This window comes from Silurus aristotelis (assembly GCF_946808225.1).
Source record: "Silurus aristotelis genome assembly, chromosome: 18".
NCBI classification, from domain to species: domain Eukaryota; kingdom Metazoa; phylum Chordata; class Actinopteri; order Siluriformes; family Siluridae; genus Silurus; species Silurus aristotelis.
This window is the reverse complement of record NC_139591.1, coordinates 19,737,546-19,881,724: the sequence shown is the minus strand read 5'-3', so window position 1 is coordinate 19,881,724 and position 144,179 is coordinate 19,737,546. Positions and strand designations below refer to the sequence as shown.

The 144,179-nt window shown below is 37.5% G+C and overlaps 5 protein-coding genes and 1 long non-coding RNA gene across 9 annotated transcripts in view; 2 read left to right on the top strand and 4 right to left on the bottom strand.

The window, feature by feature from the left end:
- Positions 1-26,686: 26,686 nt before the first annotated feature.
- Positions 26,687-50,588, bottom strand: dok2l (docking protein 2-like). The gene is made up of 5 exons (XM_083568783.1): positions 50,240-50,588; positions 47,555-47,845; positions 47,315-47,405; positions 30,212-30,384; positions 26,687-30,125 (listed from the first exon to the last, which is right to left on the bottom strand). The coding sequence occupies exons 1-5, from the start codon at positions 50,300-50,302 to the stop codon at positions 29,166-29,168; spliced, it is 1,578 nt and encodes a 525-aa protein (XP_083424909.1). The 5' UTR covers positions 50,303-50,588; the 3' UTR covers positions 26,687-29,165.
- Positions 50,589-59,288: 8,700 nt separating this feature from the next.
- Positions 59,289-96,324, top strand: xpo7 (exportin 7). The gene is made up of 28 exons (XM_083567529.1): positions 59,289-59,421; positions 69,488-69,634; positions 70,889-70,982; positions 71,875-72,041; positions 72,178-72,243; positions 73,071-73,175; positions 74,649-74,814; positions 77,263-77,336; positions 78,621-78,740; positions 79,878-80,024; positions 81,548-81,720; positions 83,221-83,411; positions 83,519-83,624; positions 83,754-83,889; positions 84,638-84,711; positions 84,825-84,908; positions 86,726-86,786; positions 86,918-87,026; positions 87,142-87,248; positions 87,626-87,714; positions 88,095-88,202; positions 88,321-88,403; positions 89,199-89,413; positions 89,550-89,688; positions 90,563-90,723; positions 91,481-91,579; positions 92,578-92,705; positions 94,297-96,324. The coding sequence occupies exons 1-28, from the start codon at positions 59,404-59,406 to the stop codon at positions 94,388-94,390; spliced, it is 3,261 nt and encodes a 1,086-aa protein (XP_083423655.1). The 5' UTR covers positions 59,289-59,403; the 3' UTR covers positions 94,391-96,324.
- Positions 96,325-97,587: 1,263 nt separating this feature from the next.
- LOC310741141 (adhesion G protein-coupled receptor F5-like) lies at positions 97,588-111,113 on the bottom strand. The gene is made up of 14 exons (XM_083568675.1): positions 109,404-111,113; positions 107,329-107,438; positions 106,689-106,753; positions 105,643-105,779; positions 105,225-105,410; positions 104,674-104,877; positions 104,363-104,503; positions 102,534-102,712; positions 102,272-102,442; positions 100,788-102,143; positions 100,625-100,666; positions 100,483-100,542; positions 100,337-100,400; positions 97,588-98,308 (listed from the first exon to the last, which is right to left on the bottom strand). The coding sequence occupies exons 1-14, from the start codon at positions 110,722-110,724 to the stop codon at positions 98,241-98,243; spliced, it is 4,104 nt and encodes a 1,367-aa protein (XP_083424801.1). The 5' UTR covers positions 110,725-111,113; the 3' UTR covers positions 97,588-98,240.
- LOC310741548 (uncharacterized protein) lies at positions 110,855-121,219 on the bottom strand (the record flags this gene model as incomplete). Its single annotated transcript, XM_083569470.1, has 10 exons — positions 121,102-121,219; positions 119,686-119,752; positions 118,078-118,181; positions 117,932-117,980; positions 117,360-117,512; positions 116,240-116,404; positions 115,992-116,141; positions 115,544-115,717; positions 111,716-115,268; positions 110,855-110,984 (listed from the first exon to the last, which is right to left on the bottom strand). The coding sequence occupies exons 2-10, from the start codon at positions 119,696-119,698 to the stop codon at positions 110,855-110,857; spliced, it is 4,491 nt and encodes a 1,496-aa protein (XP_083425596.1). The 5' UTR covers positions 119,699-119,752; positions 121,102-121,219.
- A 7,689-nt stretch (positions 121,220-128,908) lies between these two features.
- The window catches only part of LOC310741136 (uncharacterized protein), a gene marked incomplete at its 3' end in the record, with an annotated part of 24,289 nt that continues 9,018 nt past the window's right edge, over positions 128,909-144,179 (bottom strand). The window contains exons 7-33 of one of the 4 annotated variants that reach the window (XM_083568654.1): positions 143,931-144,065; positions 143,477-143,650; positions 143,050-143,184; positions 142,747-142,920; positions 142,561-142,593; positions 142,313-142,447; positions 141,202-141,375; positions 141,020-141,052; positions 140,759-140,893; positions 138,294-138,467; positions 138,104-138,136; positions 137,855-137,989; positions 137,552-137,725; positions 137,369-137,401; positions 135,227-136,123; positions 134,895-135,004; positions 134,613-134,677; positions 133,524-133,660; positions 133,126-133,311; positions 132,224-132,427; positions 131,857-132,021; positions 131,500-131,678; positions 131,240-131,410; positions 129,757-131,112; positions 129,593-129,634; positions 129,148-129,207; positions 128,909-129,045 (exon numbers count right to left, since the gene is read on the bottom strand). In XM_083568654.1, coding sequence (XP_083424780.1) covers positions 128,989-129,045; positions 129,148-129,207; positions 129,593-129,634; positions 129,757-131,112; positions 131,240-131,410; positions 131,500-131,678; positions 131,857-132,021; positions 132,224-132,427; positions 133,126-133,311; positions 133,524-133,660; positions 134,613-134,677; positions 134,895-135,004; positions 135,227-136,123; positions 137,369-137,401; positions 137,552-137,725; positions 137,855-137,989; positions 138,104-138,136; positions 138,294-138,467; positions 140,759-140,893; positions 141,020-141,052; positions 141,202-141,375; positions 142,313-142,447; positions 142,561-142,593; positions 142,747-142,920; positions 143,050-143,184; positions 143,477-143,650; positions 143,931-144,065 — 5,306 coding nt within the window. Of the gene's footprint in view, positions 129,208-129,592; positions 129,635-129,756; positions 131,113-131,239; positions 131,411-131,499; positions 131,679-131,856; positions 132,022-132,223; positions 132,428-133,125; positions 133,312-133,523; positions 133,661-134,612; positions 134,678-134,894; positions 135,005-135,226; positions 136,124-137,368; positions 137,402-137,551; positions 137,726-137,854; positions 137,990-138,103; positions 138,137-138,293; positions 138,468-138,681; positions 138,817-138,942; positions 138,976-139,438; positions 139,472-139,620; positions 139,795-139,922; positions 140,440-140,758; positions 140,894-141,019; positions 141,053-141,201; positions 141,376-141,565; positions 141,701-142,312; positions 142,448-142,560; positions 142,594-142,746; positions 142,921-143,049; positions 143,185-143,476; positions 143,651-143,930; positions 144,066-144,179 lie in introns of those variants that run through there. The other 3 variants (XM_083568656.1, XM_083568655.1, XM_083568657.1) reach the window with 3 other exon arrangements.
- LOC310741237 lies at positions 129,758-134,432 on the top strand. The gene is made up of 3 exons (XR_014537891.1): positions 129,758-131,671; positions 133,075-133,154; positions 133,947-134,432. It is a non-coding gene; the product is annotated as an uncharacterized lncRNA (long non-coding RNA).

Sequence of the window (144,179 nt, the reverse complement as noted above, 5' to 3'; positions counted from 1 at the left end):
GTACCTTATGACAATTGACACTTGCCTCTTCTCACCATTAATATGGATCAACCCCGGAATAAAAGGAATAAAATATTCCATTTTAGGGTCAATCAGGTGCCCATGAGTCAGTTTAAAAAAGACCCCGACCGTTCCTTTAATAGGTCTGCAGGTTGAGGTCGGCCATCTGGTGCTCTCCTCGCTGCATATCTAACTCTGGAAAGCTGGCAGTGAGCGAGAGTGAATCAATAAACCCTTCCCATACGACCTCATTACTTTTCAGTGCGTTGTAACTCAAGGCGATAACCCAATGAAAGTTTAAACAGCTTTACGAGACAGATGCCGTCGAATCACCGCACAAACCCGGCGTTCACCTTTTTTTGGAGGATAAACATTTGGAAAGATAGAAAGAAGGATAGTGGAAGAGAGCAGAGGAAGTATCGAGGCCACTAGAGATGTGCACTCAACTCCGTGCTGAGCAGCGAAGCATGGCCCCGAGCAATGGTTTTGATTTCCACTCTCTCATCATAAGGAAATGATGTGAGGGCTGGAGAAAAGACACGCAGAGAGGCGAAAAGAGAGGGGGTTTGAGGCAAAAAAAAAAGCTGAGTGGAGTCTAATTGACTCATTTTCTATTCCAAGAATGAAACCTTTCTGCACCCATTTCCAACACAACACTGAGAACATGACCCTTTCCCCTCCTTGTGAGGTCTGCAGGCAAAAAAAAGTCATTTGATATGATTGGCCGATTTTTTTTCTAGGACCAGTGTTTATGGATATTATTGTTACCCAGATCCTTTATTGAATCATCAAAAATCAACCAAGAAGCATTTTACTGTGTAGAGTTTATATTTTCAAGATTTTTGTGAACAGAAAAAAAGCAGTAAGCAATATCTGACTAAAATAAAATACCACATGACTATGCAAGACTATCCCCGAACCTGTCATTCCCAGTTAAAGATGTATGAACCTTGAAACTGTCGATCCCACTAAAGGGGCTGTGGCCTATTGATTGCTGTGAAGGAGGTGAGGCATTTGAAGATATTACTCCCACTGAAGAACCTTATCGGTAGAATCTCACTGAAGAACCTGTGGCCTTTGAACCTGTTACTCCCACTGAAGGATATGAGGCCTCTGACCCTGTTACTCCCACTGATGGAGGTGTGGTCTCCAAACCTGTTACTCCCACTGAAGGAGGTGTGGCCTCTGAACCTTAAAACCCCACAGAATGAGATGTGGTCACTGAACATGTCACTACCACAGAAGCTGTGGCCTTGGGACCTGTTGATCCCACAGAAGGAGGTGTGTGTGGTGTGTGTGTGGGTGTGTAGTCTTTCTTTCATAAATGTCCTTTTCCATGTGATCATGCCTAAATTAACAGCGCGAAAAGGTTTCGAATAAAACACAGCCATATTAAAAGCAGTCAGTTTTGTAATACATCGGAATGTTGATCACATCTCAAGTTGTGTATCACATCACCTTGAGAGCTCACGTACACCTCCATCTGGCACACCAACTGCTGCGGAATGACACTGATCAACTCATCTTAAGTCTGTCTGCCACAACTCCACTTTAATAACACCAAGTCTTTAAATGATATGGACCAGAACTTACAGTCTGTCAAACTTCACAAAATTCCATAAATGAAAAAGAAGTGCAGTCATGTGATATTCCAAATTCTGTGAAACCATAAATATGTCTGCCTACATTCGATACAATATACCAGCCTTTTCCATAATGAGTAACTTCACCTTAAATTATGCAATTTGCTCTATATAATGGATGTAGAATAGTTATTTTGATAAGTTCGGCACTCAGGACACCAGTGAAATGTTCTTTGAACCTTAATTGCACCTTTATCTTTATTAAAGATAAATAAAGATCCAGTTTCAATGCACCTTGTTGTTCTCACGAGTTTCCAACGACATGCTAGCAAACATACATTTGTATGGTTTTAGTATTTGAGTTTTGACTGACATTTCAGAGGCATAACCCATTAAAACAAAATATTAGCCTAGCACATTAGCTAAGCTAAACTTGCAAGCGAGTTCTATGGCTCCTAAAATTTTTTGGGCAATTTTTCCAAAGCAGTAGAGCTTTCATTTGTTCCTTTTGCGACACATCACAATGCTTACTTGTGAAGTTTTATACAAAATACTGAAACTGTTTTTCACAAGTTATTAGCACACAATTGTATAGAATGTCTTTGTATGGCTTCCTCTGGGTACTTTGGTTTCTTTCCCTAGTCCAAAGTCATATGTTATAGGCTGATTGTTGTTTAAAGATTCGTTAATTTTTAACGAGTAATGTGATTTAGAAGAACGAGTAGTCTCAAAGAGTGATTTGTTCATTTTTTGTTGGACGCGAATGAGCAAAGCATCGCAAAATCTCCATAGTTTATGTATAGGAAGCAGAATTGAGTAGTTTACCTCTTGACTCTTCTAGTCCGAGTCATTCATTCTTTTATCACGTGACTCCCATAAATGCTGTGCAGTGCGTTATACAGAAAACAGAAGTGAGTTGTTCATCTTATAAGTCCTCTGGTCTAAATCATTCATCCTTTTGTTACGTGACTTTGATATACACTATGAAGGTTAGTAAAGGATTAAAGGAACAAAATGAACTAAATGATTCAAAAATGAGTCATTCAATGACTAAATGACTCCTTCATTTTAATGATAGATATTTAAAGAATCAAGTTCCTAGAACAATCCGATCTTCTTGTCACTAATTAAGATTTCCAAATTGTCCACAATGTTTGGAAAGTTGTGTGTAATATGGTAGCACCCAGTCCACATTGTCCTGTACCCCAAACCTCCTTGGATACACTCCAGACCCCCCTTGACCATGTGTAGGACAAGCAAGAGAGAGAATGTATGAAATGAGAAGACCCAAGCTTGTCCAGCATGCTCCTGTACACCAAGCGAGGTCTATGAAGTACTGGTTAACCATCTGTGCAATGGACGAATACAAAGACCTGATTTTAAACTGATGAAATGAAAACTGGAAAATATCTAGCCGAAAGCCTTTCTAAAAAAGTAGCGCTTATTAGATCAGCTAAAATAGACTAAATCAGGAATACGATGTTCATTAAGCACTGATATTTAGACATCTACAAGCTTTTGACTATATATTGTACCTTGTGTATTTTGTCAGTGCACACTGTTTCCTGGGCAAACTGACCTCAAGGCAATGGAAGCCATGGCAAATAGTGTTAAATGGAGCAGTTCACACGGCCTGTTGATTAAGTCTTTGGACCATTTGTACATATTTGAGTAGGCATACCACACACTGCAGCTTGCTGTGTCCACACAATGTGTTCATAGCGTGCACGAAATTAGCCTTCAATCTGAAATGAGCTTGCAATGTATCACACAAACTGCGCTTGTGACCGCTGATTAAATGCTCTCTGCGTGAAGCCAAAATTGCATTTAAACTGCTGGATGCACCGAGCTCCCCAAAAGTTCAGGACTAAAGAGAAAATGAAAATGTCTCTTTATTAAATGAGGACAGGATAAGTAAACTGTGTAGAGAGCATTAATATGGTTGTTACGCTGTTTGATGACTAAGCAGTTTTAATGAAAAAAACGTGCGGCTTTGTGCAGAAAAATCTTCAAAATGGCTCACAAATGGAAAATCAGAAAAGTCATCCATGGCCATTAGTCAGGGTGGGACAATATATGGGCAATTTTTGGCCACGATGCTCTTTTATTGCTTAGCAGTCAATCACAATTGAACTAGCCAATTATGTGGCCTTACAGTATCCAGAAGAGGGCAGATAGCCTACGAGTTTTCATGTCATTTATTTTCACGTGCAGATCATGGGTTTAAATGTCATTATTACCTGAGTTTTGTCTGTAGGCTGCCTTGAGATGTGACACACTATTTGGTTGGTTTGTGTAGGTGAAAACATTATTTTCACCTATTAGGTATTTTAAGAAGAAGGAGGATCATAGGGTGACATATAAGAGTGGAGGAAGGTGCACACAGGTGGATTATGTTCTGTGTAGGAGATGCAACCTGAAGGAGATTGGAGACTGTAAGGTGTTGGCGGGGGACAGTGTAGCTAGACAGCATCGGATGGTGGTCTGTAGGATGGTTTTGGAGGCGAAGAAGAAGAGGAGGAAAGTAAGGATTGAAAGAAGAATAAGATGGTGGAAACTGAAGGAGGAAGAGTGTAGTGTGAGGTTCAGGGAAGAGGTCAGACAGGGGCTTGGTGGTGGTGAAGGGGTGCCGGATGATTGGGCAACTACTGCAGGAGCGATGAGGGAGGCAGCTAGAAAAGTACTTGGTGTGACATCTGGACATAGAAAGCAAGACAAGGAGACGTGGTGGTGGAATGAGGAAGTGCAGGAGAGCATTAGGGGAAAGAGGTTGGCAAAACAGAAGTGGGATCGACAGAGTGATGAGAAAAGTAGGCAGGAGTACAAGGAGATGCGGCAGCAGGTAAAAAGGGATGTGGCGAAAGCTAAGGAAAAGGCATATGAGGAGCTGTATAAGAGGTTGGACACTAAGGAAGGAGAAAAGGATTTGTACCGATTGGCCAGGCAGAGGGACCGAGCTGGGAAGGATGTACTGCAAGTTAGAGCAATAAAGGATGGAGAGGGAAATGTGTTGACTAATGAGGAGAGTGTGTTGAGAAGATGGAGGGAGTATTTTGAGCAGCTGATGAATGAGGAAAATCAGAGAGAGAGAAGGTTGGAGGATGTGGAGTTGGTGAAGCAGGATGTAGATAGGATTAGTAAGGAGGAAGTGAGAGCAGCGATTAAGAGGATGAAGAATGGAAAGTCGGTTGGACCAGATGACATACCGGTAGAAGCGTGGAGATGTTTAGGAGAGATGGCAGTGGAGTTTTTAACCAGATTGTTTAACAGGATTCTGGAAGGGGAGAGGATGCCTGAGGAATGGAGAAGGAGTGTGCTGGTACCGATCTTTAAACATAAGGGAGATGTGCAGACCTGCAGTAACTACAGGGGAATTAAGTTGATCAGTCACACCATGAAGTTATGGGAAAGAGTAGTGGAAGCCAGGCTGAGAGAAGAGGTGACCATCTGTGAGCAACAGTATGGTTTCATGCCGAGGAAGAGCACCACAGATGCCTTATTTGCTTTGAGGATGTTGATGGAGAAGTATAGAGAAGGACAGAAGGAGCTGCATTGTGTATTTGTGGATTTAGAGAAGGCATACGACAGGGTGCCGAGAGAGGAGTTTTGGTATTGTATGAGGAAGTCAGGTGTGTCAGAGAAGTATGTGAGGGTGGTGCAGGACATGTATGAGGACAGTGTGACGGCAGTGAAGTGTGCAGTAGGTACGACAGACTGGTTCAGGGTGAAGGTTGGACTGCATCAAGGATCGGCCCTGAGCCCTTTCCTGTTTGCAGTGGTGATGGACAGGTTGACGGACGAGATCAGACAGGAGTCTCCCTGGACTATGATGTTTGCAGATGATATGCGCTTGAGAGAAGGGGAATGAAAGTCAGTAGGAGTAAGACAGAGTACATGTGTGTGAATGAGAGGGAGGGCAGTGGAGTGATGCGGTTGCAGGGAGAAGAGGTGGAGAAGGTGGAGGAGTTCAGGTACCTGGGGTCAACAGTGCAAAGTAATGGAGAGTGTGTTAGAGAAGTAAAGAAAAGAGTGCAGGCAGGGTGGAGTGGGTGGAGAAGAGTGACAGGAGTGATTTGTGATAGTAGGGTATCTGCAAGAATGAAAGGGAAAGTTTATAGGACTGTGGTGGGACCTGCGATGTTGTATGGATTAGAGACAGTGGCATTGAGTAAAAGACAGGAGATGGAGCTGGAGGTAGCAGAGCTGAAGATGTTAAGGTTTTCGTTGGGAGTGACGAGGATGGACAAGATTAGAAATGAGTTTATTAGAGGGACAGCACATGTAGGATGTTTTGGTGACAAGGTGAGGGAGGCGAGATTGAGATGGTTTGGACATGTGCAGAGAAGGGACACGAATTATATTGGTAGAAAAATGCTGAAGATGGAGCCACCAGGTAGGAGGAAAAGAGGAAGGCCAAGAAGGAGGTTCATGGATGTGGTGAGGGAAGACATGCAGGTAGTTGGTGTGAAAGAGGCAGATGTAGAGGACAGGGTGGTATGGAGACGGATGATCCGCTGTGGCGACCCCTAATGGGAGCAGCCGAAAGAAGAAGAAGAAGTGTAGGTGAAAACACAACATTTGTAGATTGTCGCTCAAAGCGATACCATCTTGAGTTGGCTCATGAAGTGAACTCAATTGCTGTGTTAATTTTTTTGCTGATCCATTGTAGAGCTGCTAAACTCAACCGTGAGCTGCCAGATGACAGAGAGGAAGATTTGGGGAAGAGTTTAGTGGCCCTGTGTTACTGTTTAGAAGGTTCAGGGTTTTAAGCCCTGGTATCGCCAAGCTGCCACTCTTTGGGCCCTTGAGAAAGGCCCTTAACCCTCAGTGCTCTAGGGGTGCTGTAACATGGCTGACCCTGCACTCTGATTCCAGCTTCCTTACAAAAATGGGATGCAAAGAAAGAATTTTAACTGTGCTTTAATGCACATGTGACAAGTATAAAGCAGCCTATTATAATAGAATGTATTATGATGTAAGTTTGGGTCTGGTGAACGAAAATGGACACGGTCAGGTGATTCTTTTCCCAGGTGATTTCTGTACATACTTGTATCTTATTTGTCTGCTGTTTATTTATTTATTTTTTGTCTAATTATTTATGATTTATTTGTCTATTATTTCTGACTAATGAATACACGTATATTATGGATGTCCTTTTAGCTTTACACATGCTTCAGCCCAGATTTATTATTCAGTTTGTGCCGTGAAAAATATAAAACAAACCACATTTGCGAATGACCCAAACGTACGAATTTGAGTCTCGATTCAGAAACTGGATTGACAGGTGTGAAAGCACCTCGAGGTTACAGCCACACTAATCCGGATCCATTTAAAAAACAGAGCTTTCTGAAAAAGATCTTCCAAGTGAATAGATTTTAAAACACAGCTGCTGTTCTTGTTTCTGTTGTAGAGTGAACTGAAAAAAATGTGATAATCGAAAACAATTTTTAGTCATGCAGCCCAGTCATGTGACCCATTCAACTCAAAGTAATCAAGATGGTAAATGAGTAACTGCAGTTGTCAGTGTGCAGTTCTGCAGATTAATGTCACTTTGTACAACCTTAAGATTAAACACATTGAAAGGGTCAGAAAGTAAATTAGGCTTTTTATTTTATGATTTTTTTTCCATGCACAGTTCAGGGAAGTGACTGTTTCAGTGAGACAAGCAATTTTTGAAAAAGGTTTCCAAATGATCTTTTGTCTAAATTGTTCCCATTTCACATGAATGTAAAAATGCATTTTCGGGTGTACTGAAGGCATTACCATTTGATGTTTAAATTCTGTACATTATATATATATATACACACAATGTATGAATCAATTGAGAACCTGTCACAGACTGTATGATGGGGTGATTCACCAAGTAACAGGAAGAAAAAAGTTGTCAATAGTGTTTGTTGTATTGATTTTTATTCTATTGATTTAATTTCATCGCTTTTATATGGGCTCTTAACCGTGAATTTTAGTGCTAATTACATTTAAATGTGATAGGTCTATTCATTATCTAGACCTGCAGCTTAGACAGCAACTACAGCTACAAATAATAGGTTATTGCGTTTATAACAACCAACCATTGACAATGTCTCTCTCCCTCCCTCTTTCCCACCCTCTCTCTTTCTCTTTCTCTCTCTCTCTCTCTCTCTCTCTCTCTCTCTCTCTCTCTCTCTCTCTCTCTCTCTCTCTATATATATATATATATATATATATATATATATATATATATATATATATATATATATATATATACATACACCAATATACATTTACTTATTAGCTAACTAAAAGAAAATCCCCTCATTAGCCTCATAATGGCAACAAAGTGCTCCCTTTGTCCTGCAATGAAACATGAAGTGAGCATTGCTCCCCCTGAAGCCCTGTTTGATTTACTGCTGCATGCTACACAGCTCGGATTAATTTTCCTGAAATATCTCTCGACAAGCTCGTTCCGCTTAAACGCCCAGCTTATCGCGTTATTCGTTTTTTACAGCCGACGTCCCCCCTCACATGTAGGTCGTTTAATATATATTTTTTAATGATATGAGTGTCCGCTTTGTCATTGCTGAGTGTGTTTTAAGGTCTCAGAATAGCTCTTACTGTATTACCGCCTCTGTTTGTTGTCGAGGCAGGTCAAGGCCACATGGAACAAGTGATAGGTAGAATATCAGGGATGGGGCAAGAGGTTATTTTTAAAGGTTTATTTAACAATATCATACACTCAATGAGGTAAACAGGTTGCAAAGCAGATCATGTCGAAGGGGCAAGAGAGCAAAACAATGTCCGGTTTTGTACATTAAGATTTCGACCGGAATGTTAGTACTATGAGTGGAGGTCACATATCCCCTGATAAGTTATTTTTTTCATGAAACTAAGGTTTGAAATGTCTGTGACCTCTAATAAGGCAGGTAGAGGATTAAATTGAACTTGTGTATCACTGACACATGGGACAGCTTTTCTTATAATTCCTTTCGTTCAGACAGAATTGTGACTCACTAGATATTCCTGTAACTGCCCGAGAGCACAATCAGTGATCGATGAAGCCATCAGCAGCTATTTTACAGGCTTTTTTATACTGCTCACACACAGCATTGTAGAAACAGCATCTGTACACTCACTTACATGGATCAATTGAGAACCCAGCTGTCACAGTGTGTATGGTGGGGTCATTGTTGTATTTATCACCAAGTAAAAAAAATAACACTGAAGTGTTCAATAGTATTTGGTTTTGTATTGATTTTTTTTTCTATTGATTTCATATTAATATATATATATATATATATATATATATATATATATATATATATATATATATATATATATATATATATATATAAAAATATGTGGAGAAAAGAAAACCCATAACCACAATTTTAGTGCTTTAGTGCTAATTACACTCATTTTATTGCATTTACAGTAACAAACCATTCACACTGGCTCTTATGGCAAATGTTCTAATATATAATATTGAACAATATTTAAAAATGGTTGTTATTTAAAAGAGAAAAATGTTCAAAATGAGACTTTTTTTTTTTTCATTTACAGAAGAAGTCAACGGTGTTGGTAAGTTTTCCGGACGAGAACTTTGTAGCTACGCATTTCTGTCTTATTTATAACTAAGAGACACAAGACATGAGGCTGCTGAGGGATCTGTAACTTGTCTTGTTTTCTTGATTCATCTCTTTTAATCACCTTAAAAAAAACAGCTGTTTTCAATGGCACTTTTGCTACAGTACATTCGACTAAACGCTCAGACTCTGAAAAAACTCACAGAACTGTCAACACAGAAATGTCTCTTCAACCCTAACTTTAGCATCTGAATGCAATTCATTCATTCATTTTCTCCCGCTTATCCGTAATTCGGGTCGCGGGGGCAGCAGTCTAAGCAGGCCCCTGCCTTCAACTGCTGCCCAATCCTCACAGCACCGTCCCTTACGGTCCCTCCTGCAGGTGGTGAGCCCACGGGATGGCGGCCCCATTTCACGGACCTTGATATTTCCCTCGTAAGGGACCCCCGGAGCATAGAGGGTTAAGGGCCTTGCTCAAGGGCCCAAGAGTGGCAGCCTGGCGATACCGGGGCTCCAACCCCAGACCTTCCGATCGGCAACCCAGCGCCTTAACCGCTGGAGCCACCACTCCCCCTGAATGCAATTAAATTCAATTCAATTGTATTAATCTGTCACTATAGTATATTGTGTAGGATTTTATTATATTTATGATATTTTCTTTAGATATTTGATTACATTTGTTGAGCAAGTCAGAGGAGACAGTGATGAGAAAAACTCCCTGAGACGACATGGAGAAGAAGCTGAGAGGAATCGACCCCAAGGGAACCTAATCTCAACTGGGTGACATTTTCTAGTGCCTTTTTATATTTCCACTATATAATTGTGTACTATAAGGAGAAAAGGTTTAATTCATCAATACAAAATCTAAGGTATCAAATGTCCACTCACAGAGTGCAAAACTGGTCATAAGAATTGTAGTTATCTTCATAGTGACTTAGTGCTACCATCCTGAGTAAGCTAGTTTATCTTTATGCTGTCCATGTGGGGCCATCTTTACTAGGAAATGATTTCCAAGTGAGGAGAACTTCAAAGAGAAATAGAAGGTATGACATCCAGTCAGGTCTCACATCAACCAACTCACTTGTCCTCCGAGACATGCGAAGACAGCCGACCACATCGTCCTGTTACTGCTGCTAATGCATAACATGCTCGAAGGACAGAGCTATCCGCCCACTTTCACATTCATGAGCTTATAGACACTCGTTATTGTGATAAATAGTGGGAGAGAGAATGCAACCCACCCCTCCTTCACTGCGTACATGGCCAGTTTTGAACTGCTGGGTATGGATGGCTTTGGCATTGCTACGATTCAAAGTCAGGATGACCAGATGATAAGGCAAATGCTGTTGTTACATTTGGGAGAATTAAATACATCATCAATGATGCTAACTGATTGTTTAGTTAGATTGAATGTAGCATCTGTCTGATGTTGCAGCATCCAAAGATGTCTTATACAATTATGTGTCACCAACTTTATTTTAACATTTTCAAGAATGACTGAAAAATTCAGGTTTCCCAATACATTGGTTCATAAAGTGTAGATAAGTAAATCATTAAACTGTGATTGTAGTTGGTCAGGACTGCTTTAAATATATTGAACTTTGAAATCCTGTGGGTTTTTTTTTAAAGCTGAGACACTTTGGAATCGATACCTAACTGGAAAAATAATTCATCTGTACCAGGCTGGAGCAGTAAAGCGGCTGTGTGAAGGAAGATTATTGCACCTGAATGTTAATTTGTTTGCTTTAATAAGACACACAGTCAAGCAGCGTTATCTAAATTACAATAATAATAAGCAGCCGTATATCTGTTTGATTTACCTTGTCATGAAAAATCATGGCGCATTGCCGTTCGCTCCTTGTGTGTTTCAATGATGGATGATGATTTTTTTTAAGCTTGTTGAACTGCTTCTTTTGTGGAAAGTTAGTGCAAAGCAAACAAACTTTCAGATACACACTCCAGTATATAACACACAGTCGGTATATTAAAAGATTAACTAGAAGCAATCATATGTTAAGTAAGTAAAACACTTGGTGGTGGGCTGTTACAGGTGAATAATCAGTGACAGGGTTGTGTTACATTCCACAAAGCACACAGTAGTGCTTTGGATGCAAAGAGCAAAAGCAAACCCCAGGCTTTTATTAATACTTGTTTGAATACGTTGTTTTTATAGCAACAACCAAACTGCTGACATAAAGCCGTTTAAGTATAGCAGGGAAAGGCTTTTTTTCTTTTTATAATGTACTGTACAACCGATGTCATGATGATAGCTTAATGTACTGTGAGAATGTTCATAAGAAGTTGTGTGAGGTTTTTGCCATGGGAAAGTTTTAATGGCGGGGAACTTTGCAATTTGACGTGTGTTAGTGACCTGACAAGTCGCAATTTTTTTGTCTTATCAAATTGAAGAAAAAAGCGCGAGAGAGAGAAAAAAAGAGTGTACAAGAACAAAACGGCTGAAAGAAAAAAAAATTTGGCCCCCTTACTTTTCCAGCTACATGTGGTTCTTCCCAAAATGTTACCACAAAATTAGAGGCAAACAATTGTATAGGACATCGTTGGATACTGTAGCATAACATTTTCCCTTGAGCTAGGAGACCAAAACTGTTACAGCATGATAATGCCCCTGTGCACAAAGCCAGCTCTATAAAGATATGCTTCACATGGGTTGGAGTGGAAGATCTCCTGCTATAGGACTATAAACCCAATTTAACACCTATTGGGTGAATGTGAATGCTGACTGCACCCCAGACCCTCTCACCTTCATCAGTACCTGACTTTACTAACACCCTTGTGTCTGAATGAATCTCCACAAATCTCCACAAGAACATTTCAAATTCTAGTAGAACATCTTACTAGAATAGTGAAGAATATTATAACAACAAAAATGGGGACTTTTAATGGAATGGGATGTTTAAAGACAAGCACCAACCTATCTTGTGGTCAGGTGTCCCCAAGTGTAACTACATTAATTTGGAACTACCTAATAATTTTTATCAAATAAATAAAAAAAACATCCAATTTGTTAATTTTATGCTTTAGTGCTTTAGTGTCAATTCTACTTTAAAAATAAAGTTAAACCTGTGTACATTTATATAATTATATATGGTCAAATGAAAATTGTCGACTGTTTAAATATATAGAATATATATAAATAGATATAGTTTTATAAATTGAAAAACATATTTGTGGCTCTCTAAAATCATAAAAGACTAGGTGTTTCCAACGTTTTGCCCTGAAGACTTTCTCCTGGAGGAAAAGTGCTGTACAGCATAATTTGTTTTCCAGGAACAATTTCCTATTTAAACAATTAACCTGCTGTGAGAAAACGAATCAACATTATGTGACCTATCACTACATATATATATATATATATATATATATATATATATATATATATATATATATATATATATATATATATATATATATATATATATATATGAACCATGTACCGGGGCCATGCACTGTCAAATCTCGGATGAGAACCTCCTGGCCTTTGGAAAACTGAGGATCGGTGTTGGATGGGTCTTCCAGCATGTCACTGGTAAAAAACATATGGCAAGGGCAACAATTTGATGGTCTTGTAGCCCAATTCAGACTGTGCAGGTCTCCAATGTTGTCCCTGAAATCCTTTTCGCACAAGTCCAGCTCTTTGGTCTTGTCCATGGTGCTGAAGCGGTTTGAATATAAGATGTTAATTCTGTGACCGGTGCCTTTTATACACATAATGAGTTGATATTAGGAGAACTTTCCTAAAGGGACAGGATTAATTTGGGTCTGTGGGCGTCAGAATTCTTGCTGTTTGGTAGGGGATAAAATACTTATTTCATTCGATCAAATACAAATTAATTTATATTTAATTTGAATTGTTAATATATTAAATATTATTTCTCTCCTTCTGTTAAAAATAAACCTACCATAAATTTCCAGACTGTTAATTTCTTTGTAAGGGGTAAATTTACAAAATCAGCAGGGACTCAAATAATTATTCCCCCCCTAAGCCCCCCTCCCCAAAAAATAACTATTAAAATAATAGCTATTATTATAATTTTCTTTTTACTTTTATGGACTTTGGTCAACTATTTCCAACAAAGTCTCTCCAATAATATTTTTTTTCTCACCAGTCCCTTCCTAGAGATGCAGCCATGATCTTTCCTCCTCAGCTGAAGAGTGTTTCTGCTTTTCTTGGCTGCCCAGTAAAAGTCTCTTGGCCTGGTCACCGAATTATTTTAATCCACCAGCTCACTGTTCCATATCATTTATATTTATGATCCAGTCCCACACTCAGAAAACGACGGGTTTTGCTTTTGATTTTGCTTTGTGTGTCATCTCAGAGAGCTTTTCCTCGCCACTGTCTCCTCTTTCTTGTTCATTAGGGATCCAGAAGTGTCACAAGAATCAAATTGAATTGAAATGTAAAGGAAAATGAAAAAGCCAGTGTGTTCATACTTTCGCTCCCTCCTGCTTGTTTGATATTCTAATATAATCAAGGTTCACAGCTTAAGTGCAGCACCAATTTGTAGCTCTGATTAAAATGAAATTTCGACGTCTAGCTGCTCACGGGTTGTACGGGATACGAAGACCGAATGACGGTGATGATTTCATTTATCACCGACTGGGACGAGCGCTACCACGTCTCTGTTCTTCGGATGGAGAAATGCCGTATGTAGTAGCTTAATGAAGATGTTAGATGTGTGTTTTATGCGTTTGTCATTTGTCATTACACATGCTTTGTTAATCAGTAATTGGGAAGCGCGCAAGTGTCACTTAAGATTTAAATCTGAGGATGTTTTGCATCGAGAGAGCGCCCATGAAGATGGAGCACTGATGAGATGAGATGGTAACGCATCGTAATTTAATATCGTAATGTTGATTTGGAAATGACTGAGCGTTTTCGGTTACAAATGTGTCACAAATTTTACTGGCTCATGATGGAGCTGGTCCATGGTAGTCCACTTGGGCCAAACTTGCTTGGTACCCTGGTTCCAGGTACATTTCTATGCTGTAAACAGGACCTCAAGCCCCAGAACAGTAACAATTCTTAACATGACAAGTTTAATTTTTGTTTGTTTTTCAGAAGAGGTGAGAAAATCAATCTTTGCAGCTGTAGTATAAGTAATAGCAGGAATTATCTAGTTTCCCGAGTTAAGACATTCCACAACTAAATGTACTTATAAAAACGCTAAAAAGTTTGTGGACACCTCACCATAAAATTAGTATGTATTTTTTTAAATATCCCATTCCACCTTTCCTCCCAATCGGCTCTTCTAATAGCATCAACTCTTCTGGGAAGATGTTCCACTAGATTGTTTAGTGTGCTTGCGGAGATTTGTGGAGATTCATTCAGCCACAAGGGTGTTAGTAAAGTCAGGTACAGATGTAGTTGAGGTGAGGAGGACTGGGGTGCAGTCAGTGTTCACATTCCTCTTAAAGCTTTTCAATGGGGTTTGAGCTCTCTAGCAGACCAGTCAAGATGTTTCACTCCTAACCATGAAGCTGTCTTTGTGCACAGGGGGTTTGTCATACTGGAACTAGTTTGGGTTTCCTGGTTCAAATGAGGGGAAAATAATTCAGACGCATTGAAAGACATTGGATAAAATTGTTTGCCTCCAACTTGGTGGTAACAGTTTTGTAGAAGAATCACATATGGCTGGAAAAGTCAGGTATACCAACACATTTTATGTGTATAGCGTATACTATATTAACATTAAAACTCGAATCTATTAATATACTGCCTATTTATGTTAAAGTACAGAAATGATAAATGGTAATAAAACATCCTGTAGCCATTGTGGAATTTCATATGTCCTATAATTGTCGTGTTTTCTTTTTTTATCATTCTAAAACTGTAGGAAATGAAAAACACTGTTTATAGTGGTTCCCCATTTGGGAACTTCGAGCTGCATCGAAACGCTTTGGGGCATTCCCAAAGTGTTTTGACGCAGCGTCTCGTTCCCTCTGGGAACTAGGGCTACATACGTAATCTAGAGATGAACACTGCTGTCTCACAGGTCCGGGATATTCTCTCTGTATCTTTGTAGGCTTCTTCTGGGTTCTCAGGTTTCCTCCTACCTCCTGAAAAACATGCCTGTAGGTACACAGGTTAAGTATGACCATCTTGTGTGTGTGTGTGTGTGCATAAGTGTGTATGAGTGTGTATGAGTGTGGTACCCATCCAGGGTGTATTCCTGCCTCTTTGGATCCACTGTGGTGTACTGGAGATAAACGAGTAACTAATAATGTGGTGGGAATGATCAGAAAAACTAAACTATTTTTAATGTTTAAATGCACCAGAGACAGAAGCCTGGGGGGGTCCGAGGCTGGATCTTAAGCAATCAACTTGTAAAATTTAGAGGATTTTTTTATGTATTTATCTTTACTTTAGCTCAGTGAAGAAATGGGGCATCGAAAGCTAAAGCCTGCTTTCGGCAACCGTTCGTGTCTGTGTGTGTGTGTGTGTGTGTGTATATGTGTGTGTGTGTGTGTGTGTGTGTGTGTGTGTGTGTGTGTGTGTGTGTGTGTGTGCGTCTGTGTGCATGCAACTATAAATAGCAAAACGGTAGAACAAGCTAGAAAGTTTGGTGTCTTGTTAAAGACCGAACAAAAATACTTGTTCTGTATCTGCTGTGTTTTTCATTACATGATGTTTCCTCCTTATACAAAAAAACAACATCAACCACAGTAAATAAAATTTCATGTTGTTAAAAAAAAAAAAAAAAAACACTTTCAGTATTGTTCCACTTTTTCGAATTGCCAGGGTTATTCTGTTCCTTTTTTTGTGCGTTTACAGGAAGGTGCGCTCTTCCGTTTATCTTTCACTTTCACACCTCTGCATAAATTTCACACCTCAATTTATAAACCAATTCGGAGAAAATTGAAGTCACGCTTAGCCCGACACTGGAGCAGTGAGCATCGCTGGAATATTTGCATACACACCTTCATTTTAATTAACGGCCGCTGGGTGATATAACATGAACAATCCTCTTTTAGTGCAGAGCTATCAGACGAATGCACTTGTTTAACATCGGAATTGAGGAAGGGAAGAAAACGGATACCTGGCTGAACAATGATACAGCGTTTACTTCGAATCAGATTCTGTTTTTTACTATTTCAGTCACGTGACACAACACATTTGTATTTTTTCAGTTCATTGGTTGCATTTGATAATACCCTTTTATGCGGATGTTTTGAAATTTGTGCAGACGTTATGGCAGGATTATGTCAAGTGACTACACTTAACACCATCCACTGCACCATGCCTTTGTGTTAGTAACCCGATTCACATTAACAGCTAACCGGATCCAGTGTTTAAGTTTCTTGATTATCTATTCACGTTGCTCACGGTCATGTAAATGTAGAATTTGCTGATTGGATTATTTAACAATGATACATTTCTTGAGAGTCATTCCAGAGGTCAGACTTGTGCTTATCTTAGGCGCCTGTGTTGATGGATGTTGATCTGCCAAATGCATTAATGTAAATGCAGGGGAATGAAATGATTCGGGCTCTTCTTTGAATAGAATCGACCAAAGCTAATAAGATACAGACGGTCCCCGAGTTACGATGGTCCAACAAGCGATTGTTCGATCTCACGATGACGAGGGCAGTACGAAAGAATTGTACAATTATTTAAAATTTCACGCAACAAGCAGCAGCGTACGATGTAGGATACGTCGGACGCACAGCTGGGATGAGCGAATCTCTCGCCCTGTGAGATGCCCCGCCCTCGCTCGCGGTCGACAGAGTAAAGGCTCAGTGTGTATTTTTTTCTGCTTTAAACAGCAATTTTAGTGATTAAAACGTAAAAAAACAATTCTAATCACTTTGATCATGTCACTACGTGCATCATGTTTTACAGATTACGTTTTTGGTTTTTTTTACACAGCTTTGCCATCTCAACGTACATTTTCCTTTGCTAATATGCTAACTCTTAAACAAACATGTTTTCTCATTAAAACAAATCTGTTAGCAAATACGCTTGAATCTGAAACACATGATGACTGTATATGAAAGTTATTTACATTTAAATATATATATATATTTCTTTTTTTCGTGACCGTCGTATCTCCGGAAATTCGTAAATCGATATGTCGTACATCGGAGCCTGACTGTTTCTGTATTAGGCAAAATATATGTTACATATATAAAAATGTCAATTTTTGTAATATTTTGAAATATATTTGCCATATATGTACAAGAATCTAACATGTTTCTATATCTGTAAAATCCAAACATGAACATGTATGCAATATATGTACTATGCTTATACAGAAATCCCCTGTTTATTGCGGTGGTTACGTTAAAAAAACCTTGATAAACAAACGCCACACCAAAAATGATATTTTTTATCGTTTAAGTTATAAATCATCCTCCCACACACTTTAAACACACACAGAAAACATTTGCAAGAATACAGTGATGATATTTTTATTAATAAATTTAATTATTTCAACATAAAACTCCAAAAAACATTAGTTTTTTGGTCTATCATGCTATCGGTGAGAGACCGGGAAAATCAGCCAAACAAATTAGTTACGTGGCAAATGCAATTCCGAAACAAACCGGAAGGGGGCCCAGACTCGAACCGCGGTAAAGCGGGGGATTACTGTATTACTATATATATATATATATATATATATATATATATATATATATATATATATATATATATATATATCAAATTTCCGTATTTGATGGGGTGTTTAAAAAGCACATACGAATCTTATGGTAAGGTTTCAAAAAACTGTTGTCATTATAATGTAGTTTACCTCATATTTGTATCTGAATTGTATCTGTTTAGAACAGTATGTAGACGAAGGCAATGTTTTTATATATTGTATAGCAGTTGGTAAGGGTTGTTTTTTTTGTCATTTGTTTAAACTCATATAAATCATGCAGCTGGAGACCTGCCAGGAAGCGAACTGCCATTGTCCAGATTTGGAAGGAGACTGAACTGAACAAGCACCTGAGTGGAGCGAATTGTTTTCTTTTTTTTCATCCATAGTAGGTAGACATATAATTCATACCCAATAACTAATGAATGACCTCCAAAAACAACAAACAAACCACAACATTTCAGAGTAAAGCAGGATCACAAGGCTGGCAGGAAGAGCAAGAGGTCAAGGTCTGGTGCAACACCGAACCAACGAAGGCCAACAAAAGGATTAGGTTCTTGAGATAGTGTCAATTTTAAATATCCTTCAAATATAAATAGCATTTTTTTTATGAAGGAGTTTTACGCTTTAAAGCTTTAAATCTTGTTTATTCAGTGTTTCAAACTCTTGGTCTTTGCTGAGAAGGGAAATAGGGAATGGAGAGCATATGGCTGGATTAGGAGAGGTCAGCCATCTTCTTCCTCAGCCAAGTGAGCTGGAAATGGAGGGCGTGATGACTAATCCTGTTTTGGCTTCATGCATTTGGGCCTCCTTTTGGAGATAATAATGGGACAGTACTTCTGTGCTGAATTTTAAATCAAAATATAAGAATATATACACCTCTTTATTTGCAAAGTTATTTATTTACATAGTTATGTTTTGCCAATATGTTGCATTCGACTGCAATGCTGGGCTAGGGCTGCACAATTCGGGAAAAAATTTGAAATGCGATATGCATTGATTGATACAATTTACTATGTAAACCTGAAAATCATAAAAATGGATTTACACTCTATGGTCAAAAGCATTGACTTTTCCAGTCATATGTGGTTCTTGTTTTTGGATGTGATGGCCTTTGTAGTGCAAAAAAAAAAAAAAAAAGACAAAGGATTAAATAAAACCAGATGTTCTTTTCCTGTTCTGTCTCCAGGAAGATGCAGCTCTACCTCTGCCATGTAAATTTACATTTGCGGCATTTGGCAGACGCCCTTAACCAGAGCAACTTACAACTGAGCAGATGAGGGTTTCAGGGCTTTTGCTCAAGGGCCCAGCAGTGGCAGCTTGGTGGTGGTGGGATTTGAACCTGTGACCTTCCGATCCAAAGTCCAATGCCTTAACCACTGAGCTCCCACCTCCACCTGGAAATCTGTATTCTATGTGGCTCTCAGAACACGCTTCGGTCTCTGTAGTGTTGTGCTACGTCATATTCGTGTAGCAGAAGTGGTGCTTGAGAAACAGTTCACAGGAGAAAGGAGAAATAAATCTACAAATATTGATCACTTTCTAAATTATAAAATAAAGCGCATCTGCTAATAATAATTATATTGAAATAAATCGTTTTTTTTTCTGTGTAAATATGTTAAAGACGACGCATCGCGATACATATTTAACTTCTCTGCTGATGCACCGCGGCAAATCTGTGAATCTTTCCATCACTGATGTAAACTATATCTCCTATTCAATTAAAATTTAACATCCTATTCACTCGTATGCGTTAAACTTTGTGCCAACTGTTTGGGGGAAGAACTACATAGTATATGGCAAAAAAAAAAAAAAAAAAGGCGTCGCATTAGTTTTGTCCATATAGTGTATGTAAAGAAAGGAGGAGAGATATAGGCAGATGTCAGTTCTGCTTGAATATATCAAAATGATAATGTCATCCTTATAATGTCATTTAAAAAAGAAGAAAAAAAACAGTTACAATGAAAGAAAAGCAAAAAAAACTGACTAAAGTGTAAGGGAAAGAGAGACTGGGCAAGAGAGTTGTTTGTGTGTGTGTGTGTGTGTGTGTGTGTGTGTGTGTGTGTGTGTGTGTGTGTGTGTGTGTGTGTGTGTGTGTGTGTGTGTGTGTAAGAGAGAGCTCATTAAAGCTCTCTTAGGATCTGGTAGCGATGAAAGCCTTTGTGTTCAGTCATAGGAGAAGCCGCTGCAGATTACATCTGTTAATTAGGGTCTCTCTCTCTCTCTCTCTCTCTCTCTCTCTCTCTCTCTCACTCTCACACACACACACACATAGCCCCCCCACTCACACACACACTCACTCAGACATACGCAAGTAGCAAGATATGGAGGAAAGCATGGAAGGCAAGCCTAAGATTAAACGGAGAGTGAAAAGGGTCAGACGTGTGTGTTTGCCAGCTTTGAAGGTCATGCGCACCAAGCCACACAGGAGCACGGACAGCTGCACAATGCGAAGCAACTAAAACACACACTCTAACCTTTCTAGTCATTTTAAAATATGCCAGTTTATCTAGATTGTTTGACTTTTCCAAGCATTTTGTTAGGAACACCAAAGCAATACTGGCCTCCATTTGCTCTGAATACAGCATCCATTGTTTGTGCTATGGATTCCACAAGATGGGTTCCTTACCCTTTTGGAGAGGGTAGTCCATGTTTAGACAATGCATTTTTTCCTGCTAGGAATCTGCCGTCCAATAAGTGTTATACTGAACTCAGATCTGGCCACCAGCAAAACCAATGAAGAACCCTGAACTCATTGGGATGTCCCTGAAACCAGACTAAGACTACTTTTGCTTTGTAATGTTCAGAGTTGTAAAGAGTTCCTGAAAATCATTCTTGAGTAAAAGTATAGGCAAAAGTGAGTAAAAGTCTTAGAGTATCTGATTAAAACACTACTTGAGTATTTGACTCTTTGTGAATGTTGCACTCAAAGATGCACTAGTCCAAGACACGTTAGTAAAAAAAACTAAATACAGTTGCATTGTGAGATTTTATTTCCTAAAATCCTAAAATCAGCCTATTCAATACACTAGAATGAAAAGCACTCTTAAAAAGGAATCTTTAATTAACAACTGAAATGACATCATGTGCTTTTAGCATTCAATAAATTTAGCATTTAGCATTTATTGGACAACTAAAATAAAAAGTAAATCATTTTGACTTTGAGTTGACTTTGATTTGATGCACCTCTCAGTCTCAGAAAAGCCAATATTTTCATTCAACTTTTACAAAATCCAGTGGAGTAATAAGTCCATCTATTGAATCACGATGTAGTTGAGTAAAGAGTAAAAGTCGCTTGTATATGTATGATGTATATGTATAATAGTAACATAATGGAAACATATGATTGAAACTGAAAAGTAGTCGAAACAATGACTTAAGCACAGTATCAAAGTACATTTACTCAAATACTTTACACCACTGCAGAGACACAATATACATGTGTCATAGATTCTCCCACTCTGTGACTCCTGATACAAAAAACATTCTCATTTTTGTTTATTTTTCACTTATTCATGTCTAAAGTGACAGTTAAACATATTTTGAAAAGTGTGTGTTTGTTAACATGGTAAGCGTGGAGGAATTTTGTAGGTATTTTGATAGCCTCCATTGTCAGAACTTGCAATCCTCAGAGGTAAAGCTGTAATTTTATGTTTTACACTGGAAGGACTTTAGGAAGTTGTGCTTATAGGTTTCTCAAGAAACATTATTTATTAGCTAAAAAAAAGATAAAAGACAAGGCAGTTTATAGCTGCTATAAGCAAAGTAGGTTAATGAACAAACGTGTTTTAATTGAGATGGTAGCTCAGTGGTTATGTTTTTAGACTCTGGATTTGGAGGTGACAAGTTTACATTCCAGCACCACCAAGCTGCCACGGCTGGGCCCTTGAGCAAGGCCCTTAACCCTCAACTGCTCAGTTGTAAGTCACTCTGGTTCTGTAAATGCAATGAGTTTTAAGAGCCACATCACTTCACTTCTGTTGTGCTTTATTCCTTCACAAATCTATACACTCCGGTTGCACGATGATACTTGCTAAATTGAATTTCAACAATGTTTTAATTTCAAATCTTGACATGGCTAAAAGTTGACATTCTCAGCATTTCATTTCCATTTTCTCGTCTCATACCTGTCTTCAGAAGATTTTTCAAATGTAAGAAGCAGAATTTGGCCAGTTTGTGCTGCGATATTAAACAGACCTTGAATTTTTCAACACTAAACACTGACATGCAACAAGTGGCTCCTGCCTCTTTGAAGGTCAAACAAAAGCAATTAACATCTCAAATATTTCTCATCAAGCAGCAAGTGCGAAAGGCATAATCGAAGAGACGGAGGCTCACATGATAACTGAACTGAACGAGCAGGTACCAGAGGACGACCAGCCGACCCCAAACACTCAACGGATGGAGATGGAGATAGAGGTGGAGCAGAGGAACCAAAAAAACTGCTGATAAAGATCACCAAGCTCCAAGATCCCCTATAGGGTGTAAGAGCTGGATGAGGGAACATGATGAATCTGAAAGCCAGGAAGATAAATGTCAGCGCTTTAGAGGCATAGTTACAGAAGGCATGGTTACAGAGCCTGATGAGGCAGAAAGAGAGACGGATGGCAGGAGGAATGAAAAGATGCCGAGATGGAGAAAATCAGAGAATCGGTTATGAATGCAGAAGAGGAGTGCTGGTTATGCTTTTTTTTGTTTCGGGCCTGGCTCTTCTATATTTTCTAAGTATGAAATGATGAATTAAAAAAGAAAAAGAAAATGAATGCAAATAAACATCAGGAAATATTGGAAGAAAAAAGCCAAAGTTCAGTTGGACAAAAAAATGGAAATCATTATTTATTGTATTTTGATTGTATGTTGTATTTCTGTTTTTTTTTTTTTATTATTATTATTATAATTATTTCCTTAAAGAAAAAGCTTTCAGTTAAAAGGAATGAGTGATCCTTGCTTTCAGGGTTAATAACAGCATTACTATACATTCAAATGCTGAATATCAAACAGGGAAATGCAAACAAAATTAAAATATTACAATATCACTCAAATCCACAAACTGCTTAATGCAGAAAAATGATTTGTATATATACAGATGCAGAACTGTCTGAATAATTTTGGATAAAAAAAAAAAAATGAATATACAGTACTATAAATCTCAATGTGGTCAAGACTAAAATGATTGCAACTGCAACCTACTACCTGACACACAATTACGATTAGGAAATATTGTAACTATTACCACATCTATAATAGTAAAATCTATTTATCAACAATTATAATTTATGATTATTAGGGTCCCCTGGTGGTCTAGTGGTTAAGATGCAGCGCTCCCACCGCTGCGACCCGGATTCGATTCCCGGTCAGGGAACCATCCCCAGCCACTCTCAGTGCCGGTCCCAAGCCCGGATAAATTGGGGAGGGTTGCGTTAGTTTTTTTTTATAATTTATGATTATTAAAGAACAGTGTTACAATTTTGGTCAATTCACTTTCAGGATTAAGGAGGATCTAAGTTCAATGTACTTCTTGTTTCATACAGCAGCTAAAACCAATCCCTCACCATTCTTTTTTTTTTTTCTATATTTTTTTTTTACAGATAATCAAGCATATCCATTGATCACAATGTGTTTTGAAGTGAAATTGCACAAAAAAAAAAATTGTGCTGAGAAACCTGGAAACAGGGATTCCGCTAAAATGAAGACTTTCCTGTGGTGGAAAATCTACTTACTGTTACAGATCTTATATTACATACAGTGTCCACAACACAAGTCACAACAGTCATGTTTAAATAGATGAATAAATATTATATACATATAATTAGATAATTGTAAATTGTAATTGTAAGGTGACGCCCAAATGTTATACATAAATATTATGTGACTTCCTGGAATTGCTGTTCAAATGGTGTTAAAAAAATGGTTAGATTCGTAGTTTTTTTTTGGTGCAAGAAATTTCAAAAGCACAGTGATTAGTAAAGTTATAACATAACAACTGGTTTTTGGTCACGTCAACCATTCTGCCATTTAACACATGACTAGAGGGCGCCCTGTTACCATATTTAGATCCTGGCTTCTACCTCCATTATTGTCATTTAGTTGTATTGTGAGTAACTTGCTTTTATAGTATGGTTTGGTTTCCCAGTCTTCACCTAGACATGTTTTGTCTTGTCTTGTTTTGTATCCTCTTGGCATTGTTTCTCTTGTCTTGTCTGGTTTTTTCTTGTCTTTTCTTATTGTTTCTTTTGTTTTATATTGTTGTGTCTTGTTTTGTCTTCTTGTTTTCCCTTTCTTGTCTATTGTCTTGTCTTGTTGTGTCTTGTCTTGTCTTCTTGTTTTCCCCTTGTTGTCTATTGTCTTGTCTTGTTGTGTCTTGTCTTGTTGTGTCTTTTGTTTACTTTTGTTGTGTCTTGGCTTGTTTTGTCTTTTTGTTTTTCCTTGTTGTCTATCGTCTTGTCTTGTTGTGTCTTGTCTTGTTTTGTCTTCTTGTTTTCCCTTGTTGTCTATCGTCTTGTCTTGTTGTGTCTTGACTTGTTTTGTCTTTTTGTTTTCCCTTGTTGTCTATCGTCTTGTCTTGTTGTGTCTTGTCTTCTTTTGTCTTCTTGTTTTCCCTCGTTGTCTATCGTCTTCTCTTGTTGTGTCTTGTCTTGTTTTGTCTTCTTGTTTTCCCTTGTTGTTTATCGTCTTGTTTTGTTCTGTCTTGTCTTGTTTTGTCTTCTTGTTTTCCCTTGTTGTCTATCGTCTTGTCTTGTTGTGTCTTGTCTTGTTTTGTCTTCTTGTTTTTCCTTGTTGTCTATCGTCTTGTCTTGTTGTCTTGTCTTGTTTTGTCTTTTTGTTTTCCCTTGTTGTCTATCATCTTGTCTTGTTGTGTCTTGTCTTGTTTTGTCTTCTTGATTTCCCTTGTTGTCTATCGTCTTGTCTTGTTGTGTCTTGTCTTGTTTTGTCTTCTTGTTTTCCCTTGTTGTCTATCGTCTTGTCTTGTTGTGTCTTGTCTTGTTTTGTCTTCTTGTTTTCCCTTGTTGTCTATCGTCTTGTCTTGTTGTGTCTTGTTTTGTTTTGTCTTCTTGTTTTCCCTTGTTGTCTATCATCTTGTCTTGTTGTCTTGTCTTGTTTTGTCTTTTTGTTTTCCCTTGTTGTCTATCATCTTGTCTTGTTGTGTCTTGTCTTGTTTTGTCTTCTTGTTTTCCCTTGTTGTCTATCGTCTTGTCTTGTTGTGTCTTGTCTTGTTTTGTCTTTTTGTTTTCCCTTGTTGTCTATCATCTTGTCTTGTTGTCTTGTCTTGTTTTGTCTTTTTGTTTTTCCTTGTTGTCTATTGTCTTGTCTTGTTGTGTCTTGTCTTGTTTTGTCTTCTTGTTTTCCCCTTGTTGTCTATCGTCTTGTCTTGTTGTGTCTTGACTTGTTTTGTCTTCTTGTTTTCCCTTGTTGTCTATCATCTTGTCTTGTTGTGTCTTGTCTTCTTTTGTCTTCTTGTTTTCCCTCATTGTCTATCGTCTTCTCTTGTTGTGTCTTGTCTTGTTTTGTCTTCTTGTTTTCCCTTGTTGTTTATCGTCTTGTTTTGTTCAGTCTTGTCTTGTTTTGTCTTCTTGTTTTCCCTTGTTGTCTATCGTCTTGTCTTGTTGTGTCTTGTCTTGTTTTGTCTTCTTGTTTTTCCTTGTTGTCTATCGTCTTGTCTTGTTGTCTTGTCTTGTTTTGTCTTTTTGTTTTCCCTTGTTGTCTATCATCTTGTCTTGTTGTGTCTTGTCTTGTTTTGTCTTCTTAATTTCCCTTGTTGTCTATCGTCTTGTCTTGTTGTGTCTTGTCTTGTTTTGTCTTCTTGTTTTCCCTTGTTGTCTATCGTCTTGTCTTGTTGTGTCTTGTCTTGTTTTGTCTTCTTGTTTTCCCTTGTTGTCTATCGTCTTGTCTTGTTGTGTCTTGTTTTGTTTTGTCTTCTTGTTTTCCCTTGTTGTCTATCATCTTGTCTTGTTGTCTTGTCTTGTTTTGTCTTTTTGTTTTCCCTTGTTGTCTATCATTTTGTCTTGTTGTGTCTTGTCTTGTTGTGTCTTGTCTTGTTTTGTCTTCTTGTTTTCCCTTGTTGTCTATCGTCTTGTCTTGTTGTGTCTTGTCTTGTTTTGTCTTTTTGTTTTCCCTTGTTGTCTATCGTCTTGTCTTGTTGTGTCTTGTCTTGTTTTGTCTTCTTGTTTTCCCTTGTTGTCTATCGTCTTGTCTTGTTGTGTCTTGTCTTGTTTTGTCTTGTCTTTTTGTTTTCCCTTGTTGTCTATCGTCTTGTCTTGTTGTCTTATCTTGTTTTGTCTTTTTGTTTTCCCTTGTTGTCTATCATCTTGTCTTGTTGTGTCTTGTCTTGTTTTGTCTTCTTAATTTCCCTTGTTGTCTATCGTCTTGTCTTGTTGTGTCTTGTCTTGTTTTGTCTTCTTGTTTCCCCTTGTTGTCTATCATCTTGTCTTGTTGTCTTGTCTTGTTTTGTCTTTTTGTTTTCCCTTGTTGTCTATCATCTTGTCTTGTTGTGTCTTGTCTTGTTTTGTCTTCTTAATTTCCCTTGTTGTCTATCGTCTTGTCTTGTTGTGTCTTGTCTTGTTTTGTCTTCTTGTTTTCCCTTGTTGTCTATCGTCTTGTCTTGTTGTGTCTTGTCTTGTCTTCTTGTTTTCCCCTTGTTGTCTGTCTTCATGTTTTCCCTTGTTGTCTTGTCTTGTCTCTTCTTGTTTTCCCTTGTTGTCTATCATCTTGTCTTGTCTTGTTGTTTCTTGTCTTTTCTGTTTTCTCTTGTTATTTTTTGTCTTGTCTTCCCTTGCTGTGTCTTGTCTTGACTTGGTCTCCGTTTGTCTTGATCATCGTTGTTTTGTCCTTGTTTTACTTTGCTTTCCTTTTCCTTTGTCTTGTCTTTTTTTTTCGTCTTGTTCTTTTGTATAATTTTCTCATTTTTTTTGCTGCTTTCCTTGTCTTTTATTTGTTTGCTAGTATCTAGTATGCTAGATTTGTTGCATATACTTTTCTTTTCGGTGCAGTTTTTATTACAACGCTTTTTTTTAATGCATGAACTTGACCTACATTTAGAAGTGAACTTGCCATCAGAAGCAAAAACAGAACTAACAGTGATGAAGGCAAAATGCCCATTAGGAAGGTCCCTCAATGAAATATGTTAGAGTGATGTTTACCAGGGGGCGTCTTCTTTTCAAAGCCCCCAGTGGAGGATTCAAGGACAACACCAACATTCCTCTACCATTCTGATTGCTCACTGATAAAGAGCTAGAGCAAAATAACACAGCATTCCCTGTCTCCAGTTTTTTGCAGGTGCAAATGTCCTGGTACCTTCAGCTTATTTACCATTCTAGGCCATGGACAGATGTCGCAGTATATGCTAGAAGAGTTTTGATAAGTCAGTATCATCCCAATAAGAGAACTTCAGTTATTCTGGGTCATGGGCCAATTTTAAAACTAGCAAGAGGAAAAGGTCAGATTTAATCAAGTGTATGACGGCGACTTGACTAATTTTACTTGCGATACATATGCTGGTATTGTACATCACATTTCACAGTTAATATTTGAACTGAAAATGCTTTAATCTCACTTCTCATTTCCCAAAAGCATTTTAATATTCAAACCAGTCACTGGACCAGTCCAGTATAAATATATACCTGCTGTTTTTTTATTTACAGCATATTTACTTACTGTCTTTATACTATGACTTTTCTTGATTATATCTTGCACAATTCATTGAATAAAACATGCTAGGTGTTACCATTAAAGCTATTAAGGTTTTAAGATTTTAATCTACCCTAGCTAATATACTGACATAAGAACTTCAACAATGTCTCCAACAGTATTTCTGTTATATAGTCAGGTTATACATACACAAGTAACCAAATCATAGCTTTTATATACTTTTATTGCTATAGGAAAGTGCCATTTATGAGCGATTTGCAAAAATAACAGCCACTTTGCGTGGTCTGTGTCTCTGCTGAATCGTGTCTAATGCATCATTCTGTGGCAATTTAGCTCCTAAATGTACCATTCAGTATTCAGAATTGCTTCAGAACGTGAGGCTTTGTGATGCATCAGGAGAGAGATAGTGCCCTCTAAAGGCTGAATGACAAAGTGCAAAGAATATTTGAAAAAAACAAAAAACAAATATGAATTCGTAGATCATTTGAAAGTAGCAATTAGCCTGGTATATATAAACAAGCTGTGTTTGAATGATGTTGAAGTCCAAATTTGACATTTATGTCTGTAACTGAACAACTTATATAAGAAGAACTGGAGATGTTTGCAGACTGTCTCATACCCACAGTTAACATGGCGGTGGAAGCTTAATGGTTTGAAGTTGTTTTGGAGAAGAGAAGGTTGGAAGGTTGCTACCATTCTATACTTTAATTGTCTTATACATTCTATACCATGCAATTCCGTCTGGACTGCGGCTCATTGGAACCCACTTCACCAACCAAGACGATGAGCCAGGACAATCAAGCTCTGTAAGTGCCATTTAGAAAGCAAACAGTGGCCTGGAATTTAATCTATTATAGAATGGCCTGCCCAGTCACCGCACCAAAATCCCATTGAACTGCTCTGGGATGAACTGAATCACAAGGTCAGAAAAATATCTCCAATTAGTTAAGAAGACCTTTGGCAAGTTTACAGGAGGCAAGGTAAAGTATTTTAACTAAATGTTTGGAGAAACTAACTGTCCGGATGCTGAGACTGTGCAAAGCTGTTATTTATGCTATGCAATCAAAATAAAAAAATGTCTGTACATTTAAATATCTTTCAGGTCAAAGTATCTTTATACCGTTATATTACCTAGTTATCTAGTTATATACCTTGTTGCATAGAAACAAAATGATCATACATGTTTCTCTCAAAAACCATATAAGACTAGGGGTTCATGCACCTTGGAGCCCATCATTAGGGCTTGCAATACGATTATCAAAACTGTATCTGGTGTATCTGGTTATAGAGTCAAACATTAGTCCCCTATTGCCAAATTGTTCATGGACCAGATGATTATCAGATCTCATTAGTAATCTTTCCATGACACATTGACACCTGAGGACTCTGTAATATATATCATCATAGGCCTAATGATGATCATCAGGACTCTGGAATCCATTTTTTTTTTAAATCAAGAATCAATCACTTGGATCAATAGTCAACTCAAACTCAAAAGTGGATCACTAGTGCTCTGAGACCATTACTGGACCATTGCTCTGATGGTAATCACTATGGCTTCAGAGATGTTAATGGCCTCATGAAGGCTACTCAGAACTCTGATGATTGAATCGAAAATCAGGCCACTTTAATGACCTGTTGATGTCTTCAGTGCAAGTTCAGTGGATCTCATGCTACAGGGTTTTTTTTTTTTTTTTTTTTATAATTTATCTGTATACTTGATGTGCATAAAAATGGATAGAAATTTTATAATAAAATTAAGACCTTTTGGGTAAATTGTCATAGGTAGAAAATCCTTCAGCTTGTGAGTCTTCAAGATGTGTATCAGATGCACAAGTTGAGTAAAAATACTCTTGATTGTCCACAGGTTGCTCAATGCCTTCATCATCAATACCATCATGATAATAGTTTGGTACTTGTGAGAACATGCTTTCAGCTCCACAGAAATTAGGAGCAGGATAGAAGCCTAATCGCTCCATAGCCATGTCCAGCTGCTCTTCGTCCTCAATGATGCAGGCTGTATCTTCAGAAAGCATATAGTCTGTGTTGAAACTTACAGCTAGAGAATCTTCGTGGTCCGAGCAGACAGGTGGAGGAGGTTCGTAGAAATTCATGCAATTTATGTGGTCATCGGTCTCATTCGTGTTCCTATAATCATCATCATTAATTTTCACTTCTGAGTAAACTTCTTCGGCTTCGTCCTTGTATTTAATACGGATGCCTAATTGCTTAAGGGTCATCAAATCTTCTTCTTCTTTTTCTTCTAGACCTGCAGAAATGTCCTCAGAACAGTCGACAAAGTCAGGAAGTGGGCCAAGTGGTAGGTTTTTGTAATCATTGGTGCTCTTCGATTGTGCTTTCGGTTTAACCCTGGCATATACAGGATCTTGCACTTCATTTGTTAGAGGAGGAGTACTGTTGGCACTCTTCATTTTAACGTCTTTGCTGGAATAGTCGCTCATGTAGATGGCGCTCATCGAGAAGCTTGTGGTCAGTTTTTTCTTCGGATGCTTCACCTGAGCCGGAGGTGTTTGGGATTGCTGGGAGTCCTTGGTAACCTGTTGCTCTTTTGACTTTATCCCAGATCCTTCAACCTTTGGAAGTCTTTTGAGAGCTTCACTGACGATTGAGAAGACTTTATCGCTATGGCACGTAGCAAATTCAAAGTAGCCTTCGCCAGACTCGCACCTGCGACCTGCTTCAAAGTTGAAAGCCAGCTAAAAACAGAGGTAAAAGTATTCATTAGTTAAATATTTCCAACTTCTTTGTAAATTTAAAGCAAGAAAAAACATCCAAACGTTACCATGTCTTGGCCAAATTTCCTGACAAAACGATACGGCCACGTGAGGAGAACCTGCTTCGTTTTTGAGTCCTTTAGCAGTAACAAGTCCTGTTGCGGTGTGAGAAAGTACTCTCCGTACAAATTACACCGTAACGCTGCTTCTGTAGCCACAGCAATCACCAGGAAATCCCGCACTACCCAAAATAAAGACAACAGAAGATTACTTTTTTCATTACAGATGCACTGATTTAAATATATTAATAATGATAGCTAACAACACATTGCTACTGGTTGTAAGTGGAGCAGATTAGCTCCACTTACAACCAGTAGCTCCATGGTGGGTCTCATTAGCAAGAACGTTGAGTCAGCATACTGACTCCTGAGAGAGGAGGTGCAATGGTTAACAGCCTGGTGTGGAGCCAACAACAAACGAAAGAGATGGATGTTGACTTCAGGAGAGCACAGAGCAACCATTCTCCACTGATCATCGATGGACTCTCTGTGGAGATCGTCAAGAGCACCAAATTCCTTGGTGTTCATCTGGCGGATAACCCCACCTGGTCACTCAACACCAGCTCCATCACCAAGATAGATCACCAAGCCCATCAGCGTCTCTACTTCCTGACCACGTTCTACAGAGGAACTATTGAGAGTATCTTGAGCAGTTGCATCACTGCCTAGGTTTGGAACTGCACCGTCTCAGATCGCAAGACCCTACAGAGGATAGTGAGGACAGCTGAGACGCATCCACAAAGCCAACAGCATTGTGGACAACCCCACACACCCCTCACACACACTCTTCACCCTCCTGCCATCATGGAAGAGGTTCCGAAGCATTCGGGCCCTCACATCCAGATTGTGTAACAGTTTCTTCCCTCAAGCCATCAGGCTTCTCAACACAGAACTGAACTTAAAGCACACACACACACACACACACACACACACACACACACACACACACACACACACACACAACTGTGTGACTGATCTGTACAGACTCAACACACACTCGTACTCACTTCACACATCCATGTCTTCAGTACCACATCTATCATAATACATCACTTCATTACCATAAACTGTTTACATGCCGTTTTTGCACATCTTTTCTGGACTGCTGCTATTTGCTCTTTTGCACGACATTTTGTTTACATTTTTCGTTACTGTTCACTTTATGTCTCTTACACACCACAGTGTGCAATATACAACAGGTTTACTGGCGGCGCTTTTTGTATTTTGTGTTTTGTGTATGTGTCTTACACTGTCTTGTGTTGTCTTTGCACTGTTTGCACCAGGTTGCACACATGCACTTTATGTGGCGAGGACACTTACTAGTCCTTGGTCCTGTGTTTTCTGTTTTGTGTAAGTGTTGTTTCATGTAGCACCAGGGTTCTGGAGGAACGTTGTTTCATTTCACTGTGTACTGCGTCAGCTATATATGGTTTAAATGACAATAAAGGCTTCTTGACTTGCTTTATCTAGCTAATAAAATAGATCTCGGTGAAGGTAGAGTTGGATGGGAATAGAGTGGGGGGAAAAAACTCCCTTAGATGGTAATATGAAGCAACCTTTAGAGGAACCAGACTCAAAAGGGGAACATATCATCATCTGGGTGACACCAAAAATGTGATTATAAATCATTAAAACATAAACACCAGAGATGGAGAAATATCATGAGCAACTGAGTGTGTGATTATGAGTGTTGTGAAACCAGGAGCTTCTGACAACTCATAAAATTAACTCAACATCTGAGATCATTATAGATTCAACATCAACTACTAAATTTCAGAGTCTTTAAATGTCCAATGATGGAGAAACAGCATATGGTTGTTTATCCTCAAAGTTCATAAATCTTCATGAAGTGGGATCCACCTGGAGCTGGTACATCTCTAGATGGCTCTGGATCCTCACAGCATCAGTGCATCTTAAGCACCACCAAACTGTCAATGCTGGGCACTTAAACAAGGTCCTTTAACCTCAAGTGCTCAGTTGGGGAGGGGGTAGCTTAATGGTTAAGGCATTCGACATTTGGGTCATTTGGGTCAAAGTGTCTTGCCTTTCCTTTCCTTTCCTTTCCTTTCCTTTCCTTTCCTTTCCTTTCCTTACCTTTCCTTTCCTTTCCTTTCCTTTCCTTACCTCGTGTTTCCTTTTCTTTTCTTTCCTTTTTCCTTTCATTTTCTTCTCTTCTCTTTCCTTTCCATTCCTTTCCTCATGTTTTCTTTTCTTTCCTTTCTTTTCTTTTACATTCTTTCTTTTTCCTTCATTTTCTTCTCTTTTCTTTCCTTTCCTTTCCTAATCTCATGTTTACTTTTCCTTTCCTTTCCTTTCCTCAAGTTTACTTTTCTTTTCCTTTCCTTTTCTTTCCTTTTTTTCTATATCTTTTCTTTTTTCTTTTTCATTCATGTTCCTATTAATGTTTTATTTATCTATTTTCTTCTTTTCCAAGTGTTTATTTTTTCTTTCAGTGCTGTTGTTCCTGTAGACAGCAGATCCAGACACACTGTTATACACAGCACTTCTGCCAAACACAGCTGAAAAGATAATCAGGCTAAGGCAGAGTCTGCACCTGTCTTTCTTTCTTTTTTTTTTGCCCACAATCCTTTGCTCCCACAGAGTGAAAGAGAGTGTGAAAGAGAGAGAGAGTGTGAAAGAGAGAGAGAGAGAGAGAGAGAGAGAGAGAGAGAGAGACAGAGAGAGAGAGAGAGAGAGAGAGAGAGAGAGAGAGAGAGAGAGAGAGAGAGAGAGAAAGACCCGATTACTCTGCAAAAGATTTCACTTCAATCAGGTGCTCTCTCTTTCAGAGGAAGCATTTTTTTCTTCTTTTCCACGGCTCTTTAATTTCATCCTCGGGTGCTCAGCAACAGGGTTTTTTTTCCCCTCTGTCCATTTTTTAAGACAGCTTCATGCTGAGGCAGGACCTGTCGCCGAAGCACACTTTAAACACACGTGCCATGTGTATGCATTGTGCTTTCCACATTGTGCAGCTGTCAACATTCAGAACATTTATTTCCACTGACATCAAGTATAGCGGCGAGTCCAGAAGTGTGAACACAATCCTGAAGGACATTTTCATTTATCTCTTCTTTAAAACATTACAATCTTGTTCTATAATTTTTGGGCATCATCCAGAAGACTTCTTATTTTAAAGAAATGTACAGGCATTTCTTTAGAAGCAGTAGTGTGTCCAAAAACCACACAGGAAGAGGAAGTTTGACTGACTCAGATTAGATGTGTAGTATGACCCCAATTACAAATGTAAATAAAAAAGAGTGCAATGATATACAAATCTCATAATCATATCCATATTTAATTAACAGTATGTATCAGATACAATATATGTCTGGTACAGGATTCTAGCTTCTCAACAGTTATGGGTGTCCTTTGTTGTGTTTTTCATTTTATGCCTCAAATGTTTTCAAATGGTAAAAGGTCTAGACAGCAGGCAGGTCAGTTCAGTATCTGAACTCTTCTACTACAGAGTCATGCAGTTGTAATCGATGCAGTATGCAGTTAGTGTTGTCCTGCTCAAATATGCAAGGCCTTAACTAAAAACGACGGATTCTGGTTGGAAGCATTTGTTGCTCTAAAACGTTCACCAAATAATGTGTACCACCAAATAAAATGTCCACCAAATAAAATGTACCACCAAACCATCAGACATGTGTCTTTTTGAACTGAGTTTCTGTACCTGTTTTATTGTTATAATACTTACTTTTTAAAACATGTTGCAGCCATCAAATTCAAAATGACTTTTTTTCCCTTAAGATTTCCTCAGTTTATTTGATCTGAACATTTTATCTGTTTTCTTAGTTCTATTGTGAACAAAATATGGGTTTTTGAGATTTGCAAATCATTGCATTCTGTTTATATTTACATTTTACACAGTGTCCCAACTTTTTGGGATTGATGTTGTAGATATATTTAAAGTAATATTCAATCTGGTCATTTTGCTTTTACTCAAAAAATGACATTGTATCATATGTGGCTGTGCATTTAAGTGAAAAATTTCACTTCAATGTATAGAGACTTAATATTAAAGCTCCTAATCTATAAATCTATTGAACTGGCAGACCCTAACATGTTCAGAGCTCATCCCTATTAAACACCTTTGGGATTAATACGCTGCCTGCACCTCAGGCCTCCTCACCTCACCTACACCAGTGCATAATTTACTAATACCCTTGTGGATGAATGAGCACAAATCTACACAACTACACTACAAAATCCAGTGGAACATCTTCGCAGAAAAGTGGAGGTTATTATAACAGCAAATGAATGGAGACTAAATGTGGAATAGGATGTTTAGAAAGCACCTACCAATCTTATGGTCAGGTGTTCACAAAATGTTGCCCATATAATGTATATATGAAAGGTTTGGGCAGACCATTATACCAGTAAAAGGTTCACACAGTTGTATAGAATCTCTTTGTATTTTGTACTATTAGAATTTCCCATCACTAGAACTACACCTGTTCCAGTAGCAGGACCTGTACAGAGTCCTGCCCTCAACCCATCGATTGCACCCAAGAAGGAAAGGAAAAGGAAAAGGAAAGGAAAGGAAAGGAAAGGAAAGGAAAGGAAAGGAAAGGAAAGGAAAGGAACCTGCAGTGCTGCTTTGTCTGATGTATCATGAAAAATGCAGTGTTCTAAAATCACAATATCTCTTCATTGATGTTTAAGTTAGAAGGTGGGCTAAAACTTATACAAACTTAGCACTGTGCAAAAGGTTTTAGTCAGGTGTGAAAAATGCTGTAAAGTGAGAACACATTCAAAAATAAAAGTGTTAGTTTCTTTTGATCACAAAATGACAAGTAAATGAACTCGTAACTGAACAAGAGAAATCCAAATCGAATCAATACCACCCTTTCCCTGCAAACCAACATCAATTCTTCTAGCAGTGGTGGACCATGCATTTCCCACCTGGGCCTTGAGTGGTGTCCACCATCAAAATTATAGAGAAATGCAGTATAAAAGCGTGCTGCATCACAGGTATGTCTAGCAGTGAGAATGAATGTTGTTACTGAAGCAAGAAACCAAAAGAACACAATTCAACAAGTCTCCTTTCACTGCAGCCACAGCTGCACCACCCGCATGTATCATTTTTTAGCAGAAGCATCAATAAAACCTCATAAAATGACCCCAGGGTTTTTGTGCCCCAGGGGTCCCCAGGGGATTTAAAATGAAGGCAAAGTGTGTTTTTGTGCAAATTATACAGGAACGAAAATGCAAAAGTATATATATGATCCATAAAAAAGCTTAACAACTGTTCTTGTTAATCCTCCTCTATCAGCCATTGTGGAATGAAAAAACAGCTATTAAGTCTACATTAATATATTTGAGCATGGGTAGTGATGTGCACATTCAAAGGACGTGAAAATGATGACTTGTTACGACGCCTCCTAGTGGCCTCGTGTGGCCTGATTGGTTAAAGAAACAGCTCCAAGCAGCATAGATTTTACTGTACCAAGAGTCTGCGATTTTCATTACAGCTGGGATTACGGTAATACGTGATGTGTTTCGATAGAAACTCTAACCGAAAAATTGTGCATCAGCACACCGAAGAGAAACGCTATAAAATGAAATAATTGAGTACATTTTCATGGACAAAAGTATATTAAAATGTAAGGCAGTAACTCTCAGGATTCTCAGATTTTGAACTCAGGAACTCACCAGGTAAATTGTTGTTCCAACCATTTTAAAGAGCTAAACACAGAGCTTCTGTGGATGCAGACTGCCTCAAATCCTTCTGAATCTTCATGTAATCCCAGACAGACTCAACGATGCAGCGGCTTTAATGGGAGACAAAACTATTACTTCCAGGACTTCTTGTTCTTCACTTTGCTAAAGATAATTCTTAATGATATTGTTTGTATGTTTGGGGATGTTGTCCTATTACAGAATAACTCCAAGCATGATGGATAAGTATTTGCGTGTATTTCTCAGCATTGAGGACACCATAATTCTGACCAAATCTCCAACATCCAGAAATGCAGCCCAAATCTTGCTGGAAACCTCCACCATGCTTTACAATTGACTGTAGACCCTCATTGTTGTAACAAACTCCTGCTACAAACAATTCAGAGCACGCATTATATATATATATATATATATATATATATATATATATATATATATATATATATATATATATATATATGTGTGTGTGTGTGTGTGTGTGTGTGTGTGTGTGTGTGAAAGCGTTCTTTCTTTACAGCATTTCTTCACGTCTGCCTAAAACCTTTGCACAATGTACTGAATAAATAAAGTCCCTATGAACACATTCATAATGATTTTTACCTTTTTTAATGCACATATTATAATGAATAAATAAACACACTGATAAAGAGTGAATCTTTGATGCATAAACCAGTTATAAAATCATAAAAGTGGTTTCTAAAACTTTTTTTTATATTATTTCATGCTTAAAATTATTTCTTCTTTATTAGAAAAAAAGCAAAAAATCAGACGGAAGAATAAAGAAAATCTAATTACCATTAGGAGAAGCATTACAAACATTATTGGAAAACATTAGTTGTTTTGCATTGACATTTATGGCAGATGTCATAATTTTATCAATTCAACTAGGATAAAAACTGGGATTTCTGATCAGAAGTTCAACATTTTAACCACTGATCTACCCCTAGTATGTGAAGTAATCATGCATTATACAAAAATAGGCTTAGTTTCCTTTGTAGCAATGATATAAATATATAATGTGTTACAAATACAGCGTATACTTCATTACATTAACAGCATTTGGTAGACCCCTTATCCAGAGCAACTTATAATTATTTCAATCAAACAGTTGAGGGTTACGAAGTCCACTCAAGTGTCCAGCCGTGGCAGCGGGATTTGAACTTATGCCGTTCCAATCAGAAATCCAACAAAAAAAATAAAAAATGTCTAAAAAGGAAATCCTGAACTACCACAACCCCCAATTCATAATGTTTAATCTCATGTATCCCTTTTAAGGAATGTATTATACTATGATATACTTGGTTAAAGAAATGTTTACTAATATATTCTAAAAGTATATATGGATAAAGTTTTGCATTAGTTTTTATAATACGGACTAAAATGAGGTACCAGACTGTGAGTTGTCTGGGTATAATTCAGATGTTGTGTATGTGTACCATCTTAATTTTTGTGAGAGAGTGCAATTATGAGAAACGGGGAAGCGTTAATCAGGGCTAATTGTCAAATCAATGATTAAGAAGGCTCTCGATGACCTGAGGTCATCAAGGGTACAATACAAAAACAGTGTTGCTATGAGACGGGCACGAGCAAAACCGGAGGTCCGTTTATGCCTGAAGATTGGGCACAACAGAGCGGCAGTAATTGACTCAAGTCATGTTGCACATTAAGCACAGCAGTGTGAAGTGTGGTGTGGGCTTTAATTGGATTTTTGTCAACGAAGTTTCAGCTTCGGCCAAAGCGGGTGTCTGATACAAAAGCCCTCTCCTGTTCACGATATCTGGTTTTGGCAGAGCGATTGAACTGACTCTAAATAAAGTCTGCTCTGTGGTTGTGTGAGCTATTTTCTGCTTGGGTAGCATACGCTCTCAAACCGACGAGGAAGGAAGTGGCACTTATGTGTGTCTTTTGTTTCAAATGCCTCGACATAATTCAGTACTATTAGGCGAATTTGCACTATAGAGCAGACAGTTTGCGCTCAACTGGTCCAAATAAATGCGTGGGTAAAGACCTGGTGGTGCCTTTTTTTTTTTTTTCTAAATTTTGAGAATGAACACAATGAGATGCTACAAATCACCAGATGTGATGTAAAGAGCAATTTGCATATTTATCTTGAAAAGTAATATTATATGCATTTGCACTATCTTCTCTGAAGTGTTCATTAAATATACACAATGGTTATAGTTACAGGTGGACAGAAATCATTCAAATCACTTTTAAAAACTGTAAAAAATATTACATGGCTAAAAGTATGTGGACACCAGACCGTCACATCCATATATGGTAATGTGTTACTATGCTATACATGTACTACTACTGTAGTATTACAGTTTCCATTCACTAAAACTTAAACGCCTAAACATGTGCTGCATGACAATAACCCTGTTCATAAAACCAGCTCTATAAAGATATCATTTCCCGAAATTCATGAAGGTAAAATTACTCAAGTGTTCTACTCTAAGCCCTGATCTCAACCACATTGAACACTTTTGGGATGAATTGGAACTGCACCCCAGACCTCCTCACACATATCATCCGTGCCTGATCTCCCAAATGCTCTTTGAGCTGAATGATCCTAAATTCAACCAGGCAGCTTTTTAAAAATTCTCGGGTGTGTTGAAACCCCAGGATTGTAATCAGACAAACTAAATGCTGGATATGTTATAAACATTTGCACACCTTATGCTGTTTTTGACAGGAATCCTTCCTCTGTGAGGAACTTAAGGATGGTACTCAAAAGCGTGAAATGATTTTGTGTGGGGAAAAAAAAAGAATAAAAAGAACCACCAACTATCGAGTCCAATAAACACATCGTAGTGCAGTGCTAAACAGCAGGAAAGCACATCCCTTAACAAGTTTCACTGTACAGAAATACTATCCGTGTACATGTTTTACATTGAGCCTTGATCCCATTCCATCATGTTTCGAATACTCGACTTTCCACTGCAGGTGTCATTAATCTTGTCTGCAAAGGGTTTGTCGTGACTGCAGCTTTTTATTCCAACCAAGCAGGAACACCTGATAATTGATCGAGGGCAAAAGACCTAAACAGCTTGAAGCAGCTGGAATCAGGTGTGGCTCCTGACTGCTTGGAATGAAAACCTGGTGATGATGGAGTGCCTCAGATCCAGATAGACTACAAATTAGATGGATTTAGAAGATCACAACAAGGTCCATCACAGGTTACAACTGGGGATGTGCATCTCTATAACTAAGGCCGATGTGATCCGCATCTCGATCTATATCCAACGATGCAATACATTAAAGATCCATACGAAGCGGCTAGCAATGCGATATACGGTGCAATGGAAAAAATATGATGCTTTTATCTCTTTGGTTCAGACAGATAGAAAATCATACATTTACTTAAGCGCCATCTGACTTCTAACTCATGGCCCCTCTTACAAACAGGAAAAGCAAAGAAATAAAAAGGACAAATGAAATAAAACCAGATGATCTTTTCTTGTTCTTGTTTCTGTCTCCGGGAAGATGCAGCTCTACCTCTGCCATGTTAATCTGTATTTTATGTGACTCTCAGGACACGTCATATTCACTCGAGCTTGAGAAACAGTTTAGCGAGGCCAACTTGTATCTGATACACACTATTTTAAATCATTGCAACTTTTATGCTGATGCACTGATGCGAATTGGTGAATCTTACCCCAGTAAGGTCTTTTGCTATATAGGGATTCCGTGTTTTATGAATATCATAATTCATTAAACTTTATTCTGATCAGACTAATGCAATGCTTTTTAAACAACACTGGATGTGTAGGAATACACCCTGGCCAATATGTGCACAAACATTTTTCTAACAAGAAAATTTCACCTATCCAGTTCCCAGGAGGAAACCAGACAACCTAAATCAAACCTTCACATGTGAGAACATGTGAAACACCGTGTAGCCTATTACCCACAATCAAGGTCAAACCCTAGAGCTGTAAGGCTGCAATGCCACCCGCGGCGCCACCATGACACCGTTTACGGTCTATTACCTGGGAATAGTGCTGTGTAGTCTTTGAGTTTCCCATTTTCTTTTTTTTCTTTCTTCCTCTTTCCTGTGGTGCACCAATCTTCCTTTTCTCGCCGTTTCCCTATCTTGTATCTGCCTCAACCGCAAATTGCCTTCACTTCCTCTGCAAAAGTTTTCTCACCCTCTGCACATAGAGAGCTGCCAAAAAAAAACTGATAAAGATTTGAATTTACTCATCATTCGTGAGTCTCAGAGCATCCACGGTTCTCATTCCATATAGGTTGAAGATACTCAATCACAGATGAGAACAGGGAAAACACAGCAACCAGGATTACAGTTTTTCAGCTGCTTTCGAGAATTTCTTGAATCATCCTTAGTATTTGAAAAGCAGTAAGTGCATTCTCAAACGATTTGTACAAACAGCACAAGACATTGGATTTCTTGCAAAAGCCTGTACTTTTCTTAAAATCCTTCGTTCATCTTTTAAAAAATAGAATCGTCAAAATGTCAAGTTTATTTCTATTTAGTGTTATAATACTGTTCAGCTCTTTTCTATTTATAAGCAGTGAACCACATGTGATGGACTGTACACAGACTGTAGACTGTAAACACACATTCACACACACTTGCATACACACACTCAAATTAAACTGTTTGCTGGAAATAAATGAATCACAATGAAACACACTGTCAGGGATCCACCAGCCATACCTTCACTCCAAACAGCTCTCCTACGTACTAATCATCTACACCTGGAGCTCATCAGCCTCCAGGCTACATAACCTCAGTTCCCCACCAAGCCCTTTGTCCGTTCTACAGTTTAGGCTGAAGAACATTGCTGGACTACCCAAGCGTCTTACACTACGTGTTTGAGTTGGTTTTCATAGTTACGAGACTCTGCTTAGTTCTCCAAACTTTGTCTGTTAATTGCATTCACCAGGTTTTACTAAACCTGGAGCTTAGCTCTGGTTTGCCGTTTTCTGCTTTTGCCCTGTGTTTCTTCATTAAACATAATTTACTGCACTTCGGTTTCCGGCACGTTCTTCCGCCTGACACACACACAGAGTGATCAACACTGCATTAGTGTAAAGTGTCTACAAGCAAGAGGGTTAAATGTGTATGCACATTTAAGAGGGTTAAATGACAGTGTACAGTTTCAGTATTTTTTAATATAAACTATGGTTTGGATTACAATGATTGACAGTTGAATTTCTTCTGTGTGGCATCTATGAATTTCAACAGCACAAATGTATTTATTTGATTGCATATTTGATTCATATTGATTACAAAAGACCAGACAGGATCCACACTTTTAGTGTACTGGAATAGTGTCTGTTCTTTTCCTGGTTGTTCTTCCTTTTTAAGAAATTGTAGCTCAGTGTTTTGCTCTGTCGCCAATTAAAGGTTCACAAGATTCAGCTTTGACCTATTTTAGAAAACTAGTTGATTATTGGTTGATCTGATGCCATTCACTCATTAGTCAAATTCAAGATTCATCTGCACAATTCGTCAATTCAAGATACATTTTAAAAAATTTGAATAGAAATTTAAGCATGACAGATTCTGACAACTGGTTTGAACATTTTGCATTCAATGACTTATGCAATGAAACTGATACTGAGATGTTTTGGGGGTTACGTCTATTTAGGTGAAACAAGTATAATATATTTTGATCAAGATGAACATAAACCACTTATAATGTAGGAAAGACAATTGTACACAATCAATGAAATAAAAGTACAAAATAATTCACAATTCGGAACATCGATGCGATGGGAAATGCTTTCATGATGTGCACAAGTGACGAAATAAAGTGGAAGTTGAGCGAGCAGTTTTAAGAATGTTTCATTTCTGATCCGAGAAAAACTCCAAAGCAGCTGAGAAAAATTGTAATGGAACAGAGCTCGGACACCTGTGGCCTGACGTCTCAGGCCTGGGGATCTGGGCATACACAAAAAAACAGCTTCGCTAGTCTTGGCCTCTGCAATCTATCAGAGAGAATTTTCAGTTCACTAATAAAAGCGCTGTTGACCACAGCTTTTAACCAATAAATTCTCTAATCTAATTGGCCCAAAGGAAGGTGTGGATTAACTGTCTCTAAAAATAGCTCTGACAGTAGTTATACAGTAGACAGTAGTACCAAAATGAATTGGTAACACTTTACAATAAAGGTACACAAATAAGCATGTACTTATATGTAAACTAAATTTTACTTTATTATAAACTTATGCTGAGTTGAGCCTTGCTCTTGCCAACAGTGGCATCTCTGTGTTGCTCGGATTTACATTTAGGCATTTGGCAGACGCCCTTATCCAATCATACAACTGAGCAGTTGAGGTTTAAGGTCCTCAACTGCCTCATGTTCCATAGACTTATTTATTCCAGGTGTTTATACACCGACCAGGCATAACTTTATTGAAGCTCCCAACATGCATCAATGAGCCTCCACCCACAACCAAGTTGGCGGTTCACTACTGTTCCTTTCTTGGACCACTTTTGATAGATACCTGCCACTGCAAACCGGGAACAGCCCACAATAGCTGCAGTTTTGGAGATCCATTAAAATTTTGCTCTTGTAAAACTCATTCAAATCTTTACGCTTGCCCATTTTTCCTGCTTCTAACACGTCAACTTTGAGGGCAAAATTGGCACTTGCTGCCTAATATAGCCCACCCACTAACAGGTGCCACAATGAAGAGAGAATCTGTGTTATTCACTTCACCAGTCAAATTGTCATGTCAGTTTGGTGTATATCGATCTCATGTTTTCTTTTTTCAAGATCTTTGTTTCAGTGTCTTAGTGGTGGTGGGATTTGAACTACAACCTTCTGAGCAGAAGTCCAACATCTTAACCACTGATCTACCCCTTCCCCCATTTAAAATACAGAATCTTCCATTCAGAAGTCAAAGACCTTGATAAACCACTACTTCTGTTTTTCCTCACAAAGAGCATTCTGTCAGCCTTTGCTAAAAGTCAATACAAAAGTGTAAAGATTTGCCGTTGTCATATCTCAGACAGCGGGGAACTCATTTACATTTATGACATTCAGCAGATGCCTTTATCCAGAACGACTAACATTTATTGCATCCATACAACTGCACAGCTATGAGGTTAAGGGCTTACGCAGGGGCCCCTACACAGCAATACAGCGCTCCTGGCGTTCCTGCCACTTCTACAATGTGTCCTGGAAGTTATTTTTTTGAAGCGTGTCAGGCATCTTTTGCAATTTGAGCTAGCTCTCCAAAATGGTGTCAAAATATTGACCTTTGAGCCAGATCTTCATCTTAAGGGCGAACCAGGAGCCAAATCTAATGAGTAGGGTGGGTGTGGATGTGAGATCATCTTGTTTCCGGTGAGAAAATAGCACATGGTCAGAATGGTACAGTTGCATAGCTCCTGATGTACACAGAATGATGTCTTTTGTGACACTGAGTTAAAAAGGTCGGTGCTCCCTGTGACTGTACATGCAGCCTTGTACTAGTTGATACATTTAATCAACACCTTATTTAAAGAACATTTTTAAGCACAGTCTAAAGACTTGCTGTGATGGTGTGTCTGGTGTATTTTGAAGTGGTAACTTAGTGGTAAAGGCTCTGATTGGAAGGTTGGCGGTTCAAACCCTAGTATCACCAAGCTGCAATTTTGTTCCTTTGAGCATGGCCTCTGTGCTCATGGCTGACCCTTTGCTCTGACCCCAGCTTCCTATCAACGCTGGGATATTCACTGTGCTGTAAGGTACATTTTAAAAAAGCCCCTTTGTCTTTATACCACTTTGAACCAGAGAAAACAATGAGAAGCGTCATGAAGCCATTTTGTTCCTCTTAAAAAGAGGATTTGATCAAAATTAAATATCCAAATGACGCACATCTTACACCAGTTTTGTAAGTAAAGGTGTTCTGCTCTTTTTTCCCCATTATGAACAGATTAATGTTGACCATAGACAATTAGCAGCTGTCTAACAGGTATACTGTATGTTAGGTTTTTTCATTATTTTTATATCCTGGTTATGTCTGTTATAGTCACGGCTAACCATTTTTTTTTTATTGCCTTAATGCATCATTGTTGGTCATAAATTTAGAGCTTTGTACAAAACTGAGGTGGTCAAAAAACCAAAAAGACACCTTTTATCACATCAGAACACTTCAGCTCTGGTAAAAAAAGCACAACAGCGCCTGTACGTCTTGAGAAGTCTCAAGAAATCTCATCTGTCCTGGGATTTTAACGAGCTTCTACCGCTGCATCATTGAGAGCATCCTGACCAACTCCATCACCGTATGGTACGGAGGCTCTACTGTGAGTGAACGAAAAGCCCTGCAAAGGGTGGTCAAAACCGCCCAACGCATCACTGGCACCCAACTACCTGCCATTGAGCACCTTCACCACAGCCGATGTCTGCGCAGAGCTCACAACATTATCAAGGACTCTTCACATCCCAGTCACAAACTGTTTAACCTCCTTCCATCACGAAGGAATGTATATACAGTGAGGAAAATAAGTATTTGAACACTCTGCTATTTTGCAAGTTCTCCCACTTAGAAATCATGGAGGGGTCTGAAACTATCATCGTAGAGAAATTGTCACTGTGAGAGACATAATCTAAAAAAATTAAATCCAGAAATCACAATATATGATTTTTTAACTATTTATTTGTATGATACAGCTGCAAATAAGTATTTGAACACCTGAGAAAGTCAATGTTAATATTTGGTACAGTAGCCTTTGTTTGCTATTACAGAGGTCAAACGTTTCCTGTAGTTTTTCACCAGGTTTGCACACACTGCAGGAGGGATTTTGGCCCACTCCTCCACACAGATCTTCTCTAGATCAGTCAGGTTTCTGGCCTGTCGCTGAGAAACACGGAGTTTGAGCTCCCTCCAAAGATTCTCTATTGGGTTTAGGTCTGGAGACTGGCTAGGCCACGCCAGAACCTTGATATGCTTCTTACAGAGCCACTCCTTGGTTATCCTGGCTGTGTGCTTCGGGTCATTGTCATGTTGGAAGACCCAGCCTCGACCCATCTTCAATGCTCTAACTGAGGGAAGGAGGTTGTTCCCCAAAATCTCGCAATACGTCGCCCCGGTCATCCTCTCCTTAATACAGTGCAGTCGTCCTGTCCCATGTGCAAAAAAACACCCCCAAAGCATGATGCTACCACCTCCATGCTTCACAGTAGTTATGGTGTTCTTGGGAAGGTACTCATCATTCTTCTTCCTCCAAACACGTTTAGTGGAATTCTGACCCAAAAGTTCTATTTTGGTCTTATCTGACCACATGACTTTCTCCCATGACTCCTCTGGATCATCCAAATGGTCATTGGCAAACTTGAGATGTGCCTGGACATGTGCTGGTTTAAGCAGGGGAACCTTCCGTGCCATGCATGATTTCAAACCATGACGTCTTAGTGTATTACCAACAGTAACCTTGGAAACGGTGGTCCCAGCTCTTTTCAGGTCATTGACCAGCTCCTCCCGTGTAGTTCTGGGCTGATTTCTCACCTTCCTTAGGATCATTGAGACCCCACGAGGTGAGATCTTGCATGGAGCCCCAGTCGAGGGAGATTGACAGTCATGTTTAGCTTCTTCCATTTTCTAATGATTTCTCCAACAGTGGACCTTTTTTCACCAAGCTGCTTGGCAATTTCCCCGTAGCCCTTTCCAGCCTTGTGGAGGTGTACAATTTTATCTCTAGTGTCTTTGGACAGCTCTTTGGTCTTGGCCATGTTAGTAGTTGGATTCTTACTGATTGTATGGGGTGGACAGGTGTCTTTATGCAGCTAACGACCTCAAACAGGTGCATCTAATTTAATATAATGAATTTAGTGGAGGTGGACATTTTAAAGGCAGACTAACAGGTCTTTAAGGGTCAGAATTTTAGCTGATAGACAGGTGTTCAAATACTTATTTGCAGCTGTATCATACAAATAACTAACTTTCTTTTCGGCTTCTCCCGTTAGGGGTCGCCACAGCGGATCCTCCGCACGTTTGATTTGGCACATGTTTTACGCTGGATGCCCTTCCTAACGCAACCCTCCCCAATTTATCCGGGCTTGGGACCAGCACTAAGAGTGGCTGGGGATGGTTCCCTGACCGGGAATCGAACCCGGGTCGCAGCGGTGGGAGCGCTGCATCTTAACCACTAGACCACCAGGGGACCTAGCTGTATCATACAAATAAATAGTTTAAAAATCATATATTGTGATTTCTGGATTTTTTTTTTTTTAGATTATGTCTCTCACAGTTGACATGCACCTACGATGACAATTTCAGACCCCTTTATGATTTCTAAGTGGGAGAACTTGCAAAATAGCAGTGTTCAAATACTTATTTTCCTCACTGTATATATACACACACAGGTTATATACACAAATAAATGAAATGTTGGGCAGAATGTACAGTAATGATATAAGTATACACAGATAAAAATAGTGCAGATGTAATGAGGAGTAAAAGATATACTATGTAATATGTACATGTATAGTACAGAGGTTATATACAGTGTTTTGTTTTGTTTTGTGTTTGTTTTGTAGTGATTTAGCGGTGTAGTGTAGAGTTCAGTAGTGTGATAATGGATGGAAAAAAGCTGTCCCTGAACCTGCTGGTTCTGGTGCGCAAGTTCCTGTATCTCCTTCGTGATGATATATATATATATATATATTTATATATAGTAGACTGTTTATTCGACTTGTACTCTAAATTGATGTCCACACATCTCTGCACTGTTACTGCCTTTTTATTTATTTACTTTACATATGTTTACATATTATCACTATAACTTGCTGTAAATATGCCATATATTTATTTGCACTTTTGCACGACTGCTACATTTTGCACTTCTGGTAGATGCCAAACTGCATTTCGTTGCTATGTACCTGTACTAGGCAATGACAATAAAGTTGTATCTATCTATCTATCTATCTATCTATCTATCTATCTATCTATCTATCTATCTATCTATCTATCTATCTATCTATCTATCTATCTATCTATCTATCTATCTATCTATCTATCTATCTATCTATCATCTAGTTGTCTGAACCGCATTCAAACAAAGAGATAGCGGTTTACTGCTGTGCTGATGTGTTGTGTCTGATTCTTTTCTGTTCTTAGGAGCAAATTCAATTTCTTTTGCAATAAACAATAGGTCATATTTAATAAAAAAAAGTGACACCTAAGTACTTGCGTGCTGGTTTTAAAGATTTAGAAAATACTAAGCTTGAAACGAAGCTTTGTTTTGACCTTAAGTATTTAAAAAAATTCTGTCTGTCTGTCTGTCTGTCTGTCTGTCTGTCTGTCTGTCTGTCTGTCTAATATTACATTGTTAATTAGCTGCAAAAAAAATAGCCCAGTAGTAGATCCTCACATGCACAAAAAAGTGTCTGTGTGTGTGTGTGTGTGTGTGTGTGTGTGTGTGTGTGTGTGTGTGTGTGTGTGTGTGTGTGTGTGTGTGTTTTCCCCTACCACTCTCAGTAGTGCCGTACAGCATGTTCTCCTGCATCTCTACAGCTGAAAGATGTTCTGCCTTCTGTGATCTACCCTCTGCTTGATTCAGCTGCAAAAGCCAATAATCACAACAGAACATATACATATACTGTATATTCATGTGTAACATGAGGATGAGTATTGTAGATAAAAAATGAGAAAGGTTTTATCGCATCATTGTGTGTTTATATAAGAGAGAGGGTGAAAGAGTGTACGTACAGGGAATGCAAGCCTGCACAACTCTGTGATCCAGCTGTGCAGCTCTGGCGTGGGAGACGCAAACATGTGTGTCTTGTCTGCGGTTTCGAGAAGGAAGGTGCTGCATTCCTTCGGACATCCTTCTGCTTCTTTTTCTTTTATCTTGACACAATCTCTCATCACGATCACTTTCTTACTGTCGGCTCGTTTTTTACCCTCCTTCATCGAGGACTTGCTGTATTCAAACAGCTCCAGACAGGAGAGGCTGTGCATGCTGTCAGCCACAGCTTCGGCCCAGACCTTCTTCCATTTCTGATACGCACACACACACACACACACACACACACACACACACACACACACACACACACACACACATGGATTTGTCTTACAATACTTAAAACTCCACACAGTCAGCTCTCAAAAAGATTCTTGTCCTTCTGGAACTCATTCTCGCTCACTATATACACAAAATGGAAAAAAGTATTGAGACACCTGATTTTTCCAGCCAGATGTGGTTTTCCTCAAACTGTTACCACAAAGTTAGAGGCACACAATTGTATTAGATAAAATAAGAAACCCAAACACATTTTAGCATGACAATACCCCTGTGCACAAAAGCCAGCCATGTGATGATATGGTTTACATGGTATGAAGCAGAAGATAATGAGTGACCTGAAGTAGAGTGCTGACCTCAACTGATATACAACATCTGATGTGTTACTGCTTAGCAATATTTCATTCAACTGGGTAAGAGCGTCTCTTCAAAATATCTCTTCAGATTAAGAAACCGTGTCGAGCTGAATACTCACACATGTCTCTAACACTGTACATCTCCTCAGACTGTTTACACACAGCGACAGACACTTATGAGTCATGTTTTCCACGACTTCTTCCTCTTTTTTATATTTAGCAAAGAAAAACAACGAAAGAAGAAGACATTCTTCTCACAAAATAAAAGAATCATATTTTAGAATCAACCAATCAGAATGAGAATAATGATAGAAATGATGGAATACTGAATCAGTGAGAGATTTGAAAGATCAAAATGGAAGGAAAAACTTATAAACAGATTAGAGCACAGATACGAAACTGATCCTGATGAAATGTGGAAAGACATTAAAATATGATTGATTAATTCAAAACAATCATTCAAAAGTGTTGAAATTGGAAATGATTTTGGAAGTTGTTTTTTTTTTTCATAGTAGAGATTCATTCTTTCCCCAAGTTACTCTATTACCTCATTTTTTATTCTCATAGCATCGCACCAAAACTGTTTCTTTCCCTATTATACATCAGCAACCTGCCAGTAATTACAATCTTTGTATTAATATGATAAAGTCAAAGATTAATAAATTCATCCACTAGATCAGAAGTTTCCAGCCACCAGGTCGTAACCCAGTACTCAGCTGGAAGAGTTGCCACGGGTCGTATATACAGTAGATGGTCAAAAGTATTGGGACAATGGATTTTCCCAGCCATATGTGGTTCTTCTCCAAACTGTTACCACAGAGTTGGAGGCACACAATCGTCTATGATGTCTTTGGATGCAGTGCTGTAACTTCATTGAAAATGGGTGCAGCACGTTTTAGAGCTCTGACCTCAACCCTACTAAACACTTTTGTCACAAATGTCCACAAGCGCGATGCTTAAAAAGCACATACCAAACTCATGACCAGGTGTCCCCTAACTTTTGGCAATATAGTTTGTGTGTGTGTGTGTGTGTGTGTGTGTGTGTGTGTGTGTGTGTGTGTGTGTGTGTGTGTGTGTGTGTGTTTGTATATTTGACCAAAAAGTCACTCTTCCACAGCTCGGTACTGGGACACGACCAGATGGTTGGGGACTTCTGACTTAGTAGATGACTCACTCTTATGATAATATCTAATATATATAAAAATAGAAAAACTTATTTGATTTAATCAATTTCTCCTTAAAATAGTATATACTGAACATAGGCAGTTTCACAACTGTTTGTTTTTTCCTGCTGTTGTTATGGCTGCATGCACACATGTAGACGCATCATTAATTTCAAACTGAATCTTCAAAAGCATTTAGTTTAGAATGTGTGTGTCACTGGAAGCAAGTATAATCAGGTTTAACAATAATAATAGAAGAAATAGGTAGAAACTGAAATGGATTCCAAAAAAGTGCATGCTAATGAATAATGTCTGATCTTTATCGTGTTCTATCTTTCTCAAGTGTAGTGAACTCATCTTGAGACTCATCAAAAACACTTATTACACAGGAAATTAACATCTACATGTCACATATCAGTGCAAAATCTTTTTCACATTACATTAGTCTGATTCAAACAACTGACCGCCTATGGGGCTGAGGGTCTTGCTCAGGGGGCCTAAAATTGGCAAAATGGTGTGAGTGGGATTTAAACTCATGACCCTTCAGATGCCAAGTTCAATGCCTTATCCACTAAGCTACAACCCCCCACTTTTACTGTTACTTTTAAGGATTCCTAAGTACATTCGTTCTTTTTTGCACTTTTACACATGTACAACTGTAAAACAAGAATTTTAAGCATACAGTTAGTACTTTGACTCTGAAATACTTCATCATGATGTACTTTGTCCACCACAGTCTAACACACACACACACACACACACACACACACACACACACACACACACACAAACTCTATACTAAAATAGCTTTTATTCTATTGTTAGCCTGATTAGCAGATTAAAGTCTCACCTTCCCGAAGCGCTGCTGCTGTTGATAGAGCATCCCTTTCTTTCTGACCTCTCCCTCCATCATTCACCAACTTTGTCTTCCTGTTGCCTTCTGTCTCCTGTTCTTTGATTTTACAGTATATTACGTATCTCCTTTTCCGCGTATGCTTTCCTCCCTTTCACTTTGTCTGTCTTTCTTCGTGCTCTCTTTTTGTCTTAAGCCGCCTCTGGGTATTCATTCCTCTTGTTTTGTTCCTCTTTTCTTTTCTGATGCACTGGGTTGCAGAAGTTTGTGGCTATAATGTGCATGAGTGTGTGTGTGTGTGTGTGTGTGTGTGTGTGTGTGTGTGTGTGTGTGTGTGTGTGTGTGTGTGTGTGTGTGTGTGGTTAAATACATATAGTACTTTGTGTGTGCATTCCCCTTGTTAAACTCACTTCCTGTGAGTTGAGGCTCTAAAATAAGTGTGTGTGTGTGGTAGCACACATAATGTGAACAGTTGCTCTTATTGCTTGCGAAACAGTAAAACACTTGTTTGGTGTGCAAATGCCTCGTGCAAAGTCTTTTTTTTTCTATTTATCGTAACGATCATTATGATAGTGCTGCTACAAGAGGCTATGAGTCCTAACAGCTAAACTCAGATCATGAGACCATTTGCTGAATGATTCCATCACTACATTGTGATAATGCTATGTATTGAGTGTTAAACTGATTTCATGCAGTGTTTGCTCTTAAATGCTCATTTTGTTTAAAAGCAAAATCGTAAGACGTGTATTTTAAAATGCATATGCACTTTTTTAATTACATACCAGAATAATACTAAAGCTCAGACATCCACCGTGTATCAGAAAGCAGATCTGAGCTTCTTCATCTTTTGTTTCTTATTGTGTCACTGGTGGTTTTTTAAACACTAAAAACTTGGTGTTGAACCCGCTGAGGATCTTCATGTGCAGGTGTCTGTGCAGATGTCCTGTGGCCTATTTTGCAGTCTTATTATGTTTAGATCTCTTTGCTGCCTGCAAGATGAATCATGGTAATGAGTAGAAAAAAACTTTGCTAAACAGTTTTTCTACCACCACAGTCATCCCAGCTGTGTATGCTCTGTTTTTTTTGTGAATGGACGTAAGTGGCTCTTGAAGCTACGAAGCGGAAATATATGGACAAAAGTTTGTGGACAGCCGACCATAAGATTGGGATGTGCATTATAGTCCCTATTTGCTCTTATAATTATCTTCTCTCTTCTGGGAAGATGTTTTAATAGATTTTGGAGTGTGCTTGTGTAGATTTGTGTAAGATCCATTCAGGCATAAGGGTGTTAGTAAAGGTAAAGGGTTCCAAATCAACCCAAAGGTCTTCAGTAGGGTTGAGGTTAGAGTTCTGTAGCAGGGGATCTTCCACTCCAACCTGTGCAAAGCATATCTTCATGGAGTTGGCTTTGTGCACAGGAGCAATGTCATGCAGTGTCATGTAAAGACATGTTTGGGTCTCTTAGTTCATGTGAAGGGACAATTAAATTCTGCTAGATCCAAAGACGTCTTGTACATTTGTGTGCCTTTATCTTTGTGTTAATAATTTGAGAAAGGAACCCATATGGCTGGAACAATTAGCTCAATGCTTTTGTCAGCCATAGCAAAAACTACTGACAGGCATTCTTGCTTTTTAATATAAGGGATGATGGATTTTGGCAAGTGAACCATGAAGTTCTCAAAGTCCATGTGTTGAATGCACTCCAATTTCCTGTTTTAACAACTTCCGGGAAAATGTTCCACTAGATGTTGGAGAGTTCTTGTGGAGATTTGTACTCATTCAACTAAAAGGGCATCAGGTACTAATGTAGGTGCAATGAGGAGACCTGGGGTGCAGTCAGTGTTCTAATTCATCACAAAGGTGTTAGGTCGAAGTCAGAGCTCTATAGCAAGTGCCACTAAAGATCTTCCACTCTAACCAATGTAAAGCATTGTGGATGCTGTTAAAATGTTGGAACATGTTTGGGTCTTCATGTTTAAGTGAAGGGACAATTTAATGCTACCGCATCCATAGACATCTTGTACAATTGTGTATCTCCAACTTTGTGGTAACAGTTTGGGGAAAAAACACATCTGACTGGAAAAATCAGGTGTTTTAATACTTTTGTCCTTATAGTGGATGTGTCATTTGGTCATTTGTAAGTTATCTTGATGAATTGTTAGAGTTATTGATTTGAAATGGAGACTATATTGATGTGGAACTGAAAGCCGGACAGACTAAATAACTAAAGAGCTGTTGCATCATCCTCTTAAGTAAAAATAACCTCCTTTAGGTTCCACTATCAGAAAATTGTCTAAAGTCATTGTGAGTTATAGAATAGAACAGCCTGTCCATTAAAATTGAACATGGTGAATACTAAATCATTCAAGTGATTCAAATCAGAAGTTTAGAAAAGCCAGGTTTGAAAAGTCTGATCAAATGATTCAACGCATTTATAAGGAAGCTCACATGTGATTAGAAGTCTGAGACTAAAAAAGGCATGTGAAACCTCTTGAGATGGCAGAAGCTCACTCCTCACTGAAATGAGAATTGTTGTCTCATGAACCCATAAGGTTACATTCTCAGGATATTTACATGATTTTATTGAAAAACTCTACATTTCTATGAAGGTAATTTGGAAACTACAAAATAAATTCCTTTAATAAAATCATATACATGTTATTTTGTCAAATTTAAATATATCTTAGAGTGTTCTTGATCTTCTCAAGAATTATAAAGATGGATTTAGACTGTGCCTTATATCAGCAGACTGCTACTATGGCTCAGGGCTGCAGTTTGCATGAACAGTTCTGCATTTAAGCAGCCATCACTAAGCAGCAAAACTCAACAATGATGGAAGTCTAATAAATGGATATTTGGTGGCCCACAGATGAGGATGGGTTTTCCTTTTGAGTCTGGTTCTTGGAGCCTTCTTCCCTTCACCTTTCATAATAAATTAAAAGCACTTAAAACAACAATAAATTCTAACCTTTTTATTGATATAAAACCCATTATCAGTACATTTATAGATTTACTTAAATGTGCAATATTAATTCAAATTCACAAAATAAAAAAATGAAAGGTCATCTGGACCAGCTCTTCTTCTTATTCCTTGGCCATAGCCACCTAGCTGTTTTTTTATTTTCAAACTCTCACTTTACAGTCGCTCAGCTCGGATTCAAAGCGTCATACATACACGAATTTAAAGTCTTAACGTGTCTAAGCGGTCACGTCGAATATGAACCGGCTGCAATTAATGCTTAATCTACAAATGTCTCTGGCTGGAATCGACACAAGGCCCCGTTTCTTTAAATTATATATTATAATCAAAAATCCATGATGAAATCCAGCGCACATAGCTGCATCAAGAGCAGCACATTTTTCACGTTTAGCTTTTAGTTTAGCAATACACAGTGATGCATTCGATTCTGCCCCACCAGGTCAGTATGTAGTTGGAGTTGGATTTTGTTCATCACTGCACACAGTCTCTTCATGCATGCAGAAGGTGGGGACCACATTTTAATGATGATATTTACTGGTTCCACTTCGGTGAGTGGAAGCAATATTATATATAATGGACAAAGAGCTCAGTTTTATGCTGCCCGTCTTGATTGGTGATCTTGTATATAGGTTTGTTATGGTGTTGAAGGTCCCCATCCAAGCCTGAGGTCCTAGGCAATTGCCTGCTCTACCTATAGCTAGTGCCGGCCCTGGAATCAGACAACAAGCAACAAACATTCCATAAACTCTTTATCTCTGTAAAGCTGCTTTGAGACAATGTCCGTTGTTAAACACGCTATACAAACTAGGCTGAATTGAATTGAACTGAATTATCTTTCGTACTTCAAGAGAGTAGGAAGAAACTGGCAAAATACCAAATTCAGAAGGGGAAACAAACCACTCTAAAATACTAATTAGCTTTCAAAACTGTAAACATTTGCCGAACCAAATCGCTTTAAAATGCAATACGTATGATTACGTGTTAAATGATACACGATGCTTCAACAGTAGGTTTGCAATAATGAATTAGAAATTGTATTTAAAGTGTACAGTCTGGATTAATGACCGTATGCACTATAACTGATGGCCTTACAGCAAAGAACTCTTGCAGGATCCTGGGTTGTGGTTTTATTTATTAGAAACCTGCTTTATTTATTCAAAATCTAATGTCATCCATCAAACCCAGTTTTTGACAATATTGCAATATTTATTATTTATAGCTGTTATTTATCACTTTGGAAATTTGAGCCTGGACACATGTGCACTATATCTTTAGCAGGTCCATGCTGTTAATGCCTCTTTACCACCATTCCCATCCCTCTACTTGTATATTTAAACTTCAACTTTAAACCTGGAATTTTGTTATATAGTTTATATTATATATAGTTTAGTATATATATTATAGTTTTGAGAAGCAGCTGTGAAATAGCTAAAGTGTCTGTGTTTGATGTGATCTGATGATTGTCTGTCCAAATGCCGATCTGTGGTTTACACGAGCTGCAGCTAATTTACTTGTTATAATAGAGCCTATCTTTAGTGCACTGCTTCCTTCACTATGGTTTATATACAGAAATAAAACCACAGCCTTGTGCATTTTCAGAGAATCTTCTGCTTTTTTTTTTTTTTTTAAAGTAAAAGAGTCAGACCTGTAGCATGTTTAAAGGAACTGAACTGAAATGAATACACAATTTCCAAATGCAGTAACCCAAGCAAGACAGGTTTAAATTTAACATAAAAAAGGAAGTAGTTAGCCTCTAGTTTAGCACTGAGCACAGTGCATGGCTCAAATTAGCTCTAGAGTTTTTTACAGTTGGTTTTCGAAGGAAATAGGACGGAAGGAAGGAAGAAAGGAAGGAAGGAAGGAAGGAAGGAAGGAAGGAAGGAAGGAAGGAAGGAAGGAAGGAAGGAAGGAAGGGAGGAAGGAAGGAAGGAGGTTAAGAGTAAAGAAATACATTAAGCTAAGGAAGTGAATGAAGAAAGTATCAGCGAGATGAGAGAAAGGAAAAAGGTAGAACCAAAGAAAAGAAAGGAGTTATGTATTTGGTATTATGTATGAAAACTGGGTCAAGTGTTTGCAATAAAAGCACCAGAAAAGTTTTTTTAAAATGACGGTTTAAAAAAACATATTTGATCGATGGATCATTAACTTTTAATCACCGTGGGTTCAAAATATTGCAATAAAACAATATTGTCATGTCGATGCCCTTTACAGGTAAAAGTGAACATTCTGTTTATTGAGGCAACAAGAAATAAAAATGGTTTAGGAAAAAGAAAATGTGCATTTCCTTTCATTTAGTTTAATCACAAAAAACACAGAGGTTAGGTTTTTATAATAGATATTTTAAGGGAAAAGTCACCAATAAATGGTAAAAGGTTATTGAAATGTATGCGAGAGAATCACAAGGGGAAAAAAATTATATATATATATATATATATATATATATATATATATATATATATATATATATATATATATATATATATATATATATAAAACACAACTAAATAAAACAGTTTGGAGACTCTAACTGGAAACAGTGCTGTTACATTGCTGATGCTTAAGGGAACTGGCTCGGTGAAAATTGCATGCAAATTGGTGCGAGAGCTCTGAGGATTGATTTCGGAGGAAACAGAGCTATGTGAGGGTGATTAAATAAATCATACAACTCGGAAGTCATCGTCCAGCTGTGGAGAAACACTGCTCTCCCGTGTCTGATAGAGGCATTACAGAGCTGAGAAAGAAATCTGGTGTATAAACTGTAATGCTTCAACTGAATTAATAATGTCTAGGGAAAGGAAGGAATGAGAGGAAATAAGGAAATAGAGGAAGAAAGTATAGAAAGAAAGAAAGGAAGGAAAATTAGGAATGAAATATAGAAATTTAGGAAGGAAGGAAGGAAGAAAGAAAACCATTATTTAATTATTATATTTAGCTCTAATAAGACCTAATTATTATGGTGGAAACTAGAATTCACATGTATATTGGAGTTTATAGTGAACACCAGGTGTGTAGGGAGAGAAATAACAAAGTTGACATGCACCCTTACTAATTAATTATTGCACAAAACATTTTTCCTTAAACAGATGGTTCAATTTGCATATGTTTTGGTCAGAGAGAACACTCAATTGATATAAACGTCCCAAACCATTAAACTTCAAATTTCACCAGGATTTGTTGGATAACACCATCACCACCAGGTGCTGAAGCAGTTAGTATGTCTATTCTTTTCTGATCCAGCCTCCATCTCTTTATTTTCTCTCAGTGTGTGGCTCCTTCTGGATTCTCTGGTTTCTCCCAAAGCTAAACATGACAGCAGGTGATTTGATAGCTCTAAATTACCCCTAGGGATGGTTGTATGTGGGAAAGTGAAATAGGTGCTCTGATCTGTTGTTCCATCCAAAGTGTCTTCTGGCCTCAGACCAGGACCATTACTGTATGGAGAGATTCTAATATTGCATATTCTTTTACAAATACTATCTATAGAAAGTTGTGTATTCACATTTTATGTATATATGTATGTATGTATGTATGTATGTATGTATGTATGTATGTATGTATGTATGTATGTATGTATGTATGTATGTATGAATGTATTTATGTACGTATGACTGACCTGGTGCTCTGTCCCTAAAAGAACTCATATGTATATGTATGTATGTATGTATGTATGTACGTATGTATGTATGTATGTATGTATGTATGTATGTATGTATGTATGTGTGTATGGCTAACCCTGTGCTCTGACCACTGAATGATGGTGCAGGTAGTGTTATTTATCAGATTTACAAGATTTTCCCTGAAACAGAAAATAAGGGCTGGCTATACCGAGTGACTCCTCCACCTTCACAACTTCACACCTTCAGAGTCCACCTCGAAAAACTCACTGTTCCAATTCCAACCTCACAAACCAATTGCAAGTCTAGATTAGACAACTGTTATACTTTATTGTCCAGATGTTCAAGTAAGTGCATTAACAAGCTTCAGTTTGTCCAAAATGCAGCAAAAAAGTCCTTGCTAGAACCAGAAAATACGACCACATCACCCATGTTTTGTTATGTCTACACTCACTCCCAATTAAATCTCGCATTGATTAGAAAATGCTACTACTTAAGTATAAAGCATTGAATGGTCTCATGCAACACTAACTATGCAAACCTTTTTTCCATAATGCCCCCAATGCCCACTTCGATCAAAAGGTGCAGGCTATTTGTTGATACCCTAAATATTAAAGACTACAAAAGGGGGTAGAGCCCCACAGTTTAGTGTTCAAGTCTAGGCTGAAACACATTTGTTTAGTCAAGCCGTCAGAAGGGTTTCTTAGGTAAAGGAGAGAGTTCTGGAAGAATCATGAATATAGAGTGTTTTGGTGAACTGGGATGTTTGGATGATGCCATAGCTAGTCTTGCTGGAGTCCCTACTTACACCCTCATCACACTAAATAGTGCCCTTAAACATTTATGAAACAAACCTTATTTCTCTCTCCCTATCACGCCTTTATTCTCTGTCTCTCTTTCCCACACTGTCAAGTTAAATGCTCCTGAGGTAGCAGCGACCAGTGTTACTGTCGGCTGAGGATGGTTCCACATCAATTTCCTAAAGATCAATGAAGTTACTGAGCAATTCTGATACTGAGCATGGATTTGGACTGTAATTAATATCAACAGACTACTATAATGGCTCAGGGCCGCAGTTCACATGAACAGTTCTGCATTTACGCACTTATCACAGAACAGTAATCCTCAACAATGATGAAACAGTAATGAATAAATTGAACTGAATTGAATTTTTCCAATTATTTCCAGTGGTGGACAGTAATAAAGTAAATGTATTTGATTACTGTACTGGAGTAGCTTTTTCGTGTATTTTACTGACTATTAGTTACATTTCACTACATTTTAACGTCAGTTATCATACTTTCCACTCAAATGCATTTTGCTAAATCAGTCGTTCCTCTTTATTCACGAGTAGATTTAAACTAATCTGCAATATAACAACGCGTTACAAAGAGAGAGATATTTCGCATATGGAGGGTGAATACCATTTTACTCAAGCAAACTCCAAACCTCTACACTACAATCGCAACTGTGCACCTACATTATCTGGAGCAGTTCAGAATCAATGTTTGTCTAATAACATGACAACAAAACATAAAAAATTATATAAAATACAACCTACACACCAGAGATGCATACTAATAATTTGCACCGCTCCTCAGAGGATGTAATGGCCGACCTCCTTGTAATGTCTAGCTTTTCTTAAAAATAGTATGTCCGAGACCAAATCAATTTCTCTTTCTCCGTAAGCGTAAAAAAGTCTAACAGATGTATTAATGTGTGCAGAGCTACACAGGTGTTTTGCCAGTCGCACTTGGCTGTAACAGTGTTCCTCTGACCAACCAATCAGAGGACGGAAAAATGCTGACGCTATTCTGGGCCAGCTAGCTAATCCTGTGAGGAGAATATGAAATCTGATTGGTTAAAGAAACAGACCCATTGCTAATAGAGACTAAGGTAAAAGAGCCAGCAGTACAGACTTTGAAGGCCCTGGGCATATTAGATTGACATGGCAGCACATAGAGGCTGACATGTGATTGGACAAAAAATCTAACATCCACATACACGTACTGGAAGCAGTGCAGCCAGGTGAAACGCTAAGAAATTAAAAGAATAAACTGTTGGTAATAAATTAATACAATTTCATGAAACAAATGTATGTTGTAAATGTAGGTCAGTGCTTCAGATAGTGTTTAAACCAGGAGAGACAGCTTTGCTAGCAAGGCCGCCCAACACTAATAGCCATAATAAACCATAGTATGTTGGATACATCAGTAGATTTGAAGGCAAATCCTTTTACTCAAGTGAAAGTTTACAGGGCCACTTTTACTGGAGTGTTTTACAGAGTATCTCTACTTTAATTCGAGTACATGGTTTATGGACTTCATCCACCACCGATGATTCCCCACGACCCTGGGCAGTTTTAAAGCCCTTATTGCCCTTTCCAAGATGGCGACGCGTGTGACGGATCGGACCGGATCTCACGGGTTTGCGCTTAATGACGCACTACGCTAGGTACCGGCCTCCGGATTCTCCATACTCCATACGCCGGTAGCGTATGCGGCGCGTCGTGTTGTTACGTAGCCATATGCACGCAGGGGGAGTGAGAGGAGCATGAATGGAGCAAAATGGCGGATCATGTGCAGGTAAGCTGAGCTTTAATATGTTGTTATTGTGATCGCGTGGATTTGGGAGCTTCGCTCGGAGTGACTAGGAAGAAGGAGCGGAGGGCGGGTTTCCTCTGCGGCGTTTTTTGTTTCTCCCGACCGCGTCGGATTTGTTTGTAAATGCGCGATGTAAGGGAAGGGTACGCGGAGCGACGGCGGGGCGGACACGGCGGCGTGCTTTATATTGGATGCGCTGAGCGGTGTGTTGTTGACTTGTGGCCTGTCATGGTGACACGTCCTGGACGCTCAGAAAACGCCATGCGTCCTTTATTTACTTATGATTTATTTATTTATTTTTCGCAATAGACGTGCAATAACGAGTCTTGAGAGCGTGTATCCTGCATGCAATCAAAAGCACATCAAGTTTCATCCAAATACTTTAGATGCAGCACAATTATCCCCCCCCCCCTTTCTGCACTCGTGGAATTAAAGCTTTTGCATGTATGGGGTGGTATCATTTTTGTTTCATTTTATTTAATTTCTCTTATTTATTTTACGTCATAAAATGCACTTCTTGGCTTGGAACGAATGTGTTGATTGCAATAGGACCAGTGCTATGTGACACACTGTAAACACGGCCATATGCAATACAGTGCAATAGTGCAATGTCCTAAACATGGGGCATATTGCATAGATTAACCCAGATAAACATTTCAAAATCAATCAAATAAATATTTAATAATATATTATTTCAAGTGCATGTCTTTTTAATGACACCGGTAGCGTTGGCATTTAATATAATGGATTTAAGGAAACGCCCTGCATTTGCATTAACGTCTAATTATTAATTTTTTTGTGGGGAAAAAAATCAAATAATAAATATTGTAAAATTATATATATTTAAGCCGTTAATATTAGCTGCTCTGGTGTGTGTGTGTGTGTGTGTGTGTGTGTACACACATCTTCCATGCACTGCTAGTGTATTGCTAGCAAGGTTCACCTTAATGCTATGCTAGCCGTATGGTTAGCATCGAGCTCTTTGCCTCCCTTGCTGGTTTACTTAGCATTAGCCGTGTAGCCCAAATTCTCCCGCGCGACCGTCTAACACACCTTTTAATGCCGCGAATCAATAAAAGTCGATATAAATCTGTTAATCAGACGCACCACATTATACAATTCGCATTTATATTCGTTTTTGGCTATACGTGAGTTTCCATGAAACAATATTCAGTTGAAAACTAAACCGAAACCGGCTAGCTAGCTTGTTAGCTTTTTAAACGCTTGGCCACTAGCTAATCTGGATTTATTTATATTGTACACACACTGATATTATTATAATCACCATTAAACTAAAAAACGTGCATGGTCAATTGTGCATCTTTAATTTTTGTGATATTTCTATTTACAATCTGTTTGTTTCTTAGCTGACTTGGCTAGCTGCCATGGAGTGTATTGTTAAAAGTATATTAGCATGATTAGCATTACTTCAGCCAGTATTAACAAGTGGGTGATTAAGAGACTGCTCCAAATTATTTTATTTTTTATTATTAGACATAATTTATTGTGCTATAACACATGTATGTTAATGCTTTGCCAAACCCGTGCTGCAATATAATTTTTTTTATAATATTTAATAGTTCAGCTCTTCTCCTCCTGTTCCTCAGTGCTGTTCAGTTTCTCCGTATTTATTTAAATTAATAAAATTATTACCTGATATTAGTTAAAGATTAGTGATTATGGCCCCAAAAAAACACTAACAAGAATTATATTGGGGAAAAATGTGTCAATGAAGCGTAACCCACACTTTTAACAGTGACCATTGTCTCAAAGCAGCATCAAAAAATGAAATAAATCATGAATATACATTAAAAATGTCTACGTTATTTCCCTATATTTATAAGTCTATCCCTGACTGTGGCAAGGAAAGCTTGCTGAGATGATATGTTAAGGAAACATTGAGAGGAACTGGACTTGTAGAACCTCTGTTCATCTGGGTGACATTGAATGTCCATTGATTTTAGTTTCACTATTGTTGAGAATAGGTTCTCTTCTCAGTGTAGATCCACTCAGGTCTTCTTTCTTACACTATCTCTGAAGAGAACTCATCCTGATCTGGGTAACATCAAATGTCCATTTATTCTAGTTCCATCAGTGTTGAGAAGGTTTTCCTCCTAAGGTGATCCTCTTAAGGTTTCCTCTTTATACTATTTTGGAGGAGAACTCATCCTCATCTCCGTGACACCGAATGCCCCTTACTGTTTTAGCATTGTTGAGGTTGTCTGTTCACTGCAATTGCTGTTTTAAAGCATTTTTTGAATACTGTTTATATGAATTACAGTCCAAATCCATCCTCTTGGTCCTTCAGTGTAACCTTCCTCAGGATCTTTAGATTGTTCACGAGGAACCATCCTTAGCTGCAGCGAGTGGTCTCCAATAAACGAGTACTCCATCCAGAGGTAGGGAATCAGGGTGAAACATGCAGGTCGGGGAAAAAAGAAACAGAGCGATGACTGGTACCTCAGGAGCATGTTTGATTCCACAAAGAAAGAGAGCTTGCTTTGCACTTGGCGCTGACTATTCAGATGAACTTTGACCTGTGAATTCTTGAGCCTTAGTGTCATGAGAAGATAGAAGGCGTTATATTGTAACTGACCAATGGTCACCTGGGACTTTTGTATTTCATTAGTGTAGTTTGGTTGTTTGCTGAAAGCATCACACACGTTCAATAGAAGCTGCTTTAATTCATTTGCACACGATACCTTGATAAGACGACTGTATTTTAGACACTTGACCATAAGATTTGTGTGGTAAAAGTTTCAAGATTTTTCACTTAAACACGTTGCTTTAGTGTATTTTTTTGTTGTTGTTGTTGTTGTTTTGCACGTGTTACATCACATCCCTGTGATGCAGCAGGAGGAGCAGTTTGAAAGCCACGGGGTTTTGTGGAAATTAATTTGTTCAGTTATAGGTGGTTGCTTTATCAGAGCAAAATTGATTACTTGAAGAATTTGCTGATTGACGTCTGACAAACGGGTGAATTGCCATTGGGACGTTTTTTCTCATTTACACAACTGGCAACCGTTGATAAAACTCTGACTAAAAGTTGATAGACAATCTGATGGTGATTGAGATGTGATTCCCTCAAAAGATTGATGCCACCGTATCTTCTAAGAGGCAGAATAATTATGCCCAGTAAACTAATGCTACAGCTGTGTTTTCTGTTACCTCGTATGTGTGTGAGAGAGAAAGACTCGTGTTGTAATCCTTGCTACACACTCATTTATGTCCACTACGCACACCTGAGCATCTCAACACCACATACTTCTTCACGTCCAGGTCGGATGGATCTATTACACCTTTCGACGTTTCCATACTCGGACAACAATCATGTAATGCAAAAGATTTATTGCCAGTCGCATTCTATGCCTTTTTTATTTTTGTATAATTTACAGTATAATGTATAAAGTGTAGATTCTGTGAAAGAAGTTATTGCGAGGAAGTCGTCTTTTTATTTTTTTAAATTTTATTTTATTTTTTTATTCAACCTTAAATGTGCTCTGTCTTCTGTGTTGGTTCTTTTTTTTTGGTGTTGTAATTGAGTTTCAGATCATTGACCCACACAAAGGTAGAAGCATCTACTGTCTGATCGTACTGTTTTTTACCCTTGACGAAAACTTCCAGCACAAAGGGCATCGGAAGTGTGAGGCGTCCGTTTAACAACTTCATTCCAATCCCTTTAGCTTTGTTCAGACTGTCTAACTTGACTTGTGAATTCTTGAGCTTTAGTGTGTCATGAAACAATAAAAGGCAATATGGCCCTGTGTGGAAAAAGTCTCTCAGTTTTTACAGTATTATTTTGAGTTTTGATAATAAATGACTATTTGTATTGTATTTTTTTATTACATTTTTTATAAAAAAAAATTTATGTATAAAATGATTTGTATTATTAGCTGTAGATTATGTGAATGGTTCATTTGAACAAGCATTTGGTCCAGGAACTGTAATGTGTTCGAAAGAGTGCATTAATGTAAACCTGTGATTCAGAGTTGCTGTTCTAGACAAGGAACCAATCAGATTAGAGAATTCAAGAGCGCTGTCAAATTTGTAGACTTTATTCTCGCTTTTCAGCCCACACCCTTTTTTTTTTTTTTTTTTTTACTACACGCTGCACTTTTTGCGGTCTAGAAGCACGACCGCTATGACTGCCCACAGCGCAAACGCAGTAGTTTAGAATCCAAACGCAGGTGCAGCATGGCTTTGACACAATTTTACTGAATGCATTAAAGTCTTTACTTTTTTTGTCGAATTTTGTTCAGGCAGGAGTGAAAGTGTGCGAACTTCACGCACGCATCTCTTATCTGGTACATGCAGCTGTGTGCGCCTCTTTTATCTTTTTCTTAACACATCTCATCTATATTCTCCTCCTTCAATTTCGAGCTCACACCCTTGCATCAGACTCATGCTATATGAAGTTATGGGGTTGTCCAAAAGTGTGAAAGTTCCCAGAAAGGGGCTGCATGAAGCGGATCGGGGGGAAAAAAAAGCTACAGCTATTTTAGTGAATGGACTATTAATGTAAGCGAGTGTGGAAGGGGGTTTAACGGGTCACTACCCAGTTTAAAAATGTCACAGAGTATTGAAGCAGCAATCAGCATTTTTACTCTCCTTGTTAATTACTTGTACAAGTAACTCGGAAAAATATGCAGAACTTGACTTAAAATGAATGGGTTACAAACAACATATTTAAAGTTGTTTGGTGCTTCTTTATCAGAACAGTCATCATCATCCCCATATGTTTCACACACTTACTGCTGTTCTAAAGTAACCTCTTAGGCACAATACTGTTATTTCCACTACCATGCACTCACAGTTTATGTACATTACTGATCTGTCATACACTCCGTATATTGTGTCCTATTTAATACTCGTTTTTCTATACAGTGGTCCCCTGGAATCCACAGGGTTACGTTCTAAGACCTCCACGAGTTTTGAAAATCTTGGACGTACCCCCGCAGCCCCTATGGGACCTCAGTGAATTCATCTAGACATTGTAATCGTAATAGTGTACAGTATTTAACCAAATACTTCATTTAAAATGTTATTCCTAACTTTCCTGAACATTCGGGCCCGCTGTGGAGCTCCGCGAGTTTTTTTTACGATAATCCGCAACCTGCCCTTAGGTTCCAAATGAGAACCCGGGATTGCTGGGCTATTTAATGGCTCAGAAACTGACACTATATGGACAAAAGTATGCGGAGACCCGAGCATGGGATTAGTGTGCTTTTAGAACATCCCATTCCACATTTAGTTCCTATTTGCTATTGTAACCATTTACGGTTTTTGGAAGATGTTCCACTGAATTTTGCAGTGCGATTGTGGAGATTTGTGCTCATTCAGCCATAATGGTGTTAGTAAAGTCAGATACTGATGCTGAGTTGAGAAGCCCTGGGGTGCAGTCATGGTTCACATTCACTTCAAAGGTGTATAATAGGTTTGAGGTCAGAGATCTTCACTCCAACTCATGTAAAGCATATCTCCATAGAGATGGCCTTGCCATGCTGTAACAGGTTTGGGTCTCCTCGTTGAAGTGAGGGGAGATTTTCATACTACAGGGTCCAAAGACATTGTATACAATTTTGTGTCTGACTTTTGTAGTAACAGTTTGTGGAAAAACACAGCTGCCTGGAAAAGTCAGGTGTCCCAATACTTTTTGTCCATATAGTGTGTTTGAAAAGCAGTTTTTTACTCCAGAATGCTATTCAGTGTTTGGATGTTCGTGTCTTGGGTCGGTTTATAGACAGACATTCTATTGTTGATCCTGAGGGCGGAGCTTTGCGGTCATGGGTGCGAACGAGACTCGGAGAAGAAAGAAGCATCGTTCAAACCGAGAATGGCGTCTGCTTGACCATTAATCTTTCCCGATCCACGATTAAACTGCTAAAGAAAACGGCTACGTTGCACATTCCTGTATGCACGAGTGGAATGGAAGAAAGGAAACGAGCGCTGAGGTTACTGCCGAATCATCCAATCAAATAATCCGTTAGTATATTAATAGCTAATGAATCTATTAAACAACAATTAATCCAACTGACCATTAATATTTCCCCTGCTTCGTATCTATAAGTGCTGCTTTATCAGAACAGTCAGTCATCACATTATCCCCATATGTTTCACACACTCTTTCACACAATACTGTTATTTCCACTACCATGCACTCTCACAGTTTATGTACATTACTGATTTGTCATACACTTTGTATATTGTGTCCTATTTAATACTCGTTTTTCTATACAGTGATCCCCCGGAATCCACAGGGTTACGTTCTAAGACCTCCGCGAGTTCTGAAAATCCTGGACGTACCCCCGCAGCCCCTATGGTACCTCAGTGAATTAATCTAGATGTTATTTCACTTCATAAGCGTAATAGTGTACAGTATTTAGCCAAATACATCGTTTAAAATGTTATTCCTATTGTTCCTGAACATTCGGTCCCGCTCTGGAGCTCTGCTAATTTTTTACGATAATCCGCAACTTGCCCTTAGGTTCCAAATAAGAACCCGGGAATTTTCCAAACCGCGAATTATCGGGGGTCTGACTGTATTGTCTGTTCTGTTTTGTTTAGTCTAAGCTAAATCTATAGTGTTATTTATGTCTGTACTTTTGAGAGTCACCAACAGCTAGATTTTCCTTGTGTGTGTCAACATACTTAAACCTGATTCTTATTTTTAGAAGTTTAGAGGTTATTAAACGAGCATTTCTGAGTATTCAAGAGCATGACGTCGACAAAATATAATTCAGTAGTATAATACAGAATATTTCTTTATTTTCGGTCCTGAAACCAGAGAGGAGAAAACTTTCTAAAAGCATGACACGTTCAGTATTTAGATTTGTGCTTGGTGAGCGTGTTTTTATTTATTTATTTATTTATTTATTTATTTATTTCTCGCACTAGTTTGATCGAATCAATTGATTCCAACCACAAACTTGTTCAAAGAAATGCCCAGTAGGCTTATTGCAACTTAAAAACGCTGAGTCATCTTTTACAATGTCCAGAGAGGCAGAATTCAATCAAATTAAAATGTTAGCGTTTTTACAGTCAAATACCAGCGCAGATGAAGAGGAACGGGTTCTACTGGGTCGAGATGAACCAAAGTGAAGACTCTGGCCTTTAAAATATGACTTTTAGCACATCGTTCACCTTTTTTAAACTGTTTAATTTTTAATATTTTTTTTAGCCAGTGACAGACATTTATTGGTCATTTTAATTGACATTTTTTGATTAGTAATCTAATATTTGCACAAGTAATTTTGACCTTTTCATAAAAAAAAAAATAAATAAATAAATAAAAAATTTGGATAAAATTTTTAGATTCTGATAAACATTAATAAATGATGGCATGATGATGATTTTTTGACTTCGGCAGTGTTCATGCTTGTGCTTATACAAACATTACAGTAGCCGAATCCTGCATAAACGCACAAATAAACCTTCATCATTTGTTTTCTTGGCAATCGTCGACCTTTGACGGACTACATTGCTGGTTGCACATAAAGTACGTTCACATAATACAGCAGCTGGTAGCGGCAAAGCATTGGTTTTCACAAAAGTCAGCAGTTTTTGGAGACAGTGGGTGTAGGTAGCTAAATGTGGAGTCCAGCGATGTGACTAGGATGAGAAAATTTCACCAGAAATTGAGACTCTGTTGGAGTGAATATAATAGTGCACACACCATCCTTCTCCTGATTTATTATCAAAAAGGAAATACTACTTGCCCCACCCGCTGATAAATGTTACCAGTATTAGGACCTCCTGATGGGACGATCACTCGCAAGGGTAAAATTGTGTGAACACAGTATAAGAAAGGCCTTACACATGATAAAACTTTGGCTTTGTGCAACTTTATCGCAGTCCGATGTGGTTTTTCGTATAGGGCTGCTGTTAGCGATTATGCTTTAGCGTTTTATGTCCAGCTTCAAGATTTTCTCTTAAAAGAAAATTCTGAAAATTCCACATATCGAGGCAGTGAATGAATAAAGGAATGAAGACATTTGTTAAAGTATGCTGAAATAAGTAGAACATTTAAGGAAATCCTATCTTTAGTACATTTAAATGTTAAAAACACAAACTTATATACACATCTGTAGTACCCAAATTGGGTCTAAAAAATGTAAACTATTTAATACAAATTTTCCATTTATTGGATTTAAATTAATCAATTTAATTGGTTACTCAATTGAATCAATATAATCAAAAATGTATTGCATTAATTCGATTTATTTTATATATTATTTAACCAAGTAGGTATTCTATTTACGACTTTACGATCACAATCGCTAGCCGCAGCGTACGTAATTTTTTTTACCAGCTTCCGGCATAATTTCACAGTACTGTACATATAGCCTACTCTACTTATGACCAAATCATGTTACGAGTGTCGTACGCCGCGGCTAGTGCGTACCAGCTTCCGGCATCATTTTACAGTACTGTACATATAACCTACTCTACTTACGACCAAATCATGTTACGACCAATTTGTCGGTCCCAATTGTGGTCGTAAGGCGACGACTACCTGTATATATAAAATATTTGGGTCACCTGATTTTTCCTGCTGTATGTGGGTTTTTTCCAAATCTGGAGGCACTCAATTGTACAGGACGTCTTTAGATGCACTGTAAAAAGTTTGCATTCACTTGAACTTGTAAACCCAAACCTGTTCCAGCATGGCGATGCCACTGTGCACAAAGTGAGATCTGGTTTACATGCTTTGGAGAGGAAGATCTTGAGTGGCCTGCTATAGAGCTCTGATCTCATCCCTACTGAACACCTTTGGGATAAATGTGAACGCTGACTGCACCCAAGGTCTCCTCACCTACATCAGTACCTGCCTTTCATAACACCCTCGTGGGTGATGAACACAAATATTGATAAGCAAACTCCAAAATCTAGTGGAACATCTTCCCAGATGAGTGGAGGGAATTAGAAGAGCAAATTGGGACTAAATGTGGAATGTAATGCTCAAAAATCACATACCGTACTTATGTCCAGGTGACCCAATACTTTTGGCAATGTAGTGTGTATAAATAAAAGACGAGAAGGGGGAATTGGCAACACAGACGGGGCTGGAAACCTGCGTACGCCACTTTCCACTTAAGACCCCAAAACGGGTGGTGCATCAGTAATAATGGTCCGTGGGGAAACGCAGTGCTCAGAGTGTAGACAAATTGATTAAACGAAGCATCGAGGCAAATCATTTGTATTTGACTTTTGTATTAGAATTACTTGAGTTACTCGAGGAATAGTTTCCGCCATAGTTTGGATTCTGAAGTGTGTTTCTTAGTTTTGTCTTTGTGCTTGGAGGCTAACGCAAGTCCATAGACGGTGTTTGGAACAATATCAAGTGCAGGTGTGGGCAAATTATCACTGAATTCTCTCTAGTGATTCGTTTTGTACTACAGACATCTGTAGCACAATGTTTAATTTCATTATGATCAGCATACTGGTGGGTACAAATATAATCTCCGCCCTCCGCTCTCGAACCAGCGCTCGTCCAGGCGGCCGCTGCCGCACGCACATCTGCTGCACGGTACTTTAAATAGCTCTGTATTGCTAAATTATGTAGTGTCATTTGTTTAATTAGTTTCATACCGATCACCATTCTTTAAGACTCCTGTTCTTTAAGACCAGTTTATTGATGTGGAACGACCATATGACATTATATCTATAAGACACACACACACACACACACACACACACACACACACGTTTACTGCTTGTCTGTTCATTTTGACTGCACTGTGTATCGACTGTTATACTGAGACTCCTTCCATATGGATTCAATAAATCAAACAGATCTTTATAATCAACACGTTCGTCCTCGTCACGTCTGTGGACGAGTGGTTGCTACGGTAACGCTAACGTATCACAGCGAGCGCGCCATCACTACAAATCAGCGATTTGATCCTCCGTCACGGTTTCAGTTGAAACTCTTCTGGCCAATTCGATTCCAGACTTTCCGACGCCGACCGCGCGCGCGCTCTTTAAGTGTGTATGACCCGATTTTGAATAGCGTGTTTCTTAGGAGGCTTACGGTTTGTGTGTGTTTCAGAGCCTAGCCCAGCTAGAGATCCTGTGTAAGCAGCTGTACGAGACGACGGACACAAGCACGCGACTGCAGGCCGAGAAAGCGCTCGTCGAGTTCACCAACAGTCCCGAGTGTCTGAGTAAATGCCAGCTGCTGCTGGAGAGGGGCAGCGTGAGTGTTTACCATCTCTTTCTCTCACTCACACACTCACACACACACACACACACACACACCTGTCTGATTAACCAATTACAGGATATTTATTAACGAGGATCTCATTCATCTCTCGCTACGCACGCCTCGGATCGGCCCTGTCTCAAACGAGAAATGCGTTCTTGAGCCCAGTGATCGTGGCAAATCTCCACTCTGCTTTTACTATGTTTACGTTTGTGTTTTTGTTTGCATCTGTTACTTCGACTTGTTTAAACATTCATCGAGAGTTGAAGTTGTTGTCGTGATCAGAGCTGGATCTCTATCTTTTGCTAGGTGTGTGTGTGTGTGTGTGTGTTGGGGGGGCGCAGAAGAAAACTTCGCACGGGTTTGTGCGATTGTGTTATTTTTCTCACCCACTCCGATCTATTTTTAGATTAAAACGTGAGTAAAATATTAACACTGTCCATGAGTCATTGATTCTGTTTTGTAGAGCAATACAATGAAAAGGTATTTATATATACACACACACACGCTATACAGGCAAAAGTATCGGGACACCCGACTTTTCCAGCCGTATGCGGTTCTTCGCCAAAGTGGGAAGCAATAGCTCAACAGTTATGGCTCTGGGTTGCTGATTAGGGTCCAAACTGCCACTTTTGGGCCCTTTAACAAGGCCCCTTAACCCTGTCTGCTCCAGGAGCGGTGTATCATTGCCAACCTTGCCAAATTCACCATGCTGTAATATACATGCGATGAATATTTACTTAACTGCTACCACAAACCTGGAGGCACCAATTGTATTGGATGATCTAGAAGAACCAATTCCTCTTCCAGCACGACACTGCTCTTGTGTATGAAGATGTATATGGAGTGGAAGATCTCGAGTTGCCTGCTATAGAGCTCTCGTCCTATTGAACACCTATGGGATGAATTTTTTTACACTGACTGCACCTCAGGCCGCCACATCAGTACCTGACTTGCGTTGTGGCTGAACGAATCTTCACAAACCTCCACAAGCTCACTGAAATCCAGTGGAACATCTTCCCAGAAGAGTCAAGGCTATTATAACAGCAAATCAGGACCGAATGTGGAATAGGATGTTTATAAAAGTGTCCTCTAAGTTTGTGTCTCTTTTCCTTTATAGGTACATGTTTGAGTTGTTATTATAATAGTGTGAGAGGTTTTGCTCTTGATCTGTGGTGTCGGTTCCTCTGATGCTGTTTGCTTAACGGTCCTCTTTATGTCTGTCTGTGTGTGTTTGGTCGTCTGTAGTCGTCTTACTCTCAGCTGCTCGCAGCCACGTGCCTCTCCAAGCTGGTGTCCCGCACAAGCAACCCTCTGCCACTGGAACAGCGCATCGACATCCGTAAGCAGATAACACGCACACACGCGCACACACATTCAACAGCATCTCTTTCATTGCCTCTCTCCCTCCTCTTTGTCTCGTTCTGTCTCTGACCAGACAGTGCTTTATCTGTCTCTTTGTCTCTGACTCTGTTTCACTCTCTCTATCTTTGTGTCTCACCTGTATTTATTCTCTCCATCTCTCATGTTCTCTCACACTCTCTCTCTTTCGTTTCTGTCTGTCTGCATTTCGAAGTTTCTCTGTCCTCGATTGGCTTGATCTTTCCTTTGTACCTTTCATTCTCTCTCGCAATCCCATGATCTCGTTTTTAGAACATGCAGATCGAAACTAAACCTATATATTAGTTACTCACTCAAAGATACAATAGATTCTTCTCCTTTTTTCGGCTTCTTCCATTAGGGGGCGCCACAGCGCAGCATCCGTCTCCATACCCCCCCGTCCTCTACATCTGCTTCTTTTACCCCAACTACCTGCATGTCTTCTCTTACCACAGCAATAAACCTCCTCCTTGACCTTCCTCTTTTCCTTCTTCCTGGTGGCTCCATTCTCAGCATTCTCCTACTGATATACCCCATGTCCCTCCTCTGCCCATGTCCAAACCATCTCAATCTGAGGGAACGACACTGTGAAACGGTTTAGCGAGGAGAAATCGATTTACATATAAAATATTGGTCGTAAAATTATTGATCACTTTCTAAATAATAAAAGTATAGCGCACCTACTAATAATTATATATACGTTTTAATTTTTTTTACTGATGCAAATATGTTCAAACGTTCACAATACAAATGCCAACTTGTAGCAAAAAAAAATCAACGCATCACATTGTTCACTTCGGGTCGATGCACAGAGCTCTCCCTCTGAAACGAGGTTCCTTGTGCTTTCTCGTCAGGTAATTACGTGCTGAACTACCTGGCGACGCGGCCGAAGCTCGCCGCGTTCGTCACTCAGGCTCTGATTCAGCTCTACGCCCGGATCACTAAACTCGGCTGGTTCGATTGTCAGAAGGAGGATTACGTCTTCAGGAATGTCATCGTTGACGTCACGAGATTCCTGCAGGTATAAAGAACCAAAGTAGCGATCAGAACATCCAGTGTATGATTTCTGTCCCGAATGGACACACTGATGTTCTCATGAACACATACAGTTTTTGTGTTTTGTGCATATAATAAATGTTTTTGCCTTGCGGTCGTAGGACAGCGTTGAGCACTGCATTATCGGAGTCACGATTCTTTCCCAGTTAACCAATGAGATTAACCAAGTAAGTTCCTCCGCCGTCTTCCACGACGTAAGTGTTTCATTTCAATCTCCAATCTTCCCTACTCTAAAACTTCCACCTTCATGTTTGACTGTGGGGGTGAGGCAGTCTGCTAACATCTTGTTCTTTACTGCATGTGTGTGCAAACATTAAGAAAACCAGTGTGACACAATAACGAGGTGTAAAATGAACAGGAAGTGATTGTTTAACCAGACTATATTAAATAATGCTGTATGTTTACTTCCACAGAAATATAAGCTTTGCCTTTAGTATAGCAGCTTTGCAAACTTACAACCTCAGCTTTGCTCCTGGATTAAAAAAATATTGTGAAATAGATTCTATATACACTATATGGGCAAAAGTTTGTGGACACCTTCCGTAAGAATGGTGTGCTTTTTGAACATCCCATTCCCCTATTTGCTGTTAATAATAAGCTCCAGTTTTAGATGTTCCACTAGATTTTTGGAGATTTGTGAAGATTCATTCAGCTATAAGCGTGTAAGTAAAATCAGGTGCTAATGTAGGTAAAGGGAGGTGAGGAGGTCAAATCTCTATAGCAGGCCACTCAAGAGCTTCCACTCCAACTCATGTATCTTCATGGAGCTGGGTTTGTGCACAGGGGCATTGTCATGCTGGAGCAGGTTTAAAAGGAAAATTTCATGTAACTGCATCCAGAGACATTGTATAAAATGGTTTGCCTCCAAGTTTGTGGTGACAATTCGGGAAAGAATCACATCTGGCTGGGAAAATCAGGTGTCCAAATACTTTGTCCATATATTGTACGTGTCAAATGCTGCTGTCCTTACCGTTTGTCTTTTTCTTCCGTTCAGGCCGATACGACGCATCCACTTACGAAACACAGAAAGATCGCGTCCTCGTTTAGAGATTCTTCCTTGTTTGACATCTTCACACTTTCCTGTAATCTCCTCAAACAGGTAAAGATCTATGATCTTAGAAATTACGATAATGTTTTCCCGATCGCGGACGATAATTTTGCGATTCGCAGATTCCAGTTATCCAAGTCCGATGATTTGAAAGTTTGTCAGAAATTGGGACTGCAGTTTATAGATAAATGGAACGAATACACACATTCATTTACATTTTAGATAATTTGAGACGCCCCCTATCCAGACCGACTTATAATTAACTTAGAAATCTTTTATACGACTGAACAGTTGAGGGTTAAGGGCCTTTGGGTTGGGGCCCAGCATTGGTTGCTTGGTGTTGCTGGGATTTGCACTCATGATGTTCCGAACATGCATTAGTCCCTATAGGTTTATTCCTGATGAGTGAGCCAGCGGTGACATTGGCAAGGAAAACCTCCCTGAGATGGTATGAGGAAGAAACCTTGATCGAATCCAGACTCAGAAGGGAACACATCCACACCGAATTCGGTTACACCGCATGTCCAGTCATTATAGTTTCATCATTGTTAAGGTTCTCACCTGTTCACTGAGGGACACTTAAATGCAAAGCATGCTAATTGTAGCCCAAAGCCATTGAATCAAACTGTTTTTATTATTTACAGTATACATACATCATGTCGGTTTCCTTTAAACTTGTTTTGTATCCTGATATAACCTGCTGTCTCACTTTAGAGAACCAAGTCTTTCCCTAGTGTCTTTCCCTAGTGTCTTTCCCTAGTGTCTTTCCCTAGTGTCTTTCCCTAGTGTCTTTCCCTAGTGTCTTTCCCCAGTGTCTTTCCCCAGTGTCTTTCCCCAGTGTCTTTCCCCAGTGTCTTTCCCCAGTGTCTTTCCCCAGTGTCTTTCCCCCAGTGTCTTTCCCCCAGTGTCTTTCCCCCAGTGTCTTTCCCCCAGTGTCTTTCCCCTGTAGCCAACTGTCTTTCCCCAGTGTCTTTCCCCTGTACCCAAGTGTCTTTCCCCAGTCTCTTTCCCCCGTTTCCAACTATCCTTCCCCGGTGTCTTTCCCCAGTACCCCGGGGTCCTTCCCAAGTGTCTTTCCCCTGTACCCAACTGTCTTTCCCAAGTGTCTTTCCCCAGTACCCAACTGTCTTTCCCCAAGTGTCTTTCCCCTGAACCCAACTGTCTTTTCCCCAGTGTCTTTCCCCTGTACCCAACTGTCTTCACCCAAACGTCTTCCCCCAGCGTCTTTCCTGTGTACCCTAGTGTCGTTCCCAGGAGTTGTTCCCCAGTACCCTGTCTAGAGTGTGTCTTTATAGTCCGTCTCTAGATGAACAGATAAGTGTAAATGTCTTTGCAAGCAAAATAAAGATCCCTTGAGCAAAAATGAAGAAAAAAATGTAAAAGTCGCATGCAATAAACATCTTTGCTGCCATTCACCACACCATGCGCACGCTTTATGTAGTTCTGCTACATTTTTATATTGAGGTTGCTGCTTTTTTATTTTTTTCATTATGAGCTTATTATTGACCGTTTTGGGATTTGCAGGCGTCGGGAAAAAACCTGAACCTGAACGATGAAGGTCAGCACGGTTTGCTCATGCAGCTCCTTAAACTCGCTCACAACTGCCTCAACTTCGATTTTATCGGCACGTCCACGGACGAGTCCTCAGACGACCTGTGCACCGTCCAGATCCCCACCAGCTGGAGATCAGGTGACTTTCGCACCTCTATCTTTACACGGGGACATAAACCAACTAAAGCAAACAAAAACGTGTAGTGTTTTTTGGATTTCTTTATTTATTTAGTTATTTTTTGTAAAGTGATGTTTATTTTGTGTGTGTGTGTGTGTGTGTGTGTGTGTGTGTGTGTGTGTGTGTGTGTGTGTGTGTGTGTGTGGGGGGGGGGGGGGGGGGGGGGGGGGGGGGGGGTCGCGTCTAGTTTTAGTCAGGAAAACCATGACTAACACAACAAAATGCTTCTCTTATTACCTTAAGGATAAAAACAAAGAAATATTTATTTACACCTATGACATGGATAATAACGATAATGTTATTAACTATTAATGGATAATAAACATTTCATCATCCTTTAACAATACAAATATGCCACTATTTTGTTCTGACTTCTGTCGTTTATCACTTTTATTTAAATTTTTTTGTTAAAAATTAAAATGAAAAATAAAATTCAACTAAAGACTGTTTGCGAAGATTTACGCTGGTCAGCAAAGAAAAAAAAACTCCTAAATATGAAAAGAAAAGTCACATAAAAACCATAACAAATTGCAAAATCTCGTAAAAATATTTAAGGTAATGTATAAAATCATTTAAAAGCCTCTAAATGTGACAAAATATCGTCGTATCTGCGCGTCGTTCGGTTCCCATAGTTACAGCGTCCTGGTTCATGGCGGTTTATTGAAACTTGTGCTTCTGTGGGTGTTTATTTACAGGCTCTACTTTGTGTTAAATTTGTGATTTTAATATTTATTCCCATGACTACAAAGAACATTCCTTCTTGTTTGGAAGATAAAGTGGCTATGAGCAAATGTTATAAAAAAAAAAAAAAGGGTGAAAAGGTCGCAACGCTTGTGCTTTTGACTCGATTCGGACGAGCAAATCGTTCATGATAAGGCACGGATTTGAGCCCAAGCCAGAGATAATGCTCCAGAGATAAAGAGCAGTTATTAACAAAGAAAAGAGGCAATGTGTGGATGTATTGGAAATACAATTCAAATGTTGCACTGGTAAAGACGTACTGGTGTACATGAAAATCTTTACAAGTAAAGATACCTTACTGTAAAACCTCCTCCAATAAGTTCAAAGTCACCAGTTCGAGTAAGACCAAGTAAAAGTTAAAGGCTATCTGATATGAGCAGTACTTGAGTAATTGACTGATTATTAAACATAGGCTCAAAGGTGCTCTTGTCCTCCACATTAAGACGCATGTCGGCGAAAAGCCGAAAACCTAAAATACGAATCAAATTGTACATCTCAATACTGCATTCAACAGCAACAGCCTCTTTAACATGCCAGAATAAAACAAAGATCAAAGACAATGAAACAAAGTACTAAAGCAATCTTTCAAAAAAGGATCTTCAATTAACAGATAGAATGTAAAACGAAAGTAAATAATTTGCTTTAAATAAAACAAAGTATTCCGAGTGATTTGATGCACCCCTCAGTCTCCGAGAGGGCCAGTGTTTTTTATTCAACCTCAACAAAAGCTGGTTCTTAAAGTTGTTGGAATGTATTCAAGCACTTTAAAAAAAAAAAAAAAAAAAAAAAAAAAAAGTTGCTCACAGCCAGCAGATGTGGGTTGAGCCTTAATAACAACAAATCTTCAACAAAGGTGCAAAATGTAATTAACAGCCATGTCAATTAAAAAGTACATCTACTGAATTATAAATATAGTTGTGTTGCTTTGACACTCAGTAAAACTAGAAAGTAGCCAAAAATTTACATACTTTACGTATACTTTACACCAGTGGTCCCCAACTCCTGGGCCACGGACCGGCACTGTCAGTTGGTATTGGGCCGCACAGAAAGAATACATAACTTACATTATTTCCGTTTTATTTATTATCTGATTCTGAGCGGTTTTGTTTTGAAAAATTACCGGATTCTCTCCGCCACATCTGTCTAGGACTCACTCTTGATGCATGTCAAGATGTTTGCCTTGGTCACATGTCTTACCTCCATCCACTACCTTTTTAAAGGGGCTGCTCCGGCCGCTAACACATAATACATTACCGCTAAATTCAAACCCCCAAGCGAGCAAAATGAACAAAAGTGGATTCACGTTTATTGTTATATTTAGAAAATACCAGTTTTTATACCGGTCGTATTGTTTTATTTTGTTGTATTTATCCACCACACCTTAAAGGCCGGTCCGTGAAAATATTGTCTGACATTAAACCGGTCCATGGTGCAAAAAAAGGTTAGGGACCGCTGAGTTACACCACTGTTTTATTGGGTGTTTTTTTGTTTGAAGGATGATTCTTTAATTGCTGTAATACAATAGTATGTGTTGTGAGATGACTAAAATGTGAATCTGAGTTTCTGATTCAAAATTTAAACCCATGGCAGTTACGCAGTCATATTGTGTATGCGAACAAAAAGAAATGATGTATATTAAAAAAAGTTTTGTGTTTCTTTTCCCCGCAGCCTTTCTGGACTCGTCGACACTGCAGCTGTTTTTTGATCTGTACCATTCCATCCCTCCATCCCTTTCTCCCCTGGTAAGTGCAAGACAGGACACACAGCAACCCATTTCAGGTCTCACATTCTATCATTGATCAGGTTACAGATGTACCTCTATGCTGCAGTTACTGACTAAAGCTCGTCTGTTGCTATGCAGAGTTTCTAACATTTTTTCCTTTTTATCAGGAAGAATTAACAACAGTTCTACCGCTGATTCGATATCGTTTGGGTGGTGGAGCGTTCTCAGTACGCTTCACCATATGGGGCTGATATGGGGCTATTGGTGCAGCTGAGTTTTCAACATATGTGTTGGCCTTTGCTAGTGTACCTAACTCATACCTGGCAGTAGGGGGCACTGGTTTCGTGTTGATTTGTTGATCTGTGGCGTCTGCTTTTGTTGCATTCCTTTGCATTCATGCTTTGCAATATTAGAGTAACATATACTTTATCCTACTTTATTTAAAAACAATGAAAAAGCTACGGATTTATGAACATTTGCTCAATTAAATACATTTTATGTATTCATTAAATTAATAAATATAGAGATAAATAAAAGACATGCATTAAAACCGAAACAAAAAGTAACACTCCAAATAAATAAGAACATTTACATCCAAAATGACGCATCAAAAAAAAGCATGTGGTGTCAGCGATTCGCCTTTAGAGGCCGCTCTCTTATTGTAACGCAACCTGGAAAAACTATCTGTATGGATTTTTTTTACTATAGTTCTAGCAATTAAGTATCGGTGCTGCTTAATCGTCAAAAAAATACAAATCGGTTGACATCTAGTCCTAATGGTCTCTACTGGTCTTCACTATACATGTGGTCTACAAGTCGACCAAAGTTGTTCTGTTGGCCCTAAATAGTATCCACTGAACATGCCACCAATAGAAGGCAAAAAAATTGCGGGGAACCATTAGAGTTTCCATGAACACTATACAATTCCCAGTATAACCAGTAAACCCATTGCAACCGATTTCTGTTTCTGACTGATAGAATTCGTAGATATAGTCAAGTTTGGCGTGTTGTTGACTTTTCTGTGCACCACATTTGTAAAGAATGATTGTTTTTAGTTGTGTAGGTTTCTGGTCTGCTTAAACCAGTCCAGCCTCAGACTTCTTTTACAAACAAGCTCTCCTGCCTGCAGAACTGCTGAATGTTTTTGGTTTTCCTCACCATTCAGCGTCAAATTAAACAACGCGTTGTCTTTATTACAAATCGACTTCTCGACACCAAATCCGGCACAATCGGTAAATGTAAACTCGCACAGTCGATAACATGAACCCCACTGTCCTGAACAAACTCTATCTTTGTCTTTCAGGTTTTATCATGTTTAGTCCAGATCGCATCGGTGCGGCGTTCGCTGTTCAACAACGCTGAGCGAGCAAAGTTCCTCTCCCATCTCGTTGATGGCGTTAAGAGAATATTGGAGAACCCGCAGGTGTGTGCGTGTTTGTGTCTCTGTGCGTGCGCGCACATTGTTTTCCAGTGATTATTACTATGACTGTAATATTGGAGTGTTGCATCATGCCATGCCCTTTTTTCAGAATATAGCTGTATCTTCTTCTTCTTCTTTCGGCTTTTCCCATTAGGGGTCGCCACAGCGGATCACCCGTCTCCATACCCCCCTGTACTCTACATCTGCCTCTTTCAAACCAACTACCTGCATGTCTTCTCTCACCACATCCATAAACCTCCTCCTTGGCCTTCCTCTTTTTCTCCTTCCTGGTACCTCCATCCTCAGGATTCTCCTCCCAAAATATACCCCATGTCCCTCCTCTGCACATGTCCAAACCATCTCAATTGGGCCTTCATCACCTTGTCTCCAAAACGTCCTACATGCGCTGTCCCTCTAATAAACTCGTTTCTAATCCTGTCCATTGTCGTCACTTCCAATGAAAACCTCAACATCTGATCCGCATACTAGATTTCTCAATTGTTTTTTTTTATCACACCTACACTGTACGGCTAAACTTTGTGGCTATAAGATTCTTGTGTGGTTTTTGAACATCCTGTTCATTTACTCCCTATTTGCTGTTATATTAATCTCCACTCTTCTGGTAAGACGTTCTAGATTTTGGAGTGTGCTTGTGGAGATTCATTCAGCCACAAGGGTGTTTAGTCAAGTCAGGTACTGATGTAGGTGAGGTGAGGAGGAGGCCTTGGATGCAGTCAACATGAAAAGTTCATCCCAAAGTTGTTTGATAGGTTTGAGGTCAATGCTCTATAGCAGGAGATCTTCCACTCCGTCCTATGTAAAGCATATCTTCATAAAGCCGACTTTGTGCACACGAGAAGTGTCATGCTGGAACAGGTTTGGGAAAAACTTGAGTGGCACTGAACCCAAAGACATCCTATACAATTATGGGCCTCCAGGTTTGTGGGAACAGTTCGGGGAAGAACCACATCTAGCTGGAAATGTCATGTCCCAATACTTTTGATTATATTATATGTATATTGTTTATAATTAGTGATAAATTACAGATAAGTCATTATGTTTAAGAAACACTTTTTTATTAAATTTATTCATTATACATTTCGTGTGTGTGTGTGTTTGTGTGTGTGTGTGTGGTGGTAGAGTTTATCGGACCCAAATAATTACCACGAGTTTTGTCGATTGCTGGCACGACTTAAGAGCAACTATCAGCTGGGTGAGTTGGTGAAAGTGGAGAATTATCCAGAGGTTATTAGGCTCATCGCAAACTTCACCGTCACCAGCCTACAGGTGAGAAACACACGCACACACCGAGGCTGTCTTAAACCACACATGCAGTATGTCGAGTCAAAAACGGGTGCATGGTGATTGTTCCAGTTTAAGCTTAAATATTGATCGTGTTAATTTTTGAATGTAAAACTACCAGCATCATTTCAATGGGGTTTTATAATTGAACTTTATTAGCAATCGGTGGTAACAAACTCACCAACACTACTCGGTTTTAGTAAATTTTTTAAAAAGTTAGAACTTAAAAAATGTTTTCATGGTTTTTGTTATTGTTTAAAAAAATAAAATAAAATTCATTTTATTTTTTATTTTTCAAATCATTGTTTTTAATGCAGCAGTAACGGCATTTTTTTTTAGACACCCGCTATCCAGAGCAGTTTACGTTCATAATATATTCATATAATCATAATTCATAAAACTGAGCAGCTGAGGGTTAGGGGCCTTGCTCAAGGGAGCAGTGGCTGCTTGCTGATGTCGGGATTTGAACTTAAAACCTTCCAGACAGAAGTCCAATGTCTTAACTACTGAGCTAACACATCCCTCATTGGCATTTATTGTTACCTGCAGATTGCTTTTTTCCGAACTTGCGTTGTAGTAATGTCTTCAGATTTGTACTGTTCTGTTTCTCAGAATTATTGTACAGACGCTCCTTACTTTACGAACATTTACTTTATGAACTTTTGCGAATACGAACAAACCTGTCCTCAAAGTAAAATTTGTTCGGAGGCAAAAAATTCAAAACGGAGGAGAGCCGACGCGAGCTAGTCAATGAATAGATTTTTTTGTTAATTTTTATAATTTTTTTTATTAATGTATACAGTGTATACAGTATTTCGATTTGTTTTAGTTTATTTGATAGTATTTATAGCTCTTACGTTATAGTCAATAACAAACACAGTAACAACTTACGAACAAATTAATTGTACAAACGGTTCGTAAGGTGGGGAGAGTGTATAGTTATGATCAAAGGTATTTCTTCTTTTTTTTTTTTTTACTCATTCATGATCTAAACTTTCAGCAAGAAAAGAAAAAATTTGAAGGCTAAATTTCATATCTAGAAAAAGAAATGGTTTAAAAAAAAACATTTTTGAAACTGATATTTACACACATCTATAATAGGGAAAAAGAATGATACTTTTTTGCAGGTTTAATTGATAAACTTACAATGAAATGAGCTGTTTTGAAGGACATTTTTAATTTTTAAACAATTTAAAATGTGTTTTTAATTAATTTTATTTGATGAATTTTTTACAAGATTGAAATCATCCTATCACCCTGAATATCATCATCATACTACATAAATCTTTTTATTGATATTCCTAGAATTGGGCTTTGGTTACACCGATCCTGATACGATCGTTCTGAAATTAAAAGTTATCTGAATATTGAATCTGTTTAGAAATCACATTACTCGCATTTCAGATATGTTTCTCTCTCATCGTGGTATCATCAATGCCCTATGTTCGAGAATGTACTGGTTCATTTATTTATTTCTTTCTTTTTTTTTTGTGCGTTTCCATGTGTAGCACTGGGAGTTTGCACCCAACAGCGTTCACTACCTGTTGAGTCTGTGGCAGCGTTTAGCCGCGTCCGTGCCCTACGTTAAAGCCACAGAGCCTCACATGCTGGAGACTTTCACACCCGAAGTGACCAAAGCTTACATTACGTCCCGTCTGGAGTCTGTGCACATCATCCTGAGGTAAAAACACGCTAAAAATGAATGTTTTTATTTTGAAGGTGAGATATTATCAAGAAATCACAGGAAATCTAAATAAACATTACACAGTAAAGTGTTCGTACAATCCCTTACCCAAGCCAAACCCAGCTTTCTTATACACCCATCGGGCACATTACATTATCCCAGAAATATGCAAAAATAAATTGGGCTGCTGAATTATTTGGAATTTAGGACTTCGTCTACCTGCCAGGCTGCATTGGCGGTACAGACACTAGAATGTAGGGCTGAAACGATTCCTCGAGTAATTCTAATTAAAAAATGCAACAAAAAATTAAATGCTGTTTCCCCACGGACCATTATTACTGACACACCACCCGCTAAACTCTGGATTGCTCTGTACAGGTAAACACTATCTATGGAAGCCTGATCCGCAATATAAAAAAAAGTTTATTTTATTTCTCACAATTCTGACTTTATTCCTTGCAATTCCGACTTTATTTCTCTCAATTCCGACTTTTTTTTTTCTTTTTTCTTTTTTTTGCTAATCGGGATGTCACACCCTCTGTTTGCCAGAAAGTTTGACACTTTTAAAATGAAATGAGCTACAATCAATAGCTCTGGACAAGACAGGTGAAGCGGAGGAGCCCCATTGATACACCAACAGCTTCAAACTTCAGGCTGACAACATGGTTATCGATGGATGCACCAGAAATGTTGGATGTTTACGAGAAAGGAAGTCTGAATTACGAGAAATAAAGTCGGGATTGCTAGAAATAAAGACAGAATTTACGGCATTTGACAGACGCTCTTATCCAGAGTGACTTACCTTAAACTCATTCCTGCGACTTAACAGTTATAGACTTATGGGCCTTGCTCAGGGGCCCCAGAAGTGGTAGCTTGGTGTGACTGGGTTTTGAAATTATGACCTTCGGATAAAGGGGGAGGAGCGAGGAGAAGATTCAGGTTTAAGAAAACGACAAAGTTTCCAAAGTTTGAAATCATTTCAAATTAAAACAAAGTAATTTGAAATAGATTTGTATATTTTTTTTATGATTTTTATATTATTGATTTTTAATTATATATTGTATCTATAATATTTATGTATAATATATATGTATTTGATGGCAGTTAAACGGTTTTAGTTTTCAGCTTTAGTCTCTTGTATTGCAATTTCAGGAATAAAAATCGAACACTGTCTAAAAAGGGAACAAATTAGTTGTTGATTTTTAAAGTTCCATCTGAATTTCTCTTGTATATTTAGTATTTGCTCTTTAATAAAGAAAAAGTGCTTCTTATCCGATTAATCGATTGAATAATCGGTTAAATACTTGCAATATTTGTGAAGACTTCTAAAGAAATGCTTGCATGGAAGATGATTCTACACAATTGATCACAATTGATGTATCCACACTGAAAAAATGGTCATGTGTACATTGTAAAAGGATTGGAATGTTGGGGTTCATGTTCATATGGTCCCTTTTTTGCGTAGTTAAGTATTTGTGTGCGTGTGTGTGTGTTGAGGGATGGGATGGAGGACCCTCTGGACGACACCGGGTTAGTGCAGCAGCAGCTGGACCAGCTCTCCACCATCGGCCGCTGCGAGTACGAGAAAACGTGCGCCTTGCTCGTCCAGCTGTTTGACCAATCGGCTCAATCCTACCAAGAGCTGCTCCAATCAAACTCCAGCACTATGGACGCTGCCGTGCAGGAGGGTGAGGCCTGATTATGCCCCTCCTACACCTTCATACACCTCCTGACTCGGACGAAATCTTAGTAGTAGTAGTAGTAGTCTGGAAGAAAGCTGTTGTTGTGTTTGCAGGGCGTTTGACGTGGTTGGTGTACATCATCGGGGCCGTTATCGGGGGCAGGGTTTCCTTCGCCAGTACAGACGAGCAGGACGCCATGGACGGAGAGCTCGTGTGCCGGTGAGCTTTATTGTTGTTTTTTTTTTGGTTTTTTATTGCTACGTTATACATGTTTAGGGGCTGTGATTGGTTAAAAGAATAGGTAATGTTCGAATTACCTGCTTCCTCTGATTTTGTGTTTTATTGTAGAGTTTTGCAGTTGATGAACCTGACAGATTCACGGTTGGCACAGGCCGGGAACGAGAAACTGGAGCTTGCCATGCTCAGCTTTTTTGAACAATTCCGGAAAATCTACATTGGAGACCAGGTGCAAAAATCCTCGAAGGTGATTACAACTAAGCCCAATAGTGTTTATACGACATGCCTTTACCCAGTTCATATCAGTCTCGGTCTGGGGCCTTGGTCTGGGGCCTCGGTCTGACTCTTGTTCTCAGACTCGTTCTCGGTTTCTGTTTACAAGAACAGTTAGACGTCTTTAGTTTCCGTGTTTTGCGGCTGTTCTGCCAAATTGAACATTTTTACAGATGTATAAAATTGCGCTTTAATACATATAAACATTTACATTACAATGATTACATTCATACATCTGAGCAGTTGATGGTTATGGGCTCTTCTCAAGGGTCCCAAGTGGCAACATGGTGTTGCTGGGATTTGAGCTCACAATCTTCTGTCCAGAAATACATCATCTTCCCATGTGTAACTGTTGCTAATACAGCAAAATGCATTTGTATAGAAGGAGTACAACAGTTCCCATTGTGCTGCTATTGGGGTTGTTGGAGAAACCCTGCTGACATTTACATCTCACAGTAGTGATGTTTAATTGCGATAGAAATTAACGGGGTTCCACCACATTAAATATATTTTCCCCTCTCCTAGTGGTTCATTAACTCCAATAAATATGGAAATAAGGCAAGGGACACTAATTAATTTCATTGTTTAGTGTTGTTTTGAAAATCCATCCAGATCTTAAAGAATAAATATTAGTTTAAATCATTTGCTAGAGTGATAGTAGCTAAAAGAAGCATTCAGTTCCATGAACTAACGCTCGCTCGTCTGTGTGTGTGTTTTTTTAGCTGTACCGGCGGCTTTCAGAGGTGCTGGGACTCAACGATGAGACGATGGTGCTCAGTGTGTTCATCGGCAAAATGTAAGATGCACGATGATCACGTGACTGTTATTACTGAATAACTGGCAAACCTCATGACACACACTGCTACTAAAATGAAGTTACATTGCTACTTCAATGTGTTTGTGTTTTAGAATCACTAATCTGAAGTACTGGGGACAGTGCGAACCAATCACATCCAAAACACTTCAGCTTCTCAACGATCTCTCCATCGGATATCCTTCCTGTACACACTTCCTCGTTCAGTTATTTTACTACATTCGCATGCCGGGAAATGTTTGTTTGTTTTTTTTTTGTTTTTTTTTTTTTGGGGGTTGTACCACAGCAAATTTGCCATTTATTATAATTGTTTATTGATTAGAATATTAGAAGTCTTATATTTGATTACATTTTCTTTGCATTTAATGTTGTGGAATGCCTGAGAAATTAGAATTTCCAATAAAATGCAATAGCACCGATGGTTACAGCTGCAATGACATTAGTTCTCTCAGGAAAAGTAGATTTATGTCTCTCTTTGTGTCTAGCACTTCAAAGCATTTACACTGGAGACCTAAGAAAATCTTTTAGTTCCCATTTGCTGTTATTATAACTTCCATTCTTCTAGGAATTTTGAGGAGATTTGTTGATATTGAAGTGTTCGTAAGGTCTCGGGTACTGATGTAAAGAACGCGGGCCTCTGGGGTGCAGTCTGCGTTCCAATTCATCCCAAATGTGTTCAGTAGGGTTTTAGGGCTGTAGCTATACATTTTTAATACTTGAGTAATCGGATAAGAATCGGGTCTCATTAAAGAGCAATACTAAATATACAAGAGAAAATAAGACGTGTCTCTTAAAACGAACAAGTACATTGTTTCCTTTTTTAAAAAGATTTACATTTGTATTGCTGAAATTGCATACAAAAATATCTGTGAAAACTAAACCCATATAGTGCATATTGCCATATTACATCAAAATGCAAATATATAAATAAAAAAAAATCCTAAATAAAAATACATTTTAGATTACCCTTAAAAAAAAAAGACCTGAATCCTACGGAAGTCCATTTCCGCAACATAAAAAAAGTTCTAATTAATTTCAACTTTTTTTTCTCCCTCACAATTCCCAGTTTATTTCTTGTAATTCGAACATCTTTTCTCGCAATTTCGACTTTCTCGTAAACGTCCTACATTTCTGGTGCATCCAACAGTGACCATGTTGTCAGGCTGAAGTTTGAAGCTGTTTGCGTATGAAGGAGGCTCCTCTGATTCATCTGTCTTCATCTACTTAGACTAAGTTTGACACCATAGGATTCTGTTAATTGTAACCAATCAAATTTTCAATGCGTAAAGCTTTCCGGCGCTACAGAGGGGGTGACGCTGCCCGATTGCGAGAAATGAAGTCGGAATTGCAAAAATTTGGCAAATTTCCTTTTATGTGACTGAAACGGGCTTCCATATAAATCTTCTTCTGGCCTTTTTCTGTTTTGTCTCCGTCCTTCCATTTCTTTTTTCTGCAGCATCTTCTGTATTTATCTGTACAGATTGCTCCAGAGTTCAGTGGGTGGTGTGTCCGTAATAATGGTCCGTGAGGAAACACAGTGTCCGTGTTCAGTTAAAAGCAAATTATTTGCCTCGACAAATTTTTTTGTATCCGAATTACTCGAGTCACTTGAGGAACCATTTTAGATCTAGTAGAGTTCAAACTCTTTAGCAGGCCGCTCAAGATCTTCCGCTCCAACCCATGAAACCGTCATGCTGGAACAGATTTGGGTCCTCTTATTCAACGGAGGAAATATTTAAATTCAACCGCATCTATTTACATTCTTTACACTTACGTCCCTCTAAGTTTGTGGTAGCAGTTTGGGGAAGAACCACAGCTGGCTGAAAAAGTCATGTGTCCCGATAATACATTTGTCTTTAAAGCGCATGCTGAGCATCCACCCTACAAGTCCTTGTGTATCAGGCTGAACTGGAGTGCGTATCCGTTTGCCTCCATCTAAATAAAATGTCGCAGTCTTCTTGCATTGAGAGTTTCTTTAACCTCTGGAGTGCACATACAGCAGTGTGAGGAAACTGGTGAAGCTCAGCGCCGTCCAGTTCATGCTCAACAACCACACAGTAAGTCCTCCTCTTTCTCACAAACTATTAAACTGTACACAGGAAAGCAAGTGTTCTGGAGTAAGCAGTATGTGTGTTATGTGTGATATGTATTTGAAGGAGAGATTCTCGTGTGTTTCTTTTTTGAACAGAGTGAACACTTCTCTTTCCTGGGTGTGAACAATCAGTCCAATCTGAGCGATATGAGATGCAGGACCACGTTTTACACCGCGTTAGGACGTCTTCTCATGGTCGACCTGGGTATGTTTGTCCATGTATCAGTTGTGTGTTTAAAAAAAAAATTAAAAAAAAAGGTCAAATAATATTAAATACATATTGACTTATGTATCTCTGTTTGGTGTGCATGTATGCATAGGTGAGGATGAGGACCAGTTCGAGCAGTTTATGCTTCCTCTGACTGGTGCGTTTGAAACCGTCGCTCAGATGTTCAGCACAAACACCTTCAACGAGCAGGAGGCCAAGGTGAGCTGAAGTCATGCACACACACCAGTATTACAGGGGAACCTCCAAAGAGGGATTTTTCCTTTCTTCAATTTGTATACCGTGGCTTTAAATTAAGTGGAATTGTTTCACCAATGGCTATCCACCTTGCCTTTTATTTCTAATGAAAATTTCAACGGAGAAAATTTCAACACACACACATGATCCTAGTTGACTATAGGCAATGGACACCAGTACACTAACTTTTAAGCACTACACATATCCACATTGTCTGCATTAAAGCCTTGGTACCAATAAATTAAAGCATTAAACACGGTGGACTTTTACCCATGAATGATTATATTGAATGTTATAAAATCTATAAAAAAGTTTGTAAAATCTTGTTTTTCTTCTTCCAGAGGACGTTGGTGGGTTTGGTGAGGGATCTGAGGGGTATCGCCTTTGCCTTTAATGCCAAAACCAGCTTTATGATGCTCTTTGACTGGATGTATCTTTTTGGGCTGAATCTTTTACCCCTTTTTTTTTTTTTTTTTTTTTTTGGCACCGTAATTAAAAGAATTCCAAAAACAGCTTTACCGTGGTTTGAATCTGGCGCCCCCGGTTTATCGCAGAATTGCATTTGCCTCGTAACTAATTTGTTTGGCTGATTTTTTTATTTAATTTTTTTTCCCGGATAGCACGAAGGAGCAGAAAACTTATTAATAAAAAGATCTTTATTAATTAGAAAATGAAGTGAAATGTTAATACAGTACTGTATACATAAAATTGGCATTTTTGCGTCCGTTTATCACGTTTTTTTAAATATTATAAACGGGGGATTTCTGTACTGTGCTGTGAGTTTTTGTGTCCTTAACCGACCTGGACCAGCTACCCCTCGTACATCCCGATCCTCCAACGAGCCATAGAGCTGTGGTACCACGTTCCAGCCTGCACAACACCTGTTCTCAAACTCATGGCTGAGCTCGTACACAACAGGTAACGCCGTGTCTCAGAGTGACGTCTGCCACTCATATTCCTCTTTTCTGACCTGCATGTATATAATGTGCTTTTTGTATAAGTAATAATTCCTCTGACCATCGTTTCTTTTTCCCAGGTCTCAGAGGTTACAGTTTGACGTGTCCTCGCCCAACGGAATTCTGCTGTTCAGAGAAACGAGCAAGATGATCACGACGTACGGTGAGTTTGGATGAGCGGAGCATTTTGGAGAGCGCTGATAGGAAAACGGATAAAAAAGGATGGACAGATGATACTCATCTGTGGGTGGGATGGGAACTGTGACAAATTAATTCTACAAAGATGAAATAATTGGTAGCTGCTTGAATTGATACGATAATGGATGGATGGATGGATAGAGAGACGGGGAGATAGGGAGATGAGTAGATGGATGGATAGTTGGGTGGACAGGTGAGAGTGATGGATGGGTAAATAAAGTGAATTAGACGGATGGATGGGGATCAAATGAGATGGGATGGAAAGATCTATGCTTAGATGAGTGGGATGGCGGGGAAACACGAGAGAGCAATAGTTTGAATGTTGATGGGGGATATTTGGTTTAGGACATAACTGATGGATGAATGGATCTCCTAGATGTGTGGAATAAATGGATTGGGAGGTGATTGGATAATTTGGAAGTGAGATGGATAGATGGATGGATTTGAGAATGATCGAGTACGGTGAGTTTGGATGAGCGGGGAATGTTTAGAGAAATGGACGGAAAAATGAACAGATGATATTCAAATGAATTTGTAGCTGTGTGAATGGATAAGATGGATGGATGGAAGGATAGATGGATTAAATGATGTGGAGTTAAGTGCAATGGATAGTTGAAAGGTGGAGGTCAGGGGAATGGGAATGGTTTAGGAACAGATAGATGGATGGATAAATATAAATAAAATGATTCAATAATATTCACGGAATAAAAATGTAGCGAGTAATGAAACACAAACGGTTCTTCTCTTTCCTCGTGTGTAGGGAACCGCATCCTGACTCTGGGTGAAGTGCCGAAGGAACAGGTGTACGCTCTGAAGCTGAAGGGAATTTCCATCTGTTTTTCCATGCTGAAAGCCGTGCTCAGCGGAAACTACGTCAACTTCGGGGTCTTCCGTCTGTACGGCGACGATGCACTCGACAACGCACTCCAAACCTTCATTAAACTGCTGCTCTCCATTCCACACAGCGACCTTCTGGTGAGAACCACCAATGCCATGCCTGGCAAATGAACTATTATAATTAACTTATTAGAGCTTTTATATGGTAAAGACGTGTTTTTGCGAGCTTGTTTCAGAAATGATATATTTTCTTATTTATTTTTCTTTTTTGCAGGACTATCCAAAGCTCAGTCAGTCCTATTACTCTCTTCTGGAGGTGCTGACGCAAGATCATATGAACTTTATCGCCAGCCTCGAACCTCACGTTGTCCTGTACATTCTGTCATCCATTTCAGAAGGACTTACAGCTCTTGGTGAGAGGAACAACATTCTGCACCTTTGTTTATTTTTTTTTCTTCAGTTGTATGTACATGCATTGTAGACTAATTAATATTTCTAAGTTGTGTGTGTGTTTTGTGGGATGTCTGCGAGATGTTGTCGCTGTTCTTTAGGCCTCTCCTCACCAGCTTCTGTATTTTTTTTACCTCAAAATTCTGCAAGTTCTGTTACAGAAGTGCTGACATCAGAGACTAGAGGTCGAGCGATTGATCCGATCGCTGTCGTTTTTTTAATTAATCGGCATCAGACCGTCGCGCTGCAAATTCAATAGGCGGTTTGGTTAGTGCACTTGCATCGGAGAAAGTAGCTCTCCCATACCAGCAGGTGGCAGTAGTCTGTATTCAGCATCCGAAACAAGGAAACCGGGAGGGCCAGAACTCTGAATATACCAAGCAAGTGGCGTTTACACCTGTCGCAATCACTGCTAATGGATACGTGTAGCTTTTTTCAATCACATCTGCCAAGTTGCAAAGACAAGTAGCAAGAATATAGAGATTTCATTGGTTAAATATAATGCCACATTTGGAGAGAGAATGAGAATAACATCTCTCATAACAAACCCGCTAACAAGATTGGAGAAGGCTTGTGTTCAATAAATGTTTAAGCAATTTTCTGTATTACTTCTTTTTAATGAACTGTTAGAATAATTGAGATAAAGGGGGTGGGGGGGAAGCGGGCAAAAAAACTGCATCATATGTCGGCCATCGGCTGCCCTGATTTCTAAATATTGTCATCGGGCAGAGATAAAACCCAAATCGGTCGACCGCTGATCTGGATCCATCACCTCCGCATCGTTTCAACTTCATAACTTTATCATACTTTAAACCTTTTCTTTCTTCCACTCTGCAGATACGATGGTGTGCACAGGCTGCTGTTCGAGCCTCGATCACATAGTGACGTATTTGTTCAAGCAGCTGTCGCGCAGCACCAAGAAGAGAGCAGCTCCGATGGCTCAGGAGAGCGACCGCTTCTTCCACATCATGCAGCAGCACCCAGAGATGATCCAGCAGGTCTGTGCGCTGCAGGTTCTCCTGCTTATTGAAATGAACGGCTCCTTTTATTATATCTTGACTCAGTTGCTCGACCCACTCAATAGTCCTAGACGTGGGACAGTGGTCGTTAATGCAGCGTAGTGTAATCATCATCGCACAAGGACATTTCAGGAACATTCCCCATGTGTTCCACTAAGGTGAAGGTATGACTGGCTGAGCAGCAGCTGGTACATCTCTGTGGAGTCGGGAGTGAGGGGTTTTCCAGAAACAATAGTCGATTTGAATCATTTTCTTCAAAAAAATAAAAGAATTTCAGGGTCACAGCAAGGTTAGATATCTCATCGTTTTTTCTTCCATAACTTTTCATCAGGATCTCAAGGTCTATTTTGAAATCATTCCCTGTGATTTTTTTTTGCCATTGGACAAATCAGTCTGTTTTTTCTTGATATGTAAAGTGCCGATGATTGAATGTAGGATTTAACTGGAATATTTTGATAAGTGGATTTGGGTTTTGAATTTGATCCACTCATGATCAAAGCAAGTTCAAACATCTAAAATAGCTGTTATTTTTATTTAAAATATATTATTAGGGAATTCCTGGCAAATGACCAACTAGAACGATTAAATTTGGTTGTAATTGATCCCAATCAATGGCTTTGGCATGGAGGTCAAATTTTATATATATATATTAAATTTTTTTTTTGATGAACAAACTTCAGCAGTTTGCCTGAAATGCCTCTTTTTGAATATTTCTTTCTCTCGCTGGCTTCTGTAGATGCTCTCCACTGTACTGAATATCATCATATTTGAAGACTGCAGGAATCAGTGGTCCATGTCTCGGCCTCTACTTGGCCTCATCTTACTGAACGAGAAGGTGAGAACAACCTGATTTATTAATGTTGTTTTTTTTTTTTTTTTTTGCATTTACAAGCAATTTTACAAGTGTATATATATCAGTCTATTCGACATATAGACCCTGTTAATATGTAAACTTTCGACTTAGAGGGTTAAATAAAAACCGTGCATTTTATTAATATGGTAGCAAACTTTTGGGTTCAACTGTAATCAAGAAAGAACAGGTTTCTTATTGAATCTCGTTGTGGTGCGATCATTTGTATGTACGCTGTACAGCACCGTATGAGTGACTGGTATAACGGTTTCAGATTTCATCTTATAATCTATTAATGTGTTAACACTCTTTACCCCAGAACAGAACCCTCACACTGAACGGGCAGCAGGGTTTCTGAATTGAAAACTAGCATTGAAAAAAAAATTTTTTGTTAACTAAAAAAAAGTTGTATTTTATCTATATATTTTTTATACAAATCTAACCTGCAGCTATAATGTCCACTTACAATAAGAATAAGATCTACTTAACATTTTGCAGAAGTAATCTTTCGTTTTTGCTGTTCAAACGTTTTGTGATCCGAGTTCAAATCGAGTGAATCGATTTATTGCAGCATTTTTCTTATTTTCAAACCTTTTTTTTTCCACTGAATGTCCCATTGATTTATTTATTTCAATTCTAATTCTAAAGGCATGTTAAACAGCAAACTGTTTCCTGTTCCAGACAGTATTTTCAAGCGTTAATCAGTTCAAAATGTTTTTTTTTTTTTTATAATTGTGAGCTGTAATAAATTAGATTTTAGGTCAGTATTATTTTTTAAACTGTAATTGTATTATAATTAATAACTGCAGTGCTTTGGACATAACAGATTCTTTTCATATCTCCTTGGAGAAATAATGCTATAATAAAACCTGATGATGCATTCTATAGTGTGTGTGTGTGTGTGTGTGTGTGTGTGTGTGTGTGTGTGTGTGTGTGTGTGTGTGTGTGTGTGTGTGTGTGTGTGTGTGTGTGTGTGTGTGCAGTATTTTGCAGATTTAAGAAACAGCATTGTAAACAGTCAGCCGCCGGAGAAACAGCAGGCCATGCACTTATGCTTCGAAAATCTAATGGAGGGAATCGAACGCAACTTACTTACTAAAAACCGTGACAGGTGAGACTTACAGTACATACAAAGATATATACACTATATTTCTAAAAGTATTGGGTCACCTGATCTTTCCTGCTGTATGTGGTTCTCTTCCAAACTGTTCCACAAATCTGGAGGCACTCAATTGTACAGGACGTCTTTAGATGCACTGTAATAAAAGTTTTCGTTCACTTGAACTTGGAAACCCAAAACCTGCTCCAGCATGGCGATGCCCCGGTCCACAAAGTGAGCTCCTTGAAGATCTGGTTTACATGCTTTGGAGAGGAAGATCTTGAGTGGTCTGCTATAGAGCTCTGATCTCATCCCTACTGAACACCTTTGGGATAAATGTAAACGCTGACTGCACCCAAGGTCTCCTCACCTACATCAGTACCTGCCTTTCGTAACACCCTCGTGGCTGATGAACACAAATATCCATAACACACTCCAAAATCTAGTGGAACATCTTCCCAGAAGTGTGAAGGGAATTATGACCTGGTGATCCAATACTTTTGGCAGTGTAGTGTAGAAACATAAACTGCCTGTAAACTTTTGAAAAGTCTTTTATAGTTTTTGAGAGCGTGATAGATGTTCCTTTCGTTTATATGCAACCTATGGTAATGTAATGGCATAAATATTTACTTTGACCAAACAAGTATATAAATGGACAGATGTTCTATTTTATGTTCAGTGAAAAATCCCGTAGCTTTACACACACTCAGCATCTGGACAGTTCATCTCTCCAAACATTCAGGTGAAATACGTTGCCCAGTCTCTTGAAAAAAACTTTCCAACGGTCTTCTTCACTAGTTGGAGATTTCAGTTCATCCCAGAGCAGTGCAATAGGATTTAGGTGCAGTGACTGCGCAGGGCGTTTTTCATGATGGATAACATGGAGAACGCTTACAGAACTTGGCTGTACGTTTCGGTTTATTGTCTAAAGTCGTTTCCAATTGAACTGCATAGTGGTGAAGTATGGAATGGTGGAGGTTTGACTGTGGGGGTGAGGCAATCTTCTCGCCTGTTCTCCGTCGTAGAGAAGTTCATCTGTTTTAGAGACAAAATGTCCAATTTGGACTCATCGGTCCACAAAACCACCTTCCAGACATCTGCTGTCCAATTCTTGTGTTTTTTTGCTAATTAACTAGTTTGTTGCATATAAAGAAAAGGAACACGTCTGCGTTTTAAGAACCATGAAAGACTTGGTGTTTTCCAAACTTTTGACCAGTGCTGTATGTGTTAGTTTGAATGGTATATGATGGTATGGATGTTACTGTTAGTACGATACTATTAGTGATCATTGCGACGATAGTTTTTTTTATTTTTTTTTATTTTATAGATGAAATATTTGTTAAAAGAGGGAGCTGGTAGCTTAGTGGTTAAGGTATTAGACTTTGGATCTGAAAGTCATGAGTTGAATTCCAGCCACACCAAGCTGCCACTACTGGGGCCCCTGAGCAAGGCCCTTAATCCCGTAGCTCCTCAATTGTATGAATAAGATTAATGTGGATGAGGGCGTCTGCTGAATGCCATATATCTGATCAATTTTCTGCAACAGTAATAATTTTGCCACAATTTCGGCTTTTTTTTTTTGCGTTCTCGCTCTGTGCCGCAGGTTCACGCAGAATCTTTCAGTATTTAGGAGAGAAGTGAACGACTCCATGAAGAATTCCACGTACGGTGTCAACAGCAACGACATGATGAGCTGACATTCCACTCGGCTGCAGGCCCTGCCCACTCGACTAGACCTCGTCTCTGGAGCCCACAGCCCCCCAACCCCCCCCAAAAAAACTCCACTCTTTCTTCCTCCCTTTTTATATATACACATATAAATATATACATATTTTAAAGCCAGTTTCCAGAACCCATGAGTGAGGAACGGTGTGTATTGGGGGTGTGGAGCGTGCGTGAGTGCATGCGTGCGTGCGTGCGTGCGTGGGGATCGGAACAGGGTTTGTGTGTGTGTGTGTGTGTGTGTGTGTGTGTGCGTGTGTGTGTGTGTGTGTGTCAGAGAAAGTAGTGTATTAAATGCTATGATATGGAGTTGTAGATTGGCATCAGCTCATGTGTTTAGAGTGTGTGGTGAGTTTTTTTTCAGCTCTGTGGGGTGATAAGGGAGGTGGGAAATGTGTGAGACTGAGACACCATGTGTGTGTGTGTGTGTGTGTGTGTGTGTGTGTGTGTGTGTGTGTGTGTGAGGGGGAAGGGGCGAGCTGCTCTGTTTCTGCCTGCCTTGTATAGAAACACGCAAGAGGAGAAAAAGTGTACATTTTTTGTCATAACGATTTTTGATGATGTTTATAATGCTTACAAAATGACAAAAAACAAACAAACAAAAAAAAAAAAAAGCGTGATTGGGTAAAAGATGGATCTTTTTACAGTGTAGTTAGAGCAGCTGTGCTGAAAGTGTGGCTTGTCTGTGGCGAGACGAAGTGACTGAAAGATTTGCTGTGTTCGTCTTGAGAATTGGGGAATTAAAGGTTTTATGGATGTACATTTTCCTCAAAACGAGCCTGAAAAAGGGCCAAAATCAAAACAAAGCGCCAGAAACTGTTAACGCATTTTTGTTGACGTGCAGCAATGCATCTGCATGGCCACAAGGGGGCACTGGCGTGGCAAATCAGTTTGTTCATTTAGAGTCTGCCTTCAAAGTTCGGGCCCGAAAGCTTTTTCTTTGCTGATATTTGACCTCAATCCCACCGGCATCAGCGTCCTCATCAGGTAGCAGGCTTAAAGATCACGTCCGAGGAACAAATTAATTCGAGCATGGACAATCAAATGTTGGCATTCTTTTGGAAATATTTATTGCTCCTGTTGAAGATTTCATCACTCGGTAAAAAGGGAACCTGTAATATTGAAATTGAAGTTTTCCAGTTCATCCAGAGCTGAAGCAGGAAATCCACCAATAGGAGGTCGAGACTGGAGAATTTGGCCTACCAACTCTTTGTCTAGATTTTTTGAAGACTGGAAAAATGCAAAACGACGATTGTGGAGGAACAAAATCATTCTACACTTCATATCTCACTAATGTTTTGGTTTGTTGTTTTCTCTTAATTTTTAATTTTTTTTTATGATTATTTTATTAACCACAGCCTGGTGCCCCCTTACAGGTTGCCACTGCGTACCTTAAAACACAAAACCTTGGTACTAAACATCGTTAAAGCAGGAGCTGATCTCACACTTTGCCAGTTTGTCTCTAGCTTGCCCCTCACCCCCTAACTCTTTTTTTTTTTTTTTCCCCTGAAGAATTAACATTTTTTTAAACCACAAAAAGGTGCATCAAAAATATGGTAGATTTCCAAAAAAACTGAACCCTAATGGAATATTTTAGCGACTTGTGCTATTTCTCAACATGCCGCTGCTAACCGTTTGTGAAGAACTAGCTCATCTCTTTAAACATGTTCAACACTCATACAATTACTTCTTTGTCCCTTTTTTTATTTTTTTGGTTCCCTGGTGTGTGTGTGTGTGTGTGTGTGTGTGTGTGTGTGTGTGTGTGTGTGTGTGTGTGTGTGTGTGTGTGTGTGTGTGTGTGTGTGTGTGTGGAGTCTTTCTGAGTGATAAGGTAGCTGGTTGAATTGTTTGGATGTCTGCTACATATAGTGTAAGCATTGTGACTGCAAATAAACGTCATTGGTTTGTACTTGCGTGCAGTTTTTATTATTATTTTTTTTTCTGTGTGCGATTTGTGTGCATTTGAACAGTCTGGTTTAAAATGGCACCAATTGGTTTGACCAGATTACATTGAAAAAAGTGTTTGTGGAAACCTGATCATCACACCAATGTGCTTGATGAACATCCTTCCAGAGTAAATCCCCATTTTCCTGTTATGATCATCGTAGTTATAAACGTTATTATTTTTGTGGCTCGTTTACTGGGAAACGACGTGCGATTGTTGAAAACCTGCAGGTATTTTGACCGATCATGACCAAAAACTAGTGTATTTCTGTTAAATGACACATTTTGTTGACACATTTATTCCTCTCTCCATTCAGGAAGCATAAGAGAAAAATAAAAGATTTTCAATGATCAGTTCCTCCATGTTGGTGTGTTACACAAGTGGGTACAATGTGTGTAACCTTTTGCTTAAATATACCAACACATTCATCATCTCATATCAAACCTAAAAGATCAGTGCAGAGTTGCTGTGTGTTGGGTCTCAAAGCTCAAACATGCCAGTCATTGTGTTTCAACTTCATTTATTCATCCAGCTGGTTTCCTGGATCTCAATAACACGTGTAAAGTGTAAGGAATGCACAAAGACGGGTAAAAAAAAAAAAAAAAAACCCTGCAAAAAGACAGTGACGATCTGATGCTCAGGATAAATGTCTGTCTGATACACGTGTAAAAGGTGGATTGAATATGCGGAGGTGTGTGTGGGTGGGTGAGTAGGTTTGGGGTTGAAGGAAACAATTTTAGACCCAATAGTGTCTGAAATCTAATCCGAAAAACAAGAGAATGCAACAATGTAAAGTAGGTCAAAGTAGGTCATGTGATCCGCAAAACCACATGCCTGATAATGTTAACGGTAAGTCAGGAGATGTCTGGGAGTTTCTGTTATGTATTATTATAGTTTCTTGTAACAGGAAATGGTTAGGTGTAAAAAAGAACAGTATTTTGTGTAACTTTTTTGTTGGGTTTGATTTTTATTATATGTATTCCTTAATATTTTGGGGTGGAATGTATTTTCACCTTTATCATCAAAATAATATTTTGATATTAGAAAAAGAATCTTTGGTGATCAATAGCATCTAATACAGGATATTTTAGTATCAGTGTCAGTATTGGAAAAGAAAATCTGGTCCATATATCATTCACGTTAAGTTGTGTAGGAGACTCTTAAAACAATATATACCAAGGAGCTGGTGAATATTAAAGAATTCATCATTTGAAAAAAATAAAAGACATATTAGGAAAAGATTTATTGTAAATTACAATGTTTTGTTGTACAATACAACAAAAAACTTCTTAACAGTATAGTCTTGAGCTGAGGAACCTTTTTCCTTTGAAAGGCCAAATGAGATTGAGGGCTGGAAGTAAATGTTGGGTTATACCAACAATTATATTAAATTGAGTTAAGTTGCCATGCTTCCCCTCACTTAAAAATAAATAAATAATTAGAAACAATGAATCAGTAATCTGCTTAACTAATGCAGTTTTATGTCTAAGTTCTAGTTGTCAAGTCAGCAAAACTTACTTATACTTACAAAACTTATAAGAAATAATTGTAAAAAAAAAAAAAAATCTTAATTTGATTTGTTTCATTTTCCCAATTATTAATTTTTTTTTTTAATCTGTTTTCATGTGACATGGTGGGTCGAATCAAAAGTTACTACAAGCCAACTTTGGCCCTCAGGCCCTAGTTTGAGCATCTCTGGTCTTAGGCAATTGACTCAAATGATATCTGGTTAAATAAATGGAATTAGCTAAAGAAATTTCATTAGCACTGATGTCACTAACAAAACCAATGATACAAATACATTTAATTAATTGTATAAATACTGTTGATGTTGAAACCATATAATTACTGTTTGTGGATAAAACGTTAACTTGACTACACTAAATGACTCTGTAGGAGTTGCTTGAGGACGAAGGCAAAATTCCACCTTCAGATACGTGGTACACATCTGCAAAAGACCAGAATGTTAATGACGATGCAAAACTGGAATTGTTTCATTTAAGTGACTAAAACGAAACATAACTTTTCATCCGTTTAAAAGAAATGCATAAGTAAATACACAGCGTACAATAGTAATGTCTGATGCATCAAGAATTCATGTGAATGTGGGCAGGAAGAACATTAGATCTATTATCAATTACTTTTACTGTATGAACTATTTCTCATTCGACTGTGTCGACACTTAGGTAGTGTTGAAAATGTTTCTGCTACGGCATAGTTAATCGGTGTATGTGTGGGTGACAGTTCCAGCGTTTGTCATCACTATATTTGGTTATAGTTGACTGTCGCAGGATCAGATGTGGCCTTTTGCTGAGTTTCTTAGCATTTTAATAAATCCATAAATCTGTTATTTGGGAATGATTTAAACGTGTTCAACTTTCCTAGACCTCTTGTATTTTCAGGTCATTGTGCTGACCCGTTTGTTTCTATGGAGCTGGATGATCAACATAGATTTGCTTTTATCCTGAGTTTTTGAACACCTGGATCCCCCTAACTGTGTCCTGATGCTCACAGGCAATGGAATATCATTTGGATATTACATTCTTTTGAAGCTGTGGCAACACAGCAAGGAGTGAAGCGAGGAACAGGTATGGCTGAAGAACCAATTGTGAAGAACAGATAAGCTCCTGTACTGTGCTGCAGCTGACCATCTAATCCATCTAGGTGCTATGTTCATCCAAGTTCCAGGGTTCTCTCTCATTGCATCTACTGCATCAAAGAGCCCTTATGCAACTGGACTTTTTGAGACGGCTTTACACACCGTGTCAACCATCACTAAAGTTGAACTTCTTGTCCAACCCTGTTATTTGTAGTTAAATGCTTCTTTCAATTGCCCAAATGTCTAGCCTGATTGTGCAGCCCAACATTCATAAATGTGAAAATCTCCAGTTCAGGCTTAATTGCAACCACATCTCTGAAAAATACATATCTACATTTTCATTACTAAATTACAGAGACAATTTCTCCATTAGTAGAGTGACTTTCTTTTCCTTTTGTGTTGGTGTGTAAAAATGAAAAACCATGCAACAGCAGGTGGTTAACTAGACATTTCTTATCTCATATGAACAAAAGTCTGCATCCAATTCAAATTACTTATCTATTAGAAAAAATACACTGAGAAAATGTATTTATGATTTTAAATTAGTATCAGTCGTACAGTTTTTTTCAGTTGCTTTGATGTGTTTCTCAGATCAGAATCGAAAATCTTTGTCAAAAACTATTTTTTCAACCTCCAAGCATTTCTCGTTGCTTTGAACAAATTGTGAATGCTTCGGTACCTTTGTTTAATTAATTTTATTTATCAATTAAGAAACGATCAATTGTTTACATCAGTGTTTAAACTTACATTTCTATTAAACTGTTTTTTGTTAGTTTTTGTAAATGTGTCTTTAATTGATCAATTGTGCAGATGAATCTTGATAGTCACTAAAAAAGATGAGTGAAAGGCCTCAGATGATCAACTGGTTCTCTAAAACAGGTCAAAGGTGATCTTGTGACCCTTCAATTGGCGACAGACACATAAAGCAAAACACATAATTACAATTTCTGAAAATAGAGGAACAACCAGGAAGTGAACGAACACTAGAACAGTACTGTAAAAGTGTGAATCCTGTCTGGTCTCTTGCAATCAACATCTCACATACATTTTTGTGTACATTTGTGCTGTTGAAATTCATAGATGCCATACAGCAGAAATTCAGCCTTGTGCATCTTTAATTATTGTAATCCAATAAAATTTCTGATGGCATTGAGATGTTCATTGACACAAATATTAACTTTTGAGAGATGAACTACAGATGTTGAGGCTTTAGCAAGAAATCCAATGTCTGCTGCTGTTAATATTGAGATATACTCCAAAACAACTGAGAAAAACTGTAACTATGTTACTTGGACAAAGGTAAAAAAAAACCTGACAATGCAATCAGAGTATAATGTGATCATTTAATAAATCAGTGCATAATAATAATCAACTTACCTCTTCTCCACAACCTCGGAAAAAGAGTAAATCTACTTGAGAAGGATGGTTCAGTGCTTGTGCTCTATAGATTAAAAACTCCATATTAAAATCCTGATTATCATCCAAGTAAAATTACTTGTAGCAGGAATAGATTGTGTATTTACCCTGCTCTGATTAGAGTTTACGTTCCTCAGACTCAACCTTCTTGCTAGCGTCTTTTGAACCTGTAAAGTTTTAGATCTTGATCCTCAAACATCCTAAAACAAGTCTTAAACAAGAAGTTAATCTTAAAATAACAGCACATACCTTACTATCCAGTAATGTTCCAAACAGCAAAATAAAGAAACCCTATGAAAAGCAAATTAGACAGTTTTCTGCATTCATTTTGTCAGATAAATTATGTTAGTATAAGATTATGTATAAGATTTTTTAGCATATATCATAATTACTAAGAAAATAACATTAATACCTGCAGTGAATTAAGGAATGAGAACACTATCTGAATCCTATGATCAGGAGACACCATGGTCCCAATGCCAAATCCCCACGTTAGACCAAAGAGAGGAGTTAAAATCGCCACACATCTAGCAATAACCATGAGAGGATGCTTCTCATCTGGATGTGTGGAAGAATTAACTTTTCTCCTCAACATCCTACACAGAACCACAACAAGCACCAGGAGGTTTATAGCGACAATAGTCAGAGCAGGAATCACAAATGCCAGGAGGGCCTTCGTTTCATTCCAGTTTAACCAGCAATTGTAATCTTTTTGAATGTATCCATGGCCCCCAGCTGTAGATGCCACAGTAACAACAGCTATGATTAATGGGGCTCCATAGCCAACAGTGAAGGCTATAGCCATCATTGACCCTCTGCTCATTCTGGAAAAGACCATGGTGGTGCGGTAGAGGAGCAAGAGTGCTGAGACAAACATCCAGAAGAAAAGGGCGAGATAAAAGAAGTGCATGAAAAATGTTGCTGTGTTGCAGGTCCCCTCTGGCGTTTTCTCTCCTTCTGTTATTACTGCCGATCCAATGATGAAGCATATGTTCGCGATCAGAAGGGAGAGAGCAATGTTGACTATGGAGACATGACGCATGTGGGACGTGTCATTCCTCGTCACTGATTTCCAAATGATGAGTTCGACAATGAGGCACAAAACCAAGCTGCCCATCGAAATGCCAACACCAATGTAAGTTATGTAGTCTAGGATGATAGTTATTTCTTTATCCTGGGTAAACGGTGACATCAGAATTGAAAAAGAAGTCGTGTGATTGCATTCACATGTAAATCTTTCCGGTCCATTCTCTGGTTTTAGTTGGCATCCAGTCGAGTCCCATCCCCCAGTGCCATTCACAAGATTGAAGTTCCAAAAGACACACTGAGGGCTTCCAAGTGTCTTATTTTTGATGGCAAACGAAAGAGAGATGTTCTTAATTGTTGACATTGGTTCAATCATAGCTACATCTCCATTGATGGTGTTAGCTGGACTGTCTTTGTTTGCAGTACGATTAGGTAAGACATTGTCAAGTGAAGAAAAAACTATGACTGTTATAAAAGGTCTGTCATTAAGCATTGGAATATTGATTTGGGTCGTTAAATTGATACCAAACACTTCAGAAAATGGAAAGGTGTTATTAGTTTTTTTGAGATGAGTCGAGTTAGTTGTTATCTCAATGATATCATTTGGGAGTCTGCGTCCGATGCTTTCGATAGATTGCAGAATTTCAGAACTGGCATTGCTGGTAGTAGTATTCCGGTTTAGATCCTCCCATGTCCCCCGTGCTGCAGCGGACCCGATGACGTCTAGTGTTTTTAGAAAACCCTTAGAATGAAGAGCACATTTTATCAAATAATATGCATCACAAAATAGAAAAGTGTTGATTTGCGTTCTTAATGAGAAAAAAAAAGGAGTGAGTTAAAATGCGATTTAAAAAACATGATTATACTTACAGTCATAATGGGTTCACTGACTAAAATTGTTTGGGAGATACTGGCAACAGTTTTCAGTATGGCCATGATTGTTAATATAGTTGATGGAGATGAAGTAATATTCAGAGCATTTGTTTCAGTAGCAGTGCTGAGGTTAGCCAGAAATTGCGGGAGTTCAATCGGCATTAAAACCTATGGAGAAAAAAAACAAGCAAAAATGCTAAATGCTAATATATCTTTTTATCCTTGGTGGAAATAAAGTTCAAAATCAAATCTGAATTACCAAAGCTCTATCTTTTAGATTTTGAATGACTCGCAGAGCACAGTTGTTAGCTCTAATTTGCCACTGTCCCGTTGAATTACACTTAGCTTCTTGATTGCCGACCATGTCTCCAGCACAGTCGCCCAAATGTATATCATTCACATTTCCAGGACCAAATACAGCATCGAAGCAGGTAAACACTAAAGGAAGTATATTACACATTAGAATGTTTTAGACATTTATTATAGACAGAAACCTTTGAGTACAAGGAGTAAAACTACCCTCGTTTGTTTTCATATTGCCATTAAGATTCAATTTGACCGTATCGTTAAACAAAAACTAAACTACTTTATAAAGAACATGTGAATTATGGCACTATGGAACTTAGTATCAATTTTTTAATCAGTTTTCATTCGTCACTCATTTCCTAATGAACAGATGGCTTTAGTGATGCAGACATATTCTATGATTATACCGCCACTCAAAGCGAATCATATGCCAAACTGTAATACCTGAGTATCCTGTTAAATCAATTAATGTCATTCTGTGTACAACTTGAGTGCATAGATTGGTAACAGTGATCGTGGTCATTTTAATGGTGTTTAAGCTAAAACTTGAGGGTTTTGACTGGAGTCTCAACCAAGATTGTAAAATAAAATAAATAAATAAATAAATAAATAAATAAACAGCATTCAATGACATTCATATTCATATGGGTCCAATGCTCAATGAAGCCAACTAGTATAAGGACCAGGATTAGATGGTTTTCAGTCTCAATTTATTTTTGGACTTGATCTTGGCCTTGACCTACTTAAGACTTAAGATCTCACCTAGGCCTAGTCTTGTACATGACAATGGTATTCTTGACTACAGCCATAGTTCAAGTTGCTGTAAAGTGTAAATGCATAAATGTAATTGCTAGCATGGAACAGTAAACCAAGCTTGCAGAACAACTGTTGAATGTAAGCACTTCAATAAAGCAAACAATGAGTATCTTCCACTACCCAATTTAAAATAACTATAGTATATGCTGTACAAAATCAATAAAAGAAGATACACTAACAAATGTATTGGGACACATGACTATTCCAGCCATATGTAGTTCTTATCTATCAGGTTCTTCCCTTAACACAAAGTTGGAGACATAGAAATGTATAGAATGAAAGTCCCAAATCTGCTCCAGCATGATAATTCCCTTGTGCAAAAAGGCAGCTCCATGAAGATATGCTTTACATTTTGCTATAGAGCTCTGACCCTCAACCCTACTGAACACATTTGGGATGAAAGTGAAGTACTCCAGACCTCCTCACCTCACCTACATTAATACCGGACTTTACTAAAGTCCTACAATGTTAAGATTCTCTATAGAATATTTCCTCTTATGTGATAATTATTTTCGAATAATATAAGCACATTTAGATTGTATTAGCTGCATTCTTAGCATTCTTAAAATTTAAAAATTAAAAATTGATATAAGTAAATAAATAAATCAAATGAAAGTCCAGGAATAATAATCATTTCGTATTTCTTATTGTAATTCCTAAATAGGAAATACTCGATTCATTTGTCTATATCTGTGATATTTTTTTACAGTGTAGCTAATGCACATTAAAAATCTATTTGCTAGATTAATAAAAATGTGCATGTAAATGTCAGTATCTAAATGTATATACATTAGGTGAATAAGGTGTCATGTCACTTGTTGATTGTGTAATACTATGTAAGTTACTTATTTTGATATTAGTCATATATATGTAAATAAGCAACTAAATCACTTGTCTTCTCTGATGCACTTTATTTTCATTTTAAAGAAAAAAATGTAAAAAGAATAACCGTGACCCAGTACTCACCTTCGTTGACTGCATTTATTGTGACGCTCTGTGCATTGTAATCGCTTTTAGTCAGCTGGCACGTGACCGTAATCTTCTCATTTTTCTGGCAATCCTGCGTGTTTATTTTATAGCCACATATTATACAGCCTTTTGGTGGAACTTTGGTGGAAAAAAAGTAAAAACACAAGAAACATATTTAGATAAATTATGTATGCTATACATTTGGTTGTTTATTTATTTTCAGAATGATTATGATTGATCTGTTCTTCATGACCTCCTGAAAAATGTCCACTTTTATAGAAATATTGCAGAAAATGTTTATATCTGACCTGTTGAAGTTTGGCTGCAAGCTGCCTGGTCAACATTCCACTTCACTTCATAGCTCTCATAAACACAACACTGCAGCACAACTGTTGAATTCTCACATTTGACAAATTTGTCATTGCTCACTTGGATATTGGGTTCTGGAATCAAAATCCTTTGCCAGATAACAAAGGGTATTGAGTTTTCTGTTGTGCTGCATTCATACTGCCCTGGCACGATGCAAAAAAGATAAGCAATCATTTAACCATAAAAAACACACTTTTGATCAAATGATTTTTTTTTTATTATTATTTGTTTATATATAACATAAGTTCCATCCTGAAATAAATTCAGTGTCTAAACTAACATGAAGCTTTAATCCATGTCCATTTTATTAGGACAAAATAAAATTCGGGAAGTAAAATTTGGATCCAGAAATGTTGATGACTCAAATAATTATTTCATAATATAAAGTGTACACATTATTATAATAGCAACAATTCATTCCCAATAATTTTTTGAACACAGTACATTTAATGTGAGGTTGCATACTACACAGAAGGCATTTCTAACTTACCACTATCATCCGGAGTGACATTTTTCACAGTGAGAACAGTCTGATCAATAATAAATCTATCAGACGCTTTTAGTTCAATTCCATTCCTCGTCCATTTAATGGTGTTATTTGCTGTTGTGTTGCAGGTCAGTATCAGATTTTGCCCAGGGTAGATTTGGTCTTTGCTTGTATAAAGGCCATCTGGCACTAAAACACAGAACCGTGTACAAGTGTGAGGTCACATTGCTTCTTTCATTTTTATCACCAAATAGATAAAAGTTGCATTTAGTTTATATATAATCCCATTATGTCAGGTAAAGGGTGGTGCGATAGCAGAAAAAATTCTATTACCACTTCTACTCAAAAATAATACTCATAATAATAGTAAAAGGAAGAAGAAGACGAAAGCTAAGCAATAATAAGCTAATAATGTCCCTACCACTATGACTGAATGCATCATTGCTTATGTTGAATCCCTGTGCTCGGAGATTGCTGGCAAGTTGCTGGTTTGCTGACAGCAAATTGAGGTCGCTGTTAGTTGTTTTAATGCTAAAGTCTGTAATCAAACTGCCAGGCCTGTGAACACACAGAACATCATTTAGAACATTTAGTAAGAACTCTATTCATTTCAATGCAATTTTATTTGTATAGCTTTTTTAACAGTGGGCAGAAATTAATACATTTTGACTACAAATGTTGGTGTCATAAATTAGTCCCTTCAAGTCCATAAGTGTATCCTTAATGAGCAAGCTAGTTGTAACAGTGGAAGGGAAAAAACCTCATGAGATTATATGAGGAAGAAACCTTGAGAGGAACCAGATTTAAAAGGGAAATCATCCTGATCTGGGTGAAAGAACTATTGATAAAATTCTACAACAAATACTACAAAATATTACATGATGCACGTTCAGTTTCTTTAGCTTTCATGGAAGTTTGCGAAAGTTATTGCATTTATCAGATCATCAAGATCAGAGGTGTCCAATCTTGTGGAGGTTTTCATTCCAACCAAACAAGGGCCACACCTGAAAGTTTATTAAACCCCACATTGCGGAATTGTGGAAAAGATTATATTAAATCTGTAGTAAATGTCAACAGTCTCCTACACTGACTCAGGAATACAGTTCGCTTCTGATCATCATCACTGTACGCCGCAACATTGTATATCTGCTACAAATGGACATTCGGTGCAACCCAGATGAGGATGGGTTTCCTCTTGAGTCTGGTTTCTCTCAAGGTTTCTTCCTTATGCCATCTCGGGAAGTTTTTCCTTGACACAGTCGCCACCGGCTCGCTCATCAGGGACAAACTTACTCATAAAGAACATATTCACTTTTAATCACCACATTATCTGTGTAAAGCTGCTTTGAGACAATGTTCATTGTTAAAAGCGCTATACAAATAAAAATGAATTGAATTGAAATTATAATTAAGATGAACACAATCTTAAATAAACTGGATGTGTTTAAATGCAATAAATAACATCACCTAAAATAATTCACGTTTGCAGATTTAGCTTGGTAGGCAGGCAAGCTTCTATAACTTAGATCAATCTGAAAAAAAAGACACATTTTACATCACAGTGCTCACAATTTTTTTTTAATGAAAAAATAAAACAGCAGCTCTGCCTGTAGGGATGTCTTTAAAAAGTTTATATTCATGTGCAAATTCTTATGAATTGTTCCAGCACATTCACAGAGACTTGTTTGGTGGACGTTCCACATAATCTAAGACTGATAATAAACAGGATAAAAATGTGCGGTATTTAAGAAATTAATATTATTATTAAATATTATGAAAGTCTAACTGACTTTCATAAATGTACAGTTTCCACCATGAGAAAGTCTTCATGATGGAAAAAGGCTGGTGAGAAAATGACAATTTATGGTATAATATTCATTCAGTGATATAAATAAAATAATAGGGTGTCAATTGTGAATTACTAAAGTATAAAAAAATTGCAATGCTATTACAGGGATTACAGCTATTACACCACACCCCATGTTCTTTTTGCCATGTTTTACAGTTTTAAAGGATTTATTTCTTCACTTTATTATTGCTCTTTCTAAAGCTGCTACTTCTGCTATTAAAACAGCCGATCCTTTATAATCGTATCGTATTAACTTACTAATTCCTCAATTTTTCCTTTGAGTTCTTTGAAGGCTGCACTTGTTTTATCGGCCAGTGCCATGTCAAATTCTCTGTTTATTTTCATGGAGAGACCAATGACACTGGTGTCTGTGGGTGAAAAATAATTAAAAAGAGTAAAAAATGTAAAGGTGATGTGTACATTTAAACAAGTAAAACACAACATGATTAGATCATTAGGAAAAACTACGTACAAGCACAGAAAGAAGAAAAGGGGAGTGGGGACAAAGCTGGCACTGTAGCTGAAGTTCTTGTTAGAATTTGCTACACATTTTTCCACTGTACCTGAGAGATTTATGTGGTTTCTTATCAGTAGTTTTTAGAATTATATAAGATTAAAACATATTTATGACATATAAAAGCTTTTGTACACTTCCATAATTGCTTTAAAATATATTTTACAAATAAAATCAATCAAATCAAACATCTAAATGTGAAAAAATAATAATTTTATAATTGACTTTAACCCTGGCATGGTTGTTGGCACCAAATTGGGCTGGTTTGAGAAACTGCTGGGCTGCTTGTATTTAACGATATATAAAACTGAAGCTATCACGTGCTAGCACGAAACTGGTCCTGAAGACCGGAAAAAAGATGGTCTTCTGTTCTTGTAGCAATGCAGGTGTTTCCTAACTAAATCCCACTGAAATGTTTTTCTGTTTATCATAGGTTGTAAAGATCCATCCATCCATCCATCTTCTCCCGCTTATCCGAGGCCGGGTCGTGGGGGCAGCAGTCTAAGCAGAGATGCCCAGACTTCCCTCTCCCTAGACACTTCTTCCAGCTCTTTCGGGGGGACACCGAGGCGTTCCCAGGCCAGCCGGGAGACAAAGTCTCTCCAGCGTGTCTTAGGTCTTCCCCGTGGTCTCCTCCCAGTGGGACGCGCCCAGAACACCTTCCCAGGAAGGCGTCCAGGAGGTTGTAAAGATTGATTATTTAATTTACTATATCCTTTTTGCCATCTTAAACCAATCCAGACATTTTCCTCTGACATCTCTTATTATGTCATTTTCCTATTGCTAAGAGATGAATTGTCATTTTCTAAAAATGGTGGTGTATGAAAATCCCAGGAGATCAGCAGTTTCTGAAATGTTCAAATCAGCCCATGCATAAAATCACAGATATCATTTTTCTTAATTGTGATGATTTATGTGAACATCAACTGAATCCCTTCACCTGTATCTGCGTTTACAAATTTAGATTAGGTAAAGGAACATAGAGGTGTTCCTATTAAAGTGGTTAGGTTAATGTTGCACAAGGATAAAAGTCCACAAAAAATGGAATATGTTGTTGAATTTATGATCATATGTCAGGCTTTTCAGAATTGTTCTGGAACTTTACTTCAAGTTTTACAACTTTTGGATATTTGAAAAGGTTCCACTTTCAATTTCTTTCAAAAAATCTGATAAAAAAAATAATTCTGTAAATCTTTGCTAAATTTGCTTTGTTTTGGGTAGTGATAGCTTGAGGTTTAGATGTTGGAAGAGAATGAGAACTTCTGAAGAGAATGCTAAGTTTAAATCACAGCAGAGTTAAAATCCCAGCAGCACCAAATTACCATTGCCCATGAATAAAGCAAAACATAAATAAGATAAATGTGAGGAGAAGGGGGTCTGCCAAATACCATAAATGTAAGTGAATAAAAAGATATTTGGAATGTTTTATTTTTTATTTAAATATGTATATAAATTTAAACGTATATGTATTTGTATAAGTATGTATTTAATTTTTGAATCACATTCATAGCCGGATGTTGCTGCTTTAAAAATACAGCATTAAAGCTTTATCATTTAACATATATTTTTATTTTCAATGGTTTATTTAATACAAATTCAAAGCAACGTGTTATTGCTAATCTCTGCTCTTTTTGCAGTAGTGAAAGATTATATATGCTATTTTTAAAGAAATTCGGCAACCCATAATAAAAGTGTACAACAGTTGTAAATATAATAATTACTCATCAAAATGATTTTTTTCATTATATGAGTGAACATCACATAGATTTACAAATTTTTTTTAAAACGCTTCATTTTTATAACTTAAGAAAAAACTTACCTTGGGTTGCAGTTGCTGTGGTTACTGCTGGAGTGTTTTTTATGCCTTTGGTGGTTGCATGTTGGATTGTGGCAAATGTTCTGTTTGTGGTGATATTTGCTGTTATGGCAACAGTCATATTAGGGGTTGCAGAGGCTGTGGTTGCAATCATGGTGGTTCGAAGGCTTGTGCTTTTGGTGTCTATGGTTGTTGTCGCTGCAGTAGGAGTAGTTATGAATGTGGTTGGGTTTGCAGTGATTGTGCTTGCAGTGGTTGTAGTTATGACTGGGATGGTTGTGGTTTCAATAACTGGAGTTGTAGACTCTGTGACTGTGGGAATTGTGGTTAGAAAAGCTGCGTGTATGGTAGCTGTGTTAGTAGCAGTTGTAATTGTGGTAATATTGCTTGTCTTGACTATGGTTGCAGTTGTGATGTCTGTAGTTGTAGAGGTGGTGGTAGTGGTTTCTGTGGTGTTTGTGGTGGTGGTGGTGGCTGGGGTTGTTATCTTTGTGCTTAGGAAAGCTGTGTTTGTATCAAGTGTAGTTGTTGTGGCTGTAGTTGGGACAAGTGCAGTTAAAGTGTCTGACGTTGTAGCAGCTGGGATTGTGGAACCTGAAGCTGTGGCTTCTATGGTAGCACTGGTTGTAGTTGTGGTGTGGTCTGCTGTGGTTCCTATGGCTGGGGTTGTGGGATCTGTCACTGTAGCATTTGTGATTGTAGAAACTGTTGGAAAAGTTGTGTGTGTGGCATCTGTGGTTGTAGTGGTTGTGGTTCCAGTGGCTTTGCTTGTATTGTCTGTGGTTGCAGTGGTTGGTATCATGATAGTAGTAGCAGTGTCTGTGGTAGTGACTAGAATTGTGTTGTTTGTGGTTCCATGAGCTGTAGTTGTGACCTCTGTGTTTGTATCAATTGTGATTGTTGTGGTTGTAGTTGGGGCACCTGTTTGTAATGAGTTTGTACCTGTGGTGTCTGCAGTTGTTGAAGCTGTGGTTGCAATAGTTGTAGTTTGAAGACGTGTGTTAGTGGGTGATGCACCTATAGTTGTGTTTGGGGCAGCTGTGGGTATTGTATATGTAGCTGTGGTGCCAGTGGTTGCAGAAGCTGTGGTTGCAATCTCTGTACTTGGTTGATCTGTGGTTGTAACACCTACGATTAGGTCAGCTGTAGTTGGGGCAGCTGTCTGGATAGTGTCTGTGGTTGTAGCAGTTAAGGTTATAGCATCTGTGAAAGGTGTCTTGGTGTGTTCAGTGGTGTCTGTGGGTGTAGTACTTATGATTATAGCAGCTGTAAGTGGGGTTGTTGTGAGTGTGGTTATGTTTGCAGGAGATGTGTGCACAGTCATTATGGTTGTAGTTATTGGTGTTGTGTTTGGGGTAGCTATAGATCTGATCGCTAGGGTTGTGGCATCTGTGCTTGTGACAGATGTTATTGTAGAAATGGTTGGAAAAGCTGTTTCTATGGTGTCTGCAGCTTCAGCGGTTGTGATTGTAGTCGCTTTGTTTGTTCTGGCTATGGTTCCAGAAGTGGACTCTATAGTTGTAGCGGCAATGGTTGTAGTTGTGGTGTTGGGGACTGGGATGGTGATGATTGTGGTTTGGAGACCTGTGGTTGTGATATCTCTGGCTGTATCAGTTGTGCTTTCTATAGTTAGCGAAGCAGTGGGTATAGTATTTGAAGCTGTGGTGTCTGTAGTTTCAGAGTCTGTGGTTGCAATCACTGTAGTTTGAGGGCTTGTTTTTGTAGTGTCTGTGGATGTGGCATCGTTATTTAAAATGGTTGTGTCTGTGGGAACTGGGGATGGAAATGCTGTTTGTGTGGTATCTGTGCTTGTGGTATCTGTAATTATAAAGGCTTTGTTTGTTTCAGATGTAGTTGCAAATGTGGTCTCTAAAGTTGTGGCAGAGATATCTGGTGTGGTCTCAGCAGTTGTGGTGTCTGTTGTTTTGGTTACTGGGATTGTGATGGTTGTGATTTGAAAATCTGTGATTGTAACATCTGCAGTTTTATCAGTTGTGATTGTTTCTGTGGATGTGGCAGTTATGGTTGCAGTTGTGATTGTTGCAGCTGTTGAAACTGGTGAAAAAGCTGTTGCTTTGTTTGTTTTCACTTTGATTGCAGTAGTTGTATTTGCAATGGTTTGTGTGATGTCTGTGGTGTTGGTTACTTTGATTGATATAGCTGAGGGTTGTAGAGATGTTGTTGTGATACCTGTGGTTATGCCAGTTGTGATTGTTTCATCCCCAGATATATTGTTTGTGGATGTAGTAGTTATGATTGTGATGTCTGTGGTTGCGGCATCTGTGTTTGTGTCAAGTGTAGTTAAAGTATCTGACGTTGTAGCAGCTGGGATTGTGAAACCTAAGGCTGTGGCTTCTATGGTAGCACTGGTTGTAATTGTGGTGTGGTCTGCTGTGGTTCCTATGGCTGGGGTTGTGGGATCTGTCACTGTAGCAGCTATGATTGTAGAAACTGTTGGAAAGGTTGTGTGTGTGGCATCTGTGGTTGTAGTGGTTGTAATTCCAGTGGCTTTGCTTGTATTGTCTGTGGTTGCAGTGGTTGGTATCATGATAGTAGTAGCAGTGGTTGCAGAAGCTGTGGTTGCAATCTCTGTACTTGGTTGATCTGCGTCTATGGTATTTGTGGTTGTAACACCTACGATTAGGTCAGCTGTAGTTGGGGCAGCTGTCTGGATAGTGTCTGTGGTTGTAGCAGTTAAGGTTATAGCATCTGTGAAAGGTGTCTTGGTGTGTTCAGTGGTGTCTGTGGGTGTAGTACTTATGATTATAGCAGCTGTAAGTGGGGTTGTTGTGAGTGTGGTTATGTTTGCAGGAGATGTGTGCACAGTCATTGTGGTTGTAGTCATTGGTGTTGTGTTTGGGGTAGCTATAGATCTGATCGCTAGGGTTGTGGCATCTGTGCTTGTGACAGATGTTATTGTAGAAACAGTTGGAAAAGCTGTTTCTGTGGTGTCTGCAGCTTCAGCGGTTGTGATTGTAGTCGCTTTGTTTGTTCTGGCTATGGTTCCAGAAGTGGACTCTATAGTTGTAGCGGCAATGATTGTAGTTGTGGTGTTGGGGACTGGGATGGTGATGATTGTGGTTTGGAGACCTGTGGTTGTGATATCTCTGGCTGTATCAGTTGTGCTTTTTATAGTTAGCGAAGCAGTGGGTATAGTATTTGAAGCTGTGGTGTCTGTAGTTTCAGAGTCTGTGGTTGCAATCACTGTAGTTTGAGGGCTTGTTTTTGTAGTGTCTGTGGTTGTGGCATCTTTAATTAAAATGGTTGTGTCTGCGGGAACTGGGGATGGAAATGCTGTTTGTGTGGTATCTGTGCTTGTGGTATCTGTAATTATAAAGGCTTTGTTTGTTTCAGCTGTAGTTGCAAATGTGGTCTCTAAAGTTGTGGCAGAGATATCTGGTGTGGTCTCAGCGATTGTGGTGTCTGTGGTTTTGGTTACTGGGATTGTGATGGTTGTGATTTGAAAATCTGTGATTGTAACATCTGCAGTTTTATCAGTTGTGATTGTTTCTGTGGATGTGGCAGTTATGGTTGCAGTTGTGATTGTTGCAGCTGTTGAAACTGGTGAAAAAGCTGTTGCTTTGTTTGTTTTCACTTTGATTGCAGTAGTTGTATTTGCAATGGTTTGTGTGATGTCTGTCGTGTTGGTTACTTGGATTGCGATAGCTGAGGGTTGTAGAGATGTTGTTGTGGTACCTGTGGTTATGCCAGTTGTGATTGTTTCATCCCCAGATATATTGTTTGTGGATGTAGTAGTTATGATTGTGATGTCTGTGGTTGCGGCATCTGTGTTTGTATCAAGTGTAGTTGTTGTGGCTGTAGTTGGGACAAGTGTAGTTAAAGTGTCTGACGTTGTAGCAGCTGGGATTGTGAAACCAGAGGCTGTGGCTTCTATGGTAGCACTGGTTGTAATTGTGGTGTGGTCTGCTGTGGTTCCTATGGCTGGGGTTGTGGGATCTGTCACTGTAGCAGCTATGATTGTAGAAACTGTTGGGAAGGTTGTGTGTGTGGCATCTGTGGTTGTAGTGGTTGTAATTCCAGTGGCTTTGCTTGTATTGTCTGTGGTTGCAGTGGTTGGTATCATGATAGTAGTAGCAGTGGTTGCAGAAGCTGTGGTTGCAATCTCTGTACTTGGTTGATCTGCGTCTATGGTATTTGTGGTTGTAACACCTACTATTATGCCAGCTGTAGTTGGGGCAGCTGTCTGGATAGTGTCTGTGGTTGTAGCAGTTAAGGTTATAGCATCTGTGAAAGGTGTCTTGGTGTGTTTAGTGGTGTCTGTGGGTGTAGTACTTATGATTAAAGCAGCTGTAAGTGGGGTTGTTGTGAGTGTGGTTATGTTTGCAGGAGATGTGTGCACAGTCATTGTGGTTGTAGTTATTGGTGTTGTGTTTGGGGTAGCTATGGATCTGATCGCTGGGGTAGTGGCATCTGTGCTTGTGACCGATGTTATTGTAGAAACAGTTGGAAAAGCTGTTTCTGTGGTGTCTGCAGCTTCAGCAGTTGTGATTGTAGTCGCTTTGTTTGTTCTGGCTATGGTTCTAGAAGTGGACTCTATAGTTGTTGTGTTACCTGTGGTTATGCCAGTTGTGATTGTTATATCCCCAGATATATTGTCTGTGGATGTAGCAGTTATAATTGTGGTGTCTGTGGTTGTGGCATCTTTGATTGTAGAAAGTGTGTTTGTGGCATCTGGAGTTATGGTGTTTGTGATTGTGGGGGCTTTGCTTGTTTTGGCTGCCATTGCATTAGTGCTTTGTATAATTGCAGTGTCAGTGGTTGATGTAGTGTCTGCCGTTGTGGTGTCTGTGATGTTTGTTAGGTGGATTCCAATGGTTGTGATTTGAAAATCTGTGATTGTGACATCTGTGGTTTTGGCTGTGATTCCATTAATGGTCTCAGTTTTTGTAGCAGTGGTGGTTAGTGTGCTGTCTATAGTTGCAGTGTTTGTGGTGTTGGCTATGGGTATTGTGATGGTTATATTTTTAACATCTGTGGTTGAATAAGTTGTAATTGTTGTGGTATTTGGGGCAGTGGTTGGTATAATGTCAGTGGATGTATTAGTTATGATAGTGGTGTTTTTGGGTGTAGCATCTGGGCTTCTATCACTTTGGGCTGTGGTTATAGTAGTGCTTTCCATAGTTGGCATGGTAATAGTTTGTGTGGAGTCTGTAGTTGCAGTGGCTGTGATTGTCGTTTGGGGAGCTGTTGCTATGACATCTGTAAATTCATCAGTTATGACTGTTGAGGGTACAGATGGCATAGTTGAGGATGTAAAGTCTGTAGTTGTAGCAGTCATCATTGTGATGTCTGTGGTTGTGGGTGCTGTGATTGCAGTAGTTGCAATGTGATCTACTGTGATGTCTGTGGCTATATCAGCAGTTATGGTTGCAAACAGTGTGGTTTGAAGAATTTGACTATTTTTAGTGTCTGGGGATGCAGCTGTTGTTGTCAAGGTGTCGTTAGTTGCACTGTATATGGTTAAATCAGATGTGTCTGTGTATGACGATGCAGTTTGTGTGAAAATTGGGCTTAAAATAGAGGATGTAATTTTGTTGGAAGTTTGAATGATTGTGTTTGTAACATCTGTGACTGTATCAGTTGTGAACACAGTTGGTGTAGTGGCTGTGGTATCTGTGTTAGAAGTAGCTGATATTATGCTTGTTGTAGATTGAATAGCTGTAGTTGCTAGGCTTGCGGTGACTGTTGTTTGGCTAAGGATGGATTCAAGGTCTAATTTTGTTGCAGGAGTGATTGTCACAATTGTGCTTACTGTCATGTTTTCACTTGTGGTGTTTGTGGTTGTGGAAGTTATATTCCGGGTTGGTGTATAAGTGTTGGTTGTTAAAGATGGACATGCAGGAATATCTACAAGGTAAAATATGCAAAACATAATATTAAATCATATATAGTTATTTCTATTGCTCATTTATTAACAGAGTCACCACTGTTTTTGTAATAAATGGGACAACTTATTTGATGGGTAACTTCACTTTCTCTGATAAATTAAATAAATTCAATAAATATTAATCACATCCAATCAAAATACTGACAGCATAATCTAATATTTTATGGAACACATTAAATATACCCTTTTGAAAATCATGAAATAAATTTGTTTGCTTTATTTTTGTGATACATACCTTTTGGCTCATTGATTATTTGGCAGAACTGTCCATCATTTGGAAAAGCATTGATGCAACCACACCAGTTATTGGTGACATTATCACAAGACCCATATACTGTGCATTTTTCACATGGCCAGAAATACTGGTCCTCACACCTACATTGATATTCCGAACCATTCAAACTACACACTGTTTAAAAAAAAAAAAAAAAAACAGCAGAAATGTTTTTATTAGAGCCAACTTTGGCTTCATTTTACATCTATTTTAAAATATTTACAAAGATAACTTTTTGTTTATGTGTCTACATCTATCTATCTATCTATCTATCTATCTATCTATCTATCTATCTATCTATCTATCTATCTATCTATCTATCTATCTATCTATCTATCTATCTACATTCACATTTTTGAGTTCACTTTAAACTTATCAAAAGATCAATTATTTACAGTCTAATTCTTACCAGTTGTAATGTTCACACTTGTAACTTCTATTATGTTATCCAATGAAATTGGGAAACTGAATCGTTCTAGAAGATCCTTCACGTCACCTATCATTGCTGTGCTTGTGACATTAATTTCAATTTCAATGATAAACTCAAAAAATTGCAGCTCTACAAAAAATAAATGAGTTAGGTTAACACAAGAAAAAACATCTTATAAAAATCTTATACATACTGTATATTCATGTACTTCAAAACATTTCTCCTACCACTTTTTGGCACACACAATTGTCCATCATTGGAAAAGTTACTGATGAAGGTACAGTTGCATGTTCCTTCATTTGTGTTACAGTCAGTATATATGCAGTTATCGTATGGCCAAAAATATTGATCTTCACACATGCAGTGATATACATTTTCAGCTGCTGTACACACTATGGTAGATAAAAAAAATGTAAATAAATGGATAAGGATGAATTATCAAAATGTGGCATAATCTGTGACACAAAATATAATAGTCATAGTTAAAAAGATACATTTCACAAATTAAATTATAATTTTTTTCATTAAAAATACACATTTGATTATAAAAGGAATTAATTGAAGTCTAGTATATTGACATTATATGGCTGCATAATTCATATTATTCAGAAATTTCACAACAAGAAGATGAAAAAACAATCTGCAAATATGGTTACATTTATGAATATATCATATATTCCATATTCATTATTTGTACGTTTATAAAATAGCACTTGATTCAGCACATCATAATTTGCATTATTTATATCTCTCTGTTTTAGACATACCTCGCAACATCTGAATATTAATATGCACCCTTTTTATATTAAATCTTGGCACGTGTGTAACTTAACTCTGAACATTAAACTGAGTTAATGTGTATGGGCAATAAATCCTTCTGAGTATTGTCCACAATCCACAGTGAAACATCTTACATTTATAGAATCTGAGTAAGACAATACCTGTAAACAAACACTAGCTTGCTAATAGCCAGGAGATGGCCTACTGATTTGCATAAATGAGCTCTCAGTTTCCCAGTGTGATTGCCAGCACTGTGAATGTTAAAGAAAGCTTATGCTTTTTATGCTATTTTTGTACTGGCCACAAATGGCTATGGCATGTTTGGGAATTAAACTCACAATTTTCTGACAACACAGCAAATATATGTGTTGCACCAATTTGGAAGGGATACATTTTTGTTGGTTAACAGTTTGAAAAGACCAGGCTCTGGCACCAGTGGTTACCGAAGCGTGGTGGTGCTACTGATTAGTTTTTTCTAGCTATTAGCAAATGTTGCAACTGCAGTTATTATTAACATGATCAAATACCATAAAAGCATAGCCTTAATGTATAAAAAATGTAGTTTACCTGTTGTAAAGCTGAAACCCACGATTTCTGTGCTGTTGTCAAGTTGTAATGGAAAACTGATGGACTTCAATGATGCCTTGATTTGTTCAACCAAAATCAATTGTGAGACATTCACCTCAACCACTATGATGTATTCTACGATATCTGTGCTGGCTGGAAATAATAATCATATATATATATATATATATATATATATATATATATATATATATATATATATATATATATATATATATATACACACACACACACACACACACACACACACACACACACACACACACACACACACACACACACATATAGTATACAGGATAGATAGATAGATAGATAGATAGATAGATAGATAGATAGATAGATAGATAGATAGATAGATAGATAGATAGATAGATAGATAGATAGATAGATAGATAGATAGATAGATGTTCCATAGTGTTGTTATATGTTATATCCAAATAATATTTTAATTGTATTAGTATTAGTATTTGCTCATTCAATGCATATAAATAATAATTTTGAAGGTCATTATATGTATTCAAATTTCTAAATATGCTCCTAAAATTCTTATTTACCATCGTGATGCACTCTCAAGGGATTCAGTAGTTCATCTGTAGAACTAAGCTGAAAAAATTGAGGAAAGTATGTTTTCTAATACATTTGAATTTATTCACTATTTTTATTTTTTTGCTTTTACTACAAAAGTTAAATTGAAGTTTACCTCTAGAGTCATTTCTGAAATTTCAGGAGGTCCCTTTGAGGTTACCACACTCATAATACTGAGGAAAATGGCTGCAAACCTTGTTAAGTATTTTGCTGTTTTCACTGTACAAAAGAGGTAAAACAGGACAAAATGAAATTCATGTCAATTTAATCATTAAATAGATTTCTTGTCAAAGCAATATAATAATACTCTGTTTATTCCATGAAAAGTGCATAAACTCACATGGTACTATTTTGACAATACTGCAATAATGCATACATTTAATGTAGCATGAGTGTCATATTTTTTTTTCTTTCTTTTAATATGAGAATTATAAACATAAAAATGTAAGTTTGACATGTCATACAACATTTGTTATATTCTAGTTTAAATGCATCAAATAACTTTATACCCAAGTTTTTGGCACAAGGTAGTACAGTTACATGGTACCAACCAAGAGCCAACCAGGAGCAAGAAAATAAAAGACTGCAAATAATAGGGTTGTAAGAGAGTCTAAAATAAAACAATGGACCAAAGCGAAACTAAAGGTGAGCTTCAGAATTGGGATCCCATGGGACCCAACAAAACATGTGAATGTGGGTAGTTAGATATGAAGCATGCAGTACAAAGAAAGTATTTTTTTAAAGTAAGGGCATAATAAATGTGGAGGATTGGATGTTTCTAGGTCACTAGGTCTAAATAAATTGACTAGGTTAGATTTGAGAAAATAAAACCAAGTGATCTATTAGAAGAAAATGACTCTAAAATCATGAGCTATTTGTCGAGAGCGTCTGCAAGAAAAGCATAGGTGAGAATAATAGATTTGTGATTTGTTCTAATTGAAAAACACTTGATTTCCTTTAGTCCTGTTTAGAAAATAGCTCAAACATTCACACAGTTTTTATTCTGCTGGAAAGTAAATAATACTCAGATAGCTTATCTTTATGGAATCATCAACCAGTTGCTCTGCTGTTTAAGCTGGAGAACACCTGATGACCAACTTGTGGCTAACTGGGAAAGTTGGATGTTTTCTTGTACTTGTAATTGTATGATTATGCGACATAAACCTAGTTCTATATGATCAGTGATTATTTATAGGGAGCTAACATCAGCAAAACTAGTAGCTAATGTAATATAGTGCATTACCTCATTATATTATAGTAGTTTAATGTTTAGCATGTGGATATTAAGTCACATTTGGAATCTTGGATATAATTGCATAGAGATTTAAATCAAATGTAGAAGCTCCACCCAAGCTGTTATAATGATACCAGGCCATGGTTTAGTTGTATTTAGTAGTGTTTGATTGCCAGCAGCATATTTGTTTTGGAAATATAAAACAATAAGATATTTGTTCGAATTAGGATTCCTAAGTGTCGAGAAAGGACTGATATAGGGGATGCTTTTTTTTTTTAATACTAAACCTACCACAATGAAACCATAACATTCTATATTCTATACTTGTATCTATGAATACAAGTCCCTGTATAAGTTGTTACTAAGAAAATGTAAACATATTAGTAATAGTGCTTTAATATAAACATGTGCAACTGTCATAGAAGATTTCATAGAATTTAGTAAATAATTCAACCTCATAATACTAATGTCAGGTTTAAAAAGTTTTACCTGTATCGGCCATAATGTTCACACAGCTTTTTAACTGCAGATGGTCACATGGATATTTGACGACATCCTATCGGAGATTTTAAAAGTTAAACAGTCAGTAAACTGAGTTTCTTTTTCTTCACAGCTTCAGTTCTTGATCCTTTATCTTAGATACGGAGTGTTGTGGGTTTAATTTACATTAATTGCAAACTGACATCCAAGTTGTCAGTAGTGATTCTGCCTTAACAACAGTTACAATGGCTGCTAGGCATACATTTATTTATTTATTTTTTTATGTCCTTAGATTTATTCAAACATAAACATATATCAAATATTATTATAATATTTTTTATTTTATTTTATTTTTACATTATATATATTGTAAATGTATACATGTAATATATACATGTGTGTGTGTGTATATATATATATATATATATATATATATATATATATATATATATATTATATATATATATATATATATATATATATATATATATATATATATATATACACACACACACACACACACACACACACACACACACACACACACACACACACACACACACACACACACTATAAAGTCTTTACATTATTACATTATAACATTATGACCAGTGAGTGGGATATATTGATATATTGGACAGCAAGTGAACATTTTGTCTTCATGTTTGACGTGTTTGAAGCAGAAAAAAATGGGCAGGCATTAGCAAGTTTAACAAGGGCCACATTGTGATGGCTAGACGACTGAGTCAGAGCATCTTCAAAACTGCAGATTATGTAGGGTGTTCCCTGTCTGCAAATATATATATACACTTTTTTTTCATGAATTTTTTGAAACTAAAACTAAAAATATTTTATTAACAATAAAAAAATTTTGTCTCCTTTTTTTTTTATTATCAAAAATGCTTTTAATTGTTATAAATATATATATATATATATATATATATATATATATATATATATATATATATATATATATATATATATATATAAATATATATATATATATATATATATATATATATATATATATAAAGTAAACATTGAAGAAATATATAATTATTATTTTTTTAGTTATTTAAAACATTAAGAAATATAAATAACCATACAAACAAATAAAAAAATCTATATTGTTGTTGTTATTTATAGCATCTGTTTTTAAATTTCCCAAATGCACACACCTTTATTAATTGCATGTTTATCTTTGTGTGTGTTCTTTACATGGAAAACATGCTTAACATATTTAGACTAGAAAACCCTTTCATTTAAAATAATAATAATACATAATCAACATTTTCTGTAAATTCACTGGAAGCAAGTGTTAATAATGAACTGCAAAAGTCCAAAATAAAATTAGGCAATAATAGTGAAAATAAAAAGGCTATTACATACAGCTGGCTTTTTGTTCTAGTAATTAAAAAGTCTTACCTTCAAGAATCTGGCATGCAACAGGTATGTATTTGTCTTTAACAGGGTTGTGGAAAGACTGTTAGCTTTTTTTGTCGTCCTGGCAGCTGACTCACAGTCAAGTATAATAATCAGTGAGTAATGATGCTCACGGTTACAGTCCTGCAGAACCAGTTCGGTTTTCTTTTTTTTTTGTTTTTTGTTTCCTTGTTCTATTGTGTGCCGTTAAATAATGGTTCTCACACACACCCACTCAAAATTCCAATAGAAAAAAAAGTTCTGGTTGTCTTGAACTGTGATGTCATAAAATAATTTTAATTAAGCACAAACATTAAGAACACACACACACACACACACACACACACACACACACACACACACACACACACACACACACATATAAGTATTTTTTGCTTTGGTTCAGAAATTAGTGACAAGTTATTTACTTACAATTTATAATGTGTTATACAATGCATATTTATTTCCATTTTCACTAAATAAAAAATAAAACTCGAAATTAGAATTAGAAAATACATTTCTAGATGATCTTTAAAAAGAAAAAGAAAAAAACAGTGAACATGTTTTAGGTTCATCCTGCATGTATCTTAACCTGTTCTTTTGTTGCTGCATCTAATAGGCAGAGAAAGGACAATTACTTCAAGCTATAAAAAGAGGCTGAATTAAATGCAGATCTTTGTTGCATAACACTCTGATTACTCATCTTAACTATAGAATTACAGTCTGCTTTTACTGCATTTCATAGCAATACATAAATAAATCAGCCCATAGTGTAACAAACATCAAAAAGTGATTTCCTTTTTTTTGCTTCAATAGAATGAAAAGAGATCAGAACTAAAATAAACTGCGTCCAGTTACAATTTTATAGGATGGATTGGGATGAAAGATTGTGATTGTGGCCTGCTATAAAGCTTTGACCGTAAACCTCGAGTCCAAGAGTTCAAGATCTGGGTGTCTGGAAAGTCAATACAGTAATGTTGCTCATGTCAATACATTTTCAGATTTCTAGATAACATTTATTTTCATACTTAAACCCTAGATTTTTTGGTTTTAATACAAAAATGTAAAATATATGCATTCTTAATTGCACAACTCATTTCTATATATTAATTGGCACTCGTACTCTTAAAAAACCCGAAGTGCTACTCTAAGTGTGATATCGCCCTCTTCTGGGCATGAGAGGCATGACAGTAATAAAGGAGGTACAAATAGAGAAAGAGAAAGCTCAAAAATAAAGAATGTGAGAAGTGTGTATAAAAAAGGTATATTTGGAGAAATAAAAAGGTTTTCTGCCAGGACACTGAAAAAACTGTTGCCCCTGGTTGACTATGTGGATAAGAACAAACCTAAGATTATGCACTGGTTTGTTTTAGAAGCTCAGTCAAATATGAGATGGGGACAGTTTAGTTCTATATCAGACTGTACATCGAGTCGATATTGTTTACCAAATGTTAAGACTAACACAGCAATGCTCTTTGTTTTGTCCCATCACACACACATCTTGTATAAGTATTAAATAATTGATGCTCTTTTTTTTGTAAAAAATGTATACTTAGTAAAATCTACTAGTCTACTTGTGATTATATAATAAATGATGTTGGAAAGTGTATAGAAATATACATGTTTGGTATATTTTTATGCCCCAGTCTAAGTGTGGGGACAATAACAGAAGCATTATGAATTATGAATATGGTTACTACATTAATCACAACCTTTTTCCCTTCATCCCACATAAAAAAAATGGCCATCAAGACCTACACACACACTGACTTGAACAATATACAGAATATAAAAAAAATTAGCTACATTGGGGGAAATAATTATTCGAACCCCTGCTGATTAAGAAATAAACAGTCTAGATTCTTATGGTTTATTCTAACAAAGCCCATTTCAGCCATGTGCAGGTCTACAATCTTGTCCCTGACGTCCTTTGATGGCTCTTTGGTCTTGTCCATGGTGGTGGAGAGGTTTGAATAGAAGAGGTTGATTCTGTGTCAGGTGTCTTTTATACACATAATGAGTTGATATTAGGAGAACTTTCCTAAAGGGACAGGATTCATTTGTGTCTGTGGAAGTCAGTATGTTCATTCATTTGTAAGGGGTTAAATTTACAAAATCAGCAGGACATCAAATAACAATTTCCCCCAATGTATACGAATCAATATGCATTAATTCAATGGAACTAATTGTTGAAAAATATTTTTGAAGATCGTATTAAAGATGAGTTTTGAAGTAAAACACATTAAAGGTGGTGATAAACCAGGACATTTTGAGAATAACATTATCCCAAAATAGAACAGAAATAGGAATGATACAAAGATGCTGTTTGTGGACTACAGTTCAGCGTTTAACACCATAATTCCCTCTACACTCACCTCTTAGTTGGAGGACCTGGGACTCAGCCTGCCGCTGTGTCAATGGATCTCTAACTTCCTGACAGACAGACCACAAGCCGTACAGGTGGGAAAACACACCTCATCCACCCTCACCCTCAGCACTGGAGCTCCCCAGGGTTGTGTTCTGAGCCCCCTGCTGTACTCACTGTACACATATGAGTGTGTGGCCACTTCCAACTCCAAAACCATCATCAAGTTTGCTGACGACACTGTTGTGGTGGGCCTGATCTCCAACAGCGACGAGACGGCCTACCTACAGGAGGTTAAAAACCTGGCGAGATGGTGCCAGGAGAACAACATTCTCTTGAACGTCAACAAGACTAAGGAGTTGATAGTGGACGAAGCAGGAGCAGTCATACCAACTGCTAAATATCAACGGGACCCCAGTGGACAGTTTTCGGTAAGGTGTTTACATCACACAATTTTCGGACTAAGGTGTTTACATCACACAGGATCTGTCTTGGTCCTGTCACACCAACACCCTGGTGAAGAAGGCCTGGCAGCATCTGTACCATTTGAGACGCTTAAGGGACTTTAAACTACCCTCTCAGGTGCAAAAGACTTTTTACACTTGTACCATTGAGAGCGTTCTGACGGGTAGCATCACTTCCTGGTTCGGGAACAGCACCATGCAGGACAGGCGAGCCGTCCAGAGGGTGGTGCGCTCAGCTGAACGTACCATCCACACTGAGGTCAATAACCTCTTGACATCTACAGCACGTGGTGCCGGACCGGGGCCAGGAAGATTGTGAAGGCCTCAGCCATCCCAAGAATGGACTCTTTTCTTTGTTACGTTCAGGGAAACGCTTCCGCTCCCTGAAATCAAACACAGAGAGAATGAGGAGGAGCTTTTTTCTCGCAGGCCATTTAACGTTTGAACCAGGAAACACCCAGGATCTAGAACTGGTCCACTTTCTCTCCATCGTCACACTTTCTCTGCACATTTTTTTTCTTTTCGTACTACCAAACTTTAATTACTTTAATCTCTGGACTGTCACTTCAACTCTGGACTTGCACAGCACAGTAAACTTTATACCACACAATACCACACACCGTCACTTTAAGGACAATCACATCAACCACCTTAAATTTTTACTGTTTTACTGTTTACTGTCATAAGCATCCTTGTATTTACACATTTTTTGTTTATCTTTATATATTTTATATTTTATATAGTTTAGACTCTTTATTTATCTGCCCTCTTTTTTCTTCGTGTATCTTTTTCTCTACCCTATTCCCTCATGCCGAACCGTCGTAAAAAGCATTTCACTGCATGTCGTTCTCTGTATGTATGTGTATGTGATAAATATAAATATTTATAAAGGTACAGTACTTGAATGTTTTGCGTCAGCGTCACAACAGCCCCATAAAGTGCCCCTCACAGCCACCAGAGGTCACTATTACCACTATTTTAGTTCATATCCTGTTAACTTCTTGCTCCTGAATCCTTAAACTGCATGATTTGCTATTTCTGTTAGTTAGTCAATGCACAAGACAGCACACTATTTAATAACGATATGTCAAATTCAAAATATAGAAACATTTTTACTAAACATGTACAAACATACTTGCATTCAATAGTCTGGGAATTTCTGACCTAATTAAATACTTTGCAAATTAAAAAAACAATGTTTCAGAAATGTTTACACACTTTTCCTTGCAGAATTTGAGTTATTCTTGCATGCACAATATGCTTGCAAGATAACCTGAAGTAGTTCATGGTTGACTTTCTGCCTTGTTTTTTTGATTGAGTGTAACTTTTGCTACAATAATCTATTCTTCCATTTATTCATGCAACACTTCCTGTGCCAGTGAGTGCAAACAAATATTAATAGATCCGCACCCATGTTTGACAAGGTTTTTGTCAACATACCGTTGATGGTTGTGAATAATGAGTTTTGTTCCACACTACTTCTTTCCAAAATACCACTGGTTGTTCTAGATGTTGCTTTGCATATTTGTCTTTTGCTGTAATATGGGCATTTTGCTTTGCCATTCTGTCCTGCATATTAACAGTTTTATTATGAGAACAACAGGCCTTTCCAGCTATTGATTCTCTTAACGCTTATTTCTATTTGCAGGTAAAACTTGCAAACTGGAAGCGCGTCTATTTTTTCAACTTTTGTTTAACCTTGATCCTCAGTCAGTTGTATAGAGGAGTGTTAAAACAATTAAGGGCTGAAGTGAGAAAATGTAATAACACCTGTACATGTAAATACAAATGTTACACAATATTGGAAATAAAATGCATTAAGATTTTCACAGTCAGAAATGTATCTATTATAGTTACAGTATTAAATAATAATAGTATCTCTTTTTAATCTTTTACTTTTATTCATACTTCTTATATCAGTTATTAGTTAAAACCTTTTACATTTTTTTATTTGTTTATGCCAAGCATCCAGATTTATAGACATAATAATGTACAAAAATCAGCTGCATTAAAAAGATTTCAAAGATCTGAAATTGATATTAATACATAGTTTCACACACAAACCAAAGGATGCTTCCAACCTGTAATTTATTAAATGTTACACAGTGATATTATGTGATATGACATTTTTCATAATTATGTATACTTTCATATGTCCATACACGTGTAACTGTGTTTAATTTAATAATATTAATAACGTTAAAGAAAAAAATATTGATAGACTTGGAAAAATATATATATATTATAGGATACAAGTGTAATTAATCCCTGACCAAATATTGTTGATTTATTAAAATCTTCTAATGCATGAATATAATATTAACTATAACATGAGAATTTAGTTTTAGGTCTTACCTTGGCTCCAATCATCAAGTTTGCCCAAACACTCTGAGCCTTCAAGATGATTAGCGCTGAATGTTCACCATACAGATGTCTTATCTATAAAGAATTATGTTTCACTTGCCAGACCAGTTTGGATATTAATCTTTGTTTTTATCTTGTTTCCTGATTTCAAGTTATTGGTCTAGTAAAATCAAGCCAACCTTCATTTATAAAAAAAAACAGAAGCTGACCCAATCTGCTTTACACATCAGTTAAAACTATGTTTGAATATGGAGCCACAATAAAAATTCATTTTATTGATAGTAAAATACCTTTGAATATTTTTAAATATGGCAAATAACTCATCCAGGTTGATGGATCAACCTATAAATATATAGACACCTGACTTCCACATCCACATGTGATTTTTTTTTTTACTGTTACAATAAAATTGGAGCACCCAGTTGTCTACCATGGTGTAGCATAAAGAATCCCTTTTACTGGCACAAACATGAGGACGTTTTACCAGTGTCGATGCCATGCCGAAGCATCCTGAGGTTGCGCCAGCTTCACTTCTCACTTCGCACACCCATGACTTCAGTACTACAAACTGTTTACATGCCGTTTTTTGCACATCTTTCCTGAACTGTTGCTATATTGCTCTTTTGCACAACATTTTGTTTACATTTTGGCTACTGTTCACTTTGTCTTGTTACAACGGGTTTACTGGCGGAGCTATTTTGTGTTTAGTGTTTTGTCCTGCACTGTCTTGTGTTGTCTTTGCACTGTCTTGTGTTGTCTTTGCACTGTCTTGTGTTGTCTTTGCACTGTTTGCACCAGGTTGCACACATGCACTTTATGTGGCGAGGACACTTACTAGTCTTAAGCCCTGTGTTTTCTGTTTCTGTGATTGTTGTTTAATGTAGCACCAGGGTTCTGGAAGAACGTTGTTTCATTTCACTGTGTACTGCGTCAGCTATATATGGTTGAAATGACAATGAAAGCTTCTTCTTGACTTGAAATTCTTCTTGACTTGAAATTCAGTTGTGTTCCACCTCATGAAGATTTTGGACCTTCAAAAGATAGATGCCGAACGTGCAAACATCCTGAACCATCTAGAAATGTATGAGTGCCCTTTGGATCCCACTTCATGTAGAGTTATGACATTAAACTTTTTTGAACATTTAAAGGCTCTGAATGGAGTTGTTGGTATTGGATCTATGACGATCTCAGATGTTGAGGTATTTTATGAGTTGCTCAGAGGCTCCTGGTTCCAAAACGTCAATTGACTGCAGAAGACTGTAGAAGGGACATTACTCCTAATCACACTCTTCGGTGCTCATGTTAGTTCTCACTCTCCGGTGTTTTCTATTGTTTTGAGATTTATAATCACACTCTTGATATTTCTAAAATGAGGACGGTTCCCCTTTTGAGTCTGGTTCCTCTGAAGGTTTCTATCTCATAACATCTAAGGGAGTTTTTTCTCGCTACAGCCGCCCCAGGCTTCATCATTAGGGATAAACACTTATCATTCACAAATAATTTTTGTTCTACAATTCTTACGATCTGTAAAGCTGCTTTGAGACAATGTCGATTGTAAAAAGTGATATAGAAATAAACTTTAACATGAAGTGGAAGAACTGAATTGTCTGCACAGAGTCCCAGGTTTCATTGCACACATTTGGAATGAACTAGTGTCAGAGTGCCAGATCTTCTTAACTGATATCAGTGCTCAACCTCATTGATGCTCTTTAGCCTAATGCTTTATCATTGGAATAGCAATAAAGCATAATGCAAAAAAGCCTGAAAAAGCAAAACAATCAAATCTAATGAGTATAAAAAAGGAGTCATGCTATTCCAATGATAAAGCATTAGGCTAAAAGTTTTTTAAAACTAGATGAGCTTTCTCACAAGAGAAATAAACTTCTTTTGGTTTAAAATTCATGATAGAATTTGGGTATGTTGCCAAATTATTATTTACCTAATGATATACACCAAACATGAACGGACAGACTAGAAGACGATTGAAATATCAGTGGTACATCCCCAGCTTGTAACATGGCAGGTTATTTGTCATGCATTGGAACATTGAGTGTGCACTAAACCATACAGTATGACTGGATATTAATAGTGGCCTGACATTGTATTGAATGCTGTATTTCAAAAGTGGTGGACATAGTACAAAAACTATGCTCTAGAGTAAAAGTAGAGATACGCTCAATATAATATTTTTCCAATAAGAGTGAAAGTGCTCCTTTCAAACCTTCGAGTTAAAGTAAGACAAGAAGACAGGGGTTTAAACATTTATTAACCAAAAACATACAGCTGTTCTGGTTTTTTTTCTTTCTTTTTTTTCTTTTACAAATAATTCACTTTGTAAAAAGAATGCATAAAAATTAAATAAAGTGTAGTAAATATAATGAAAGAGAATATTGGTAATATTGATAGGGGTAGGAAAATAGTAGGACAATGCAAAGGTAAAAATGTAACAGAGACAAAATATAAATGTATTTATAGTGTTTAAATTAAATTTTTAATATACCGTATATGCACAATATCAAAAAAACAAAACTTGAATGGGATTTAGAGCAGAGAACATTAAACAATCAGAGAAATATGTTGTGTGAAAAAAATGATAGAAATAAAATAGCACAGTCATATATAATTAGCCTTATTGAGTAAGCTGTTGAAATTCTTTGTTAATTGATCAAATCTTCATTTACAGTACATATGTCTCTATTATACCCTCTGAATAAAAGGCTGTCCACTTGCAGATGCTGGTCCTGCACTCAATCTCTGTAATGTAGACACAGCAGTTTTATTGTCCAAGTATAAGTAAAATGAATGTAATGCTACAAAAAAAAGTAGCATATACAGCAGTAGATCAGTTCTATTTACCCCGGTAAGGTTAGAGCTGAGGTTCTTCACTCCCAGCTTTGCTGCCACGGCTTGTCTGACCTGCATCCACAATATCAGTCATATAAGAGCAAATATCTCTGAATCCTTATAATAGACATTTTTTAGAAATTCTGAAGTAGAAGAGAGCTATCATTAATGTAACGACACAATAACATTTTCCTCTAAATGCACTAAATCCTATCTAGTAAATATATAAGTGTAAATAAAAAAGTACTGTTCTTCTCAGTATCCATAAAACACATCACAGGAGATATTTTTTCCTTTCGATTTTCTTAGTAAAAAAGGTTTAATTTAAATCTGCTCTGTACATTTACAGTACGCAGACAAAAGTAATGGAACTCCTGACTTCTCTAGGTCTTTCCTAATATTTAGAATAGTATTATTAAAAAAGAGTATATACACATATACACATTTATACACATACCTTATTATCCAGCAAAATTCCAAACAATAAAATAAAAAAGCCCTTTGAAGAAATAAAATTTTCTTAGCATCATCATAAGAATTATACACAATGAACAATTATTTAGTGCTTTGTTAATTTATGTATGTGTAATTCAAATAATTTGACTGATATATCTTTTGTACCTGCAGTGAATTAAGGAAGGCAAACACTATGTGAATCCCAAAGTTCGATGACACCATGGTCCCGATGCCGAATCCCCATGTTAGACCGAAGACCGGCGTTAAAATCGCCACACATCTAGCAATAACCATGACTGTATGTTTCTCATCTGGCTGATTGGAAGCATTAGCTCCCCTCCTTAACATCTTGCATAGAACCACAATAAGCACTAGGAGGTTTACAGCAGAAATACACAGTGCAGGAATCACAAATGCCAGGAGGGCCTTCGTTTCCTGCCAGTTCAGCCAGCAACTATTTTCTTTTTGAATGTATCCATGGTTCTCAGCTGTAGATGCCACGGTAATAACAGCTATGATTAATGGGGCTCCATAGCCAACAGTGAAGGCTATGGCTATCATGGTTCTTCTGGTCATTCTTGAAAAGACCATGGTGGTGCGGTAGAGGAGCAAGAGTGCTGAGAGCAACATCCAAAAGAAAAGGGCGAGATAAAAGAAATGCATGAAGAATGTTGCTGTACTGCAGGGATCTTCTGCTTGTTTAACACCCGATGCTCCAATGATGAAGCATATGTTTGCAATCAGAAGGGAGACAGCAATGTTGACTATGGAGACATGGCGCATGCAGGATGTGTCATTTCTTGTTACTGATTTCCATATAATGAATTCAATGATGAGGCACAAAACCAAGCTGGACACTGAAATGCCAACACCAATGTAAGTTATATAATCAAGAGCAGAGGCCAAGGCTTTGTCTGGGGAAAATGGAGACATAAGTATTGAAAAAGAAGTCGTGTGATTGCACTCGCACGTGAATCCTTCCGTTTGGTTACGTAACGTCTTTAATTGACATCCAGTCGAGTCCCATCCCCCAGTACCATTTCGAAGACTGAAATTCCAAAAGACACACCGAGGGTACTTCATTGTATTGTTTTTGACAATGAAAGAAAGGGAAATGTTGTTAAATGCTGCCTTGGTTTTAATCAGAACTACATCTCCATTGATACTGGTGCCAGTTTGACTGCTGTCATTGTGGGTCTGATTTCGAACAGGTAGGGCATTGTTAAGGGCAGAAGAAATGATTACTGTGATGAAGGTCGGTTCCCTAACCGTAGGCAAATTTATTTGGGTAGTTAAATTCATGCCAAATGTTTCAGAAAAGGTGCCGGAAATGTTAGTTTTAACACAAGATGTGTAATTTGTTGTAATGTTGAAGTTTTCATCCCCAAGTCTGTAGGCAATACTCTCGATAGATTTCAGAAGCTCAGAACTAGCATTCATAGTTGTACTGTTTTTGTTTAAATGCACCCATGTGTCTCTTGCACCTGCTGATCCAATTACATCAGTTGTTTTTAGGAAATCCTTTAAACAGACAAGTAAAATATTCACTATAAATACAGGATATCTGAGCTATCTAGTTTATTAATACAAATATCTCATTTTATTGTATAAAACAAGTGCAAACCTTTTATTAAGCTAATTTACTTACCATCATAATGGGTTGACTGATTAAAATTGTTTGCGATAGATTGGAAATGATTGTCAGTATTTCTACAATTGTTAATATTGTAGCTGGAGATTCAATTATTGTTTGAGTCTTTTCTGTAGTATTACTGATCACATTGCCCATAAATTCCTGGATGCCTGTTACCTGTAAATTCTATATAAAATCACAAATTGTTATTCAAAGTATTTGAAATAAATGACATAATTAATCAAATTTTTTTACATAGAAGTAAGAATAATTGCCTTAGCTTCGTCTTTCAAATTTTGAATGATGCGCAAGACGCAGTTGTTTTCTATTGGGTCCCAGAGGCCTGAGGAATTACACTTAGCCTTTTGAAAGCCAACCATGTTTTCATTACAGTCACCAATGTGTTCCTCCCCTAGATTTCCAGCACCAAATATGCTATCCATGCAGGTAAATGCTTGAAAGAAGAAGCATAAGTTATTTATTTGACTCCTATTCATGCTGCTGTAATATGTGAATTTTCTTCTGGGGTGAATAATATAATAATAATATAATAATAATAATAATAATAATAATAATAATAATAATAATAATAATAATAATAATAATAATAATAATAATAAATGTGAACTTGCCTCTTTTTATTACATCTATTTTGATGCTTTTTGAATTGTCACTGTGAGTTGTACTTCCACTGAGAGGTGTTGTGAGTTGGCATGTGACATGTATTACTTGGTCAGTAGCCTGGCAGACCTGCTGGTTAATTTTGTATTCACACACTGTGCAGCCTTTCAGTGAAACTGTGCAGCACAAGGAAATGGTATAACGTATTATAAATATGACAAGGGCTGTTTTTTAATGCTGAATTTGGTTGATTTAGGTTACGTTTTTTTTTATAATAATGTCTGACCTATTCATTCATTTTCAGAAGACAGTACATAATCAGATGGACTGGTATTCCTAATTATGCATAATAATTTAGTAGAAAATAATATGTATGACCTGGTAAAGTAGAGTTGCAAGCTGTAGGGTCAGTCCATTTCACTTCATAACTCCCATGAACACAACACTGCAGTGGAATTATCGAATCCTCGCATTTTACAACTTTGTCACTGCTCACTTGGATATTGGGATAAGGCTGAATTGTAATGGTCTGCCAGATAACATAGGGTGTTGATTTTATTGTTGTTGTGCATGCATATAATCCTGAGAAGTCAGACAAATAATAAGAGAGAAAAATAATTAATAATATAAGGAATAATAATGAAGTTTATGTGCAATGTGTTTAAAACAACCTGATTTAAAAACATTATTATTATAAGTTTAATAAAGTGGCAAATACACAATTGTTAATGAAATCAAGAAACAGAAGCAAAGACTGAAATTTAGACGTTAATATGAATTACCAAATACAACTATAACAAGATTCAGTTTGAACTAACTAATCATTAACAATAAGTATAAGCATTGGTTTGTGTCATTGGTGGTTTAGAGTGTTTGTGTTGCAAAAGCCTTTGGAGAATTTCAACCAAACTGTGCGTTTAAGTTTAAAATATATTTTGTCCAATTAAAAAGCTTGTATGTGTTATTTTGTGATTTAAAGCATGATCTATTTAATGGGAAATGTTTTATTTGAAACGTGTTTTGTAGGATCTTTTGTTCAAGACATTACTGCTTTGATATGTTTTCTAAAGCAGGAAAGTCCATGCATTTGTAAGTGTGGATTAAGGGTCCAAATACATTTTAGGGGCCTTATACTGTACAGAATATAATGAAATGGTAGAATATGCTTTTACAACCACAAGTTGTATTTAAAACCTTCACACAAATTTTTACATGATTATATTTTGCAGTTTATCAGGTGACCAATATAAGATAATGATTCAACAGTCTTTCAGACTTACCACTGTCACCAGGAGTGGCATGATTCACCGTGAGTCCAACTGCATTCATTACAAATTTATCTGATGACTGTAATTTATTCCCATTCATTGTCCATTGTATGCCATTATTCACTGGAGGATTGCAGGTCAGAATGATATTTGTTCCAGGATATATATTGCCACTGCTCTCATAAAGTCCGTCTTTCACTGAAATAAACAGCCATATACATCGATAAAGTCTTTTTTTTGCAGTTCTATTTCATACATGTACAGCACTAACACTGTAAAACCTACATTGCCTATATCGTATTGCTAACAAAAATAAATGTGAAGAATGATACGTTAATAAACAGAGAACAAGCTTTCAGAAGAAAAGCAAATAAATAATAATAATACTACAAATAATAATTTGTCCCTACCACTTTGACTGAATGCCGTTTCGCTCACATTAAATCCCTCTGAACGGAGATTGTTAGCAAGCTTTCGATTTGCTGATACCAAATTAAGGTTATCACTTGTTGTTTTAATTGTAAAGTCTGCCATCACACTGCCAGGCCTATAAAAATACAGCACTATGATCATTACACAACTTTTGTATAGCTTTTATAACTTTTTCAAGCCCCTACATAAACATTTTTTAAATTATACTTACATTATACTCATACATACTTCCTTTTAAATGTTTGAAAACACAGACTGTTTTTAAGAGACACATGTTGCTTTTTTTTTTGTGCAAAACAAACCAGTTAAAAGCCAAAAAACGTCAAAAATGTGACAGTAAATGACTGAAGGAAAGTTCTGTGGACAAATGAGTTTAAATGGGACATTTCTGTCTTTAACAGAAGAACTTCTATAAGTTGGAGAACAGGAGTGAACATGTTACCAGATTGTCTCACACCCTCAGACAAACATGGAGGTTTGGGGTTGTTTTGGAGCAAGGAAGTTTGGAGACTTATTCCAGGTGAAAGGAAAACCGACCTAACATGGCTACCATTTTATACTTCAACACCATGCAATTCCGTCTGGACTGCTGCTAATTGAAAATTACTTCACCATACAACAAGACAATGATCCGAAGTGTATGTCTGAGCTCTGTTTTATTTGATCTCATTTGGAGAGCAAACAGTTGGCTGCAGTGTTATCTGTCATGCAATGGTCTGCCCAGTCACCACACCAAAATTCTATTGCACTGCTGGGATTAACTGAACTGAAGGGTCAAAAAGAAATCTCCAACTAATAAAGAACACCTAGCTCCAGATGCCGAGAGTGTTTAAAGCTGTTATTTACACTAAGGGAGAATTTTTCAACGTAAATAAAGTCTGTAAATTTATATATTAGTTTGGTCAAGTTGTTGCATATAAGCAAAATAAACATGTATGGGTCTTAGTGTTTTAAAAGTGTTTTAAAAGTTTTGACAGGCTCTGCATATACATATCTGCATACATACATACATTCATACATGAATCCATACAAAACAATGAAAAAATGTATAAAATAATGATAAAAACCGGAATCCAGTCACTGATGCAGACTTGGCCTGGTAGGTAGGTACATTTCGGTAACTATCATCAATCTGAGAACAAGCAATGGCCATCATATCATATTACATTTTCAATAAATGTAGGTATGCTACAATAATACTAGTAATACTACTATTAATAATTATAATAAAAAAATTAATAAATAATAATATAATAATAATAATAAGTAATAATAATAATAATAATAATAATAATAATAATAATAATAATAATATAATTATAAAGCTTGTTCTAATGTGTAACACTTACAGAATTTTCAATTCTTGTTTTATAAGCTTGGTATTTTGCACTATGTTGATCAGCGAGTGCAAAGTCGAATTCTTCATTTATAGCCAGTGAGAAGTTGAATGCATGGATGTCTTTTGAACAACAATGATCAAAAACAAAAATAATCACAAATTACAATGATCGTAGTTGGTCATGTATACAAAGGTATCGGATGGCTGAGATGTAATATAAATGCAACAAATATACTGTATTTACATAGAGGTATAGACTGCGAGTACAATTATTTGATTTATGTAAAATACCTAAATTACTTTGGGTTTCACAAAGGGAAAAAAAAAGGATTAAAATCATACCTTTGGATGTAGCAGATGTGATGGATGTGGATTGCATTGCAATTGTCGTGGATGTGCCTGGTGTATTCATACCGGTTGAGATGGCAGCATTTGTAGAGTTGGCTGTGGTTGTGGTGTGTGTATTTTTGTTGGTTGTTGTTTTCACAGGAATTGCCATATTGTCTATGGATGTGTTGGTTGTTATTGTGGTGGGTGTCATGGCAGTACTTGTTATGTAAGTGGTGAATGTGGTAGTTGTAGTAAAGTATGGAGTAGAGTTTGTCATGGCAGCAGTGGTTATGTGAGCTGGGGACGTGTTGGGTGAAGTTGTGGAGTTTGTCATGGCAGCAGTGGTTATGTAGGCTGGGAACGTGGTGGGTGTGGTTGTGGAGTTTGTCATGGCAGCAGTGATTATGTAGGCTGGGGAAGTGGTGGGTGTGGTTGTGGAGTTTGTCATGGCAGCAGTGGTTATGTAGGCTGGGGACGTGGTGGGTGTGGTTGTGGAGTTTGTCATGGCAGCAGTGGTTATGTAGGCTGGGGACGTGGTGGGTGTGGTTGTGGAGTTTGTCATGGCAGAAGTGGTTATGTAGGATGGGGAAGTGGTGAGTGTGGTTGTGGAGTTTGTCATGGCAGCAGTGTCAATATAGGCTGGGGATGTGTTGGAAGTAGTTGTGGAGTTTGTCATGGCAGCAGTGGTTATGTAGGCTGGGGACGTGGTGGGTGTAGTTGTGGAGTTTGTCATGGCAGCAATGGTTATGTAGGCTGGGGACGTGGGGGGCGTAGTTGTGGAGTTTGTCATGGTAGAAGTTGTTATGTAAGCTGGGGATGTGCTGAGGGTAATTGTGTTGGATGTTGTTGCAGCAGTTGCATTAGCTGTAATTTCAGCAGATTGTGTCGGTGGAGTGAGTATGGTTGGTGCTAAAGTGGTAGAAAAAACAAATATATATGAAAAATAAAATAAAAAATCAAAATACATGTTAAGATTATGTCAAATTCGAACTGACACAAAAAAATGTATCCCAGGCAAGCTCCTAAAAGTAATTCTACAAAGTTTGCTGTATGATTGTGTTTGAAGGGCTGCCTGTTATTGTCTACAATAGTGGATTATAATTAATAAAACCTCTACATAAACCATCATGTCTGGATTATTAATTCTTTTACATTTTTGAATACTATATTTATAAAAAAATAAGTATACACTTTAATAAAAGTTAGAGCTAGTACAAGTCATTATACTCTAAATGCACGTGTGTAATTCTTGGATAAAGGCATCCAGCCAATACATGTCCAATGCATCTAGTTGTATACACTTCACACAATTTCTGTGAAGAAATAAAACTAAATATACAATGAAAAAATCTCCAGAAGGCTTAAGAGTAAATGTATGACAGATACAGTATATCAGGCATTTCTATCTCTATATCAAAACATGCATATTCAAACAAGGGACATGGAAAACAGGTGTGTTTCTACCTTTTACAAAGATGAATTTGTTGTTTTTTGTTAATTAATGCTATGTGTCTTTTTTATGTGGAAGTTTTCTGTTTAAGTTGCTATCAGGTTAAACAGCTCTAAGTACCAGGCATTTGGCAGACGAAAATTATTATTACATGCAAATGATGCACATGCTTATTTTTCATGTCAGATAGAATACATTCTTTTCAGCTGATGGAAAGTTTGGCTGTCATTTGGAATGGCAATAATGCAGGCACATGAATAATTAGTGACATCATCACAAGACCCATATACTAAACATGAGCACAACATTAGCTTTTTGATCTAAAGATTGCAAAATAACTTTTTTGAAAAAGGTTCAAACAATCTCAAACATGCACTAGGACAGTGAGATTCAGCTGGCAGAGAAAAGTGAAGTACCAGTAGTAATGTTCATTTCAGTGATACTGAAGTAACTATTTTTTATGAAAAGCTGTTGAAAGGTTTCTCAGAGGATTCAGGATTGTTATATCTGCTGCATCTATCTTAATTTCAATTAAACATTTAGCTTAGGAAATTAGTAAAACAATGTTCTGCATTAAATTCTACATTATTGTGGTTAAAAAATTCAAAATATTCAAATAACAGGTGAGAATATTTGTCAATTCTCAACTGTTATTTGAATATTTTGATTTTTTTCTGATGTGAACTGGAAAATGGGAGATTTACCAGTAGGTGTAACGACTGGACAGGTGGAGTTATCTGAAAGTAAAACAATAGCAAGATTGTAAACTTTTAATAAATGAATGAATACTAAACCAATTGTAGTTTACTGAACAACATTTTAATGATAAAGTATTTAACAAGTGTTCATCAAACTTGCTAATAGTTTATGTAATACGTCATACATACTGGCCAGCTCACTGATTGGTTGGCAGAAGTTTCCAGTATTTGGAAGAGCATTGATGCAGCCACATAAGGCATTAGTGACGTCATCACAAGACTCATATACTGTACACTTTTCACATGGCCAGAAATATTGATCCTCACACTGGCACTGATACTCAATATCGATCAAACTGCACACTGTGGAAATAAAAATTAAGAAAAATGTTTGCTTTTTTGTATTTTTTTGTGTGAATTATTTCCCTCCATATTCGTTAGAACAAGTTTAAATTAGAACAAAAATCCTAGATGTAGCTCGACTCTACCTACCTGTAGTGATGTTCATTTCAGTGATATTGATGTTTCTGTTCATTGAAAATGAGCTAAGGATCATTAAAACGTTCCTCATAGGATTCAGGATTGTTATATCTAATGCATCAACCTCCATTTCAATCAGGAATTCAGCTGAAAGAAAAAATGTGAAAAAAAAAACATTCCCCATCAAATCAAAATTAATCAAAATTAAGCACTTGAGAAATTGGACATAATCTGATAGGTAGTGAAGGATGTGAGATTTACCTCTGGTTGCTGGAGCTGAACAGGAAGACTTATCTTAAAGTTACAACAATAGCAACATTAGAAAGTTTTAATAAATAATTGAAAAAAACAAAACAAATGGAGTTTACAGAAAATAATTTACTGATAAAGTATAAAACAAGTATTCATCAAACTTGCTAATATTTTAAATACTGTAATACATGATACATACTGGTCATCTCAGTGAGCGGTTGGCACAAGTGTCCATCATTTGGAAGAACGCTGATGCAGCCACATGAGATATTAGAGAGGTCATCACAGGATCCATATACTGTACACTTTTCAAATGGCCAGAAATACTGATCCTCACACCTACACTGATATACAGTACCATTCATACTGCACACTGTGCAGGAGAAAAAAATGACAATATTGTTTTCTTTACTAAATATTTGAACATCCTCCCAAAGTATCTGATAAAATAGGTTCAAACTAATAAAACATTTTTTGTCACTGAATTGACTGTACATTAGACTCACATGATACACTATTAAAGCACAGGTCTAAAACAATGCCAGACTGAGACTTTAAGATCCAGCTGGTCGAGAAAAGTCAGTTACCTGTAGTGATGTTCATTTTAGTGATTGTGATGTTACTTTTTTTGACAGTTAAGTCAGAGGTTGGTGAAAGGATTCCTACAGGATTCAGGATTGTTATGTCTACTGCACCAAGCTCCACCTCAAACAAATATTCAGCTGAGGAAAAAAGTGAAACAATGTTCTAAATTAAATTCTACATTACTGTGGTCAAAACTTCCAAATAATGAAAACAGGTAAGAACTGGCAAAGGGTCTGGTGTGTACTGGAAAAGGTTAGATTTACCAGTAGGTGAAACAGCTGGACAGGTGGCGTTATCTGAAAATTAAAACAATAGCAAGAATAAAAAGATTTTATCTTTTAGTAAATTAATGGATACTAAAACAATTGCAGTTTACTAATCAAAAATCTATAATATAAATTACATTTATATTAGGCTCATTTAATGAATTGTTTTAAAAAAGGTCAGAAACAATAGACACTTAATATGAGACGGAGCAGACAATGAAATCACAGTTACCTGTAGTGATGTTCATTTCAGTAACACTGATGTTACTATTTTTTATAGTAAAACTGTTGCTTGGCAAAAGGTTCCTCAGAGGATTCAGGATTGTTATATCTTCTGCATCTAAATTAATCTCAATTACATATTTAGCTGAGGGAATAAGTAAAACAATGTTCTGCATTAAATTCTACATTATTGTGGTAAATAATTCAAAATAATGAAAACAGGTGAGAATTGGCAAATGGTCTGATGTGAACTGCAAAAGGTTAGATTTACCAGTAGGTGTAACGACTGGACAGGTGGAGTTATCTGAAAGTAAAACAATAGCAAGATTGGAAACTTTTAATAAAAAAATGTATACTAAAACAATTGTAGTTTACTGAACAACATTTAATGATAAAGTATTTAACAAGCATTCATCAAACTTGCTTATAGTTTATGTAATACGTCATACATACTGGCCAGCTCACTGACTGGTTGGCAAAAGTGTCCATCATTTGGAAGAGCATTGATGCAGCCACATGAGGCATTAGTGACATCATCACAAGATTCATATACTGTACACTTTTCACATGGCCAGAAATATTGATCCTCACACTGGCACTGATACTCAATATCGATCAAGCGGCACACTGTGGAAAAGAAATTAAAAAAATATTAGCTTTTTTTTTTTTTTTTTTTGTGAATTATATCACTCCAAATTCGTTACAACCGGTTTAACTAGGATAAAAAATCATAGATGTAGCTCGACTCTACCTACCTGTAGTCATGTTTAATTCAGTAATATTGATGTTACTGTTCATTAAAAGTAAGCTAAGGGTCATTAAAACGTTCCTCAATGGATTAAGGATTGTCATATCTAGTGCATCAACCTCCATTTCAATCAGGAATTCAGCTAAAAGAAAATGTGAAAAAATGTTCCCCATCAAATCTTCGTTATTGTGGTTGAATTATGAAAATTATCAAAGCAATTAAGAAATTGGACATAATCTGATAGGTAGTGAAGGATGTGAGATTTACTTCTGGTTGCTGGAGCTGAACAGGAAGACTTATCTTAAAGTTACAACAATAGCAACATTAGAAAGTTTGAATAAATAATTGAAAGAAAAAAAAAATGGAGTTTACAGAACAGAATTTACTGATAAAGTATAAAAGAAGTATTCATCAAACTTGCTAATATTTTAAATACTGTAATACATCATACATACTGGTAATCTCAGTGAGTGGTTGGCACAAGTGTCCATCATTTGGAAGAACGCTGATGCAGCCACATGAGATATTAGAGACGTCATTACAGGATCCATATACTGTACACTTTTCACATGGCCAGAAATACTGATCCTCACACCTACACTAAAATACAGTACCATTCATACTGCACACTGTGCAGGAGAAAAAAATTACAATATTGTTTTCATTTCTAAATATCAGAACATCCTCCCAGGGTATCTGATTAAATAGGTTTAAACTAATTAAAGATTCTCTGTCACTGAATTGACTGTACATTAGACTCACATGATAATCTATTAAAGCACAGGTCTAAAACAATGCCAGACTGAGACTTTGAGATTCAGCTGGCTGAGAAAAGTCAGTTACCTGTAGTGATGTTCATTTTAGTGATTGTGATGTTACTATTTTTGACAGTTAAGTCGGAGGTTGCTGAAAGGATTCCTACAGGATTCATGATTGTTATGTCTACTGCACCAAGCTCCACCTCAAACAAATATTCAGCTGAGGAAAAAAGTGAAACAATGTTCTCCATTACCTTCTACATTTCTGTGGTCAAAACTGCCAAATAATGAAAACAGGTGAGAATTTGCACACAGTGTGAGAGGTACTGGAGGATGTTAGTTTTACCTGTAAGTGTAACAGCTGGACATGGAGAGTTACCTGAAAGTTACATCAATAGCTTCATTAGAATTTTCTGAAATAAAAATGACCACTAAGGCAGATATAAATTACTGAACAAAATTTACTGATCAATGATTCAACAAGCAATCAAAAAACTTTTCTTCTTTCAGGTAACAGGTCATATATACTGCTCAGCTCACTGATTGGTTGGCAGAACTGTTCATTATTTGGAAGAGCATTTATGCAGCCACATGAGGCATCGGTGACGTCATCACAAGTTCCATATACTGTACAATTTTCACATGGCCAGAAATATTGATCCTCACACCTGCACTGATATTCAATACCATTAAAACTGCAAACTGTGGAAAAGAAAAATACAAGATTTTTTTTTATTTTGTAACAACTTTAGTGTAGTTAAGAATATTTACAAAAAAAATCTATAATATAAATTACATTTATATTAGGCTCATTTAATGAATTGTTTTTAAAAAAGGTCAGAAACAATAGACACTTAATATGAGACGGAGCAAACAAAGAAATCACAGTTACCTGTAGTGATGTTCATTTCAGTAACACTGATGTTACTATTTTTTATAGTAAAGCTGTTGCTTGGCAAAAGGTTCCTCAGAGGATTCAGGATTGTTATATCTTCTGCATCTAAATTAATCTCAATTACATATTCAGCTGAGGGAATAAGTAAAACAATGTTCTGCATTAAATTCTACATTATTGTGGTAAATAATTCAAAATAATGAAAACAGGTGAGAATTGGCAAATGGTCTGATGTGAACTGCAAAATGTTAGATTTACCAGTAGGTGTAACGACTGGACAGGTGGAATTATCTGAAAGTAAAACAATAGCAAGATTGGAAACTTTTAATAAAAAAATGTATACTAAAACAATTGTAGTTTACTGAACAACATTTTAATGATAAAGTATTTAACAAGCATTCATCAAACTTGCTAATAGTTTATGTAATACGTCATACATACTGGCCAGCTCACTGACTGGTTGGCAGACGTGTCCATCATTTGGAAGAGCATTGATGCAGCCACATAAGGCATTAGTGACGTCATCACAAGACTCATATACTGTACACTTTTCACATGGCCAGAAATATTGATCCTCACACCGGCACTGATATTTAATATCGATCAAGCGGCACACTGTGGAAAGGAAAATTAAGAAAAATGTTTGCTTTTTTGTATTTTTTTGTGTGAATTATTTCCCTCCATATTCGTTAGAACAAGTTTAAATTAGAACAAAAATCTTAGATGTAGCTCGACTCTACCTACCTGTAGTGATGTTCATTTCAGTAATATTGATGTTTCTGTTCATTGAAAATAAGCTAAGGATCATTAAAACGTTCCTCATAGGATTCAGGATTGTTATATCTAGTGCATCAACCTCCATTTCAATCAGGAATTCAGCTGAAAGAAAAAATGTGAAAAAAAAACATTCCCCATCAAATCAAAATGAATCAAAATTAAGCACTTGAGAAATTGGACATAATCTGATAGGTAGTGAAGGATGTGAGATTTACCTCTGGTTGCTGGAGCTGAACAGGAAGACTTATCTTAAAGTTACAACAATAGCAACATTAGAAAGTTTTAATAAATAATTGAAAGAAAAAAAATGGAGTTTACAGAAAAGAATTCACTGATAAAGTATAAAAGAAGTATTCATCAAACTTGCTAATATTTTAAATACTGTAATACATCATACATACTGGTCATCTCAGTGAGTGGTTTGCACAAGTGTCCATCATTTGGAAGATCGTTGATGCACCCACATGAGATATTAGAGACGTCATCACAGGATCCATATACTGTACACTTTTCACATGGCCAGACATACTGATCCTCACACCTGCTCTGAAATACAGTACCATTCATACTGCACACTGTGCAGGAGAAAAAATAATTGAAATGTTTGTGTTTTTATTTGTTATATGAACATTATTTCCCTCCATGTTCCTTAGAACAGGTTCAACTAAGCTCAAAAATCCTAGATGTAGCAAAACTTTGCCCACCTGTAGTGTAGTTAATTTCAGTGATATTGATGTTACTGTTTATTGAAAGTATGCTAAGGGTCATTAAAAGGTTCCTTATAGGATTTAGGATTGCCATATCAAGTCCATCAACCTCAATTTCAATTAGACATTCAGCTAAAAGAAAAGGTGCAAAAGTTCGGCATCAATTTAATTTTATTGTGGTTTAATCGCAAAATAACACTTGACACATTGGACATAATCTGATAGTTATTGGAGGATGTTAGTTTCACCTCTCTGTGTTTCAGCTGGACAGGAAGACATATCTTAAAGTTACAAAATAGCAATGTTAGAAAGTTTTTTACATTAGAAACACAGATTTTATTTAACAGAATTCACTGATACAGTATAAAACAAGCATTCATAAAACTTAGCTAATATTTTAAGTACAGTAAAACATCATACATACTGGTTATCTCAGTGAGTGGTTTGCACAAGTGTCCATCATTTGGAAGAACATTATTGTAGCCACATGAGATATTAGTGACGTCATCAGAAGACCTATTTACTGTACACTTTTCACATGGCCAGAAATACTGATCCTCACACCTGCACTGATATTCAGTACCATTTAACTTGCACACTGTAGAACAGAAAGATACAAGATTATTTTTTTCTTTTGTAACAACTTTAGTGTAGTTGAGATTTCAATAATAACACAATTTTTGTTAAAACTTTGCTAAATATTGAAACAATCACCAAATATATCTGTTTCAACATGTTTAGAATATTTAAAAACAAAAAAAACAACTCTAAAATGTTTAATCACTCTACTTTAGGTTTATTTAACACACTGTTTTAAAATTAGTCAGAAACAATAGACACTAACTATGAGACTGAGCAGAAATAGAAACTGCAGTTACCGGTAGAGATGTTCATTTCAGTGATACTGGTGTTCCTATTCTTTATAGATAGGCTGGGGCTTGCCGAAAGGTTCCTCAGAGGATTCAGGATTGTTATATCTGCTGCATCTAACTCAATTTCAATAAAATATCCAGCTGAGGGAATTAGTAAAACGATGGGCTGCATTAAATTCTACATTACTGTGGTCAAAATAATGTGCAAAATAATGAAAACAGGTGAGAATTAGCAAATGATCTGATGTGTACTGG

Coding starts and splice junctions, on each gene's coding strand:
- dok2l (XM_083568783.1), bottom strand. CDS start 50,302: ATGATGGAGGGAGAGGTCAGAAAGAAAGGGATGCTCTATCAACAGCAG. Junction 30,385..47,314: donor GTACGGCACTACTGAGAGTG/GTAGGGGAAAAC, acceptor TATTTTGGGTAG/TGCGGGATTTCCTGGTGATT. Junction 30,126..30,211: donor GGAAATTTGGCCAAGACATG/GTAACGTTTGGA, acceptor CTCTGTTTTTAG/CTGGCTTTCAACTTTGAAGC.
- xpo7 (XM_083567529.1), top strand. Junction 77,337..78,620: donor CTCCATCCCTTTCTCCCCTG/GTAAGTGCAAGA, acceptor TTTGTCTTTCAG/GTTTTATCATGTTTAGTCCA. Junction 80,025..81,547: donor TCACCGTCACCAGCCTACAG/GTGAGAAACACA, acceptor TTCCATGTGTAG/CACTGGGAGTTTGCACCCAA.
- LOC310741141 (XM_083568675.1), bottom strand. CDS start 110,724: ATGACTGTGCACACATCTCCTGCAAACATAACCACACTCACAACAACC. Junction 104,878..105,224: donor TGTCACTCCGGATGATAGTG/GTAAGTTAGAAA, acceptor GCATCGTGCCAG/GGCAGTATGAATGCAGCACA. Junction 100,543..100,624: donor GAACATTACTGGATAGTAAG/GTATGTGCTGTT, acceptor AAAACTTTACAG/GTTCAAAAGACGCTAGCAAG.